The 144,179-nt window shown below is 39.7% G+C and overlaps 7 protein-coding genes across 11 annotated transcripts; 2 read left to right on the forward strand and 5 right to left on the reverse strand.

The window, feature by feature from the left end:
* Positions 1-27,164: 27,164 nt before the first annotated feature.
* Positions 27,165-38,501, reverse strand: zgpat (zinc finger, CCCH-type with G patch domain). 2 transcript variants are annotated; one of them, XM_081357250.1, is made up of 8 exons: positions 38,384-38,494; positions 38,006-38,092; positions 37,503-37,933; positions 36,507-36,640; positions 36,076-36,243; positions 32,379-32,495; positions 31,881-32,286; positions 27,261-28,199 (listed from the first exon to the last, which is right to left on the reverse strand). In XM_081357250.1, exons 2-8 carry the CDS (start codon positions 38,045-38,047, stop codon positions 28,061-28,063), a joined length of 1,437 nt encoding a protein of 478 aa, XP_081213376.1. In that variant the 5' UTR covers positions 38,048-38,092; positions 38,384-38,494; the 3' UTR covers positions 27,261-28,060. The 2 variants fall into 2 exon arrangements, with proteins under 2 accessions (XP_081213375.1, XP_081213376.1); XM_081357249.1 differs by having other exon boundaries at positions 27,165-28,199; positions 37,503-38,092; positions 38,384-38,501.
* A 999-nt stretch (positions 38,502-39,500) lies between these two features.
* On the reverse strand, positions 39,501-66,931 carry rtel1 (regulator of telomere elongation helicase 1). The gene is made up of 33 exons (XM_081357185.1): positions 66,589-66,931; positions 66,023-66,221; positions 65,733-65,826; positions 64,966-65,047; positions 64,795-64,855; positions 64,289-64,364; positions 64,045-64,129; positions 63,380-63,445; positions 63,137-63,290; positions 62,172-62,210; positions 61,966-62,044; positions 61,732-61,829; positions 61,588-61,643; positions 61,434-61,505; positions 60,769-60,850; positions 59,229-59,361; positions 59,029-59,142; positions 55,601-55,641; positions 55,424-55,509; positions 54,979-55,056; positions 54,764-54,841; positions 54,520-54,666; positions 53,135-53,250; positions 52,926-53,049; positions 52,647-52,818; positions 52,202-52,359; positions 47,768-47,863; positions 42,975-43,170; positions 40,606-40,743; positions 40,380-40,502; positions 40,042-40,263; positions 39,817-39,939; positions 39,501-39,727 (listed from the first exon to the last, which is right to left on the reverse strand). Exons 1-33 carry the CDS (start codon positions 66,688-66,690, stop codon positions 39,672-39,674), a joined length of 3,546 nt encoding a protein of 1,181 aa, XP_081213311.1. The 5' UTR covers positions 66,691-66,931; the 3' UTR covers positions 39,501-39,671.
* A 917-nt stretch (positions 66,932-67,848) lies between these two features.
* txlng (taxilin gamma) lies at positions 67,849-82,784 on the forward strand. Of its 3 annotated transcripts, XM_081358013.1 has the most exons (10): positions 67,849-67,952; positions 68,063-68,127; positions 69,225-69,468; positions 69,626-69,717; positions 70,467-70,637; positions 74,508-74,702; positions 76,081-76,200; positions 77,323-77,490; positions 77,990-78,085; positions 79,911-82,784. In XM_081358013.1, the coding sequence occupies exons 1-10, from the start codon at positions 67,946-67,948 to the stop codon at positions 80,205-80,207; spliced, it is 1,455 nt and encodes a 484-aa protein (XP_081214139.1). In that variant the 5' UTR covers positions 67,849-67,945; the 3' UTR covers positions 80,208-82,784. The 3 variants fall into 3 exon arrangements, with proteins under 3 accessions (XP_081214139.1, XP_081214140.1, XP_081214141.1); XM_081358014.1 differs by lacking the exons at positions 67,849-67,952; positions 68,063-68,127 and adding an exon at positions 68,168-68,400; XM_081358015.1 differs by lacking the exons at positions 67,849-67,952; positions 68,063-68,127 and adding an exon at positions 68,796-68,959.
* Positions 82,785-82,915: 131 nt separating this feature from the next.
* rbbp7 (RB binding protein 7, chromatin remodeling factor) lies at positions 82,916-96,158 on the reverse strand. Of its 2 annotated transcripts, none has more exons than XM_081357784.1 (12): positions 95,970-96,158; positions 95,375-95,519; positions 95,147-95,292; positions 94,127-94,300; positions 90,806-90,921; positions 88,742-88,902; positions 87,848-87,974; positions 86,789-86,866; positions 86,620-86,696; positions 86,396-86,453; positions 83,489-83,599; positions 82,916-83,387 (listed from the first exon to the last, which is right to left on the reverse strand). In XM_081357784.1, the coding sequence occupies exons 1-12, from the start codon at positions 95,983-95,985 to the stop codon at positions 83,319-83,321; spliced, it is 1,278 nt and encodes a 425-aa protein (XP_081213910.1). In that variant the 5' UTR covers positions 95,986-96,158; the 3' UTR covers positions 82,916-83,318. The 2 variants fall into 2 exon arrangements, with proteins under 2 accessions (XP_081213910.1, XP_081213909.1); XM_081357783.1 differs by having other exon boundaries at positions 94,127-94,303; positions 95,970-96,131.
* Positions 96,159-96,683: 525 nt separating this feature from the next.
* On the forward strand, positions 96,684-103,144 carry zrsr2 (zinc finger (CCCH type), RNA-binding motif and serine/arginine rich 2). Its single transcript, XM_081358155.1, has 11 exons — positions 96,684-96,917; positions 97,017-97,096; positions 97,432-97,510; positions 97,593-97,701; positions 97,850-97,936; positions 98,438-98,476; positions 98,564-98,679; positions 98,771-98,984; positions 101,675-101,730; positions 101,821-101,930; positions 102,023-103,144. Exons 1-11 carry the CDS (start codon positions 96,817-96,819, stop codon positions 102,886-102,888), a joined length of 1,857 nt encoding a protein of 618 aa, XP_081214281.1. The 5' UTR covers positions 96,684-96,816; the 3' UTR covers positions 102,889-103,144.
* Positions 103,116-107,758, reverse strand: ap1s2 (adaptor related protein complex 1 subunit sigma 2). The gene is made up of 5 exons (XM_081358156.1): positions 107,234-107,758; positions 106,693-106,871; positions 105,533-105,641; positions 104,721-104,858; positions 103,116-104,619 (listed from the first exon to the last, which is right to left on the reverse strand). The coding sequence occupies exons 2-5, from the start codon at positions 106,869-106,871 to the stop codon at positions 104,572-104,574; spliced, it is 474 nt and encodes a 157-aa protein (XP_081214282.1). The 5' UTR covers positions 107,234-107,758; the 3' UTR covers positions 103,116-104,571.
* A 6,165-nt stretch (positions 107,759-113,923) lies between these two features.
* On the reverse strand, positions 113,924-116,043 carry LOC308685705 (HMG domain-containing protein 3-like; the record flags this gene model as incomplete). Its single annotated transcript, XM_081357667.1, has 7 exons — positions 113,924-114,651; positions 114,735-114,876; positions 114,970-115,163; positions 115,247-115,351; positions 115,429-115,633; positions 115,799-115,938; positions 116,025-116,043. The coding sequence occupies 7 exons, from the start codon at positions 116,041-116,043 to the stop codon at positions 113,924-113,926; spliced, it is 1,533 nt and encodes a 510-aa protein (XP_081213793.1).
* Positions 116,044-144,179: the final 28,136 nt, after the last annotated feature.

Below are 144,179 nucleotides of genomic sequence, written 5' to 3' on the forward strand. Positions count from 1 at the left end.
GACTTAGACTGATAACACTTTCGCCTGCAAGGCGGGAACATCCAGGTTGCAAAACCTAACAAATGTGGAGGGGGAGGCCCAGCCTGCCGCTGCACAAATGTCATGAATGGGAATCCCGCTGGACCACGCCCACGACGAGGCCATGCCTCTGGTGGAGTGAGCTTGAATGCCCAATGGGCACTGCAGGTCTTTAGACGCATAAGCAGCAGCAATAGCGTCCACTATCCATCTGGACAGGCTGTGTTTCGAGGCGGCGAGACCCTTGGTGCGCCCGCCAAACGAAACAAAGAGCTGTTCCACCACTCGTTTGACTGAAGACAGTGCTATCAGAAAAACGGTTTTGAGCGTGAGGTATTTCATATCCACAGTTTCCAAGGGTTCGAAGGGATGCGCTTTCAGGGCCTCCAAGACCAGTGAAAGATCCCACATAGGAACCGAGGGGGGTCGCGGGGGGTTCATCCTCCTGGCTCCTCTAAGGAAGCGGATGACGAACTCGTTCCTTCCTAATGCGCGGCCCAGCTCTGAACAGAGAGCGCTGAAATGGCCGTGACATAGACTTTGAGCGTGGAGGGGGACCTGCCCGCGTCCAGTAACTCTTGAAGGAAACACAGTACTCGCGATACCCCACATGTCTGTGGATCGAGCCCCTTAGCAGTGCACCATCTGTTAAACACTGACCATTTCGACATGTAGAGCCGCCTCGTAGAGGGGGCTCTAGATTGTATGATCGTGTTCATGACCCCGTCTGGCAGATCAGCGTGTAATCGTTGAGGCTCCACGCATGCAGAGACAGCGCTCTGGATGGGGATGCCATATCGAGCCGCGGGCTTGAGAGAAAAGGTCTCTCTTCACCGGTATCGGCCAGGGGGCTGAGTCTGCCAGCTGTATTAGATCCGGGAACCAAGCTTGGTTCTCCCAGTATGGGGCTAAGAGGAGCACTGTGTGGCGCGCTTCCCTGATTCTCTTGATGACCTGAGGCAGCAGAGAGACCGGGGGAAAAGCATACAGCGGGCCGCTGGGCCGGGTCTGGGCCAGCGCGTCCTCGTTCTTCGAGAAGAACTCTGGGCAATGAGCGTTGTCTTTTGACGCAAAAAGGTCGACTTTCGCTTTGCCGAAACGGCGCCACAGTGACTGGACTGTTTGGGGGTGTTGAGACCACTCCCCAGGGGGAACGCTGTCCCTGGACAGTCTGTCGGGGCCCTCGTTCAGGTGGCCAGGCACATGCGCGGCTCTCAGCGAGCGCAGAGAGTGCTGAGCCCACACGAGGAGGCGTTCCGCCAGGGTGCAGAGCGTCTGATCTGACACCGCCCTGGCGATTCACATAGGCCACTACCGATGTATTGTCCGTGCGGACTAGAACATGGTGACCGTGGAGGAATGGGAGGAAGTGTTTGAGAGCTTTCTCGACCGCGAGCATCTCTAGACAGTTTATGTGTAGGAGATTCTCCTGGTCTGACCAGCGGCCATAGACCGGTCTGCCTTCGAAGAGCGCTCCCCAATCTAGGTTGGAAGCGTCTGTCGAGACAACTTTCCGGTGTGAAATCACTCCCATAGTCACTCCTGTGTGATACCATTCGGCTGCCAGCCAGGGCTGCAGGGCTGAAAAGCAGCTCTGATTTACTCTGACTCGCAAGCCGCCGGCCGCCCAGGCTCGGTGGGGCACGCGCGCTTTCAGCCAGCGTTTAAGCGGGCGCATGCGCAGTAAGCCCAGCTGGAGCGCTGCTGCAGCTGAGGCAATATGCCCCAGGATACGCTGGAATGTCCTCAGCGTAACCCGGCTGCCTATTTGGAGGGATGCGGCGAGGAGGCGGATGCGGCGCGCGCGCTGCTCCGACAGTCTGGCCGTCATAGCCACCGAGTCCAGTTCTATTCCAAGAAGGAAATTGACTGACGGGGCGATAGCGAGCTCTTGGTCAGTGACCGAGAGACCCAGATCCTCCAGATGGCTGAGAAGCGCTGTTCCGTGAGACACAAGTTCCGTCTCTGACAGCGCTAGAATAAGCCAATCGTCCAGATAATTCAGTATTCGCATTCCCTGTTTTCTCAGGGGAGCGAGAGCCGTGTCCATGCATTTCGTAATGTACGGGGTGCCAAAGACAGGCCGAAGGGCAGGATTGTGTACTGATATACTCGACCGTTGAAGGCGAATCTCAAGAATGGCCTGTGACGGGGAGTTATCTGGATCTGAAAATATGCGTCTTTTAGATCGAGAGAGATAAACCAGTCTCCTGGGCAAATCTGCGCGAGGATTTTTCTGGTTGTGATCATTTTGAACGGCCGTCTCATGAGGGCTTTGTTCAGATGTCTCAGATCTAAAATAGGTCTTAACGCTCCGTCCTTCTTGGGTACGAGGAAGTAGCGGCTGTAAAGGCTCGACTCGCTTAGAGAAGGATGAACCTGTTCTATAGCCCTTTTGCGCAGTAGCTTCGCTATTTCGGCTTGAAGCAGGTGCGCAGCTTCTGAACTCACTTTCGTCTCCGTCTGTGCTAGAAAGCGCGGAGGGCGACGAGCGAATTGAAGCGAATAGCCGTGTTTTATAGTACTCAGCACCCATTCTGACGCGCCCTGAATAGCTTCCCATGCTTCCGCATGCATAGCTAGGGGTCGAATGGTCTCTGGGTTCAGATCGCCGCGCTGCGCGGGATTGGGGAACCTGTATCAGAGAGGATGGAGCGGCGTGCGCGCCGCTGGTGCTCGAACACGGGGGCTGGTAAACAGTATTGGCCGGCTGTACAGCGTTCGGTAGCTCGGTCCCAGAGGATGGAGCGCGATTTGCTGACAAACACCCCTGGCGCGAAAGCGGCGTGGGGATTGTAATGTCTAAAAGTGAGTGCGCGTGCACCTGAGCGGGCGCAGAGTTTACACTTATGACACGGCCAGAGTTTGGGAGCTTAGAGGGTGTGTGACCCGAGGTAACTGAATGGCAGAGCGAGCAGCGGGTAGGTGTGAGCACAAGTTGTGGGCACATTTACTACACTTAGAACTCGAGCGGCTTGTGTCCGCTTTATGAGAGAGCGCTCTATGCGCGTTACCATGGGGACCATGTTTGTGTGAAGCAGTGAGCACATGGGAGTGGGCACATTTTCTACACTTATAACACCCTCGGCTTGAGCCGCTGTTGCCCGGGGTAACCGAGAGGCAGAGCGAGTTACAGGTAGATGTGAGCACAGAGTTGTGGGCACATTTACTACACTTATTACTCGAGCGGCGTGTGACCGCTTTATGAGAGAGCGCTCTGAACGCGTTACCATGGGGACCGTGTTTGTGTGTAGCAGTGAGCACATGGGAGTGGGCACATTTTCTACACTTGTAACACCATCGGCATTATAGAGCAAATGCTTTGATGGCTCATATGTTTAGACGCTCATAAATACTCAAGCACCATCCTGTGAGATGCGGGTTCGCTTTCTGTATGTAAGAAAGCTGGCCGCGAGCTCGGAGAAGACAGCAGAAAAAATATTTTCTGCCGCCAGAGCCGGATTTGAACACGGTTCTCCAGTGCAGAAGCGTAAAATTCTGCCACTGAGCCACAGGAGCACACATGAGCTTCCAGTTGGTGCGAGCATATGACCGAGCGTCGTGTTTCGGCGTTTGTTTGCAGGCGCGCGTGTATTAAAACAGGCCCGTTTACTGCAGCATTAGTATTTCCAGCCGCCTAACTTAGAGGGGACTGAGAAATATGTATCCCGTGAGATGCGGGTTTGCTTTCTGTATGTAAGAAAGCTGGCCGCGAGCTCGGAGAAGACAGCAGAAAAATTGTTTTTTGTTTTTTTTTTTTTTTCTGCTGCCAGAGCCGGATTCGAACACGGGTCTCTGGTGCGGAAGCCTAATGTTCTGCCACTGAGCCACAGGGGCACACATGAGCTTCCGGTCAGTGCGAGCATATGACCGAGCGTCGTGTTTCGTTTCGGCGTTTGTTTGCAGGCGCGCGTGTATTAAAACAGGCCCGTTTACTGCAGTATTAGTATTTCCAGCCGCCTGAACTTAGAGGGGACTGAGAAATATGTATCCCGTGAGATGCGGGTTTGCTTTCTGTATGTAAGAAAGCTGGCCGCGAGCTCGAGAGAAGCAAGCAGAAAAAAGTTTTTCTGCTGCCAGAGCCGGATTCGAACACGGGTCTCTGGTGCGGAAGTCTAATGTTCTGCCACTGAGCCACAGGGGCACACATGAGCTTCCAGTCAGTGCGAGCATATGACCGAGCGTTTGTTTGCAGGCGCGCGTGTATTACAACAGGCTCGTTTACTGCAGTATTAGTATTTCCAGCCGCCTGAACTTAGAGGGGACTGAGAAATATGCGAGGATTAGAGGAAGTCCGGCCTAAGCGGGACGAAATCACTCTCTCTTCCTCCTTTCGCCGGTGCTCGTGACGTCCGCTCTGATATCCCTTGAGAACGGCGCAGTTGCGCGGCTCGAACAAAGGGAGAGAGAGCGGGAAGATGTCATTATGTGCTGTGACATCGTTTGTTTGCAGGCGTGCGTGTATAACAGGCTCGATTACTGCAATATAGATATTTCTAGTCGCCTGAGCTAGGAGGGGACTGAGAAATGTGTGAGAAACGGAGGTGGCCGGAGAGTGACGCGCGCGACCGAGACGCGGGGTAGCTTTCTTATAACGTAAAGGAAGCCAGCCCGTGACCGTCTACTTCTGACATCCCTTGTGAGCGGCGCCTTGCGCGGCTCGAACAGAGGGGGAGAGGGCGTGCGTCATCCGGGGGGGGTAGCTTCCTTGTAACGTAAAGGAAGCTATAGCCCGTGACCGTCCGTTCTGACATCCCTTGTGAGCGGCGCCGTTTGCGCGGCTTGACAGAGGGGAGTAATCTGCTGGTCTGCTTCATCCCCTGAGGCGACGGCAGTGCGGGCATGCAGAGGCCGGCCGCTGCGCGTCGGTGAAGGGCGGGGGAGAAGGAGAGAGCGAGGCTCGCGGGAGGGGCTCCGGCGAGCGCTCAGCTATAACCACCGGCTCGGAAGGCCTTTGAGAGCGGCGTTTTTTCTTACGCGGCCCGGAAGAGGCAGCCGGAGAAGGTGGAGGATCGTGAAACATGGCGAGTCGAGCCCGCAGGGTCGACATCGGCAAGTCCTCACACTGTTCGCAGCCGCCCGTGAAGGGCGCGGGCTGCGTGGTCGAAACCCAGGCAGAGAGCGCAGATCACGTGGCGGTCTCCGTCGCTGAGCGCGGCTCTGCACGAGCCACAGGATGAGCGAGGCATTTGCAACAACGCCTCGCGCTCTTTTAGATGCAAAGTGTGTCGCGGGGCGAACACACAAACACATACAACACAGAGCAGTAAAAGGATATATTCGCCGGATAGCGAAGCAGGCAGGGAAAGCTGAAGGCGGCGAAGGCGGCCGGCGTCCTCAGGCTGAGATCCTCGGCGTGCTGGTCGCTTGATTCGACGGCGGCTTCCTCAGAGAGCAGCGATGCGTAGAGCTTCGCTGAAAAGACAGAAATCAGAGAAGCAGCCTCCGAGCCCTGTTTATATACGCAAAGCCACACCCCTTTTCGCGGGCTGTGACGCATTAAGCGCGCCAAGCGCGCTCATTGGTCATGACGTCACGCCAAGGGCTCAGCGGTAGGCTGCTGCAGTTGCCGCAGGGCAGCCAATGGGCACGCTAGTAAGCTTGCCCTAGGTCTGCAGGCTGCCGCACTGCGTTGACAAGATTATAAAAATTAAGGATAATTTTTGGCTTCAGTATCTCGAGAAAGAAAGGCTTTCCCGTAGCGTAAGCAACTACGCAATACGAGAGAACCTCTCGTAAGAGAACTGTAATGCTGTTCTCTTCCTTCATAACTCATACTGAGAAGGTTTGAGTTGCAGTGGAATTTGTGACTGTTTCACCTGTTCAACCATATCAAAGTTTCGTAATTAGTAAGTCCGTGCTTTTTTTCTTATGTGCTGAAGGGCCGCTGTGCCTTGGTGAAACGTGTTTGTATGTGAAGAGGTCTTTTCCAAAACGCAATAAACATAAAAAAGCTGCCTCAGAGAACCAGCAAAAGTAATAATTATGAATATGTAAAATATTGAAATAAGACATTTTAGTTGTTTATTAATTTCTGTGTCGGCTGCAAAGATGAAGTTGACGATTGACTCGTGATCTTTGCAGTAGGCTAGTGAACGCACCGGAGAAATGCACATTTATTAGGCTACATAGTTTTATTTTGTTTTGGATGGTTTTGTTTAGAATCAGCTTTCTGTAAATATATTTCACATTTTTTAGGCCTGTGTGAGGCGAGGCTACGGTTCGGTTCATGATGATCTCCAGTTCAGTGATTGCTAGCCTATACTTTTTATGTAAATCCAGGAAATTGGTTAATTTATTAAAATTAAGATACAATTAATACAAAACGAAATTCGTTTTAAAGAAAGGCTTTGTGCTTTCTGTTTTGAGGTCTCTGTGAAAGTTTGAAAGTCTTATGCGCTTTCAGAGCGCTTTCACTTGCGTTTCAAGTGCTCACAGAAGAGATGGGTTTTCAGCTGGGGGTAGACTAGAGAGTTGAAGACTGAAAGAAAATGAAAAATACAATCCAAGATAGGCTAATTACCTTGAGTCAAAAATAACACTGAATAACAGCAGAACTGGTGTATTTAGAAAAACCACTTGCGCGCTCTCGCCGCGTCCACTAACTGACCGCTTGTCCTGTTTGTGATCTGAATCTCCTAGTATTTATATCTTTCTACAGTTGCTGTCTCGGCGAGCAATTAAGCAAATACAGCGAAAATGGCCCAAATCGAAACTAGCTGCTAGCAGGCAATATTTCAGTGCAATTAAACTGCAATAATAATTTTCACTCGCGGCTGTTATTTAAGTTATAACGCGTCTAGATAAAATACGGATTTGTGAGAAGGTAAAAATTAAAAATAAGCAGAGAATCGAAGATAGGCTTACCTTGAGTCAAATGATAGTTTGTGATAGTTTGTAAATTGTGCTCGTTTACACTATTTACAACCTCTAGGCTTATTTATGTCCTGATAATTGTGTGAGATATTGACAACTGTTCTCATGATAATCGCAGGAATCAACTTCAACAGCGTCGTTTCCAAAAAAGAGATTTACTTAGGCTACTAGTCCATCAACAAGATCGCCAGGTCAGCATCGCTGTTGCATCCAGTGCTGCTTTTTAGCTCGCGCCAACGAGTGAAAGCCTGACCGAGTGGGACTATGGACTCTTGTCCGGTACCTCACACAGTCAGATTCTCTCTTCCTTTTCCTACACTCTTCCGACTGCGCTTTCTTTGTTTTTTTCCATCGTCGAGTCTTCCAAGAATCACGTCTGAAATGCGCGCAAGTGTCTTCGTGCTTCATGTTGTTGTTGATGTGTGTGACATCGTTGCCGTAAAGCAAGTCGTGTTCTCGCGAGATTTGTCGGGGGCGCCTCTCTCAAACTTGCATTGCTGGTTTTTCCAGAGGCGTCCCCCCCCCGAGCTTTACTACCAGGATTATTCGCCCTACTAGGAGTTTGTTTACCACCGAAATGACTTTGAAGCTGTAATATTAAGGTACAATTCTTGCATAGTGCAGCTTTAACCCTCTGGGCTTCTTCGCCCGAAAACGGGCGAAAACTTGAACGTTTCGAATTGTTTAATTTTTTTGCTTCATCGGATGGGGGTGAAACTTGGTGACTTTTCTTTTATTACCTATATGAACACACAAAAAAATCAAGGAGATGATTCTGATATGTTAAAGGGTCGTAAAAAAAAAAGTCACACTTAGCTTCCTCCCGCCCGAAAACGGGCGACATAGGAAATGAATGGGAAATACGAAAAAATAGGAAAACTCAGAGAAACTTTTGGTGGTACAAGCTACAGATCAGCCACTGTGCTGAAAAAAAGTGTACAGCAATGAAGGGGTGACACTCTAAAACATCAAGATTGCAAAAAAGACACCCCCCCCCCCACACACACACACAAACACACACACACACACACACACACACACACACAGAGAGAAATGAACTGGTAAGACTGAAACAGCAAATTTTGCCCCAAACTATATAAAAATTATATAATCATAATAACTCCAAAACTATAGCAAGGAGAGTCAAAAGGTAGGTATCGTTTGAAAGAACTCTTTTTAGATTTTTTGAAAATATAAATTACATTACATTTGGACATTGTCCCGCCAAGAAACGGTGGATAAAAGACAATATATATATATAATTTTTATTATGATTTTGCATATCTTTCATATTTGTCATGGAATAACTCAGGAAGGAAATAAGGTAGGAGGAAAATTCTTTTTTAGTTAAGTCCCCCTACATGTTAGCTGCATCTGGATAAAAAAATAATAATTTTTGGATAAAGGAATCAAAAATTACAGCATTTTGAAAAGAGTTAGCCTTTTTGTACAGTCTTTCACACCCCCTCATGGGCAATTTTTTCTCCATGAAGAATATCTTGTCATAAAAGCAATAGATTATGTTAATTTTGGGCTCATTTTAATTGTAATAATATGCTGTAAAAAATGAAGTGCCATTTTCAATTATCTGAGAATGTTTCATGAGCTGTATGATGTTTTTGACACATTGCAGTACATTATTTTATAGATTATGAAAAAAAGAGAAATTCTATGTATCAGCAAATAACTCAGCAATACTTAAGAGTTTTTCAAAGTGGATACATTCACTGTAAAGTTCAGACTCTAAGCTTTCAAATGACATCAACTTTGTGTTTATCAAGGCAAGATTTTTGAAAAATATGGTAATAAATATTTTCGCAGCTAGGTGGCGCCTGCTGGCGGTACACTTGGTTTTAGAGGGATTACTCAGCACTCGTTAGGAATTATATAATTAGATGCATTAAAAAGCTGAGATTCTAAGCTTTAAAATGATATATAATTTGTGTTGTTCCATTCAGTGGTTGATTAGTAATAAATTGTTTTCTTTCCGAATGGGAATAAATCAAATAAATAAATAAAAAAAGCTATAGGCCGCCTATGGGCGGTTATAGGACATGACACAAATTAATAAATTTTGAAGCCACTAGGTGGCGCTCTTCTCACTTGAAATATTTTTTTTTTTTAGGCCTGCACTCTAATTTGATGTGAAATGTTGCATTTATTGAAAAATAAAATAAAATAAATAAAATAAAAATATATATATTAATTCTAATGGAAAAAATAGCTCATAAAAATTACATAATTAATGCAAAGTATCATAAAAAATTCTAAAAATTCTATATAATAATCAGAAAACATTATAGAACAAAACAATATTTGATTGGTTATCCTAGGACAAAGTTAAGTACAATTTTAAGGCTTCGCCCGTTTTCGGTCGGGAGGAAGCTAAGTGTGACCCAATTATGAAGAAGCCCAGAGGGTTAAGCAGCTTCCTAAGGTATGGTTCGGGGAACACACCTAGAAATGGTATACCTTCAATTAAGTTATACCTTAAGAGTCTTCGTAGCGCGCTAAGAGACAACGTTATCGGAGAACGCACCCCAGAACTTTAGTAGCTTCCTCTCTTGGATTTTTGAGGACGACATGCCCATTAGCTCCCAGAGCCCTTTCCTTGCTTCAATATTCTGCTGTGGTACAGTCACAAAAGTGAGGTCCAGTAGGTGACCTGAAAGAATAAATGAAACCCCTGACATGAAACCATTACATTAAAACTACTGGAAGAGAGGTGTTTAAGATCCTGAGAGCGCATTATCTTACCTCTCAGAATTTCGCTGGCTCTGCTCTGACCATTCAACTGCTCAGCAATCATATAGAATTGACTGCACAATGGTTTCAGCTGGACTAGCATTTCTTTGCCATTCTGTTCAGGGTCGAGATATAGTCCAGAGGTGGCTCTGGAAACCAGGTTGTCTAATTTGTTCACTAATGATGAAACATTACTGCCCAGTGTATCACGCATAGACGGAAGCTGCTGGGTAACTGTCTGCAGATTTTTTCAGGAGTGGAACAAACTGATTCCACAAGTCAACGACCTGCAGAAATAGTTGGTTTCAACTGAGCAATATAAATTATGTATTTCCACATGTACATGCTTCAATGAGAGAATGTTGTTTGAAGCTATATAATTCCTTCTCACAGTTTCTTGTAGAGAGTGGAGGTCTTCCAGCCTCTGCTTCATATCTCCTGACATTCTCTCACTGCGCTTTACCTGCATAAATATAATAATGTTGAATGATTACTCCACAGTTTACACTGATTGACCAGTATGACACAGCAGTATCTCAAAGTTAATACCATGTTTGAAAACTGTGAACTTGTGAAAAGTATTTGGCTCAGACTCCATGACTTCCACAGCTCTTTTCAGCTGAGAAGTGAGATTCTCAGAGCGTATCTGCAAATCATCACACAGTAGCTTTAGCACATCCTCGTCAATGGTGATTAACATGGAACCTTAACACAAAAACTGGACAGGAAATGAACATATATGCCTGATACCCATTCATAATCGCTTTGTTTGTTAAACTGCACAAGAGACTAACACTTGTGTATAGAAAAATCCCATTCATTTTCTTCATTGAAAAATAGACTTTGAGCAATAACATATAAACCACTTGAGACAAACCTACCATGAGCTCTGAGGATGTTAAGAAATGGTATATGCTTCTATACCAAGCATCCCAACCACACACTTATTTTTAATCAATGATTTATAGTCAGTACTTTTATTAGTAGGCTATTATTGTGCCTGTTACGTCTGCATCGTTTTGGTTGTTTTCTTTTACCTTCCCTTCCTGTTTCTTCTGAGCTGTCCTTTATTTTTAGGTCCACTTCGATTGGTTCAACTTCATGTCAATCATGATTTAACAAGCCAATGACGTTCTCTCCTGAAGGAGCCAATCAGTACTCTCCTTCTATAAGAAGCTGGAAGTGACATAATTGGGGGCTCGTCAATTTGTTACTGTTTATTGTGGATTGTTTTGATAAAGGCAGAGACTTTGTATGGCTGCTGGAGTTTATATCGTAGAGTATCCTTCTCCTTTTTTATGAGGCGTGTTAACGTTAGTTCAAGTAGTGAATATTGAGCGTGCTCATGGCGTTTAATTTGCAGAGTTTCCTTGATAATCCCTCTTTAGAGGTTATTGAAAAGTGTCGGAAAGATGAGTTGTTAATAATGGCTACCCACTTTAAGATTCATATTTTGATTAGAAGATTAGAAATTTTGCCTGAGAGACAAAGAGACCGATGCTCTTGATGAAGTACAAGATGATATTGAAATAGGTGAAGAGGAGGTTAAGATGGCTGTGACTGAGGCGGAGGCTGAAGCTAGGCCAATTTTGCCACTTTTTGAACCCTTTTCACCAGGTTCTCCCAGTGGGAGAGGGGAAATGCGCACGAAAGTGCGAATTGCTCGACTTAATATGGAATCGGAAGAACGAGCTCGTCAAGCAGAGCTGGATATGCGTCTGGAAGTCCGCAGGCTTGAAATTCAAGCCGACAAAGAGGTAAGGCTTCGTAAGTTGGAGATTGAAGCGGCTAAGGTTACTCCAGTCTCCTCTGGACAGCCGAACCTCTCGTCGGTGAGTACTAATTCGTCTAATTCGGGTTCTACCACATTTGATGTGGGAAAACACATTGCTCTGGTGCCGAATTTTAGAGAATCTGAAGTGGATAGTTATTTTAACGCTTTTGAGAGGATAGCAACTTCCTTAGGTTGGCCGAAGGAGGTTTGGTCATTGCTATTACAATGCAAATTGGTCGGCAAAGCATTAGAAGTGTACTCTACGTTGTCTTTGGAAGATGGTCTTAAGTATGATGTAGTTAAGTCAGCCATACTTAAGTCATATGAGTTAGTACCAGAGGCTTACAGGCAACATTTTCGAAATTGTAAGAAAAACACTACTCAAACCTTTGTAGAATTTGCACGAGAAAAAGGAATGCTCTTTGACAGATGGTGTTTCTCTAGTAAGGCTGATGATTTTGTTTCACTTAGGGAACTCCTGCTACTCGAGGATTTTAAGCAGTGTCTTCCTGAGAAGGTGGTGTTTTATTTGAATGAACAGAAGGTGGCGACACTCTCACAAGCTGCAGTACTAGCGGATGAATTTGTGCTTGCGCATAAAAATGTTTTTCAAATAGCAGGTGCTGAGAAGAGTTCCTTTCCGCGGTCTTCAGTGAGTGTTCAGATGCCCAAACAGAGTGGTGAGAAGTCTAAAGAGACTCGTGACTGTTTTTACTGTCATAAAAAGGGACATGTGATTGTTGACTGTTTTGCTTTGAAACGCAAACAGAACTTTCCGAGGAAAGAAGTTGCGTTTGTGAATTCTGTAAATGCATGTTCACTTTCTGAAAATTGTCCTGATATACCAGACCCTACTTATTTGCCTTTTTTACTTAAAGGGTTTGTTTCATTAACAGGCAGAAAGGAGGACCAGGTGGAAGTCCAGATATTACGTGACACAGGAGCTGCACAGTCATTTGTATGTGCTAACGTCTTGTCTTTTTCAGACCAATCATCAGTAGGCTCTAGTAGGTTAGTGCAGAGTTTCAGTATGGAGGTGATTAGAGTACCCATACATCGCATCCATCTCCAGTCCGACTTGGTGACCGATTTCGTGGAGGTAGGGGTACGTCCAGTATTACCAGTTAAAGGTGTATCTTTCATCTTAGGTAACGATTTAGCCGGGGGGGCAGGTAATACCTTCACTGGAAGTGGTAGATACTCCATTAACTCATCTTAAGGCAGATGAATTGTCTCAGAAATACCCGAGTGCTTTTCCCTCATGCGTTGTTACACGGAAAAGAAAGGATGTTAGGGATTGAAAATGGTGAGAAAACAAATGTGCTAGATTACGTAAGTAAGTTTCGTGAACGATTACAAAAATCTTGTACACTAGCTCGAGAATCTTTGTCTAAAGTTCAGGGGGAAATGAAAGCGCGTTATGACAAACGTGCAGTGGATAGGTTTTTTGCTGTTGGTGATCAAGTTTTGGTCTTACTCCCCATTCCTGGATCTGCATTATCCGCACGATTTTCCGGACCATACGTGATCCTAGAGAAAAAGAGCGAGACTGATTACGTGGTGCAAACTCCTGATAGAAAACGGCAGAAGCGAGTATGCCATATTAACATGCTAAAGGCTTATCATACTAGAGTTGTCTCTAATACAGAATCTCTTACCATGGAAAATGATAATCCTGTTGTTTTGCCAGTAGGGGTGGCTTCCGAGGCGAGTCCAGTGGTTGAACAGCAGGATGCTGAGCAGGATGGTGTACTGGAGTGTGATGCACCATTATTATCAGCCAGGCTATCAAACTCTGAAACTCTTGCTGACTTGTCAACCTTTCTAGCTCATCTTAATGAAGATCAAAGGCAGGATGTTGTAGAGCTTCTTGACAAATTTTCTTCTATTTTGGGTGATGTTCCCACACTTACACACGTGCTACAACATGATATTCAAGTAGGTAATGCACGTCCGATTAAACAACACCCTTATAGGATTAATGCTGTTAAAAGAGCTATAATGAAACAGGAGACTCAGTATTTGGGGGAGAAGGGATTGGCCAGCCCTAGCATTAGTCCTTGGAGTTCCCCGTGTCTCTTAGTGCAGAAATCCGATGGCACTAAACGTTTCTGTACTGATTATCGACGTGTGAATGCTGTAACGATACCAGACTGCTTTCCTTTACCAAGGATGGAAGACTGCGTGGATAGCATAGGATCTTCAAAGTTTGTTAGTAAACTCGATTTACTAAAAGGATATTTGCAAGTTCCTTTGACCTCTAGAGCATCTGAAATTTCAGCGTTTGTAACGCCAGATTGCTTTATGCAGTACAACGTTATGGCTTTTGGCTTACGAAATGCCGCTGCTACATTTCAAAGATTGGTCAATTTGGTACTTGTCGACGTTCCTAACTGCAATGCATATCTTGACGATTTGATTGTTTATTCACAAAGCTGGCCAGAGCATGTATTGTTACTGGAAACTGTGTTTAAGCGTTTAGAGAAGGCATCCTTAACTCTTAATCTTGCTAAATGTGAGATTGGGAAAGCAACAGTGACCTATTTAGGTAAACAGGTGGGTCAGGGTCAAGTGCGCCCGTTGTCAGCAAAGATTTCGGCTATTAGTGAGTTTCCTGTGCCAACTACCAGACGTGAGTTGCGTAGGTTTTTAGGCATGGCAGGTTATTACCGTTGTTTTTGCCGGAATTTTTCATCAGTTGCAACTGCCTTAACTGCTTTGCTTAGCCCTGCCAACCAGTTTGTTTGGTCACCTGACTCAGAACGCTTTTGACAACATCAAGGCCTTATTGTGTAGCGAACCCGTGTTGTCTGCTCCTGATTTTTCCACACCGTTTAAGTTGGAGGTGGATGCAAGTGAGGTGGGAGCTGGTGCCGTGTTATTGCAGGAGGGTAAGGACGAAATCAATCATCCTGTTTGTTATTTCTCAAAGAAATTTAATAGGCATCAACGTAACTATTCTACTATCAAGAAAGAAGCTCTGGCTTTATTACTAGCTCTTCAACATTTTGACGTTTATGTTGGTTCTACTGTCCTTCCTGTAACGGTTTATACAGACCATAACCCACTAACTTTTCTTCTACGCATGTACAACCAGAACCAGAGATTGATGAGATGGTCCCTCATTATTCAGAATTATAATCTGGAAATAAGGTATAAAAGAGGTGTTGATAACGTGGTGGCAGATGCTCTCTCCCGGGTTTAAAGAGCATGCAAACTTCTATTATGTGTAGAAGTTTGTTTTTAAGGGGGTGGGTGTTACGTCTGCATCGTTTTGGTTGTTTTCTTTTACCTTCCCTTCCTGTTTCTTCTGAGCTGTCCTTTATTTTTAGGTCCACTTCGATTGGTTCAACTTCATGTCAATCATGATTTAACAAGCCAATGAGGTTCTCTCCTGAAGGAGCCAATCAGTACTCTCCTTCTATAAGAAGCTGGAAGTGACGAGAGGAAGAGAGGGGCGTGTTTTTTCTTGTTTGATTTGTGTTGTGTTGTTACTAGCCTCCTCGATTGCTTTCTTATTTATGTTTTCCTAAGTTTGTATTATTTGATTATTTTGATATGTGAACTGCTGTCCACGATCTCTCCAGACGCAGAGAGGAGGAATAGCAGTATGTCACGTGACCTACACTGTACAACACGTTAGAGTTTGTTTGTTTAATACATCAGGTAAGGAGCGGGTGCTACCTCATGTACTTATGTTTTGTTAGCTAGTGTAGTTTAGTTGGCTATCCGTTGGCCGAAGATTTGTTTATTTTCGTGTTTTATTTCTTTGTTAGATTAGTAGTAATAAGAGGGTTAAGATAGTTTGTTTTGTTATGTTTATTTCTTTGATTTAGCACCGCTCGTTGTCCTCCTCTTATGTGTTCTGTGTTTTTGTTCAATTGATGTTACTTGTATATTTTGTAAATATTTATTTACTCACATGGACACTGTAAAGCAATCGGGTGTATTATTATTATTATTATTATGAATTACTAAAAATCGTTTGAGAATATCTGTTTCTGTCTGAATCATTATAACACATCATTACAACTATCAGTAACTGAACCTGGTTTCTTTTTTTTATTTAAATTCAATACTTATATGTTACTTACCCTATTAACCCTAGACATCTTTAAAAGGGAGACGTAACAGTGCCATTCACAATACTTTGTGGAATGAGTCGCTAATTCTAAGTCTTAAAAATAATCTTCAAACGCTTTATTGCTACAGATAAACTTTTGTGATTGTGGTTAAATTATGTTTTTAAGATACTTTTATAGACTTTCCACTACCATTTTTTATTTTTACTGAGCACTCACAATGAATCCTGGGTTTGCCTAACGTAACGGCTGTAACTGCATCATTCATCTAGATGTTTTATCATTACTTAACATAAAATGATGCACAGAGATCACACATTTCATTATATTATTGTAGATTTTTGCAAATGACTGATTTTTAAAAGCATAAAATTGACAAGCCTATGATGCAGTAGGCATCTCAATTTGGTAAAAAAAGAAAACGCACAATTGGAATTTAGACTCTTGAAAACACACCGATGTCCTTTTGGATGTTGGAGAACTCGACAGTGAACAACTTATTTGATGTGGTAAAGAATCTGAGGCATGATGTGAACTTTGTCCATCCAAAAATGAAGTTTCTTGATTAGCTCCTCATATTTCAGAGGGGAACATCCACGCAAGGTCTCTAGAGAGTCTGAACCCCACTGACTGAAATGAACACCAGTGGTTCTCACACAGTGCACCTCTGTAATGGCGTCCTACACAAGAATCATGGCATCAGATCTGCAATGTTTGTTTTGTGGAGTAGTAAAGCTTCTGAACATATTTGTCCTCTTCTAGGCATGGTATTTATTTGAATTTAAAGCTTATACAATGTCAAGATGGAAAAGTCAGAATACCTGTGCAATCTTTTCCTGCTCATTCTGAATCTCTTGTGCTCCGACGTGAGCTTTTAAGTTCCACTCCAGCAGTCTCTGTGGCAGAGGCTGATAATGGCCTTGCACTCTTTGTGCCTGAACTCTGAGAGAGATATCACGCTTCATTTGGGAGGCCTGTCACTTTACAACCTTTGGCTTTAAATTCTGAAAAGAGAATGCTAAATATGTTATGCTATATTTGTTGTGCATGCTGATTGTTAAAGAAGAATGTTATTTTTATTTTTATTTGATGGTACATGCTCTGCTGAGTACCTGTAATGAGGTCTTCAACACAACTGTTGGGAAAACAGCCTTTAGAGTCACATGACAAACTGCAGGAGTCATATACCTGTGTGGATCACATCACCAGTTTAGCATACCCTTGTGAAAAAGAAGTGTGCTTAATTGTATTGAATATGCCCTTGTTGTGTACTTCAAATTATAAAATTATTTTTTTAAACTGTACTTGCAGATAATATATTAATAAAATAAAAGACCACTTCACCCAAATTAATTACTCACCCTAATGCCGTTCCAAAACCCATAAGACCTTCGTTCATCTTCTCGTCTCTTCATAATATTAAGGCTGAACCACTGTAGTCACATGGACTATTTTAACAATGTCTTTACTACCTTTCTGGGCCTTGAAAGTGGTTATTACATTGCAATTTATGGGGGGTCAAAAAGCTCTCGGATTTAATAAAAAATATCTTAATTTGTGTTCCGAAAATGAACAAAGGTCTTATGGGTCTGGAACGACATGAGGGTGAGTGATTAATGACAGAATTTAATTTTTGGCTGAACTAACCATTTAAGCGTACTTAAAAAGAGTGAACTTTCAAGACGTTTAACACACTTATACACGTTTAAAAAGTGTACTTGTAATAATGTCAAATTAAGTTTTACTTTAAAGTGAAATCATTGTTTTAATCTTTTTGTCAAGTACACATCATTTTATTAACATACTAAAGCACAAGTAAAGTACTTGATTATAATTTTAATAGTGTGTTTTTCAAAATGTAATGTTAATATGTGCTAAATTGCAAACTCATCATCACAAATGTGTAATTATAAATATATTTAAATAGGACTATACATGACAAATGAGTTTCAATAGAAACTTTTAGGGCTTAAAATATTGCTGTTGACAATGGGACCCCTTTAAGTAAAAAAAGTTGAGATCCACTGCCTTAAATGCATGTCAGTATATTCGATAGTACACTTTAACCATATTTTATAGAGGTAATTATGAACTAATATATAAAGATGTACTGTACTTGCGTCCTATTTAAGTGGGTCAAAAAACCCTCTAAATTCAGCTAATTGCATTTGATATAAGATTAAACTACAATACATTTTCATTGAATTGCAATTAACATTTGTTAATTAGCTGTTCGAAAACATTACATTCAGTTGTTCTTTTAATATTCTTTTACAGTATATCATATTAAACACTTCTTTTTTACATGGGTAAATTTGTCAATACTTACATCAATGTGGTGAAAATAGTCCTTATTTGTAGCAGTAGACTAAAACTAATAAAAAGGATTAACACTGCTAGCAAAAAAAGGTTACAGATAAATTAATAAGAATGGGTATGAAAAAGATTTGTAGAATGAGAAATAAGTAAGTGTAAAATATGAGTTATTTCAGCATTTTTCTTTGACCAGCTGGTGAGATCTCACCTGCAGGACAGAGTCTGCTACTGATAACACCTTTCCAAGCAAAACCTCTTGAAACTAGTGCAATGGAGGAAAAACAGTAAGCTGATCATCTGCTCCAAATATAATCTCTGCCTGAAAGACACCCTGTTGCTCCCGTTCTCCTCTCTGAAAGGTTTAAAAGAGTGTCACAGTTCTGTCACCTCGGTCTGGATTTTCCTATGGGTTTGTGACAGGGCTGTGACACGCCCGGTTTGTCATGTGTTAATGTTCAGTCTGGTCCTGTGTGAGCACATGAGTCGGAGCCAGTGTCCGTTCCTGAGTCGGAGCCAGTGTCCGTTCCTGAGTCGGAGCCAGTGTCCGTTCCTGAGTCGGAGCCAGTGTCCGTTCCTGAGTCGGAGCCAGTGGTGCCAGTTCCAGGGCCCGAGCCGGTGGTGCCAGTTCCAGTGCCCGAGCCGGTGGTGCCAGTTCTAGTGCCCGAGCCGGTGGTGCCAGTTCCGGTGCCCGAGCCGGTGGTGCCAGTTCCACTGGCCGAGCCGGTGGTGCCAGTTCCAGGGCCCGAGCCCGTGGTGCCAGTTCCAGTGCCTGAGCCGGTGGTGCCAGTTCCAGTGCCCGAGCCGGTGGTGCCAGTTCTGGTGTCTGAGCCGGTGGCGTCTGTTCCTGGGCCGCTGATATCTGTTCCTGAACCGGTGGTGTCTCTTCCTGAGCCGGTGGTGTCTCTTCCTGAGCCGGTGGTATCTGTTCCTGAGCCGGTGGTGTCTCTTCCTGAGCCGGTGGTATCTGTTCCTGAGCCGGTGGTGTCTGAGCCGGTGGCGTCTGTTCCTGGGCCAGTGGTGTCTGTTCCTGAGCCGGTGGCGTCTGTTCCTGAGCCGGTGGCGTCTGTTCCAGTTCCTGAGCCGGTGGTGTCTGTTCCTGTTTCTGAGCCGGTGGTGTCTGTTCCTGAACCTGAGCCGATGGTGTCTGTTCCTGGGCCGGTGGCGTCTGTTCCTGAGCCGGTGGCGTCTGTTCCTGAGCCGGTGGCGTCTGTTCCTGAGTCGGTGGCGTCTGTTCCAGTTCCTGAGCCGGTAGTGTCTGTTCCTGTTTCTGAGCCGGTGATGTCTGTTCCTGAACCTGAGCCGATGGTGTCTGTTCCTGTTTCTGAGCCGGTGGTGTCTGTTCCTGAGTCTGCGACGGTGGGGTCTGTTCCAGTTCCTGCGCCGGTGGTGTCTGTTCCAGTTCCTGCGCCGGTGGTGTCTGTTCCAGTTCCTGCGCCGGTATCTGTCCCTGTGCCGTGGCCGCCCGAGGGGTCGTCTCCGCCGTGGCCGCCCGAGGGGTCGTCTCCGCCCTGGTCGCCAATGAACTGTCTCTCTCATCCTGGTGCCCTGCAAGATCTGTGTTATCCTGGCCCGTAGTCTGGAATCTAGGCCCTCCCGTCCCTCCCTGGTTCCTTTACCTCTATCCCCTTTGTGTATTGGTGTCCTGAATTGTTTGTTTTGTTTTTTTGTGGTCTTGCTCGTTGTGTGTTTTGTCTGGGTTTTGGTGTGCCTCCTTGGGAACGCCAGGTGGCGTCCCTTTGAGGGGGGGTAGTGTCACAGTTCTGTCACCTCGGTCTGGATTTTCCTATGGGTTTGTGACAGGGCTGTGACACGCCCGGTTTGTCATGTGTTTATGTTCAGTCTGGTCCTGTGTGAGCACATGAGTGTCTTGTTGTTTCTTGTGCCATGTGCTCTCGTCTAATTGTCAACCCCGCCCATCTTGTTATCTCGTTATTGGTTTATTTCCCCCACCTGCTTGCCTTGTTACCTCTTTTCTTTGTTAGTCTATTTAATCGCCTTGTGTTTGCTGTCTGGTGCCGATTCGTTGTATTGTTACGTGTTCCAGTTTGTGGCCTCTCATTTATGCCTAGGGTTGGAGTTTGTACCTTTCCAGTTTGGCATCCGAATAAATCACTCTGCATTTGAATCTACGTCTCTTGTCTACTTCACGTGACAAAGAGAGAACATTTGTAAAGGAGAAAATTAATTCCTACATTACATTAAAAAACAGACTACATTTATTTCTCAAATTAAATCAAATTCAGAATTAAATCATTGTCACATACTTTTAAAACATTGTTCAGGAATGCTGTGATCTCACGCTTTGAGATGGTGACAAGGTCTTGAATAGTCATGACTATGGCAAGCCGTTTTAACATTTAATCCGTAAAACCTATAGTATCTATTTTCATGCTACTAGTACTTATTTTTTAGATACTAGTATCTATTCCATTAAGTACTAGTACTTATTCATTAACTACTAGTGCTTATTCTTTAGGTACTAGTGCCTATTTGTTAGATACTAGTGCTTATTCTTTAGGTACTAGTATCTTTTTAAAGATACTAGTACTTATTCATTAGATACTAGTTCTTTTTTATTAGATACTAGTACCTATTAAAAAGACACTAGTACTTATTAATTAGATACTAGTACCTATTAAATAGACATTAGTATCTTTTGTAATTGTTACTAGTAACTATTCTTATTTTACTAGTCACAACTGCTTTTTTACTCGTCTTATGTTATGTTACATTTACATTTATTCATTTAGCAGACGCTTTTATCCAAAGCGACTTACAAATGAGAACAATAGAAGCAGGTAAACTAACAGTAGGACAACAATATGCAAGTGCTATGACCCTTCTCAGTTTAATCTAACGCAGATTTTTTTATTTTTTTATATAACAGAATAGAATAGAGTAGTAGAGAAAGTGTTAGTATTACTGGATCAAGTGCTGTCGAAAAAGAAGTGTCTTCAGCCGTTTCTTGAAAGTGGCTATGGACTCAGCAGCTCTGGTTGAGTTAGGCAGATCATTCCACCAGCAGGGAACAGTCATGGTAAAGGTCCGAGAAAGAGATTTTGTGCCTCTTTGAGATGGCACCACAAGACGTCGTTCACTTGCAGAGCGCAAGTTCCTGGATGGCACGTAAGTCTGAAGTAAAGAGTTAAAGTAAAAGGGAGCAGAACCAGTGGTTGTTCTGTAGGCAAACGTCAGTGACTTGAATTTGATGCGAGCGGCAACTGGCAACCAGTGCAATTTTGTGAGGAGAGGAGTGACGTGTGCCCTTTTCGGCTCGTTAAAGACCACTCTAGCTGCGGCGTTCTGGATCAGTTGCAGAGGTTTGACTGTGCAAGCTGGAAGACCAACCAGGAGAGCGTTACAATAGTCAAGTCTGGATAAAACAAGTGCTTGGACAAGGAGTTGAGTAGCATGTTCTGATAGGAAGGGCCTGATCCTCCTAACGTTGTACAAGGCAAATCTACATGACCGGGCAGTTATAGTAATGTGGTCTGTGAAGTTCAATTGATCATCAATTACCACACCAAGGTTTCTGGCTGACCTAGATGGAGTTATGGATGACGAGCCTAGCTGAATGGTGAAGTGTTGGGTTGGCTGGGACCACGAGTAGCTCTGTCTTCGCAAGGTTTAGTTGAAGGTGGTGGTCCTTCATCCAGCCAGAAATGTCTGTCAGGCAGGCTGAGATACGATCAGCTACCGTCGGATCGTCAGGCTGGAATGAGAGGTAGAGTTGTGTGTCATCAGCGTAGCAGTGATAGGAAAAGCCATGTTTCTGAATCAGATCCTAGTGATGTCATGTAGATGGAGAAGAGCAGTGGTCCAAGCACTGAGCCCTGAGGCACTCCAGTAGCTAGATGTTGTGTCTTAGACACCTCACCCCTCCACGATACCCTAAAGTACCTACCTGAGAGGTAAGACTTGAACCATTGGAGTGCGGTTCCCGAGATGCCCTTCATCTTTAGGATTGACAGGAGGATCTGGTGGTTAACTGTGTCAAAGGCAGCAGACAGATCCAGCAGGATGAGAACTGAGGATTTGGAGGCTGCTCTTGCCAGTCTCAGAGCTTCAGTGACTGAGAGCAGGGCCGTCTCAGTTGAGTGTCTGCGTTTGAAACCAGACTGATTGTTGTCCACGAGGTTGTTCTGTGTAAGGAAGGAAGAGATCTGGTTGAAAACAACTCGTTTAAGTGTTTTCGCGACGAATGGAAGGAGAGATACCGGTCTGTAATTTTCCAGATGTGCTGGATTTAGACTGGGTTTCTTAAGCAGTGGGGTTACACGAGCCTGCTTAAATGCTGTGGGAAAGGTACCAGTTTGAAGAGAGGTGTTTATGATGTGTGTGAGTGTGGGTACAACCGAGGATGAAATGGCTTGAAGTAGGTTAGTGGGAATAGGATCAAGAGGACAGGTGGTAGGGCGATTGGAAAGGAGGAGATTGGAGACTTCTGCCTCTGCAAGTAGAGAGAAGGAGGGTAGAGAGTGTGTGTTAGTTGGTAAAATGTGTGTGTCAGTTTGTAGATTGGTAAATTGGCCGCTGATGGAGGTTGTTTTATTTATAAAGAATGTAGCAAAACTGTCAGCTGTTAGTGTTGATGAAGGAGGAGGAGGAGGAGGAGGGTTGAGAAGAGAGGAGAAGGTTTTGAAAAGCATGCGAGAGTCTGAAGAATTGTTAATTTTGTTGTGATAGTAAGTCATTTTAGCAGTAGAGATATTAGCAGAGAAGGAAGAGAAGAGGGACTGATAAAGACCAAGGTCAGTAGGATCTTTCGATTTGCGCCACTTCCTCTCTGCACCCCTGAGTTCCGAACAATGTTCACTGAGAACATCAGATAACCAGGGGGCAGAGGGTGTGGTGCGGGCTGGCCTGGAGGAAAGGGGGCAGAAGTTGTCCAAGCAGGATGTTAAAGTGGAGAAAAGAGTATCAGTTGCGCTGTTAGTATCTAGTGTTGAAAGCTGATCAGGTGGAGGAAGTGTGGATGAGACCAGAGAGGATAGGCGAGAGGGTGACAGTGAGCGTAGGTTGCGCCGAAAGGTGACCTGTGGAAGAGTGCGTGTTGTGTTCTGTGGCAGGTTGATGTTGAGAGTGAGGAGGAAGTGATCTGAGGTGTGCAGTGGAGTGACCAGTGTATGGTCAGTGGAGCAGTAGCGTGTGTAGATAAGGTCCAATTTATTACCTGATTTGTGAGTAGCCGCAGTAGATACTCGCTTGAGGTCGAATGAGGCGAGCAGAGTGTGGAAATCAGCAGCCTGAGGCTTTTCTAGGTGGATGTTGAAGTCTCCAAGAACTATGAGAGGAGTACCATCCTCAGGGAAGGATGACAGTAGCATTTCAAGCTCTTCCAAGAAACTGCCAAGCTGCCCTGGGGGACGATATACAACTACAAAATGGATTTTAATAGGGCTAGTGATAGTAATTTAATGTGATTCAAATGAGCGGTTGTCACACAGAGGTGGTAAATGATCAAATTTCCAATTTTCCAAATTTATGACTAGTCAGAACGGCCATTAGAGAATTCAATTAAAAATTGAATAAATTGAATAAATTATTAAATAAATAATAGTATCTAGTAATAGGTACTAGTATAAAAAAAATAAGTACTAGTACCTAATAAATAACTACTAGTATCTAATAAATACGTACTAGTCACAATTGGAATACACACTAGTCAGAACTGAATAGTTGATATCTGAATGACAGATCCCCATAGAAGTCAATGGCAAAATGTTAAAATTTGTTCCTAGTAACAAAAGAATAGTTACTAGTCACTTTCGAAATAAGTACTAGTATCTAATGAATAAGTACTAGTATCTATTTAATAGGTACTAGTATCTAATTAATAAGTACTAGTCTAATAATAAATACTAGTAACTAATGAATAAGTACTAGTACCAATTTAATAGGCACTAGAATCTAATGAATAAGTACTAGTGTCTTTTAAATAGGTACTAGTATCTAATAAAAAAAGAACTAGTACCTAAAGAATAAGCACTAGTATCTAACAAATAGGCGCTAGTACCTAAAGAATAAGCACTAGAAGCTAATGAATAAGTACTAGTACTTAATGGAATAGATACTAGTATCTAAAAAATAAGTACTAGTAGCATGAAAATAGATACTATAGGTTTTAAGGATTAAATGTTAAAACGGCTTGCCAAACTTGCTCTGCCTTACTGAGTTCTTTTCTGGGTTTTAAAGTATTTGAGCTGAAGGTGCAAGGATGGACTGCTCTGGTAGAGATATGTGGTATGTGTTCCACTTTCATCTGGAGCTCCTGATGTGCTCTGTAATTCTTATCCTTCACCTGCAATCATGTTAAGTGCATATTGTATATTTATTACATTAAACAGGGATAGTTCACCCGAAAATGAAAATTGTGTCTTTATTTACTCACCCTCATGTCGTTACAAACCCATCAGACTTTCCTTCATCTTTGGAACACAAATGAAGATATTTTTGATGAAATCTGAGAGATTTCTGTCCCTCCATTGACAGTCTACGCAACTACCGATTTGACGCTTAAAAAAGTTTATAAAGAGATTGTAAAACTGAATCAGGCAGTTTAAGTCTAAACTTATATTGATAAATGTTTATAAGTGAATAAACGTTTAATTTAAATCTGTTCATCATTTGGACTAAACCGCTCAATTCACATGGCTTAGTTCTTTTACTTTTTGAAGTGGTAGTTGTGTAGACTGTGTCGTGGATATTTTCCCTAAACTAACTACCTGGGTCTCGTCTACTGGCGACGTCCCCACTCGGGTAGATTATTCCCTAAACTAACTATCTGTACCTGGGTCTCGTCTCCTGGCGACGTCCCCACTTGGGTACCTGGGTCTCGTCTCCTGGCGACGTCCCCACCTGATATCTGAGTCTCGTCTCCTGGCGACGTCCTCACTTGGATATCTTACCTAGTCTAACTTGTTCCTCTAACTAATTAGTTTTCTAAACTAGCTTCCTACCTAAACTAGCTTCCTACCTAAACTAGCTTCCTGCGCAGGAATAAATTGACAAACAGACCTGCAAATGTCCTTTAAATGCTTTAATCACGGCCAGGAGATCTTCCCGAGCAGTTCTCAGGGAATCTCTCCCAAGAAGCAAGGCCGGAGGATCTCAGACAAATTCCATTGAGAATCCCACCGAAAAACACATATACAACAGTTTTTATAGAATCAGGGTATGGCATAAATGTCAGGCTGCATTACATAATTTCCCCACTATTTGATTGGTTCTTCATATGTAAACCCCTCTGTTACTAGGTAAAGCAAACTCTTATCTTGTGATTACTTATCACAAGGTTTTAATGATGACTTAATTTGTTCTAACAGACTGTCTAGTTTCACTTCTCCCTTTTTGTTATTAATATACATAGACACATACTGTCACAAGTCACAAGTTTTTCCCCAAAGAGTTTGGACACATTAAAAGCATATGAATGTTATTCCTGCAAGAAAAACAAATGTTAGTTGATTAATTTAAGTTGATTAATTAAAATCCACCACAACTGTCAATGGAGGGATGAAAATCTCTCAGATTTCATTAAAAATATCCTTCATTTGTGTCCTGAAGACAAAAGTCTTACGGGTTTGGAATGACATGAGGATGAGCAATTAATGCCTGTTTCCTCTTTATCTTTGGGTGATCGCAGGTCCTGCAAAGCCATTTCCTTGAGGTTCTCTCTTCGGTAATGACATTACTGATTGCACATTGAGCTTGTGAGGAAGTCTTCTTCAAGCCCACCTTCTGAAAAAACAATCATTGTTTCATGTTGTCCTCCTGGCAACATGAGTCAAATAGCATTATTTGTCCAAATAATGAGCACAGATCAGTTTACACTGACTTTGCATTACTACAAATAAAATGTCCATGACTACAGTACAATTAGCCTAGTAACTTATTTAGGCCCACAGTAGCTTACTTTTTAGAGAAAATTGAAATTTGTCTAAAATAATTAAAATGGTGTAACGTTAGTTGTTGGAACTCGAATCCTTACGAAATTTAACCATGCATGTTTTACTACAAATAAAAAACAAATAAATATGGTTAATATAGTTAAACCATGGTAACCACAAAGTAACCATGGTTTTGCCACACTAACCATAGTTTAACCATGGTATTTGTAGTGAAACTGTGGTTATACAAATGGTAGCTAATCAATCCGCCAAAAAACATGGTTAGCCTACTGCACTTTTACTATAATGAACCATGGTTCATTGCAGTACACAGGAGCACATTACATTAACGTAAAAGCATAGTACGGTATAAGTACAGTACACTTGCGTTAATAGAAATATATATATATTATACTACTTTAATTTAAATACTAACGTTACCGAGGCAGTGTATGTTGCTTGGATACAAAGAATGAGAAACAATCGCATAGTTTGTTGGTCAGACAAAAAGATAACAACTCCCTGTGGGAAATATACCTGGCTGCTTTTAGAGGGGTTTGGTGTTTGCTGAGAGACCGATTTACCAGGTATCCATCAAAGATGACATTATATATATATATTATACAGTGCTATGCTAAAGTTGACTAAAAAGAGATTGGAGATTGGAGATACCTAGAGATTGGCATGGAGTACTTTCCATAAGATCATCTCTCAATGCAAATCAAACCAGCTATTAGGCTAACTGAAATAAAACCATGCCAAACTCTAGGTATGGTGAAGGCTATGTGATGATGTGGGGCTATTTTAATTCCAAAGGCCAAGGGAACTTTATCAGGATGCATAGTATCCTGGATCCATGAAGTAACTGGCCTTTAAAAATAAAAATCTGCCTGCCTCTATGGGAATTTAACATAGGGGTGTCCAAACTTATGCACCCTGTATTTTAAGGAAGAACATTTATTTATTTACGATACATTATTCATTCACAAAGAAAATTGGTGTCCTTAAAGGTTGGATTTTTCCTAATTTTTTTAATTAAGGCATTAAGTTCAATTTCCAAAAGATGATTTTTTTATTCCTCTTTTTAGTCAACTTTAGCATGGGTGTCTAAACTTATGCATAGTACTGTATATATATATATATATATATATATATATATATATATATATAAAGTAGCCTGTTTAGTCTCTTTCACAAGGGATTTCTCTGTGAAGGCCTGTGGTGTTTGTTCCATTAAGCTTATTGACCGGCATTTTAGATGGATTAATAGTTTAACAATGGACTGTCCTTTATAGGCTACTGAGGCTTAAGCTTTCATTTTTTTACGCCGATCTATCTTGCAGAAAATTAACCTCTCCAGAAACGTATGCAAACCACATTGTTTTATAAGTGCAGTTGTGCATCCAAATGGACTGAATCCTTAAAATAAACATTTAAATAAAAAAAATTTATGAACCTGAATTAAGTATCACATGCCATTCTTTATGTGTTATCTGTTATTAAAGACCAAGTGATGGGCTATGAACATACAAATCAGTGGCATACAGTGGTGTTCTGAAATGAGGGAAAGTCCTCAGTTTTTTTAATAAATCAAATGTAAATTCATGTCCCAGTTAAACTTAATATAGTCACATTTTGCTGGTTAAATAAATATTACTTTACATTAAAAAAAAAGAAACCAAATACAATTATATTTTTTGTATTGTTCAATTTATTAAAACCAAATCTCATAAAACATGGTCACTCACAGACACGAAGATGCATTTTTAATTTCAAGCTGTTTACCCGTCATCATGTTTTCATGTCATTTCGAGTTTGATTTTGGGTAATATCTAAGTGGCTGAGTTGTTTACTATTTTTAATTAATCTTCCCATAATGCCATCACTTTGTTCATTCAGAGTGACACACAGGATTTATCATAAAACCCAATCATAGCACAATGGAGGCATTGCCTCCTCTCACGTGACTTGTATTCATTCTCAATTACCCCCCACCAAACCCCCTGCACGCTTCAGGGGGACTGTTTAAACTCAATGGGCTCAGGGGAGGCTCAAGAGACGAGGCATCCCGCTGTAACTTTACCTACTAGTGTTGCTGTTGGACAGCGTTACTTTCGAAAAACGGGTGACTTGTACAGTTTTTTAATGTAATATAATATTTGCATTATTTTATTTTTATAAAATGGATTGGATTTATGCAATGACACTGCCTCCACTGTAAAATGCAATGATAAAAATGTATTTCACACATTCATCATCATGTAGATTTTTTTTTTAATACCCAATAACTGTATTAATGTTTGAACACACTAAACAAAATTCCAAGTAACAGTATAAAAAAAAAAAAGACAGTAGATTTGTCAGAATTCAGTCATTTTCTTATGCGTGTCTGCTTTCTTTTGCTCTCTCTGGATGGATTGTTCCTGAGCCTTAAGCTGCTCCAGCAACTTGCGGGAAGCAGCGAGCTTCTCCTCCATTCGACTGACCAATTTAGCATCCCTGAGAACAGAGAGAAAGGAAAGACTTAAAGAAACTGAGAAAGAGACAAAAAATAACAATGTTGGGGACTAAAACTGAAAGGAGCCAACTTCACTTTTTCAGTAATGTGACAATGGGTAATTAACAGCAGTTTTCACGATTTTTGGAAAACTATTATATGAGCAGCTTTACGACAGAGAAAACAAAGGTAATCAAACATGCTCGCCAAAAAAATTTGTTCTAAAGGGTCTAATCATTTTTGTGGATTGGTTTGTTCAAACATAGATTGTACAGCTGTTTGAGGTTTTTTCTCCAAATTAATTCAATATTCATATATTTATCGATGTCTAGTCACCCAGTTGGCTCATTTAAATGGTTTAATTAAATGAATAGTCAAAATAATTCAATCAAATTGGTTCATTTGGACAACTTATTGCAAAAAAACAGTATGCTTTTCAAGCTTTTAATGTTGTTTATATGTCTATGTAGTGTTTTTAATATGCTTTAAGACAAACCATGTGCAAATTCATAAGTCGGCAACATTGCTGAGTATTTTCTCTTTTGATTTGATTTGATTTATTTTATTTTCACAACAAAGGATAAAAAACAGTGTTATACGTTTCACAAAAAAATATGATGGACAATTGCCGAAAAACCCTCAAGGGGCTTAATTAGTGGCAATCTCCATAGAAACAATTATATTTAACAAATTAAAAACATATTATAAAACAATTTAAAATTGGATTTAGAGCACAAACCCGCACTAAACTGTTCTTTAGAAACCTCAATAAGTGATGTGGGAAGACTGTTCCATACCTTTGACCCTCTGTATAATATACTAAACTGTGTTTGAGTCGTACGAGAGTAGGGAGGCCTAATAAGACAACTACTATGAGTCGGATACTGGTGAAATTCGTTATTAAAAATAAAAATATTACAAAAGTGCTGGGGAAATAACTTTTTTATAGAGCTATAAACGAATAAAGCAATTTGAAGTTGATTCACTTGGTAAACACTAAGAATACTTGCCTGAGAAAACAATGATTGGGAGGAGTGTCTACGATTTACACAAAATATTATTCTTAAAGCTCGCTTCTGAAGTCGAAAAATAGATTCCAGTTTAGTTGGGTGGGTACTAGCCCAAGCAACATTACAGTAATTGATATATGGGTACAACATTGAGTAATACAACATAACTGCAACTTTTTTGTTAATCAAGTACCGGATTTTTCCTAATATACCGACCACTTTGGCTATTTTTGTACTTATGGCACTAATATGAGGTTTCCAGGATAAAGAGTCATCTAGTATAACGCAGAGGAAACGAACAGATCTAACATTGCTAATGGAGATATTATCAATTTGAATTTTCATTGAAGATTTAAATGTGTCAGACTTAATACCGAACAATATATAACTTGTTTTTTTTATGTTGAGTGACAATTTGTTGGACTGTAGATAACTTGTCAAGTTCTTCATTAACTACTTTTATTAAAATTTCAGGGTTTTTATGGGAGTAAAATACACTTGTATCGTCTGCAAATAAAATTTTAGAAAGTTTATCTGAGACATTAGGGAGGTCGTTAACATATAATAAAAATAACAAGGGACCCAAGATGGAACCCTGTGGTAAGCCACACTGAAGGGGAAGGAAAGGGGATTCTGTCATATTATAGTTGACAGTTTGACACCGGTCTGAAAGATAACTGGTGAACCAGAGTAGTGACTTGTTTCGTATACCATAATGTGAAAGTTTTTTTAACAGAATGAAATTATTAACGGTATCAAATGCTTTTGAAAGAGCCAGAAAAATACCTATAGTGTTTTCTTTTCTATCTTTTGCTTTGTATATCTCAGTCAAAAAATGGATAAGTGCCATGTAAGTGGAATGTTGTTTCCTAAAACCATACTGGTGTACATATAAAATATTATTTTTGTCCAGATGTTGAATTAATCTTGTGTAAACAAGTTTTTCAAGACCTTTGGACAGGGCTGGTAACAGAAATTGGTCAATAATTGTTAAAAATAGCATGGTCATCTTCTTTATAAACTGGTGTAATTTTTGCCATTTTCAACTATACAGGCACAATTCCTTGGTCTAGGGAAAGATTATAAATATAAAGTAATGGTTTAATGATATCAGGGTAAATTACTTTTAATATTTTACTGTCAATCATATCATGTCCTGGTGAACAGTCTTTTAAATTGATAATTATATCTCTGATCTCATCCTCGGTAACAGATGTAAAGACATTGGAAAATTCATGTATTCTAGTGGTCCAAAATGACTAGATGGAATTTTAGAAGCTAATGTTGGACCTACATCAGAAAAAAAGGCATTAAATCTTTTGGCAATTTGTTGTGGATCTGAAACAATAGAATCGTCAATCTTAAATTCATTTGGTAACTGCTTTTTAGAATGTTTTTTGTTAAGAATACAATTGATGGTTCTCCACAAGGAAGATGCATTGTTTTTATGTTCGACTAATTTCTTATTGTAATAGTGGATTTTTGCTCCTCTTATGACATGATTTAATCTGTTTCTGTATTTTTTAAATTGCAACAGATTAAATGGAGTAGGACAAAGAATGTATTTTTTATATAATCTGGTTTTGATTTTCAGGGACTTTATGATAACTGGAGTTATCCACGGTTTGGACAATTTGCGTTTCAAAGGCACTAATTGGAGAGGAAAACATGAATTGTAAACCTGAGAAACATAGATTTCACTCCATGATATTTGCCTTACAGATTTATCAAATTTCTTTCACTGAAAGTTCGTCTATATTTAATGTTTTGTAAAGGGGGGCAATTTTCACTCTCGTTAACAGTGATCAAAAATATGGGACAGTGATCAGCCACATCAATGCACAGGACATCGGATTTCATAGTCTTGTTATACACATTAGTAAAAATATTATCTATATGAGTTGCTGAGGTATTAGTCACTCTGGTGGGGACTAAAATCATAGGATTACATAGTGTCAGTAAATTCTTTGATTAACATATTTCCCTGACTATTTTCAATATTAATGTTAAAGTCACCCAAAATATAACAGTTTTTCCTTTAAAACTGCAGTGAACCAAAGACAGTCTCAAAAATGAGGTTTGAATTTGCTGTTTTTTCCTGACGTCACAAACTACCTTGTAACCAATCACGTCAACGAGTGGATCTCTGAGCTGAGTGAGTGAGTGGAGGCGGGGCTAATTTGCATATTCATAGAACCGCTTATACTAAATGAGGCAAGGGTGTACAGTTACATTCAGATCAAAGATGAGTTTTAAGGGATCAAATTATTGACCGGAGGGGGACTTTACATGAAAGAAATGTGTCATCAAACAGTCATAAAATAGATTCATCTGGAAAACTCATTGAAATGATCTACATTAAAAAATTAGTCATCAGAAAGTCTGATTCAGCCAATCGGTTTGTTCAGGCAGCTCATTTAAATAATTAAAATTCAGTTTAATGCTGCTGTTAATTACTATTTTCAACTCAATTGTATAAATATGGTGATTTGGAATTATTTAAATCAAATTAAATGATTTGTTCAATTGAAATGAGCAAAATAATTTGTATGTCTCCAAACAGCTTCAACTTTCAAAAGACCAGACGGTAGCTGAACTGCTTCTGCAACGCTGATAAGGGTACTATTGAGAAAGAGGGGGTGATGAAAGGGAAAGAAAATGAGGAAAGCATACCTTCCATTTCGTTTTCTAAGAGACTTAGTGAGTTGCTGGATCTCCCTCTCCACTTGAGTGACTTTCTCGGTGGCCTGGAACAGACGAACATTCAGTGAACGTTTGACGCTCTTTCCGCCCCTGTAGGCCTCTGCACCAGTGGCGGATGAGCTTGATGAATGAGATGCAGGCTGAGATCCATCACCAAGCTTAGAGTTCAGGAAATCAAAAACATTGTGGCGTGTTGATGTGGAGGCCTTCCTCTTCCTCTGTTTAGCCTTCGGTTTACGTGAGGCCGGGTTATCCTTAGCGATAGCGGCTGCAGTCTTTCTCTGAGTGAGCTCGGCACATATGTCCAACGAGCGGCCTTTGGGAAGAACCAGTGCCTGAACTGGCTCTACACGACCAGAGAGGGTTTTCCCCAAACCTATGAATACACAGAGACACTAGCTAGAAACGCATGCACAAGACAGAAACGTGTTCTGATGGTTTAGAATGACGTCTGTTATGGTCACCTACCTTTACCAAGCTCGTAACCCATTTTCAGCATAAGCTTGGAGCCAATGCCACGTGTGTGAGCCTCCCAACCGCAAAACTCTGCACTGTTTACCTGGGCCATATCCTCCTCTATTGATACTGTAAAGAGATACAAAGTCAACTTCAACGATTTCAACAATACCCTATAAATGTATTGAATAGCTCCAAATCTATGCATCTGTATTTGTGTATGGGCAGTGAACCTGCACATCTGCTCTAATAACGGCTAAACTGCAGGTAGACATGTTAATTCATTTGACTCTTGAATTGAGCTGCCATTTTAAAAATGATTCAACAAAAGGTCCATGTTGCTTTACTGGAAACAGTTAACATGCACGCTGACATTGTTAATTGTAATCTGATCGTAGAAGGGTAAATCTCACAGTAATAAATCCAATTCACACTTTAAAGGGAACATAACAATTAGAAATGATAATTCTCATAAACAAATGCTTATTTTAGTAACATGTGCGAATGACTTGAGCGCTTGAAAACAAGTTCTCTAGATCAGTGTTTCCAAACCGTGGTCCCTTATCTGACCCAGATATTTCTGGTCTTGGAGTCTTTACTGATGAGCTGATGCTGATATTCAACTATAAGGTGTGATTAGGAAGGGTTTGAAAATGTTCAGTGTTGTTGTGCCGCCATGAACAGGGTTGGGAAACACTGATCAAGATAATGCGCACGCGTCGAATGTGTCTTTCTGCGCTCACGGGCAAAGGAGTATACTTTGAGAGCTTTGAACGGAGCAGAATGTGGAAAATTAAGTATTGGAGTGTTGGACCTAAGCTTTGAATGTTTAAATATAGTTTAAGTGTTATTTTACATTATTCTATTTATTTTGTACTTTTATAACACAACTGCATGACCTTATTCTACATCTCTTAAAGGTCCCGTATTATGCCCCTTTTCCCAAGATGTAAAATAAGTCTCTGATGTCCCCAGAGTGTGTATGTGAAGTTTCAGCTCAAAATACCCAACAGATCATTTTTTACAGCATGTTTAAATTGTCATTTTTTGGGGCTCAGAAAAACGCGCTGTTTTAGTGTGTGCCCTTTAAATGCAAATAAGCTGCTGCTGGACGACACAGGGGGCGGAGCTTCATGAGCTCACGCACAGTCTCTCAGGACAATTTCATCTCACGGAATGATGATAATATCAGAAACTCTCAGTAACGGTGTTCAGTTCGAGTCGGACAATAATGCCTACAGAGTCAGAGTGCTGTATAGAGATGAAACGGGTATAGTTTAGGTATAGTTTAGTAGTTTAATTACGGTTATTATAACGTATTTGTCATCTGCTTGTATGTATCCATTATTTATTAATAGCCTACAAGTCTGCTGTCTGAATGATGATCAAACATATACTGATGAGTTTAATAAAATTTACATCACACAAAAGATGAAGCGTCAGTTTTACTTCAGAAAATCACCGTAAGAGCTGAGTAAACACAGTAAGTTATTAGAAGTGCGCAAGTACATAAACGAATTTCGGTAGAGTTGAGGGAGCATTCCTGTGGGCGGAGGTTTTAATGACGTCATTAAAGAAGGAAGTAGAGGGATGTAGTCCAAACGGGCCGTTCGATGTAGTCAACTTCTGTTAAATAAAATATCTCGCTTGGCATTGAACTTTGAGCTTTATAATTTTACAGATATTATTTATACTCTAACAACAACATTACACACTAACTAAAGTTTGAAACATGGGATCACGAAGAACGGGACCTTTAATCCTACCCCATACGTAAACTTAAGTCCCCCTGAGGTTAAATAAAAAAAGTTTTTAATGTTGTTTATAATGTCTATGTGGTGTTTTTAATATGCTATAAGACAAACCATGTGCAAATTCACAAGTCAACACCATTGTTGAGTATTTTCTCCTTAAAACTGCAGTGAACCAAAGACAGTCTCAAAACCGCGGTTTGAAATCGCTGGTGTTTCTGACGTCACAAACTTCCTTATAAACAATCGGGTCAACGTGTGATTGTCGACGAGTGGCTCTCTAAGCTACTGTGAGTGAGTGGAGGCGGGGCTAATCTGCATATTCATAGAGCATGTATCTTAAATTAAGTCAAGTCAAGTCAAGTTTATTTATATAGCGCTTTTCACAACATAGGTTGTATCAAAGCAGCTTCACAGTAATAAATTAAAACAATACATCAATGTTTGTTTCTAGTGGAACGTCCACGTTTGGTAATGCTGATAAATAGTATCGTTGATTGATTAATTAAATTAAATATCCCCAAATATCCCCAACTGAGCAAGCCAAAGGCAACAGTGGCAAGGAACCGAAAAACTCCATCAGGTGACCTAATGGAGAAAAAAAAAAACCTTGGGAGAACCCAGGCTCAGTCGGGGGCCAGTTCTCCTCTGGCGTTTATGAACTAGAGGTCAGATTTACCTGTCAGATTAAAATAATTATATGAATGCCTGGCTGAAGAGATGCGTCTTTAAAGTCCAACTGAAATCAAAATTGACCCTATTTACTTTGTTAGCGCATATTACTAGTCTTGTGGTGAACAATTAATCCGTGCAAGTTAAAACACAGAAAAAAATTGTTTGCCGTCGTAATCTCTAATCAAAGTCTGAAAAGTTACTTCCGGGTCTGGAATGGCGTCCCTTCTCTGATGACGTAGGTTTGAGGACTTGGGTTGGGAAACGCTTAACCACTCCCCTCAAATCGTTAGTCTATAATGAGCGAGAGATGGAGAGGAGGAGCGCTAGAGTAAAACCCTGCCCTCTGTTCAATATTCTGTTTCACTGGGAAATACGTCACAGCACTGGAGAAAAGTCGTTTGCAACTTCCGGTTCACGCAGACTTTAATCTAGTTTTAAACTGGGAGAGCGAGTCTGAGCAACGAACAGTATCAGGAAGGCTATTCCAGAGTTTTGGAGCTAAATGGGAAAATGCTCGCCCTCCTTTGGTGGATCTGGATATCCTAGGTATGACCAAAAGCCTCGAATTTAGGTAGAGTTGCTATGAATTAGTCAAGGATGAAAAAATAAAGCCAGGAAAAAACGTATAAATATGCAATTTTGGTGATCAAAGATGAGTTTTAATGGATACAATTATTGACTACAGGTGGACTTTAACAACCTTTCAAACTAATTAGCAGAAATTAAGTGTTTATTGAGGGAAAAGTCATAGCTAATAGTTAGGTAATAGTGACAATTGGACCCTAAAGTGTGACCATTTTTTCCTATTGTACCAAACTCATATCAAACTGCGAACTGTCGCCTTTTTTCACATTTGTTGCCATTGGCTTTTGGCTTGCTTGGTTGGGGGCATTAAATTTAACATTTACTTTAATATTCAACAATTATATTGATCTGCCTGCATTGACACCATTATCTGAGAACTGAGCTGGACATTGACATCACGGTTTTCTCCAGAGCGGCTATATATATATATATATATATATATATATATATATATATATATATATATATATATATATATATATATATATATATATATATATATAAATGAACTAAATTAATAACTTTTTACTTTTTTGATGTTGTTTTTAAGCAAAACATAATTTATTTTGTTTTTGAAGAGAAATAAGAAAACCTGGACAGTTCTTTCAAGAGATTCACACAGATATATTTTCCTCAGACTGTGTGCATTACAGTATATAATGTACATCCCAGGGAATGGTGTAATTACGCTTTAGCACCTTTAGCATAGCCGGCATCACACTGGTCAGTATCATCCTCAGAGTCCGATGAGGAAGAAGAGGAATAATCATCCTGACGAAGAGGAGGTATGATCCCATCAGCCTCCAGCACAGCTTCTTTCAACAGCAGTGAGTTAAATTTCACTGTGTAAAAACCACCTTCAATCCCTGGAAACAGAAAAACACAATGTCTCATGCACGCTTGTAATGTCTTGCACTGTTTTACCAGATCGAGTGAATATACTGTTGTGCTTTTGTACAGTCTATATTTGAAGCTGCAATTTTCCATTAAATTTGCCCTTGGGGATCAATAAAGCTTCTCTCTCTGTCGTGTAAATTGTGGGGAAGGTAACAAAAAAATTATATCATGTAGCAATATCTGTTCTTCCTTTTATTTTTTTTGTTGGTGGTCAAATAACTCGGTTTTGTACCTGATATTCTGGCTGGATACCAGATGCCATCTTCATGCTTGGCCAAACACGCAGAGCCCAACTCCATGTTACTGATGTCAGCCTCCAGGAAGTCTCTGAGCTCTGATACACACACCACCTCACCATGAGAGAACCTGATAAACACACACTCTGGTCGTGACGGTGTCAAGATCAATACATTTCTTAAAATGTCAGATAACTTTTTATGAAAAGACAACTAGATTAGTGTTAAAATGTTATGTGGTGCAACACCCCCCAAAAATTTAATTTTTTGAACCCAAGTAAATATTTAATGTATCATATTTATAAAAAAAAAAAAAACTTTTACCTTGAAAAATTAATTGAAAAGTTTCATTTTTTTTTTATTTTTTTTTTAGGTAATTATTAAATGCATGCTATTTATATATAAAACATATTTTTTACCTTGGAAATATATATCTTTTATTTTATTTAGGTAATTATTAAATGCATAATATTCATAGAAAATACCTTAAAAATAAATTTTAAAATTAGAATTATGAAAATATATGTTTTACGTAATTATTAAATATATTATTATTATTTATATATTTTTTACCTTGAATATATATATATATATATATATATATATATATATATATATATATATATATATATTTTTTTTTTAAGTTATATATATATATATATATATATATATATATATATATATATATATATAAAAATAAATGAATTAACATTTATATTTAATTTATTTTTGTAGATTAATATGGTATTTAATATGATATTTTACTTTGAAAATATAATTAAAAAGTTTTATGAAAATAATTATCAAGATGTGTGAACTCACATGTATTAAATGTGTAAGGAAAACACTTAACGTTTTGTTTTTAAAATGTGGACATTTTTATATCTGGCAGTAAAAAAAATCTAAACTGACTCTACACATTGTATACCAAGCTTACATTAAACATGAAAAAAAAAGTGTGTATGTGTGTGGGGGGGCATAAAATGCAGCACCTGCAGTTGTCCATGAAACGGCACTTTCCTTCAAGGTAGAAGCCGCAGGGTTTCATGGATTTGTGTGTGGGATGAAGGTAAAGCACCCGGACTCGAGCCTCTTCTTCTTCTTCTGGCTCTTCATGGCAAACCACCATGGCGTTATGGTACTCTAGGGTTCCCCATGAGGTACGGTAAGGCGCACATACCTTAGTTCCACTTATATCCTCCACTTCAGGTTCAGGTTCAGTGTTTTGTTTTACCTCAACAGAGTTCTTTGACAGTTCCGCATTGAAAGCTGCAAACTCATCATCCAAAGCCGTCTCCTGAGTAAGCGATGTGGGATTTTGGTTTGTCGAGGGCTCCTCCAAAGAGGCCAGCAGTTGGCTTTTTCTGACAGACAGCAGGCTGGATTCTGTGAGCTCAATGAGCTGCTGCAGGTCCTCCTTCAGCTTCAGCAGGTCAGCCTGCTCCGCCGAGCCCAAGCCAGCAGATAAAGCCACCTCCACCTGCTGAAGCTGAGCGCTGTAGGTCTTGATGGCTTCTTCTAGACTGCTTTCATCCATGGTGAGGATCAGGCTCTTACATGACAGGAGCTCACTGTGGCAACACTGCAGGAATACAGCAGGCAAAGAAAGGGATCGTTCAAACGTCACATTATGAAAAACAGTATACTTTTTGCAGATTTCAAAATCAGCTCCTTATTAAGAAATTATCTGGTGTTCGTGTGTTATATATATGGGATATCTCATGGGAAAATAATATAATGAAGCCGGTTAGCTTTAAAGCTACGTTAGACAGCCCAATAGTTAGCACTCTCTAGCTAGTTTCCTTTCTATCGTAATTCAAATACATTACTTTACATTTGTACCTGTTACAATGGTTAAAAATCACAGACTTACATTTTAACTCTTCCGGTGATCGTGTTCATGACATTGTTTTGTTTCTGTTTGGTTAGAGACTGTGAAAATTTCTTCCACCGGGAGTCACTTAACTTTGACCTCAGATACGTCATCAGTCAGCGCGTACCTACATCCAGCTTTGTTTTTGTTTATCCGATTTGTATATATTGCAATTCTGACTGTACATTGACTATGTTAGTTTGAAGTGCAATAAAAAATAAAATAAAAAAATATTGCAAACCAGCTTATTTACGTTTTTATTTATTTATTTTATTTATTAAGGACTAAAAATTATACATAAACAACCTAAAACTAAGCTGCGGTGTTTTTTTAAAATGTTTATGTATTCTCTTTTTTCTTTCTGGGTGCTTATGTTGTTAAAGATTTGACTGTAATGCCTCTTGTTCTTGTTGCACTGAATAAAAACAAATCAGTGCATTTACTTTCCATTCAGTATTTTGTATTGAATTGCTCTATAAACGTACATTACTTACTGTGAAAAAGTTCTTATGAAAAAAAAGTATTACTCATTCCCAGACACTCCTTTTATTATTTTGAGTGCATCATATTTAAAGTAATTAAAACGCGTGCGCACACACGCACGAAAACCAGGATGGTCAGGAAGACATTTTATTTGTCCTTAATTCATACAGTTTGTATGTATCCATGTATTTATTGTATACATTTATTGCTAGAATAAAAACGTCTCCCTTTTTTGAAAACTAAAATAAAACTGTATATCCAATCAATTTTAACTTCTAATTTTTTTAATGTTTTTATTTAAAAAAAACTGTACATTATTAATATTGATACTATCTTAGCATTATACTTTGCATTATATTTTCCTGGCAAAAAAAAAAAAATAAAAAAAATGAATCATTCATCCCAACCATACATTTTCCCTATGTGCTTGGTTTATATAACGCATTCAGAAAAATTATTTTCTCGGGAGAATATATTTGAATCATTAAGATCAAAACAATAGTGCTACTTCACGGTACAGGGAAGATCAAATTGTCAGATGACTGAAATCACTCAAACTATTTTTCATTTAAAAATAAATTAACATTTATTAAAATAACTTAAAACCCATATATTTATTTTTAATATTTAACTTAAAGAATTTAATGAAAAATGCATACATATGTCAGTTTCATTTAATTCATTTATTTTTTAAATCAGTTCATTATTATTATTTTTTTACATTCTCCTGCATAAATCTCTTCATGCATTATATATGTATAAAATACAAAGATATTGATTCAATATCTCAAAGTCCTAGCAGCATTCACGAAAAGAAGGATGATATCTTGCTTTGAGTCTTTCCTGCAGATAACGGAGATGCTGCAAAGAAAAAGAAAAAAATATTAATAATAATTAGAAAACACTTATCTACTATACCTGTTGCAGAATATAATATTTACATAAAATACCTTGATTTGGTGGACTTGATCCCATGTCTGAATCCTGGTTTGCTACAGAATCATTTCCAGTCAAGGCTTTTAACAGCTCACCGAACTGCTTCCTGTGCTGTGGTCGAATGAGCACAGATAAACCTAGAACAAACCGAACAAGTTCAGCCTCTTTCCCAAAAGATATTGTTGATAGATTTTGATCAAGTAAAATGTTTATGATGAACCTAAAAGAAATTGACTAACGTTCTAGTAGAGCGATGTCCTCATCCCTCTCAGTCAATAAACTCACAACAGTTGACACCATCTGTTCATAATTGTTTGACGTTTTATACGCCTGCAGGGCTAAAAACATCTGACGGGTTTTTTCTGCACCGATGGCCTGTTTTATGTCTGACAGCAGAGAAGAGCATGATGGGCCTTCTTTGATGGATGTTTGTGGCTTCTGGTCTTCTTTTCTTACATTCACTGTTAAAAATCACACAAATTTAATCAGAAAATGTTCTAAATGTACAAATGTTTGCATTAAAAAGTGAGGAGCAGGCCTTTTTAATAATAGTTACTATCAATAAGCTACGATATACCTCCAATTTGACCATCTCCTCCATTAAGTGCTACAGTTCCCAAGTGAGGACCACCTTGGTTCAGCTGTCGACACGAGTTCAGCTGCTCGCTGGGTGGATTTACAGGCGCCACCTCGGCTTTCGCTACAAAAGCAACAAAACATTGTTATTTATGATTATGGGGAGATAAAATAAGGCCCTAATGTTTCCTGTAACTGCTACCCACTATTTACTAGTTAAATATTACCTGTGTTCTGCCCAAGAGCCTCTCGCTCCTCCCTGGACAGCGAATGCTCTTGTTTATAGCCACAACCTTCACCTGTTAACTCCAAGCAACGCTCATCAAAATCTTTCTTATGGTGTGGTCGGATGAACTGATAAAGACCTTAAGAAAAAGATCAGGGGAAGATCAGAGGAAAAAAGGCCAACTAAATTTTATTCCACCTATTGTTTTTAAATAATTGATAATAGTGCTGGGCGGTTTACCGGTTCATACCGAATACCGCTGTTTATTTTTGTTACGATATGAATTTTTAATATACCGCAAAACCGGTGTATGTCGCTTTAATCGGAACGCGGCGCTGCGCGACACAGTCTCGCCCCTCATTTAAGCCTCTGTTATACTCCAGTTTGGACGCGTACACGACAGCTGCGCACAGCTCGGACGCGGACTACTTGTATTTATACTTTCTGCTGAGGTCCGCTCGGTAAACGCGTTAAACGCATGCGCAGTAGATCGGTCTGGCCAGTATAATCGATAATATATTAAATATTTATAGTTTATATTTGCATTTATGTCAAAACATAGACACTTTCAAACATCAAAATGACATTTATTAATATGTATTCTTGTCAAAATGACATATAAACATCTTTTCCTATTCTATTTTGCCTGGAAACGCTTCCAACAGGCTTGCGTGAAAAATAGGCATTGGTTCTATTTCTAGAATGCACGCGTTTTCCGTTTTTTTAAATTCGGCGTCAATGTTATTTCCATCTCTTTCGCGGTTTTAACCTAATGAACGCGCGCCCTTGGTCCGCGCGGTCACAAAAAATGGGAGGCACGCGCCAGTCCGCAACGAGCCTCCGCGCGCACCCCCGATGACGATTTTTACGTCACGCGGACCCTTGCGGACCCTCGCGCCATCGCGGTCGCGGAAAGTATAACAGAGGCTTTACAACACACGTCTGCGGCGCATTACAGCTGCGACAAGGTTTTATTCCGTCCTGCACGCGGTGCGTCAAAATAGACCAGGCGCCTATATTTAGCGAAGCGGCGCGGAGAGCCGCTTCTGGGAAGCTTCGATCTGAAACACAAGCATTGACTAGAATGGGCACGAGACGTGTGGGGGTGAGAGTGTCTTTTTTCTCGCGGCGCGCGTGTTTTTACACTGTATTAACGTATCTGAAGTGAACTGACGGTCTTTAGAAAAGTTTCTTTGTTATTACGATTGAATCTTTCTTTATCTTTCCTGATAAAGCAGTGTTTATGAGCGTTGCTGCTTTGTGTACAGCCGTTAGTTACCGGGGAAACCACTGTTTCTGCCGCTCCTAAAGCGCGTCCTGCTGGCACCTCTTTGTAAACAGCCTTGCAAACCTGTATTATTAATATTAGTGTGGATTTTTTCTATAATATTTACTCATGACAATAAAATAGGGCATTATAAGTAAATCTACTGCACTATTTCCTCTCTCACTCAGTAGAAAATGTGGTAAACACCCATCATGCTTGAAAAAAAAAAAAAACGGTAAAAACCGTGAAACCGGTATAATTTAGAATAAAACCGTGATGTTGATTTTTGGTCAAACCGGAAACCGCCCAGCACTAATTGATAATGACAAGTCATTCTGGATAGACAAAAAAATCTACATATATTTAGAAAGCTAACAATTGAGAGTTAACAGAATTACTCAGACTGTTATTAATATGGAAATATATAAGCTTTAACATAAAAATCAAATAATAAAAATGTATACAAATATAATATAAATGTGGTACAACAACTTATAACCACAATTAAATTGAAGCCACAAGTGTGGTTCATTTCAAATCTGAGGATTATCTCTAAAACTCTAAAAAGACCATGTTATGTGTTTTTAGAGAAGGCTAATAAAAATGCCATGCCCATTCACGACTCTATTGTCCTCTCTCGACGAATGTTAGCACCTCTGCTGGTATGAGACTTCATTATTCTTTTATCATTATTCTTTTGTTTTTATTCAGCCATTATTAGCCTTTATTCTGGCATTACATGGCTTGCCCATCAACACCACTTTCATCCCAGATTCGTTAATCCACCTATTATTTATTATCTGAAAAAAAAAAAAAAGAATTATTCTTGGGACCTTATGTGAATTCTTGTAACAATAGATGGTGAAATAGATATAGCTCCTGGCGTAACAGGTGCATTAGAGCTACAATTAGCATCAAGCTACATAACACAATTTAAAAGATTAATATCGCGCTTTACCCAAAACTCACTTTAAACCAGCAATGAGTGTTTTTAATAATTTCCGACTGCAATTTAATATGTTAACCGGCGAAGTTAAACTTTAAAAAAGCAGTGAAAACATAACTCGCATCACTCATGGGATGTATATGCTGAGATTCTGCACCTCTGAGCAGACTGTGTGTATTGTGGTCTTGTATGAGGGGTTCAGCCACATTAGCCAGAAGGTTACTCAGGTCATCGGTTGTCTTGTACGACTGTAACGCCTCCATGATGAGCTTGAAGTTCTCATGACTCAGGCATCGTCTCAGCTCTATCATGAAAGCTTTGCCTGTTTTTGCAGTACAGGAAGCCGTTGTTTTCTGAAACATAGCCAGCAGAAAACAGAATACATTTACTTTAATTAAAATCATCAAAGAAAAAAGCATGGCATGTTCCTTTTAAAGGGATGGTTCGGAGCAATTTCAACCTAGGGTCCTTTGCACCATGACCTCGAGCCAAACACCCCCCCCAGAAGCCTTTTTTCCCTTGGTCAAACATTATTAAAGTTAGAGCTTATTTAGAGATATCAGCCGCATGGCTTAGTGCAGGCGCTAATGGATCCAAGGATGTATCTCGTAAATTACCCCACTAACTAGATGTACCGCATCGCGGTACAAAATATGACCGCCGCTCAGGCCTGCACTGGCTTTCCACAAAAATAAATGACGTGGAGTAATTTGGCTGTATTGCGTGTTTATGTATATACCTAAAAAAAGTAATAGTATGTGCATGTCTGTCTGTGTGTGTGTGTGTGTGTGTGTGTGTATGTGTGTGTCTGTGTGTGTGTGTGTGTGTGTGTGTGTCTGTGCGTGTATGTATGTGTGCGTACATGTGTGTGCGTGTGTGTTTGTGTGTCTGTGCATGTGGATTTGTATGTGTGTGTGTATGGGTGTGTGTCTGTGCGTGTGGATGTCAGTGTGTGTGCATGCTTGCGTTTGTTTGTATTCCTGCATGTGTGTGTGTGACAGTATCATCCTAAACCAGCAACCCTTCGCTCAACAGCACCATCTACAGGCCGATGAGTGTACAGTCACTAAATGTGCACATAAATGAATTTATTTTATACCCCCCCATGGATGAAATTCTACAAAACTTAGCAGAGGATACCCCCAGAGGATGTCAAGTTAATCATACACATGAAATATGGTGCAGTTCTGAACATCTCCACTGAAGATAGGGGCGATCAAAGCAGAATAATATTGCATTTTCATTTTTTATGGGAGGGGCGCAAATCACAAATGAGTGATTATGGGCTAGGTTGATGTGGGCCCTTAAGAGCAACATACCATAACAATTACAAATGTTTACAATTACAAATTACAAAGCAATAACAAATGCATTTTTTTGGGTTTGGGGGGGGCCCAGCGCGGGGAGGGGGGGGGGGGGGGGTGAGTGGCCCCCGGGGACCAAACGAAATTTTTCCGTAGAAGTCTAGTGGGGCTACATGCTCACCAAATTTCATGTTCCCCGGTGTTTCGGTGTCCCTGGTATCGTTGACGAAAAATTTACGGGGGCCCCAGCGCAGGGGGGGGGGAAGTGGCCCCCGGGGACCAAACGAAATTTTTCCATAAAAGTCTAGTAGACCAACATACCATAAAAATTTCTTCATCCTCGGTGCCACGGTTCAGGTAGTTATTTAGGAAAAACTGCATTTTTTGGGGTTTGGGGGGGCGCGGGGGGGGGGAGTGGCCCCCGGGGACCAAACGAAATTTTTCCGTAGAAGTGTAGTGGGGCTACATGCCCACCAAATTTCATATTCCCCGGTGCTTCGGTGTCCCTGGTATCGTTGACGAAAAATTTACGGGGGCCCCAGCGCGGGGGGGGAAGTGGCCCCCGGGGACCAAACAAAAATTTTCCGTAAAAGTCTAGTAGACCAACATACCATAAAAATTTCTTCATCCTCGGTGCCACGGTTCAGGTAGTTATTTAGGAAAAACTGCATTTTTTTGGTTTTGGGGGGGCCCAGCGCGGGGGGGGAGTGGCCCCCGGGGACCAAACGAAATTTTTCCGTAGAAGTCTAGTGGGGCTACATGCCCACCAAATTTCATGTTCCCCGGTGCTTCGGTGTCCCTGGTATCGTTGACGAAAAATTTACGGGGGCCCCAGCGCGGGGGGGGGGGAGTGGCCCCCGGGGACCAAGCGAAATTTTTCCGTAAAAGTCTAGTAGACGAACATACCATAAAAATTTCTTCATCCTCGGTGCCACGGTTCAGGTAGTTATTTAGGAAAAACTGCATTTTTTTGGGTTAAGGGGGGCCCAGCGCGGGGGGGGGGGGGGGAGGGGGGGGGGAGGGGGGGGGAGGGGGGGGGGGAGTGGCCCCCGGGGACCAAACGAAATTTTTCCTTAGAAGTCTAGTGGGGCTACATGCCCACCAAATTTCATGTTCCCCGGTGTTTCGGTGTCCCTGGTATCGTTGACGAAAAATTTACGGGGGCCCCAGCGCGGGGGGGGAAGTGGCCTCCGGGGACCAAACGAAATTTTTCCGTAAAAGTCTAGTAGACCAACATACCATAAAAATTTCTTCATCCTCGGTGCCACGGTTCAGGTAGTTATTTAGGAAAAACTGCATTTTTTGGTTTTGGGGGGGGGGCCAGCGCGGGGGGGGAGTGGCCCCCGGGGACCAAACGAAATTTTTCCGTAGAAGTCTAGTGGGGCTACATGCCCACCAAATTTCATGTTCCCCGGTGCTTCGGTGTCCCTGGTATCGTTGACGAAAAATTTACGGGGGCCCCAGCGCGGGGGGGGGGAGTGGCCCCCGGGGACCAAACGAAATTTTTCCGTAAAAGTCTAGTAGACAAACATACCATAAAAATTTCTTCATCCTCGGTGCCACGGTTCAGGTAGTTATTTAGGAAAAACTGCATTTTTTTTGGGTTAAGGGGGGCCCAGCGCGGGGGGGGGGAGTGGCCCCCGGGGACCAAATGAAATTTTTCCGTAGAAGTCTAGTGGGGCTACATGCCCACCAAATTTCATGTTCCCCGGTGTTTCGGTGTCCCTGGTATCGTTGACGAAAAATTTACGGGGGCCCCAGCGCGGGGGGGGAAGTGGCCTCCGGGGACCAAACGAAATTTTTCCGTAAAAGTCTAGTAGACCAACATACCATAAAAATTTCTTCATCCTCGGTGCCACGGTTCAGGTAGTTATTTAGGAAAAACTGCATTTTTTGGGGTTTGGGGGGGCCCAGCGCGGGGGGGAGTGGCCCCCGGGGACCAAACGAAATTTTTCCTTAGAAGTCTAGTGGGGCTACATGCCCACCAAATTTCATGTTCCCCGGTGCTTCGGTGTCCCTGGTATCGTTGACGAAAAATTTACGGGGGCCCCAGCGCGGGGGGGGAAGTGGCCCCCGGGGACCAAACGAAATTTTTCCGTAAAAGTCTAGTAGACCAACATACCATAAAAATTTCTTCATCCTCGGTGCCACGGTTCAGGTAGTTATTTAGGAAAAACTGCATTTTTTGGGGTTTGGGGGGGCCCAGCGCGGGGGGGGAGTGGCCCCCGGGGACCAAACGAAATTTTTCCTTAGAAGTCTAGTGGGGCTACATGCCCATCAAATTTCATGTTCCCCGGTGTTTCGGTGTCCCTGGTATCGTTGACGAAAAATTTAAGGGGGCCCCAGCGCGGGGGGGGAAGTGGCCCCTGGGGACCAAACGAAATTTTTCCGTAAAAGTCTAGTAGACCAACATACCATAAAAATTTCTTCATCCTCGGTGCCACGGTTCAGGTAGTTATTTAGGAAAAACTGCATTTTTTGGGGTTTGGGGGGGCCCAGCGCGGGGGGGGAGTGGCCCCCGGGGACCAAACGAAATTTTTCCTTAGAAGTCTAGTGGGGCTACATGCCCACCAAATTTCATGTTCCCCGGTGCTTCGGTGTCCCTGGTATCGTTGACGAAAAATTCAGTAAGGTGACGGGAAAAAAAAAAAAAAAAAAACTTTGACAATCCCTATATGACCGCTTTCGCTAGCTACGCTAGCGGCGGTCATAATAATGCCCAGAATGTTACCAAACTTCTACAGTAATACAAATAGGTTCTGTACTCATAAAACGAGGCATTGGAAAGTTTGTAAGTACATCAGGAGTTTATTTAAATAACACTTGCCTGATGGCTAATGCTACCGCTAACCCGGACGTCGAGGTCACTTCCGTGATTTGGGAAAAGCACGTCCTGGCAGAAAGCGATGCATTTTTTATTATTTTTTTCCGAAGTGTTGACAACTTGTTGTTGCAAACTGGTACTACCAACAAAATATTAGTGCATTCCTGGAACTGGGTCGTCGTTACACTACATTCTTATGTATGGCTTTCTGCCAGGACTTTTACGGGCTTTTCCCAAATCACCTTGGATCCATTAGCACCTGCACTAAGCCATTCGGCTGATATCTCTAAATAAGCTCTAACTTTAATAATGTTCGACCAAGGGAAAAAAGCTTCTGGGGGAGTGTTTGGCTCGAGGTCATGGTGCAAAGGACCCTAAGGTTGAATTTACTCTGAACCATCCCTTTAATGTCCAATTCCATTTATTTTTGGTAATCTACTAAATTTGATGGCAAAGTGTAATATATGCATCAACAAATTTTGAACTGCAAAAATAGTGCCAGTTTGAGGAAACCTATAAACAGCACTACAATTAAAAAGTTTGGGTCTTTAAGATGTTTTTTTTTTTAAAGAAATTAATACTTCTAAGCAAGGACGCATTCATTTGATCAAAAGTGACAGTAAATACATTTATAATGTTAGAAAACATTTCTATTTAAAATAAATGCTGTTCTTCTGATAATTTGATTGATCAAAGAATAAAATGCATCACAGTTTCCACAAAAATATATATAATCCAGTTTCTGCATAGTCAAGTTATCAACATCATATTGAGGAAGTCGACACCAATGGAGATCACAAAACTTCAATCAAGATGCCTCACCCGCTCTTGAACCACTTTAATTTTCCGTTTCCCACCCCTCGATTCATCATCCAGACGTTTGTCATGCTGGAGGGAAAGAGTAGACAAGCGACTCGCCTGCAGGGTCACAGACCAATAAGAGAAAGGGAAAATTAGCAAAAAGATTTGCTCACATAGTTATGTTACAGCATATGAGAAATTTTACAGACAATAAGCTAATCTGATGAAAGTAGAAAGATTTGAGAAACAGATAAAAAGGGATCAAAATTGTCATTCAAAACCCTGATCATGATTTATGAGGCAATTATTCACCATTCATATCTCATTTAGTCAGCAAAAACTCATTTTCTAGGTTATTCACTTCCAATTTCTCAGAGAAATGTGATGTCTTGTGAATATACAAGTGTTTCTCACAGTAAGCTATCATGAATTCAGCAGATCTGGGAAATGGCGCAAACTTCGCATGGGACTACTTTTTTATACTTTTTTTTGGGACCATGGCAGTTTACATCATTAGGAAAAAAGCTGCTCTTATATTCGGCATTACATCACATTAGGTGATAAAAAACAGTAGAGAGAAAACAACACTGGTTCAGAAAAAAAGTGCAACAAAGGCCCTTGTTCACACCTGGTATTAAGATGCGTTTGATCGATCGGATCACAAGTGGACGGGAGACACATGTCTGTTTACACCTGGTGCTGGTCTTTTGTCTACTTTCAACCACATTTGTCCTGATTTCTTCAAGGGGAGGGTCTATGGGTGGGTAAATGTATGGGCTTTATCTGATCTTTCAATCTACTGGATGAAATAAGCTCATGCAGTTTGCAATATAAATGCGACTGGAGACAACAGAAAAACATACGGAGAGCAGCAGCTTCCATTTCTGCTCTGATAGTCGCGAGACCACGCTGTGAGTGCGTGTTAGAAATCAGGAATGGTGAGAGAACATTGTGCTTGGTATGTTTTCGCCTTCAAACCAAACTTGGGTCTCCAGCCAACAAAGTTTAAATCCTGTCTTGCTAGTGCTTCCCATTAGTGATGGGTCGGTCATGAATGACTCATTTATTTTGAACGAATCTTTAATATGACTCGGGACTACCGAGTTGTCTCAGAGAGTGATTCGTTCATTTTGTGTTGACCGCGCATGCGCAACATCCTATAGGTTCGGTACTGGAAACAGAATGATTAGTTCATCTCTCGAGTCTTACAGTTCGGGTCCGAGTGTTTCGTTCTTCCTGTCAGTCCCATAGAGGCTATGCAGTCAGTACCAGAAAGACAAATGATTAGTTCACCTCTCGAGTCTTCGGGTCTGATTCATCCGAGTCTTTCGGTCTTTTGTCACGTGACGTGATGTGACAGCGCTGGACACATAAATGAGTTAATAATTCCCAAACTTTCTCATAAACAAGCGCGTAGTCAGTTTTTTTTTTTACCGTAACATGCTGCGTTTTTGGTCTCAAATTATAGCTTTTTTATTTCTTTCAATTTATAATTTTTTTTCAAATTTCTGTTATGATGGCTCTTTTCCATATGAATGTGGTACTAAAGAGTTGGTAATGCTTTAAACTATGCTAAAAGAGTAAACTAAAAGATAACTTATCTATGATGGGGAAAATCACTTTGATAAAGATTTTTTTTAAAAAGACGGTTTTATGTCACCTAACTGCATGTTGTTATTAGGCATTTATGTTAGGTGACATAAAACCGAACGACTCAAACCCGAAGACTCGAGAGATGAACTAATCAATTCTGTATCCGGTACCGACTGCATAGCTTCAGCCAATGGGACTGTCACGTGATAAGCGAATGACTCGAACCGAAGACTCAAAAGATGAACTTATCAATTCTGTATCCGGTGCTACAGACTGCAAAGCTCAGTTTATGAAGATGTCACAGGATAAATTAATTAATCGTTACTGTTCTTCATAATTTGGCCTTTTCCTTGCATTGCAATTTTTTTCTTATTCTAAATGCAATCAACATTTGATGTGTTTGGGGAATTTGGCTATTAACATGTAACATTTTAAAATACATTCTGCTGAAATTCATTTTGATGAACGAGATTCAAAGATCCGAGTCAGTAAAATGATCCGAACTTCCCACTAAATCAGAAGCCTTGGATAAATGGCCAGGTACGAAACATGCTGCATGCACGGTCTTCTGCATTTGCATCTGGCAATGATACAGAGTATAAAGCTGCAAAGTATGGACTGAGAAGAGCCATAATAGCAGCCAAAAGAAATTACAGAGAGAAGCTGGACAGTTTCTACTCTACTGCTGATTCTGGACGGATGTGGCAGGGCCTGCAGCATATCACAGACTATAAGACCATCACGGGTACTATCAGCTCTACGGACAGCTTGCCGGATGAACTAAACCTTTTTTTTACTCGTTTTGAGACTTCTAGTGTTCACACAGAGTGGAGTCATCCACACATCCAGACAACTCAACACTCCTCTCCCCCTTTTACGGTTTCATCAACTGTGGTACTCAAAGCACTGAGGAGGATTAATCCTCGCAAGGCAGCAGGACCGGACAACATCACTGGGCGGACCCTCAGAGCTTGTGCCACAGAGTTGACGGATGTATTTACATCAATTTTTAACTTTTCCCTCTGTCAGAGAATTGTTCCTACTTGCTTTAAAACCACAACTATTGTCCCCGTTTCTAAGAAGAGCTCGCCAACCTGCCCGAATGACTATAGACCAGTAGCACTCACATCAATCATTATGAAGTGCTTCGAGAGAGTGGTGCTGGCCCATATTCAGAGCAGTATGCCGGAGACATTGGACCCCATGCAGTATGCATATCGCTCAAACAGATCCACTTCAGATATAATTTCCGATGCTCTTCATATTTCACTTTCTCATCTGGAAGATAAGGATACATATATTCGGATGCTGTTTATTGATTATAGCTCCGCCTTCAATACGGTCATCCCGCAGAAACTCACACATAAACTGTTTACACTTGGATTACATCCTAACCTGTGTGACTGGCTCCTGAACTTCCTGACGGGCAGATCACAGTCTGTCAGGATTGGGAATAGGACCTCAGCTCCTATCATTACAAACATGGGCACCCCCCAGGGGTGTGTTCTTAGTCCTCTCCTCTATTCACTGTTTACACATGACTGTGTTGCCTCCCACAAAGACAACGTTATTTTAAAGTTTGCTGACGACACTGTAGTAATAGGACGCATCACTGGCGGGGACGAAACAGCCTACAGGAGGGAGGTGGCCAGTCTCGTTACATGGTGTAAGGATAACAATCTTACTCTAAACACAGATAAGACAAAGGAGATGATAGTGGATATGAGGAAAAAGAGGAGAACTCATCAGTCACTATTCATCAAAGACATGGAAGTAGAGAGGGTGAGCAGTTTTAAATATCTCGGGGTCCATATTAGTGAAGACCTTACCTGGACACTGAATACAACACAACTTGTCAAGAAACAACGACTGTACTTTCTGAGGAGACTTAGGAAGTTTGGTATGTCAACTAAGATTCTTAAGAATTTTTACAGCTGTGTTGTGGAGAGCGTTTTTACAAGTTGCATCACTGTGTGGTATGGAAACACTACTACTAAGGACCGTAAACGTCTGCAGAGAGTAGTGAAGACGGCTGAGAAGATCGTCGGGACTTCGCTGCCTACTTTGCAGGCCATTTACCATCGCAGAGTCCAAAGGAGGGCTGCTTCCATCATTAAAGACCATACCCACCCCCAGCATAGACAGTTTAAACTTCTACCGTCCGGTCGGAGGTACAGCAGTGTGAGATGCAGAACCTCCAGACTCATGAACTCATTTTATCCATCAGCCATCAGACTTTTAAACAGATAAGCCAGAGTTTAATAACTATAACAACCGCACATCTGTTGCAGTTATTTCTGGAATTATCAAGGAGCTGCACTTAAATTGTACTTTAAAAATTGCACTTTAATATAAATTTGCACATTATATATGCACTTATTTTAATACTTTTATAGCTTAATTTTTATTTTTATGATATTCTTTTTAAATTTTTTGCTGTGTGTATGTCTGTGTCTTTATTAACGTATTTTGCTGGGCATTCAATGTGGACAGCAAAGAAAGAATTTCATTGTACATGGAAATTCTATTTCCTGATTGTGCATATGACAATAAAGCTTTGACTTTGACTTTACTTCTTCCCATAATGTTTACGCATTACGCGTAAGGTCAGCAGGCAGTCTTTCATGGCTGTTTAAACACATTTGACCACATGATAGTCTACACTACAAAAGCAATCCAGTCAAATGCGTTTTCGACAACTTCTGGAAGTGGTCGAAAGTGGACAAGCTCAAAATGTTTTAGACCCCGTTTACACCTGAATTTAGTCAACTCGTCCACTTCTGATCCGATCAACCAAAACGCATTACCAGGTGTAAACAGGCCCTAAAAAATATCTCTTACGCAATGTAATTCTTGTCTTACCCTTTCTTCCCCAACCATGGTGTCTCCCCTCCCTTCTTTGTTGGTTGTGTCATCCAGGGCGTCCAGCAGGCTGACTGGTTTCCTTTTACCTGTCATCTCCATCTCATATTGAATGCAAAGTCTGGCTGCGCCATCCCTTCCAGAATGCTCTTCTGACTCTAAAACAACACAATCATTTTTGCTGACTTGTCTTGCAATGAACTTGAGGCTCCAAACAATATCTAATGTTAATGTTTCATTTGTTCAACTGGGCTTTACTTTAAATCAATCTCAGAATGAGACCAAATTATAACTTATTGTTTAATTACTTGACTTTTATATTGATTACTATTTAAAGTAATTAGGAAATCAATGGCGACATACACTTCCAAGACCTGGCAAATGTGTCTTAATGAAAAACAGATTCGTCCAAGAGCATTCGGACCTCATAAAAAGGTGATCTCACCTAATTTTCTCCTTTTTAAGCTGGGGACGTGTGAGTCTAGTGTTTTGGCCTTTTGAGATGTGTCATTGAGCCAGACACTCTTAGCAGAACAGCTGGAGCCTGTGTTGAGCAGCCTGGTGTCTGCCTGATTCTCACTGCTCTCTGCTTTTCCTTTCCTAACAGGAACTGGTCTCTGACACACAAATCAACCAATAAATGTGTATGTCAGCTCTAATTAGTGTAAAAACTGCCTTGCAGATTTTCATGGTACAGGAATACATGAACAAGAAACAAACATACAGTTTTCTGCGCCGTCCGAAAGAATTGAGCCGCATCACGGACCATGGTACCGAAGCTATCGTAAATCTTAACGTATGGCCTCACCCAAGAAGGAAGCTGATTACGGGCTTCAGTGCCTCTGAATCTGGATTACAATCCCAGAACATTAATATTGGAGTACATGCTCTCCAGACAAATTGGGAATTGCTGCTGTAGGATTTAGCGCTGACCTGTGATCACAGAGGAAGATGGCTCCGTAGTCGTCTCTGTGGCGGATCACTCTGCCAATGGCTTGATTCACAGCTCGAGATGCCTGCTGTCTGTACCACTCCTGCCCTGACAGATACTGAACAACCACAGACCATAATACACAAGAATTTTTCATGAATTATTAATACATAAATATCACTATGTATTTGGGGAGTTGTACAACATGACATTTTACAAGCTGAACTAGCCCTGCCATGTCAATAAAAGGTAATATCTGATAATTAAAGAGACTTCCTCTCTATTATATCATTACCTGTTTTGATATGGCACCATATGACTTTGATTTGGTCAACAAATGTTTTTCAATTAGTTCATATAGTTCAATATTTTGACAAAACAGTATTTTTGAGTAATAATCAAAGATTTCTTAAGTTTTTCTTTTCAAGAATTTTATCCTTTTATGTTTTTTTTTTCTTTATTATGATATCAGGATAATTGTACCATCATCCTGATATATTTCACCTTATGCCTCAAATATCAAAATGAATGTCAGTTCAGGAATTAAAAACATGTTCATTGTAAAGGAGCTGCATTCATTGTCATTATTTGTATGAATTTAATGTAAATTTGAATTGAATGATTAATTAATGATGGTAACACTTTTGTTTAAAGCCTTTATGTAATATATAATAATATCTAATATATGCAGTATACAGATATTCATAATGTATGTTATAATGCATTATACCTTTTCATAAATAATTGTAACCAAAGTTAAAATGCATTATAGTATTTGCTGATTCCTTGTTACATCTGAAATTGTACCATAACGGTGGTAACAATTCTTCATGAGAACATACATTGCATTATTAGGTGCATCATTAAGGCATAATTAATGCATCAAAAATACTTTTATAATGTATTATACATAAATGTTTTAAGTAAAGAGCTACCTAAATGAATACTTAATTTATATATTAACTAATGTTTAAAAGACTGGCATGGTTAAGACTTTTTGTTATGAATGTTTCTTAAAAATTCAATTGCATTTACTGCAAACACATTTTATTTTATTTTCAAACACAGTAAAAATGGCAATATTGTGAAATATTATTCAAATTTAAAATAACTGGTCTGTATTTAAGAGGTAATCTATTCCTGTGATGGCAAAGCTAAATTTTCAGCATTCATTACTCCAGTCTTCATTGTCACATGATCCTTTAGAAATCATTCTAAAATGCTGAATAAATAAGGATTTAAATTATTCTAATTGTATTAAAATTACAATAAATTACCATGTTAATTGACAATCTAAATGTTATATATAATGTCAGCAGATGATACATAGTTACAACATCTGCACTCCATATAAAACCCACAGTCGAGCATTTTGAAGAGCAGGTACCTTCACTCCACTAATTTTATTTCTGCACATCTCGTCCAGATACTGCATTTTAAGCACCACTCTGGGGTCCATTCTGGGGGGGAAGGGAAGTCCAGTGATCACAACCCCTCGACCGTACGTGTCAGCAAAATCCAACCCTTCGCTTGCCTTGGGGAAAAATGGAAAGCAAAAAGAAATGTGTTGATATTACTGGTGTAGGTTCATAATATAGTATTTTTATTACATAAAATATTTATAGTCTCACCTTTCCTCTACATACAGCGAAAAAGCTTCCTCCGCTGGAGTTTGGGTCATTCACCTTGTCATAATAACCATCAATCACCTGCAAAAGAATCCAATTTGAGAGCAGCACTGACTGACAGCTTGTGCAGATCAAACTATGGTGGCATTTTGTTAGCATCTATATCAAATCATACTGAGTGCACAATTATTAAAATGACTGATACCAGTAGCATTTACCTCAGTAAAAGTGCTTTTTCCCCTTGGTTCTACAAACATGGGCTTCAGATTCTCAATGCGATCTGCATGCCCATTAGCCTGAGAGAGTGAAGGGAATTGGTGCATAGTTACTTAAATGCTAAAGTTGGCATGAGATGAACAAGGTAATCATGAATCTACATACAGTACATATTAAACTTACAAACTTTAAAAAAAATTAACTCGTAAAATAGTATTTTATTCATTTCGTAATAAACTTGTAGCAAGTGTGAGAAAAATGCTAACTCTTAAATTGTTTTGGTTCTCTTCATGAATCAGCTGAACCATTTCAAGAATTGCCCTGAGCATTTTTTCCGAATCAGTCTAAATCAAAATCTCAACTCAACTCTTGAACTGATCAACTTGTTTGAATTGGTTAGTTAGCTACATACTGTATCTTTAATGAGGTCGGACTGAACACGCTCACCCTCCAGAACTCCAGAGTCTTATCCATCACTGGATACGAGGGGAAGAACACCAGCAGTCCATGAGGCACCACCCGCGTCAGATTGACTGAAAACCCATTCATATCACACTGATAATTATGCTGATCATCAGATCACTATTAATAAGAGTTTGCTGTTTCAGTGTAAAGAATTCTCACCAAGAGTGTTTCCCATAGAAGACATGTTTTCAGGAACAAACCTTCAAAAACAAAAGAACAATATTTACACATCTCCTGATGGCTCATATATCAGACACCTCACAATATAGCAAACGAGTATAAACCAGTGTTCCTCAACTGGTGGGTCGCAAGACTGAGTGAGTGGGTTGCAGAGTGTTCAATCAAAGAAACAAAAACAACAAACGTAATTCTGTTTTTCTGTTGCAAGACTTTTATTTTGAAAGACATGCACGAAAGCTGTTGACTCTTTTATCAGACGCAGTTTAAAGGGGTGGTTGATTATGATTTCACTTTTTTAACTTTAGTTAGTGTGTAATGTTGCTGTTTGAGCATAAACAACAACTGCAAAGTTACAACGCTCAAAGTTCAACGCAAAGGAAGATATTTTATTTTTAATAAATTGCTTTTTAAGGACTACAACAAACAGCTGGTAGGGACTACATGACATTCCTCCCGGGTTAGTGACATCACCAACCCTAAAATTTACATAAACCCCGCCCCGGGAAAGCGATTTATAGATTATCATGACAGAATATGCTAATCAATGACTAGAAGATAACTACAAATAAGCTACATAAATTCATCAACTAACCATTCAAATGTTGTCTACATGTTGTCACTTCTTCTTGAGTCTCTCCATCTTTGTCTGACTCCAGTTTGGACATAAAAGGCTAAACGTTTTTGAAATTTTCAGTGCATGTGTGTGCAAGGTAAAAAGACACAAGCTGTCCCATTTAAAGGGACAGACACAAAAACGGTGCATTTTTGCTCACCCTCAAAAAGTGACAATTTTAACATGCTATATAAAAATATCTATGGGGTATTTTGAGCTAAAACTTCACATACACACTCTGGGGACATCAAAGACTTATTTTACATCTTGTGAAAAGGGCATTATACCACCCCTTTAAATAAAGCGTGTCTGATATTTTTTTTTTTTTTTTTTTACATTTAATCCACAGCCTCTGCAAATGGTCCTGAGCGAGTTCATGGCGGTCTGGAGCGTGAGCTTCCTGATGAATAATGACGTATACGCGGGAGAAAACCAAGCGCCAACCTTCCGGACCGGTCTCTCTCTTGAATCCAACACGGAAGTGACTAAAGCCCAGTTCACACTACAAGCGACTTTGTCGCTGCATGTCGCCAGTGGCTGGCGGTGAGGTCGCTAGTGGGCGTTCCCACTACTGGTTGCCTAGTAATGTTTGTGAGTGACATTCACGGATGTTACTCCATGTTGTAGACAACAAATCTGTTTTCTTGCCTCTACAAGCTAACATTTTGGAAGGAAAAGTCTAAATATAAATGGAATCAGTATATTAAATGCATAATATTAAAGATGAATGAGAAACAGCGAGTGCCCTGTGCTATCGCGGCTATTTAAAGGGCACCTATTATGGAATTTTGAAATTTACCTTTCATGTAGTGTGTAACATAGATCTAAGTGAACAAAAACATCCTGCAAAGTTTGAAATATGAAAGTGCACCGTATATAAAGTTATTGTCTTTCAAAAGTAAGAGTCGACTCCGAGTCGTTTTTATGAATCGTTAGAAGACCGAAGCTTTTTCTCTGACTAGATGACGTCAACTTGTCAAGTTATTTGAATACGAAACGCCCACTTATTGCGCTCCAAGGCCAGGGAAAACTTGAAAACATCATGGCGACGAGACGCTAGGTGTGTTCGACATCGGCTGCGGCTGGATGACACAATATAACATCGCAACTACATGAAAAGAGTGTTTACTGTTATAAAAAACGGATTTGTGAGCTTAAGAGGAACTAAAGGTGTTCGAATAAACACGCAAGCTGCATGAAGTCGAGTTCTGAAGTGCGACACAAAAGCAAACTTTTTCTGCACAGAGTAACGTTATACTGATCACAACTGACTGGGTCATCTAACCAATCACCGCAGATTAGCGTCATGCAAAGGAGGGGTTTGGGAGTCGGTGAGCAAATCAGGTAAAAATAAATGCATATTATACAACAACAAAAGTGTTTTTTGTCATTGCATGCATGTAAAACTGTTGTTGGGGACTCCCAAAACAATATTAGGAACATTTTAAATTTCATAATAGGTGCCCTTTAACTGCAGAAAATGGGCAAATACTGGTCTTTCTGAGTTCATGAAACCATTCAGGCTCGGAGTCAGCACGGCGAGTACCACTGTATGTACACGGAGACATATCATACATTATTGGACAGTTTCCGACTGCTAAAATAAACTTCTCATTCATCTTGCCTCGGTCGGACGCGGCACTGAAGAGTGACGGATCACGTGTGCTCCACTGACTTCACTCCTATTGTTTGTCGCTCCCGAAAGTCGCTCTTCATTTGCATAAAGTTGAACAGATCTCAACTTTGTCGCGTCGCTGGACACGCCCCATCCGGTCGTCAACGGTCGTGTCACGCGTGTCGCCGGAAATCGCCCGCTCCCCATTGAAATGAATGGTATCGTGGCGCTTTGTCGCTTGTAGTGTGAACGGGGCTTTAAACTGCAATTCATCGACTGGCCGCTAGAGACAGGCTCCAAAAGAGAGTCAATCCCATAGACCCCCATGTTAATATGCTCAACTTTACAGCAGAAAAAATATGTTTACAGCCTGGTACAAAAAGCAGTTTTCGTCTATATAGCTAATTTTGCCCTTCATGACAACAGAGGAGGTTGAATTTTTTTATAACTCATTCGTTTAAATAAAAAAGTTCTGCATAATTAAGGGCGTGGCCACTTGAGTGACAGGTGGATTGCCGCTGTTGTCACTACCAGCAGTTTGTCTGCTGTCTGTTAGCCTCACGTCACCTCAGCTAATCCCGCCTCTTTGCCCATTTTTGGTTATCCGGGAGTGATGTGCGGTCTGTTCTTCTAAAGAACCGTAAAAAGGCACCTACATCTTGGATGGCCTGAGGGTGAGTGAATTAACATAACTTTATTCATTTTTGGGTGAACTACCCCTTTATCAGTTCATGTTGGTATTGTGTATTTACCATGTTAACTGTTGTTTAGTTAACCCCAAAATGGCACTTTATTTTCACTTTGTGTTATTTTTTATATTTTTGTATATGACTATGGTGGCTCATGCCAACTTTATTGTATTAACAAAAAATTGTTTGGGACTGCCATTTTATGGCCTTACCTTATAGGCTACCGTTTATTCATCAGTATTTGTCATATTTTTACAATTTATGTGCATAAATTAGCACCCTAATGACCATGGGAAAATGTGGGACCCATGGCTAAACCATTGGAGAACCACTTATATAAACTACCTCTATTGCACTTTTCGGACCTTGACAGCCTACGGTCAATATAACTGACATTTTTTCAGATTTAATTAATAGCACCTGGATTTAAAACAAACTGAGGGTGAATAAATAATGACAGTTCAAAGCAGAGGTTGTTGATGTGACTCACCTCCTGTCAAAGGCTGTGCTCAACTGCACGCCGTCCGGACCTTTTTCAATGATACTGACGAAGATCTGATCACGCTGGATGACATGAGGGTTCTCCAAGGATACGGGAAAAGGACTGCAGAAAATCAGCAGAGAATTAGCATCCAACCAGCATCCACTCATAAACCTCAACGGGGACAGCTAGAGGAGAAGAGCACGAACATTTGCATTTCACAGGTGAAGGATGAGAGCGGCGAGAGAGTTCCACTGGTCAGAATGATGCTGCGTACTCCCTGTCCGAGCAACTCCTGCATGCTGAACCCCGGAGAAAAACACCAGTAGCTCAGCACATTCCCTATAAAATATACACAACACCATTTCAATCCATTTCAGTTTAATGTGCAAGATCACGTTTTTTCAGCATTTCATCGTGGAAGAGGTTTCATGTGCACCATCAAGGCGACCAAAACATGTAATACTGAAGCAATAATACACATTATGGCCCGGTTTCACAGACAGGGCTTAGATTAAGCCAGGATTGGGCCTTGGTTCAATTAGGGCATTTAAAGGGTTAGTTCACCCAAAAATGAAAATTCTGTCAGTAATTACTCACCCTCATGTTGTTCCAACCCCGTAAGACTTTCGTTCATCTTCGGAACACAAATGCTCGATGGTGATTTAAGCCCCCAATGGCTCCTTAGAGGCAGCTAACCCTACCCTCAACCTTAAACCTACCTATCCCCTCGCTGCCTGGAAGGCGCAGTTGGGGGCTTAAAACACCAAACACCAACACAAATTAAGATATTTTTTGATGAAATCTGAGTGCTGGATCACTCCTCCTGCAGGCTTATGGACACCTTAACTTGCTGGCCCAGAAAATGTATTAAATACATTGTTAATATAGTCCAAGTGACTCCAGTGGCTCAATCTTAAGTTTATAAAGCGACGAGAATACTTTTTGTGCGCAAAAACAAACAAAAATAACGACTTTATTCCACTTTTCATTTCCTTCCCTCTGGACCTCGAGTCTTTTTACGTAGTGTTTAAGCTGTGTTGCACGTCACCACGTAGGCTCACTATTGGGCGACTCTGGTCATGTGTGATACGTGGTGACGTGAAACACAGACGCGCTACGCTATTACACTACGTAAAAAAAACTCGAGTTCCAGAGAGAAGGAAATGAAAAGTGGAATAAAGTCGTTATTTTTGTTTGTTTTTGCGCACAAAAAGTATTCTCGTCGCTTTATAAACTTAAGATTGAGCCACTGGAGTCATTTGGACTATATTAACAATGTCTTTAATACATTTTCTGGGCCAGCAAGTTAAGGTGTCCATAAGCCTGCAGGAGGAGTGATCCAGCTCTCAGATTTCATCAAAAATATCTTAATTTGTGTTCCGAAGATGAACTAAAGTCGTACGGGGTTGGAACAACATGAGGGTGAGTAATTACTGACAGAATTTTCATTTTTGGGTGAACTAACCCTTTAAGTAGTTTTTATAAACGTGCCTTAGAAATAAACATACTGGTGTGCATCTTGAGACAAAACAATGGCACTGACATATTTTAAGATCAGTTAAAACAGCTCAAACGTGCAATTTACTCTGAGACTAGGCTTAAGCCTTGTCTGTGAAACTGGGGGAATACATTTCATATTCTCCATGACTAGAAAATTACATAAAAAAAGAGAATGTTTGCTCCAGTCAATAGCAAGTTAGCAACTTCCCTTTGAAAACATTTTGCTACACATGAGGTGTCTCATACCCTGTTTCTTGGTAGAGGAGGAAGCCCATACATCAGTCAGCTGTTTCTTCTTAAAGTTGCTGTTGTCTGGATGAATGTGGACCTGATATCAGACACAGATTTGTGAATCAGAAGCAGAAATGGGAGATGAAAGACAAGATTTAGAGGAACTATCGTCTGACATGCACTACATTGTTCGAAAGTTTGGGGTCAGTAAGTTTTTTTAAATACTTTTGAAAGAAGCCTTTTGTTCAATAAGGCTGCATTTATTTGATCAAAAATACAGTCAAACAGTAATATTATGAAATATTACAATGTACATTTTTATTATACATTTTAAAAAGTAATTTATTTATGTAAAGCAGCCATTATTCCAGTCTTCAGTGTCATTCTAATATGCTGATTTGGTGCTCAAGAAACCTTTCTTTATATCATATATGTTTAAAACAATTGTGCTGTTCTTTTCAGGATTCTTTGATGCACAGAAAGTCAAACAGAACAGCATTTACTTGAAATAAAAATCTTTTGTAACATTATAATTGTCTTTACTCGTCTTTAAATCTTAAAATGTACACTTTTGATTAATTTTCTTTTACTATCAAATTTAAAACATAACATTATCACTCACTACAACTAAAACCTGATGTCTGCAGATATGTAACAATGAACACAGCATGAATGTGAACCTTAAATTCCTTCATGTCATTTTTCATCTGTGATTTCTTGCTGCCCTCTGTAGGTTCAGCCCCAAACACCAACTGATTCAGGACAAACAGACAAACACAATAAAAATTCATAAAATGGCCAATTGATCTCTTTAACATGCTGTACACTTCTTACCTGGATTATATCTGCTACTTTCTGTAGTCCGCTGGTGTTCAGAAAGACACCAGGCCCTGCAAAAAAAAAATTAAAATACACATATGGGTAAATGTTGAACTGATACACAGAAAAGGTCAATGAGGACCAGTTGTTAATACTCACTCCCTGCTAAATATGCTGTGATCTGCTCCATGGCTTCCACTACAGCGTTTTTTGTTTCAAAGTTCACATTAGCCGTTTGAAAAATCTCATATATGAAGCTTTAAAAGAAGAAGAGACAGAAAATTAGCAGTTCAGTTAAGCAGTTGTGCATGTAAAAATGGTGATTCTATAATATATTAAGGTCACTGATACACATTCCCAGCACCAAACGTTTTCCTAGCATGCTTCACTCACCTGCCGGGTTTGGTGATTCCCTGATTATTTGCTGGCATCTCAAAACCGTTAATGGAAGATTCCAGATCCATCAAAATTTCTGTAAGATTATTAAGGTGCACTCTCAGCTAAATGTTTCTCATTATTGAAAAATGGATTCCAAATAACTCCAGAAATCAAATATTGTATTAAAATAAATAAATTGTAATATTTGAAGTGCAACCTACGTTTTATTTTTGCAATTGTGGTAATATCCAGTTTCAATCCTGTAAAATCATATATAGGATAAAAATAAGGGAGTTATTTATTGGGATATATACAGTACATATAAGTACAGGTAAAAAGTTTGGAAACATTACTCTTTTTAATGTTTTTTCTCATTAAAAGTCTCATATGGTCATCAAGCATTTTTTATCAAAAATACAGAAAAAAAACAGTAATATTGTGCAATATTATTAAAATGTGAAATAATGGCTTTCTATTTGAATATACTTTAAAATATAATTTATTTCTGTGATGCAAAACTGAATTTTCATCATTACTCCAGTCTTCAGTGTCACATGATCCTTCAGAAATTCTAAAATGCTGATTTATTATCTATGTTAGAAACAGTTGTGCTGCTTAATATTTTTTTATAACCTGTGATACTTTTTTCAGGATTCTCTGAGCATTTATTGAAAATATAAATATTTTTTAACAATAACAATATACACTACTTCAAAAGTATTAATTTATTTAAAAAAAAAAGAAAAAAAAAAAGAAATTGCTGACCCCAAACTTTTGAATGGTAGTGTTTGTGTTGAATTGATACAAAGTGATAGTAAAGATTTATATTGTTAGAAAAGATTTCTATTTTTAATAAACGCTGATCAATGAATCCTGAAAAAAGTATCACAGGCTCCAAAAAAATATTAAGCAGCACAACTGTTTCTAACGTTGATAATAAATTTGCATTTTAGAATGTAGAATTTAGAAGTATATTAAAATAGAAAACCCTTATTTTAAATTGTAATAATATTTCAGAATATTATTTCAGAATTTTTGATCAAATAAATGCATAAGAGACTTCTTTCAAAATATTAAAAATAGTAACGTTTCCAAACTTTTGACCAGTACTGTATATACACAAATATATAAACCATTTATTTATATTAAAATTATATTTAAAAAGCCATTTTTTTGCCAAACTAACCTGAATTCAGTGATTCCACATTAAACTCTTCAGCGGAGTCTGTTTTGCTGATGTCTGAGGCGTGTTCCCGCAGCTGTCGATCTACAGCGTCAATGGCAGAAATCAGGTCGTAAGGGGTGAGGTCAAACGAGGTGGACTCTTCACACATCTTCTCCTGAAAATGTACACAAATCATTGATAGAATATAAAACAAACAACAATATAGAATGGCTATGAGGTCTCAAACAACATCAAAACACTTACAACATTATGAGCTTCATCAAAAATAATCACAGCTCCTTTCAGCTCTATGTTGTGTGCTCTTCGACTCTGTGAATCAACAGAAATCAAAATTGTGAAAAAAAAAAAAAAAGACTATCCTAGAACAATACATATTAAATAAAAAATATTATTATTTTAAAAAATATATACCATTAAAAAGTTTGGGGTCAGAATGACTTTCATTTAGCAAGTGACAACAAATTAATTTAAAAATGTTACAAAAATTTATATTTTAAATAAATGCTGAACTTTCTTTTGAACTTTCTATTTCATCAAAGACATGTATCGCACTTTCCACAGAAATATTAGGCAGGACAACTGTTTTCAACATTGATAATAATAAGACATGTTTGTTGATCATCAAATCAGCATATCAGAATGATTTCTGAATGATCATGTGACACTGAACACACTGAAGTAATGATGCTGAATATTCAGCTTTGATCACAGGAATAAATTACATTTTAAAATATATTAAAATAGAAAACTGTCTGTAATAATATTTCACAATATTATTGTTTTTTATTAGATTTTCAATCAAATAAATGCAGCCTTGGTGAGCATTAGAGACAGCTTTCAAAAACAGTAAAAACATTTTTAACAGTGTTGTATCTAAAGTGATGAGATGGGTAGGGTAAATGTCTCACCTTTGGGTCAAGCAGGTAGTTGTAAGGCATGAAGATGACATCAGCGTGTTGTTTGATTGAGCGGGACAGGTAGTACGGACAAACTCTATGGGAACAAACGGTCTGAGCAATGCCACTATTTACAAACACTCAAAGAAAGGATTCCCAATGGAATCATGTCAGGCGCTGCATCAGCAGTGCAAAGAAACACACTATTTCTTTCAGTGCTTTGATCAAGCCCTTGAAACAACGTGCAGAGCCTCACCTTTGCTTTTTGCCTGTTTTTACAAGATCCTCCACATCCAGGATAGAATTCATGATTTCTTTGTCAGTGCTTTTCTCTTTAAAAACCAAAAAAAAGCACATAAACAACTAAAACCATTATAAAAGATCTTATTCACAGCAGTGCCATCTTTTAATGGGAATAAAAGGGAGGCTGTGAGGGACAGACATGCTTCTCTTCAATGGGCTGTACTGTTATTTAATGTGTTTTTGGATTGTTCTGCTCATGAAACACTGGAAAAATATCTTTCCAAGAAATTTCAGTTGACAAAAAACTCCTGACAATATAAGCTGTGGAAAATTTTAAGTAATCTAGGAGCTTTATCCAGCTTTTTACAGCGGATGCCATTGGAAACAAGGCAAAGACTATCCCTCACAGCCTCACTTTCATACCTGTCATGGCACTGCTCTGAATAAGGTCTATTGAAACTCTTTTATGTAATAAAGTTTCAAATCTCTATTGACAGGTCACCAATGTTAGTCTCATACCATCAACATTGTTGTAGAAGGGACAGGAGCGGGACGACACTTTTGCTCTGCACATGTGGACCTTTGAAATAAGCCATAATGCCTCCATTAATATGGTGTTGAGATATAGCGCTGGTGTTTCAAGCGTCAGTTGTGTCACACATAAAGCCAGTGAGGTACTGATCAACATACCTTAATGTGGTTACTCTCATGACGCATCACTTCCGGGTTTATGCAGAGCTGTTCTCTAGATCCCAAAACACAAATTTTTGGCCTATAATAAAGAACAATACGATCATTAAGTAAAAAACAAACAAAAACAACAACAAAAAAGTACACTACTTATTTTTTTTTTATTATTATTATTATTAGTTTTAATTAGCAAGGATGCATTGAAATGATGCATTAAACAAATTACAGTCAAGACATTTATAATGTTACAAAAGATTTCATTCCAATAAATGCCATTCTTTTGAACTTTCTATTCATAAAAAAATCCACAAAAATAAAAACATATTATTTAACATTTATAATTAAAAAAGAAATGTTTAATGAGCACCAAATCAGCATATCAGAACGATTTCTTCTTTTGTGATCAATTGTTTTTATAAAAAATAATAATTTATGAATGCAGATAGCATAATAATGCTTTATGAAGGATTATGTAACATACATTTTAAGACATATTCAAAATAGAAAAAAAGTTATTTTAAATTGTAATAATAATTCACAATATTACCGTTTTAACTGTATTTTTGATCAAATAAATGCATCCATGGTGAACATTAGAGACTTCTTTTAAAAACATTTTAAAAATGTTCAAACGGTAGCGTATGCATTGTAGAATATGCTGAAAAACATTTTGGTAGGATGTAATCATGTTTTCATATTCTCAATGATCATGAATGGCTGACTGTACAATATCCCTTGAATATGTGAAGTTAACTCAGATAGCTGACCTGTATGATGTGTTCTTGAGCTCGTTTATGACCTGTGTTAGCTGGGAATGGGTTCTGGAAGCATATATGATCTTGGGGATGTCCGTGTAATAAGCTAGAAAAAAAGAAAAGGAAAGGAAAAGACAAAAATCATGAAATATAATTCCAATGGTTGCCCAGAATGTCAACTGTCAATATGATTTGGCTTATAATTCATACAACAATGTAGCCTTTGAAAACACGAGAAATGTTTACAAATGATATTGAAAATAAATCAAATCGACATTGAATCAATAAATGAAGGACACTACTTGGAGCGTCTCCGTCGGTGGCTGCTGTTCCCCACGATGACATTGGTCTGTCAGGGAAGAGCTCCGCGCCGCCCATTCTCTCGGCTATCTTGCGGGCAGAGATGGTGTCTTTAAAGTTCTCTCTCCAGCCCAGCGCCGAACACAGCAGACAGAGCGTTTTACCAGTGCCAGTGGGACTTTCAAGAACACCATTGACTTTCTGAAAGAGTACAAGTGCATGTCATTCTTATTAAGAGAAAATTAATAGAACAATGTGACCTTCCAAGAAGACTTTAACATCTTTATTGTATAGATTAAAGGGGAAGTAAAACAAAAATGTCATTCTACCTTCAGTAAAATGTCATTCTGCCATTGCATTTTACCTCTATTGGAAAAAGTGCTTGAACTTAGAAAATATCAGAAAGTGGCAGACTTTTGCCTTTGTCGACTATAATCTTTAAAGCCCCTGAAACTTTCAAAGTAACGTTAGCTGGCACATTAAATTAAAGGCTGTTTCAAAGACTATAAAGAAATATTGCTGCAGTAAGTTACATGCAAGGGTTGTGTATGGTGACTGGGTTTCTCACTTTCTGCAGGCACTCGATGACTTTGTTCATGTAGTCCTCCTGGCACGGGTATGGAGTGAAGGGAAAGTCCACAGTGACTCCTCTCAACTTAATATGAGGCATTTTCAACCAGAACACACTGCTCACATGTAAAGAGAGTATAAAAGTCACCCACTCTTAAGTCTAACCCCAGAGACAACCACAATCTCTTAACAAAACTCGAAGAAATAAAGACTCATTTTGGTCGGCTCTTTTTGAATATAATACATCGATGTTAAATGCATTAAAATATAACATCTAAGCCAAGTGACAACTCCAGTAGCGCGCGATTTGTTTCTCTCTTCTTCTTTTCCGCTTTACCGGTAAACTAATGCCGCGAGTGTGATTCTGCCAACTACAGGCCTCGCTGGAGAAGTGCAGCCGGTAACGCACAGCAGGTCATGTCGCGGCGGTCGCGGCATACCAAAAAAAAAAAAAAAAAAAAAAAAAAAACATAATTAATTTGCTTTCCTGTTGCTGAGTTGCTTAATAAATGCGATAAGTTAAAATTGTACAGTGGTAAATCATATTCAAATTGAAATATCACTGTAATTAACAAATTAACTGTTTGTGTGCTATGTGTTTACTCTGTGTTTACAAAACCCCATTTGGCACACGGGTTTCTCATAACAACTGAAATGAAGGAAATTATTATTATTATGAAATGATATGAATTATCTAAAAATATGGCCATAAAATACGACTTAAAAAAAAAAGGTCTATGGCTCAACTTGCCAAGTTGAGCCAAGTCAAGATGTTAAGCATTCTAGTAAAATAAAAACTGAACATTTCACTTTGATAGGGAAAACACTGAGATATATATATTTTTTTAAATATATTAACAAATAATAATTTTCCATTCAAATCCCATTTTTGGTATCTTCATTCATATTATGAAAAACACATATTTATATGTATATTAGAAAACATTTCAGCTAAATGCAGGAAATAGCAATAAGTTGTTTATATATATATATATATATATATATATATATATATATATATATATATATATATATATATATATATATATATATATATATATATATATATATATATATAATGAGTGTTTCGTCTGAACAGTTTGGAACAATTCTCTGTTCTTTAGAGCACTGTATCCATCAGAGCTCCATGGGAATGAGAAAAAATATGCAGTCTGTCTTAAATTTTGAAAGTTTAATCTACGGTTAAAAATAAGATGCCTATCTACATTTACTGTATGTGAATGTATAATGATAGGATATACATGAGAAGTGAACGTGTGTGAGTTCAGGTGTGCGATACGCTGCACTTAAAGCATGTCAAAATAAAATCACAAAATGAAATAATAGCAAAAATAATGACTGGTTAGACTTTTTTTTTCAATTAAGCTTTTTGTGTATATATAATAAATATGTTTGACTTGAGTTTTATGTGTGTTCATCCAGTCTGAGTTGCCTTTATTTTCATTTCTCAGTATTTCGTCACAACATGGCGACGCACTCAGATGCCAGGCTCGAATTAAACACTGAAAACACACAGGTACTGTACCTCAACCTGCTCACTGTTGAGCATTTATTTCAGATATAACATCATTAACATGTCTAACGCTATGAAAGATTTGCTATACGAACAGGAAGGGAACCTGTCGCCATAAATGTGTGTTATTTACGAAGGAAGTAGCTTTAGCCCGCTAACCAGCAGACAAGCCAACTTAAAAAAGCACTTTCAACTTACGCTATCAAAATATCAAGGCTAACAATTGCGATTTACAATAGCGAAGTGGTTTACTTTTAGCGCTGACATAAGAGTGACGTTATGGATTTTTATTTTGAATCAGTGATAAGATAATAAATGTGTTGAATGCACGCGCATGTGTGTTGAACAGGGTAAATGTGGAGTTAGCGAGTTAGCCTGAGGTTTACAGCTTTACTGACTTCACGACAGCATTATTTTTGGTGTTATTTTTTATCTGAGCTTTGATACCCCTAATAAATTGACATTTTAAACTCTCAACCCAGGGACATTGATGAATATGAGGCTCGTTTGCCACTCATTTAGGGGCTTGCCATAAAATTTAACATTATAATTAATTATCTTTCTAAATAAACAACTGCTAGCATATGTTAGGAAAGCTACGTACGCTTGAATACATGCTTGAATTTTAATAATTTATTATTCATAAATTTGTGGTGTATAATGTAAGCGTCAGTGTTGACGCATTTTCTGTTGCACAGATTATAAGTTGGCACGTGCTTTGAATAAATGCCTCATTGGTCTCATTTGTTCATGTCTTAACCCGTTCCCTCGAATTTTGCTTGTTCTGGTTATAATATAACTTTCTGGCTGTGGCTCAAAGTCAAAACCTTGTGAGGTGAGCTTCTTTTCAGACATGTGAGATGCTCTCTGTGTGCAGTCTGTGCAGCACGTGTTCATCTATCTGTTCCTGTATATACTGAGTTTGTTTGCACTTGGCTCTGTTTGCAATAAAAATCTTGGCCAATATACTAGAACAGGCGTCTTTGTATTGGATGCGCAATATGTCACTTAAATCAATGCAATGAGTCAGGGGTTAATGTCAGTGTTAGCTTGGTTAACTTAAATTCATTTCAAAAGTTTTTTTGCATTTACACCATCAGGGCACTAAAGTCATGGACGAAATCATCGGGGTCTGCGGTTTAGAGGCCAGGGGACTTGTTGAAGGGAGCAGTTCACCTCTGGATGTGGAGACTCCATCCCAGGATAACATGGACGATTTTGTGGGGCTGGTGAGCAGTGAGGAGGAAAGAGGGGAGACGCCAGGAAGGGAAGATAGCAACCCTGACCCCCTCGATGGGGAGTTGGACCCTAACGCTGAGAAAACCAAGGACCAAAAATCATTTGGTTAGTATAACACCATTAAAGGAATGTTTCAGGTTTAATGCAATAAATAAACAGGGCCCCAAATGACTTTAAGCCGTAGATTTTTTTTAAAAAGTTGCGATAGGATGACTCGTTTTTACAGGTTATTCTATGCATTATTCTTCCCTTGTTGTCATAGGCAAAGAGGTTTTGTTGCTGATGCAGGCGCTTCATACTTTAGCCACCCCAGAAGAGAAACTTGCTGCCCTTTGTAAGAAATATGCAGACCTGGTATGTATTTGGGGTTAGAGAAATGATATTGCACAACAATAGACATATTTCATAATTAATGTCTTTACAGAAAGGGTTCACTCAGAAAACTAAATTTGCAATCCAAACACATATGATTTATTTTCTTCCTTCATTGAGGACAAAAGGAGATATTCAAAAGGAGCTGCTCTTTTTTCCTTCATACAACAAAAGTCAAAAGAAAATAGCTGCTCCAAGTATTATAGAATTCGTGTAGTATGAAATAGTTATATGATGTGCAGAAATGCATTTTTTTGTGAAACAAAATGTACGTTTTAATTTAGCTGAAAACTGAAAATAAGGTTTTGGTAATTAAATTTGCTTAATTGTGTAATTACATTTACATTTATGGATTTGGCAGATGATTTTATCCAAAGTGACTTACATTTAAGGTATACATTTTCTTTATCAGTCCACGCACCTTGGGAATTGAACCCATGGCCTTGGCATTGCTAGCACCATGCTTTACTGTTTGAGCTAGAGGAATCTTTTAATTGAATTTGGTATAGTGTTCAGGATATCGTGTTCCCTGGTGATAAATTAAAAACTAGTTTTTTCTAGTTTTGCTACTTTAGCTTTTCCTCATTGTGTGCGTTAAATAGGCTAGACGTAGAATCCTCATTGTGTGTGCATGAAATAGACGTTGAAACAGTCAATTCATTTCGGCTGAATATTTTGGGTTGCTGAAATTTCTGTGCATGGCTAAATACTAATGTGTCTTCCTGGGACAGCTGGAGGAGAGTCGCAGCATGCAAAAACAGGTGAAGGTGTTGCAGAAGAAGCAGAACCAGGTGCTGAAGGAGAAGATCCACCTGCAGAGTGAGCACAGCAAGGCTGTCCTGGCACGCAGCAAACTGGAGAGTCTTTGCAGGGAGCTTCAGCGCCATAACAAGACCCTGAAGGTAGAGCCCACATTTGATTTAAAGATTCATGTTGGCCTTAAGGCCGGGACACACCAAGCCGACGGTCAGCGAGCGTCTGTCGGGCTATTTTTGCAGTGTGTTCCACACGTCCACTCTCGTCGGGCTCAAGTCGCCCAGTCGCTCAGTTTGCCCGATTCAGCATGTTGAGTCTGCGTTGGGGCCATTGGTGAGAGTGGGAACTATGATTGGATATTCAGTTTAGCGAACGAGTCAGTGCACGAGAATTAAAGGCCCACTGAAGTGCCTTGGAACGCGCAATTTTGTATGATGCATTGATGTAATTTCCACTGAAACTGAAGGCTAAGGCGGGACATATTGAACGGCTCCTCCCCCTTTTCAAATAGCCGATAGCGTTTAGTTTACCTCACAGACTGCAATTCGTACTTGACAGCACCATGGAAGCGAATCCAAGTGCTGATGATACGTTGGATTTAATAGTAGAGGTGTGAATGAATTCTATCCATTTAATTCTTAAAGTCCAACTGAAATCAAAATTGACCCTATTTACTTTGTTAGCGCATATTACTAGTCTTGTGGTAAAAAATTAATCCGTGCAAGTTAATACACAGAAAAAATTTGTTTGTCTTTAATCTTTAATCAAAGTCTGAAAAGTTACTTCCGGTCTGGAATGGCTGATGAGGTAGGTTTGACGGCTTGGTTTGGGAAACGTTTAACCACTCCCCTCAAACCGTTAGTCTGCTATGAGTGAGAGATGGAGAGGAGGAGCGCTAGAGTAAAACCCTGCCCTCTGTTCAATATTCCGTTTCACTGGGAAATACGTCACAACACTGGAGAAAAGTTGTTTGCAACTTCCGTTTCACGCGGACTTTAAGCAACATACTGTTGGAAAATGGAATAAAACTTGAGCGTTTGAGCAACTGAACACAGATCTCCAACCTGTATTGCTCCGTGACGTGTCAAAGATAGTGATGGGTCGGTCATGAACGATTCGTTCATTCGTTCAACGATACCAGGGACACCGAAGCACCGGGGAACATGAAATTTGGTGGGCATGTAGCCCCACTAGACTTCTAAGGAAAAATTTCGTTTGGTCCCCGGGGGCCACTCCCCCCCCCCCTGCGCTGGGCCCCCCCAAACCCAAAAAAATTCAGTTTTTCCTAAATAACTACCTGAACTGTGGCACCGAGGATGAAGAAATTTTTATGGTATGTTGGTCTACTAGACTTTTACGGAAAAATTTCGTTTGGTCCCCGGGGGCCACTTCCCCCCCCCTGCGCTGGGGCCCCCGTAAATTTTTCGTCAACGATACCATGGACACTGAAACACCGGGGAACATGAAATTTGGTGGGCATGTAGCCCCACTTGACTTCTACGGAAAAATTTCGTTTGGTCCCTGGGGGCCACTCCCCCCCCCGCGCTGGGCCCCCCCAAACCCCAAAAAATGCAGTTTTTCCTAAATAACTACCTGAACCGTGGCACCGAGGATGAAGAAACTTTTATGGTATGTTGGTCTACTAGACTTTTACGGAAAAATTTCGTTTGGTCCCCGGGGGCCACTCCCCCCCCCGCGCTGGGGCCGCCGTAAATTTTTCGTCAACGATACCAGGGACACCGAAGCACCGGGGAACATGAAATTTGGTGGGCATGTAGCCCCACTAGACTTCTACGGAAAAATTTCGTTTGGTCCCCGGGGGCCACTCCCCCCCCGCGCTGGGCCCCCCCAAAACCAAAAAAATGCAGTTTTTCCTAAGTAACTACCTGAACCGTGGCACCGAGGATGAAGAAATTTTTATGGTATGTTGGTCTACTAGACTTTTACGGAAAAATTTCGTTTGGTCCCCGGGGGCCACTTCCCCCCCCCGCGCTGGGGCCCCCGTAAATTTTTCGTCAACGATACCAGGGACACCGAAGCACCGGGGAACATGAAATTTGGTGGGCATGTAGCCCCACTACACTTCTACGGAAAAATTTCGTTTGGTCCCCGGGGGCCACTCCCCCCCCGCGCTGGGCACCCCCAAACCTAAAAAAATGCAGTTTTTCCTAAATAACTACCTGAACCGTGGCACCGAGGATGAAGAAATTTTTATGGTATGTTGGTCTACTAGACTTTTACGGAAAAATTTCGTTTGGTCCCCGGGGGCCACTCCCCGCGCTGGGGCCCCCGTAAATTTTTCGTCAACGATACCAGGGACACCGAAACACCGGGGAACATGAAATTTGGTGGGCATGTAGCCCCACTAGACTTCTACGGAAAAATTTCGTTTGGTCCCCGGGGGCCACTCCCCTCCCCGCGCTGGGCCCCCCCAAACCCAAAAAAATGCAGTTTTTCCTAAATAACTACCTGAACCGTGGCACCGAGGATGAAGAAATTTTTATGGTATGTTGCTCTTAAGGGCCCACATCAACCTAGCCCATAATCACTCATTTGTGATTTGCGCCCCTCCCATAAAAAATGAAAATGCAATATTATTCTGCTTTAATCGCCCCTATCTTCAGTGGAGATGTTCAGAACTGCACCATATTTCATGTGTATGATTAACTTGACATCCTCTGGGGGTATCCTCTGCTAAGTTTCGTAGAATTTCATCCATGGGGGGGGTATAAAATAAATTCATTTATGTGCACATTTAGTGACTGTACACTCATCGGCCTGTAGATGGTGCTTTTGAGCGAAGGGTTGCTGGTTTAGGATGATACTGTCACACACACACACATGCAGGAATACAAACAAACGCAAGCATGCACACACACTGACATCCACACGCACAGACACACACCCATACACACACATACAAATCCACATGCACAGACACACACACACGCGCACACATGTACGCACACATACATACACGCACAGACACACACACACACACACACACACACACACACACACACACACACAGACACACACACACACACACACACACACACACACACACACACACAGACACACACACACACATACACAAACACACACACATACACACGCACACACACACACGCACACACACACACGCACACACACACACACACACGCACACACAGACAGACATGCACATACTACTACTTTTTTTAGGTATATACATAAACACGCAATACAGCCAAATTACTCCACGTCATTTATTTTTGTGGAAAGCCAGTGCAGGCCTGAGCGGCGGTCATATTTTGTACCGCGATGCGGTACATCTAGTTCTAAATGTGATCAACATTTGATGTGTTTGAGGAATTTGGCTATTAGCATGTAACATTTTAAATACATTCTGCTGAAATGAATGAAATGACTCCAAAAATGATTAGTTCATTTTGATGAACGAGATTCAAAGATCAGAGTCAGTAAAATGATCCGAACTTCCCACTACTAGTCAAAGATCGCTTTGGCCAGGTGGTATTTATAGCATAAGGGGGCTGGACGCTTTAGATTCTAGAGAGCATTTGATTGGACAGATGATGTGATGAGAAACTGAAGTCCGCAATGATGTCAAAAATACGTGATCCATTTTAGCGGAAGCGAGAGACTGTAAGTTTTGAATGCTTATATCTCCTAAATGTGAATTTTGTAAAAAAAAAAATTGGAACACACCAGCTGATTCATAACCTTAAGGCAAACATACTCATACTACAAGCTAAAAAAATCATAATTTTGATTTCAGGGGGCCTTTAATACATTATATTTGCTATTATTCTGGCCTTCTTGCGAAAGAGAGCAAGAAAGTCAAGACAGCACAGACAGAAGGCTGATCTACTGTTATGTTAACCTATCTGAGCATTCCAAAATGCTATTATTTTCATAACAACATGAGCTGCTTAAAATGAAGGAAGTTATCAATATAACTGATATATTGGTGTGTCCCAGGCTTAAGTTTAACCAGATAACCATTGTGATAACAGGAGGAGAACGCTCAGCGGTTCAGGGAGTACGAGGAGCGGCGGAAGGAGGCGACGTTGCACTTCCAGATGACGCTCAATGAGATTGAGGCCCAGATGGAGCAGCACAACTTGCATAACAGCAAACTGCGGCAGGAGAACATGGAGCTGGCTGAGAAACTCAAGAAGCTCATTGAGCAGTACGAGCTCCGAGAGGAGGTGAGGCAATATCTGTCAAATATGTAAAATGGCTGTTATGCTCTGGTTAAGTCCTCAGAGAATTATGAAGTGCAGAGGTTTCATTTGTTCTGTACTCTGTAAATGTTGAGGTGTTTTATTCATTCATATTGCTTCTGAGATATGACATTTCAGTAGTCATGGCTGGTTGGGTTGGTGGACGTGATAGCCAAGAATATTTGCTGCTGTTTCATTTCATGGTTTTACATTATATTTGCTTAATTCTAAAAGTGTTCCTCAGACATGCAGTGTCCTCAGATGTTTTGCATGTTGAGCGCATACCAAATGTGCAACCTCAAATGAAATCATTATGATGCAGCTGGTGTTTACTGAATAAACACATAATCACATCTATCGTACATTGCCGGTGATTTAATGTTTTTGAAAGAAGTGTCTTATGCTCACAAGGCAGCATTTATTTGATCAAAAATACTGTAAAAACATTAATATTGTCAAATATTGTTTTCAACATTTATAATAAGAACATTATTAATAGAGCAGAAAATCAGCGTATCAGAATGATTTCTGAAGGATCATGTGGCACTGAAGACTGGAGTAATGATGATGAATATTCAGCTTTGCTGTCACAGGAATAAATGTAATTTTAAAGTGTATTAAAATAAAACAAAGTTTTTTTAAGTTCTAATAATATATTTATCACAATATTGCACAGCAGCTTTAAGAAATATTGATTATTCCAAACTTTTAACAGGTAGTGCAAATTATCACTTTATCAGGCTTTAATGTGGATTCAGAAACATGTGAGTTTATCACAAATAAAGATAATACTTTAAAATTGGTCATGGCGTTTCAGGCTTTGAATAACAGCTGAGCAGATTTTTCAAAATTCACATCAGTTGACCATCAGCATGCGCCCTCCAGAGTTTTATTACTGATAATTAATGATTTGCACTACGAATCAGTGTGTTTATGATTACAATGAATTAAAAATATAGATGCAAGCAACAATTAACAGGGTTCAAGTGTTTTAAGCACATGCAAAAAAAAAAAAAAAAAGTATAACGTTTTATTTAGCAAGCCTGTAACCACCTACATTATAGATGGAATTTATGTTTTTTTAAATCTTTTTAACAATTATAGCGCCACCTATTGTCCGATCTCATTGGCTACAGCATTTCGCACTTGAACCCCTAAAAATCCCTACAAAAACAATAGTTTCAGCGCATTGCATTTGAACCCCTAGTTGTATGACAACAAATGCTAGTTTGCAGTATCTAGCAGCATAATGGACTGTTTTTCTATAGCTAAAATATCTAGAAATGGATGGCACTGGAATCCTTGCACATCTTTTGAAGATGTTTTGAAGAATAATATGAATGTGACATTTGTCTTTACCCAGCACATCGACAAGGTGTTCAAACACAAGGAACTGCAACAGCAGCTGGTGGATGCTAAACTCCAGCGGACGGCTGAACTGATGCGAGAGGTGGAGGAGAAACAGCAGAGAGAAAGAGAGTTTGTGAGTATCCTTGTAATAATCCTAATCCTGTTTTTGAGCTGGGCTTAATTCTGAAGGATTGGTACTTCAAACCAAGGCGATCTATAATATGTGGCTAAAGCTTTAGCATTCCCATTCATAACAATGGCAGTTGCTTGGTTGACGTGAAACCACCAGAAGGATGAGACATGAAATCTGGCATGTTTGCTCACTTCTGCAACCAAGTTTATTTGAGCTAATCATTTAAGCTATAAATACCATGTGACTAGGGCTGCACAATTAATCGCAATAAAACCACACGCGATTTGGCAAAGGCTGCGATTATATGTATAATGCGCAATACTCAACTGAGTTTTCTTCCTTCCTTTTCTTTCTTTTTTGCACTTGAATGGACAAATACACTCAAAAATATGTCAAAATATTCTCGTAACAGTCGTTTATGTCTTGAGTGAACATTAACGGTTGATAAAGAAAACGCATGTGCAACAGTATATTGGATCCATGCAGCTCTTAAAGTGACAGCAGCCTCAAATTCCTGCTGCCGTCTCTATAACAACGTTAATCAAACAACAAAAGACAAAGACAATATTGACTCGCTGTTCTTGACTGAATAACTTTTGTAACTATATTTGTAATGTATATATCATTTATAAAATGCAGTGTTATTTTACATTTGGACACAGTTTCTGTACCTGAATACCTGCAAATCTTAAAACACTGTTTATTTTAAGTGTTTGTTCAGTTGTATTTATTTGCGCGATTGCTCATTTGTTTATTTGTTCTTTTTTAGTTACTGAGTGTTTACTTGTCTTTTAATAATGCTTGAAATTTATATTAGTTAGGCTATTTGTTTTTGCTATGATATTTTTAAACCGTAGGCCAAAGTTCCTTGTGGAAGTGTTCTTTAGACTGTTGATTTTTGTTCATGGTATTGCATGGTATAAGACTTAGAATAAATTCTAAGATTAAAAAAAAAAATGCTTTACTTTATTGCAATCGAAATTGGGTGTATATAAGAATTGGAATCGATAAACTGAATCGGAATTGTTGAAATTCAAGTGATACCCAACCCTACTAATCACTCTTGACTCCAGGAAAATTGTCATCATAATGCTGATTGGTTGATCTATATTCTCTGTTCAGCTTCTGAAGGATGCGACTGAGTCGAGACATAAATGTGAGCTGATGAAGGAGCAGGAGCATCAGTTAAAGCAACAGCTCACTCTGTACATGGACAAGTTTGAGGAGTTTCAGACCACCCTCGCTAAAAGCAACGAGGTCTTCACCACCTTCCGACAGGAGATGGAGAAAGTGAGTGTGCAGGAACTGTGAAGTCTCAGCAGAAGTCTCTTGTTTTCACCAAGGCTGCATTTATTTGATGATAAATACAGTAAAAACAGTAATATGTCAAATAATATTACAATTTAAAATAACACTTTTCTATTTCTAATATATTTTAAAAATGTAATTTATTCCTGTGATGCAAAGCTGAATTTGTTGCATTTTTTTATGCCATGCTTCAGTGTCACATGATGTTTTAGAAATCATTCTAATAATGATGATTTGTTGCTCAAGAAACATTTCTTCTTATCAGTGTTGAAAACAGTTGAGCTACTTTATTTTGTGAAAACTGGTACATTTCATTTGTTTCTACATTTTCACATTATTCCAAACATAAAGCTTTCGGAAATGAAGTGATTAGTACTTATTGTTTAAAAGACAATCAAAGAAAAGCTTGAAAAATATGATGTTATAATTATCTTTATGGAAAGGCATGATTTGCATAAAATTATTTTCTGTGACTGATCAGATGACAAAGAAGATCAAGAAGCTTGAGAAGGAGACCACGCTATGGAGGACCAAATGGGAGACTAACAACCAGACTCTACTGCAGATGGCAGAAGAGGTGAGAGGAATAATAGAGCTGTTGTGTTTTTTTAAACACACAGCATATACTAAAGGTTTGTGTTCAGGGAAGGAGGCGGCGGGAACCGGCGAATGTTAAACATAACTTTAATAATAAAATAAATAGGGCTGTAGTCAACCAAAGAAATGCTTAGTCGACCAAAGTCCTGTCCTGCGCAACGATCAGTCGACTAAAAAAGAAAAGAAAAAAAAAGACGCAATGTTTTGCATTTTGATTGAACATTTATTAAACAATTGTCATAGAGCATTTATAAAACAACAACGAAAAAACATCAATAATACATAAAACTATAATAATACATTTCTTTGAAAATTAAGTGATTTTTTTTTTTAACTGCAAAGTGAGGAGCTCTGTCCCAGGTCTATAGTGACAATCACAATCGCGCACCTGACCACACCACACGCTACAAAAAATATAACTGCTAAAACTGCCAAATAATGAAAAATCCTAACAAAAGCTCTCGTTTATACAGGCTGTATATTCTTCTTTACTTTCAAAGCTATGGGTTAACTTTTGTCCAGCCAATCTAGGCGTTTTAAAACAAACACAAAAAACCCAAATAGCCTAAAAACAATCCTAATAATAATAGGCTGTATAGTAGGAAGGCCTATAGGTTTATTTTCGTTTTGTTACATTACATAACCAATAAAATATATAAACTTTTAGACATTAGACATAGCAAGCTGTCTGACATATGTATATCTCGCTTACCGCTTTTAAGTTAGCTTTAGGCCGCATAGCTTGCGCTCCACAGTCTTGTCGTCTTTTTTTGTAAAATGCAGCCAGACAAAAGATTTCGATTTCTTGGACATTTTGTCGACTAAAGCCAAAACAAGCAGCGTTCTACCTATATTCCTTACTGAGCGCGAAGCAGCAGTGCAGCCAGCCACAGGTGCAGTTCCCGAGTGTTCTACGTGGTGCGCTAAACTGTGGCGCTGTTACAAAATAGCCTAAATTAAAGCATTTAAATTTGGGGATAAAACATAGGCTAATTATATTTAGAATACAGTAATATATAACTGCTTATAAAGGAATAAATATCAAGGAGTAAATCAATGAAAATTTCTTTATTGGTGAAAAAAAAAATTTAAAAAAAATTATGCAACTGGTCGACCAATGAGAATGTCAGTCGACCAAGATGTCATTGACCGATTAGTCGACTAAACGACTAAAGTTGACAGCCCTAAAAATAAACATAGAGAACAAAACGAAAGAAGTGCAGCAGCAGCAGCAGCTCCTCATGGACCACTGCAGCATTAACTAAAATAAAGCACCAACATAAAGTCCAGGCCTGGTCCTCTCTCCTCCTTCACTGTCATCACTCCTCCTTTTATCCTTCCGGAGCTCCTCCATGGGACTTGAGACCGGTGTGGTGCACAGGTGACGCTCATTAGCACTCGCGCCACCGACCTCGCTCCATTCCCACTGCTCTTGGCCCCGCCCTGCTTGCAACAAAGTTGTAGAACAAAATGTGAATGTTTCTTCCCTTTTATGTACTGTACTGTAAATCTACAAGCAATTTTAATTACAGACTCAGTGTCACATGCTCCTTCAGAAATCATTCTAATTTGCTGATTTGCTGATCAAGAAACATTTCTTATTTTTATCTGTTGAAACCTGCTGATTAATGTTTGTGGAAACCATGATTTTTTTTTGTTGGAATAGAAAGAATTCAAAAGAGCAGCGTATATTTGTGATTAATTGATCTGATATTTTGCAACATTATAAATGTTTACGGTCCCTTTTGATCAATTTAATGTGCCCTTGCTGATTGCTGAAATTGCTACTTTCATTTGTCTCGTAGAAAACGGTGCGGGACAAGAATTACAAGGCCCTCCAAGGCAAACTGGATCGTCTGGAGAAGCTTTGCAGGGCCCTGCAGAGAGAACGCAACGACCTGAACCAGAAACTCCTGGCCCTTCAGGTCCCAGCGAAAGATCCTGAGGAAGAAGGTACAGGGCCTCCTGACCCCCAGCCACAAGTGCTCTCCAACCCAGAGGTGGAGGGAGAGATGGAGGGTTTGGTGCCTGAAACAGAGAAACTTGGGCTTCAGCCTGAGGAATCAGGCACCACCTCATCCAGACAACTCATTGACGACTGAGCCTGGCCTTCTGGTGCCCTTTCTTTTCTTTTTTCTTTGTGGAGGTATATATTTTTGTCTAACAATTATTATCATAAAATTTGTGAGAAAAAAGCAGGACATTAGTGAAGACGCTGACTGCTCTATACGTTGGTAATCGAGCACTTTTTACTCCCTGTTTTTTATCACATTGTATTTTCGTAGGAAATGGTCATGTGGTCCAAGGCGGCCACCATGCAGCTTTGTTTCGTATATTTTTTTCCTTTTTTCTCCACCCTCGCCTCCCCCCAATCTGTTTCCAGCCCTTTCCTGTTCAGCTGTGCTGTGGTTGCACATCTTTCGTTTCTCTTTAATAAAATGTAGCTCTTCGCTCTGACCTCTAGAATCTGAATAAATCATTTTGGATGCATATAATGTTTAATATTGCTATAATAACCGTACATAGTCAACTAGCCAGTCCAGCTCTAGATGACCAGATAACCTTGAGACTGGAGAAACAGGGCATTAATAATAGAGGTGAGATACATTAACACACTTACCTTCTCATTGGCACTTTGAGTCAGAGCCAATACTTATTCATAACAAGTCACGCTTCTATTGCTTTGACTAAAATGGACATGAAACAGACTTTTAAAGGAAGATACATGTCTTATAAATAAGAGAGGGGTCAAGACTTCTCACCGCCTGTGACTGGTTTTCATATGAGAGTCTGATTAAGGGCTAGTTTGGCTTTGAAAAAGGCTGCTACATCTCCAACAATTATGTGAAATACTAGGGTCAAACAGTCTCACTGAAATTTCTATGGTAGGGACTTTTTTGTTGTATGACAGATGAAGAGAAACGCATTACCAACAGAAAATGTAAAATGCCACGTGCATTTATATTACATTAAAATTCACTTTGCAAAACCATTTATTTAAGAAACAGGGTAGTTTTATTGAATCAGGGTTTCCAAGCCACTTCAAGCCAGTTGGATGTTTTTTTGTTTTTATTAATTGGTTGATTTTTTTAAATTTCTTTCTTTGAAAAAATCTCTTCTTAATACTTAAGATTTTTTTGAATAATGGCATATTGTTTGCTGAAAGAGCAAGATTAGGTGATAATCTCCTTCCTGTGTTTGGTTTTATTATCCTGATTTTGCTGTTGATTAGTCCTAATAATAGCTTTTGTTTTAATTAGATTTTTTATTTTTGTTAAAAGGGTATTTCATCCAAATATCATAATTTATTTGCCCTCATGTCTGTCTAAACCTGTATGACAATTTTTTTTCCAAATATTTTCAACTGTTTTTGTCTATATAATGAAAGTTAATGATTGACTTTCATTGTATGGACAGAAAAAAAATAAAAAAATAAAAACCTTTTATGTCAAAGGTTTGGAACAACATGAGGGTGAGTGATTATTATTATTATTTTATTTTTTTAGTATAACTTAACGCAAAACTTTCTCATTTTAAAAGGGGCCTTGACACATTTGATACTGAATATTCTGAATGTGATTCTCTTTTTTGGACTTTCTAATGAACAACTATAAAATGTCTGTTATTCAATTCTTTACATTCAATGCTAAAGTGTTCTGAAGAGCTGCAAACATTCTCAATATTGCTAATGTGAAACTATATGTCGAGAACTGAACTTATGAATGTAGAAGTTGCCAATTTCCTGTCTAAACAAACAGCCTCACAGCCCTTTAAGATCTCGGTTGCGTTTCTCAAAAAAAAACTTGAGCTAAATTGATTTGTGGCGGCAGTTCTGCGATCTACATATGCTTACGATGCTTTTGGGAAACCCAGCACTGGTCATTATCCCGTTGAGGACACAGGGTCTAGAAACATTTGCCTCTTCAGGTCCATTATAACATCTGCTTCTGTTCATGTTCCGATCTGAACCTCACACTGGCCAGTACATTCCTCAACACTGAATCCAACAAAACTCATACAGCATTTTCATTCAGTGTTCATTGAACATGATAATCTACTTTTAGTTGAACTAACCACATATATGGTGTGTTTTGTAACCTAATGGATGATTGCAAAGTCACATAAGTTTAGAAGGGCAAGATGTTTCTGAAAAAGTTGGCTGACAGGTCTGAATGTGTTTAACTTGCCAAACTGTAAAACTCAACAATGGAAATGTAGATCTTCACCAGCTTCCATCACTTCTGTTTTTGTTCTCTATATAAAAATCCTGTATTTTTTTTTCATTATCTAATCTCGAATTTTGGATAAGAATGTTGATTTTTATTATAAGAACAGCACTTGATTTGTGTGGATTTCCTTGATGTAAGTTTCACCTCAGTAATTTTCTCATCTGCAGAAGTCTGTGAGCTATTATTTTGAGACGTACATCTGTATTTGGGGTCATTCTCATTCTAAATTTATGGAGTTGTTGGTAGTCATTTGTATCGCTACTGCCTTTTTTTTTGGCACTGCAGATTCTCAGGTTATGCAATAAATCTACCTCTTCAGGTAAAGACATACTGTGAAAGAAGCTCAAGAGAGCTTTTCTTTCTCCCCCAGCTCAGCCCGTGACCCCTCTGAGATTGTACAACGCTCTTGTAGTTCTGTCTTGCTTTTCAATAAAACAATTTTGTAGAATCTTCCTTCGTCATATCTTGTTTCACCTCATCTTCACGTGCCCAGACACAGTACTATGTAACTATTTAATTACTATAAAAATTAGCATTCACATAAAATATGTAGCTTTAGATGTCCAAAAAATAATAAATCCAACAGTTGATCTCTAGTTTATTTTCATAAGTGAATTAAGTACAGAAAATTATCAACAATTTAGAAATACAAAATCATTCTAAAAGTTATTACAAAAGATTTATTGCAAATTGACACCAAGGTTTATGCACAAAAACAAATTTGAATTGTGATGAGCCACACCAGGCCGTAACTTCTCAGAAGTGATTGAACAAGTGGTGCAGTCTTTCTCCAAACCATCTGAGGACAAACTTCTCTACTGGGTGTGGGCTGAACCTTTTAGTCTACAGAAGGACCCTGTGATGGATAAAGTATCTGCTATGTATGGAGTAGAAAGTAAGAGGATGGATTTTACTGAATAATGCTGAAAAGCAAAAGCTGGAGTAAGAAGCCATGAAAGGGTTGCAGATTTTTAATGAGATCAGTTATGACGCCTGTCCCTCCAGCTCTGACGCGGGGGTGTCTGGCTCTTCGTCATTGTAGATGTTCTCAGCCTAAACGAGAGAAGTTTATGATATCAGTGCAAAGTCCTAATATAAAAAAAAAATCCTCAAAATAAATGGAAATCTTAAGAATCTAGTTTTGCTGTACTTACCATCTGCCACACTTGCATAATGTTGTCCTCTGACACAGAACAGATTACCCAGGGTTCATTTGGGTTCCAGGAGAAATCTGAGATCTTAGCTGTATGCCCACCATGAATGAACTGCCAAAACAAACAAAAGTGGATTATTAGACTGTCAAAACTGGCTCTTTGATACCAAGCAGAAAAAAATAAAAAAAGTTTGTACAGGATCAGTAGTACCGTGTACGTTGTTCATTACAATGGAATTTCTAACTTTGAAACGATACCTTGAAATATATCAATATTCCATACCATGGGGGGAAATTATTTACATGTATACTGCCATATAGATATTTTCAATATTATCTCACAATTTTTGTACATGCATTGAAATTCTATCAATTTTTTCAAGCTTCAAAAATTATACACATCATAACAGTAATCCACATGAATCAAGCGGTTTAATCCAAGGCTTCTAAAGAGACATGATTCTATATTTTATACTTAATCTATTACCATTACAATTATCTCACTTAAAAGCTTGCTCACTCAATGTATTTGTGTTTTACAATGGGGTAATGTTGTTGCGCAATGGCTTACACAGTGTACAAGGAAGCTTGGTTTCAAACTTTAAATTTAATTTACATAAAAATACAAACAGTCAAAAATAAAATTAGAAAAAATAAACAATCACAAACAATAGCACAAATAAATACAACAGAATAAATATACAAATGGAAGAAATAGTGCTTTAAGTTTTTCAGGTACTGTAAGTCTAATAGTAGTATTCAGGTAAGAAATACTACAGAAATTGATGAAAGTAATCAAATGTAAAATAACACTGGATAGTCTTCATTGTAAAAAATAAATACAGATTAATCCTTACAATTAAAGTTAAAAGTTATTCAGCGAGTGATTTTCTCTTTTCTTTTGTTCATTGATTAACAGGAATATTAGGCTGCTGTCACATTAAGACTGAATGCATGGATCCAATACACTGATACACATGCGTTTTCTTCTGTTTACCTCCAATCAAGACACAACCGACTGTGTTTATGTAAATACTCTCCAAGACGAGCATTTTGACAATTGTCTCAAGCTGTTTAAGAGGCAGCTTTATGTGTGTGCGCTTTGACTGTGACATCTTTGAGTAGTAGTAAAATTATATGCTATACCCACAATCCCACATTGAAATTCATGCCCTATAACACCAACACTATCAGAGCGCACTGAGATGAGTGAGTAAGAGGCGGTGTGTGTGTGTGTGTGTGTGTGTGTGTGTGTGTGTGTGTGTGTGTGTGTGTGTGTGTGTGTGTGTGTGTGTGTGTGTCAACTCGCTGTCGGAGAGAACAGAGAGCAATTGATACTTTGCACGTGACGTCACAAGTACTGGCTGGCGGGCAAGAACGTCGTTCTCCAGCAACGAAACCCAGTAAACTAATCATGGGTCGCCAGTTTTACTATACAAAAGTTGGTGTTTTGAGGTGTAAACGACATGCCAGATAGTTGTTGTGCAATTGGATGCACTAACCGCAGATGAGATAAGCAGCCTTCACAGTATACACGTCTGTGCATATTACCATCAAAGGTTATTTCAACATTTGTTTGAATACAATCATGATCAAGTAATTAATCGTGTCTTTAAGTTACTGTAGTTTTGTCAATCAACACCACCAGTATTCACCAGCTTGTTCGGCGAGTCAGCTGTTTGTGTTATGAGTCTAAGCTAGACTAACTGTACGTTCACACCGCCGCCGGCGAGAGCGCCAAAATTCATTGAAAATGAATGATTTCCGGGCACTTTGACGCTCTCGGCTCGCCGGTGGCGGTGTGAACGCACAGTAACAGCTGTCGTCTTTTGCTAACAATAACAGAAGTGTGGGATAGGTTGTTTTGAGGTTTGCGATATCTATGATTTTCAATGAGAACCAGAGATGACACAACAGTAGAGCTAGATTATTTACGGAGGAATTATTACTGCTCGATTATCTTAAAAAACTTGTCTGCTTTACACAATTTAGCTACCTTGGAGTTAATCCTAGTCCATAGTTATGCAGCTAGCTCGCTAACAGACTTGATAGCTACCAGAAAGACCTGGAACTACAGGACTCAACGTTGAAAATACCCGTTTGTTGCCCGCCAGGTATCCGTGGCAGTCACGTGACTGCAAAGTATCAATAAAGCGCAGATGGTATCGATGTATTGATACGGCAGAAATTTAATATTGGACCCTATTTACCTTGAGTTAAATTGACCATTTCTGACAACACTACTCAAGATATTAATACTTTTATTCAGAAAGGATGTATTAAATTGATCAAAATTGACAGTAAATACATTTCTTACAAAGATTTCTATTTTAAATAAATGCTTTCTTTTGAACTTTCTGTTCATCAGAATGATTCTCTTCATTTAGAATTTCTATTCAATCAGAATCCTGAAAAAATGCATCAGTTTCCACAAAAATATTAAGTAGCACAACTTTTTTCAATATTGATAAAAACGATTTTTGAAGGATCATGTAACTCTGCAGACTGGAGTAATGATGATGATAATTTCAGCTTTGCTATTCAGGAATGAATTGCATTTTATATTAAATAGAAATCTGTTATTTTAAATTGTAATATTCCACAGTATTACTGTCAAAAACTGTATTTTTGATCAAATAAATGCAGCTTTGATGAGCATAAGAAAGTCTTTCAAAAACATTACAATCTTACAAACCCCCAACATTTTAAAATATATAATCCTATATTAATTATCAATTAATATATATTAATTAAATATGTTATTTACACTTGTATTCAACTTTATACTAAAATAGAGTGTGATCAATAGTGTGTTTTTTGCGGTGGTATTGAAATAGTTATCAATAATCATATCATTATAGCTCTATCTGTCACAATAAATATTTTCAGCAAATCTATCTCGACTCACCAGCAGCTCAGGTGGCCCGTCCTCGGCATCCTCCGCAGACTGCTCTTCTCCAATTTTACTAAAGGACATAAATGTAACGATGCAATCAATATATGATAAAAGCATTTGTGGATCCAAATACAGTTAGCACAAATGAACGGTTCAAAATAAACCAGGAATGAGCATCAAGTAAGAAAAAAAAGTATATTTTCAGGATCAATTATAAAAGAGTAGTAATGCCATACCTCAGGTCCCAAACATTGAGGCGTCTGTCTGTGCCACTGGAGGCCAGGATGGTCTCGTTATGAGGAGACCACTGGACCTGTCAAGAGCATCAGCATTATTATTATTATTATTACTACACTATTGCTTACGGATTGCATGTTGTTATATTGTAACAGAATCTTGAGTTACCTGGAAGATTTCATCCTTATGTGACTCAAAAGAGTGAAGCTTCAACTTCAGGTTGCGCAGATCCCACAATGCAACAGTCTACAGCCATAAACAAACAGTGAGCATGTAAAAACATTTTTTTTTAAACCATTTTGATATTTTTCTGAATCATGCACATTATTAAATAGAGTATACTTTAAAAGTTTATGCATTAGGCTGTATGCATACATTAAAACTGATGTGTCCTTTGGGCTTAAACGGATAGTTCACCCAAAAATTTAAATTCTGTTATTAATTATTCACCGTCATGTTGTTCCAAACCCGTAAGACTTTCGTTCATCTTCAAAGCACAAATGAAGATTAATTTGATGAAATCTGAAAGATTTGTCTGCACAACTACCACTTTGATGTTTCAAAAAGTTTATAAAAAAGATTGTAAACCAATCCATATGAATTGAGCGGTTTAGTCCAATTTTTTTAAGAGACTCGATCGCTTTATATGATAAACAGATTTAATTTAGGCTTTAATTCATATATAAACATTGATCAGCAAACACAAACAGAAGCTCAACCGAACTTGACATGCGAGAATGAACCTCATTGTTTCTCGCATGTCAAACGAACATGCTTGAGCTTCCGTTTACCACAACTGATGTGTGAGTTGTTGATGAATGTTAATATGTGAATAAAAGCCTAAATTCAGTCTGTTCATCATATAAAGCGATCAAATCTCTTCAGAACATTTGGACTAAACCATTCAATTCATATGGATTCGTTTTACAATCTCTTTATTAACTTTTTAAAGGGTCAAAGTGGTAGTTCTGTAGACTGTCAATAGAGGGATAGAAATCTCGGTAAGATTTCATTAAAAATATCTTAATTTGTGCTTTGAAGATGAACGAAAGTCTTATGGGTTTGGAACGACATGAGGGCGAGAAATTAATGACAGAATTTCTATTTTTGGGTGAACTAACTCTTTAAGGGGATTGTGTCCCTCCGCATGAGGAAGGATCTCTAAAGCAAATTCTTCCTACAGATGAGTGTGCATGTGTGATTATGTAGATCGTAACATGTACAGACCTTGTCTGCTGAGCCACTGGCCAGAATAAACTCGCTGTATGGGTTGAAGGACAGGCAGTTGACTTCGGCCGTGTGGGCGTCCACAGAGTGACTGGGCTTTGATGTGTTATTGGATCGTGTGTCCCAGCTGTAGAAGACAGACATTTCATCGTGTAATACAACTTAAAGGGTTAGTTCACCCAAAAATAAAAATTCTGTCAGTAATGACTCGCCCTCATGTTGTTCCAACCCCGTAAGACTTTCGTTCATCTTCGGAACACAAATTAAGATATTTTTGATTAAATCTGAGAGCTCTATCACTTCTCCATTGGCTTCTATGTTATTGAAACTTGCCGGCCCAGAAAGTTAGTAAAGAAAGACAATGTTTTAAATAGTCCAAGTGAATACAGTGGTTCAACCGTAAGTTTATCAAGCGACGTGTGATGCTGGCCAATAGTGAGCCTACGTTCTGACGTTGCGGTGTGCTGTTACACTACGTGAACTCGTGTCAGATGCCCACACAGAAGAAAATGAATAGTTGAAAAGTCGTTATTTTTAGTTTTTTTTTGCACACAAAAAGTATTTTCGTCGCTTGATAAACTTATGGTTGAGCTACTGTAATCACTTGGACTATTTTAAAAATTGTCCTTACTAACTTTCTGGGCCGGCAAGTTTCAATAACATAGAAGTATGGAGCTCTCAGATTTAATCAAAAATATCTTAATTTGTGTTCCGAAGATGAACGAAAGTCTTACGGGGTTGGAACAACATGAGGGTGAGTAATTACTGACAGAATTTTTATTTTTGGGTGAACTAACCATTTAAATGTTTATCTTTTTCTTAAAAAAAAAAAAGTCCTACAGTTTCACTGATTCCTGCACAGCAGAGGGAGAACAGTACGCTTTGCTTACTCACATCATGAGTTTCTGGTCATCAGCCACAGAGCCAAACAGCGATTCATGTAGAAGGTGCCAGGACACATCCTCCACCACAGCTGTGTGCCCTGTGAAGATGGTCTTGGCATCTACTATCTTCCCCTCCTTTGGAACAGCACTGATATCCCACAGACAGATTGTCTAAAGTTGAAGAACAACAGATGATCCTACATCATACAAGTTTTAAGAAGGGATGAGTTAATCCAACACTTAAAATCGGTCTGATATGGGCCTTTTTTGTCGGATTGGGTATCGGTCAGTCATGGAACGGAAAGTCCGATACTGTGCGTTATGGTTGTTACTCTCAAGCTCTATAAAAGACAAAAAACTACTATAAAAGCACCATAAGCTTTTCCTGCATTATATTTTGAAGCTTCTGAAACCATTTGAAAGCTTTAGTTGAGGAACAGAAATATTTCAATGTTAAATTTAAGTAACAGAAACTCTTCACTGTCACGTCATTCTGCATTCAACATTTAGTTGTTTTAGTGCTCCCATTATTATGCATCATCTGTACGTAAAGGTCTATGCTTTTGTTTAAAAGGACTGTATTTTCACTCGCTGCCAGGCGTGTTAGATTAAGGCACTGGAGTAGCAGACTGAATGAAACGTGTCATTCACACGCATAAAGTAACTGGTATTTAAAACTCTATGAAAAGGCTCAGTAAACTGTTGGGTGGATGCAATAGACCAGGTGTTGCGCACACACAATATCTTTTTTGTTTGAGTTAAACAGACTTTTAATGGTGGAGGAAATCTCGCCAGTGAAAGTGATGTTGTGGGATGCGCATCAACACACTTTTGTGCTGCTCTGCATTAAAGCTTTTCATGATAGTTGTGCGCAATAAAAGATAATAGTTAGCCTATTTATTTCTTTTATCATATCTATCATGTTTGTTGTCCTATTAAAAATCTGCACCGTACATTGTGAAGATTAAAGGTGACCCATTAAGCAAAATTCAGATGATAATCAAAACCAAACAGATGTTTTAGTGTTTGGCAGAGTATCAGAGGCACAAGCTGTAGTGGCTCCGCCCTCTTCTGGAAAGCAGCAGCTCATTTGCATTTAAAGACACAGGCATGAAAACAGCATGTATATATAATAAATGATCTGTTGGGTATTTTGAGCTGAAACTTCACAGACACAATCTGGGGACACAAGAGACTTATATTACATCTTGTAAAAAGGGGCATAATAAGTCCCCTTTAAGATTTTAACAGGTATAGATTTTATAAACTGATCAAGAAAAAAACACTGTAGGTGCGTTCCATTTGACCATAAGTGCACTGTGAAGTGGACTTCACAGGGTATTCCGCCATCTTAAGTGAGATTCCAATCCAAAGGGAGCGAACATGTTCAGTTCGAAGGGCACTGCGCACGGCATAGGGAATAAGGGAACATCGATACATCACTTCACAGGAGTGGAGAGCGATGATCACCCAACTGTCATTTCGCACACCACGTCATCACCAGTCAGAACGGTCATAACTAACGATGGAGGAGTTTACGTATGTGTGTAAGTATTCATACATTTCGCCATTGTTATACAAATGACAGTATTTTTAACGGTTATTGTTGTGAATATTACATATACTATTTTTGATGATTATAATTTACCTCAGTGAATGCAGCCAGCTTAGCTAGTTTGTGAAGTAAAGTGATTTTATTTTAGGTAGTTGTAAAATAGTGCAATATAATTGTAAATATATAATAAAATAATAAAAATTAAAATATGAATGTAGTCCTATATATATTTTTGTTATATCATAATCTGCGCGACCCCGTCGTTGACTTTCTTTGATGACGTTTGCAGGGCGTTTCAAATGAGCGATTATTGTCAGTGAAGTCCACTTCAACTGATATACCGTGCTCAGGGAGTAGGGGAGCAGTGAACACTGCGTATGGACCCTGTCGAATGGAACGCACCTTGAGTATCTGCCGATACCTCTACCAATCCAATACCAAGCTTGCAGTACCGTTATTGGTATTGGACATGGAAAAAGTGGTATCGAAATATGTCAGTTTGAATTTGAGATCACTCACATGGTCGTCTGATGCACTAAGTAAGTTTCCACTCAGGTTGGGGTTCCAGGACAAACCGTATCCCTCCTTCTGATGTCCCCGCAGTCTCAGATCTGGACTACACTCTCCACTGGGGTCTGCAAATGGACAACTTAATCAAAGCAAGCGACTTCACACATGATTTAATATAGGGCTGCAACAACTAATCGATAATAATAGACTAATCGGATCACTGAATAATCGCGTTGCTGTCCGACAGTCACGTCACTTTACAGCAGTGAATAACATTTCTCTTAACAAAAACGCACCTGAAAAAGAGAGTTAGCTGATGCAGGACCAAAGTTGTCCTAAACATGAGCTTAGAAGCTTTCTATTAAGCTTCAAACAAACTCAGTATTTAACAAGATTTGTCCTGTGTTTGTCCTGTAAGTGACAGCAGCCCAATATACCCGCAGCAGTTTGTGTCACCAATGTAAATCAGACAACAAAAGAGAAAGAGAAAATTTGGTAGTATTAACAAAGATAAATTGTATTAATTATATTAATAATCAATTTATACAGTGAAGATTTTGCAGTGTTATTTTACATTAGATTATTCAATGTATGTACCCGAATACAGTTAGATTTACCTGAAAAACAAAGCACTACTCATTTAATTAGTATCTTTGTTCTATTGCATTTATCTATGCTTGTAATTTGTTTATTATTATCTATGCAGATGCACTCTCCTACAAAATCACCCCATTTATTCTAGAATTATTAATTCTTTACAGATAGAGCTATTCAAATCATCTGGTGAAATTGTTTTCATATTGCAATGCATATCGCAGAAAAGCAAAATATTGCAATGTCAGTTTTTTTCCAATATTGTGCAGCCCTTTGTTCAAACACATTTGAGACATACTGTCACCAGCACAAAACTTTACATTTGACTGTTATATCTTTATCTGTTAATGTATCACGCAAGAATTTTCATTTTGCAAAAGACTCATCCTGACATCAAGCAAGTCTCCATTAACGTACCAAACACATACGCACCAAACAGACTGCACAATAGAACAGACGAGCAATAATTCTGATACATTTTGTAAATAAATTTTGCTGGATTAAACATGCAGTTTGTTGGACTTGTTTTACATGTAGCATTTTAAATAAACAAGTACTTGTATTTTCATGAGAGCAGTAACTGTAAATGGACTAATGTAATGAGGTTTAATAATTGTGGTTTCGTTTTTTTTTATACTGTGCGCAAGTTTTACCACTTAATTTTAAGTTTTAAACCCTTTTTTGCAAATAATGTATATCATAGTCCACATAGTTTCATTACCTTCAATTTGCATGTTTTAAAGGACAGCATTGGGAAGAATAACTTACATTTAAATAAAATACAGAAAATAAAATTTGTCGAAGATGCAACCAACCAATTAATCGATAATTAAAAATCATTATTAGTTGCATCCCTAATTTAAAGATACACTGTCACTTTTTTGTTCCAAATGAACAAAATTTAAATAATGAGTCAATACACCATCAGTTCTTCTTGACTTCTTCCAAAACTTGTTTTTTTCTTACCCTGATTAACTATAATAAGCCTATTATTATAAGTGTTCATATTTTAAACCTGGTGGGATGGTTTTCATGGGAAATAGCGTACATATGTCACTCACCCATGCATGTCTCGTCATATCCGTAAATAGAGAAAAGTTGCTCTGGCTACTTTGGCGTGTATATGGTGTGAGAGTGGCATAGGTTAGTTGTCACAACGGGAGAGAAATTTTTACATGGAGCAGCTAAATCTCGAACCTCCGGGGAATCACCCGTTTAAAAAAGAAATGCAGAACAGAGGAGAGTCTACTGGCAAAAAGAGAACTCGTAATAAAACAAGAATCAGCATTGCCTTGGCTTTTCAGAGATAGTGAGAACTGAGGGATTTGAAATGTTGTAAGAGTGTGTAGCTGTCTAACAGAGTTCATTGTAAAGCATTATCTACTGTGAAGGGTCAATTCATTATGGGTTGTTGTAGCGCTGTGCTGAATGTATTTTCAAGTCTGGGTTATAATTATTAATGGGTAAAGCTACAGTAACGTCTTTAGCTAGTCAGCTTGAGATCCTTTCCATCTAAACTGGCTATTTCTCTTAAAGGAACACTCCGACTTTTTGGGACTTTAGCTTATTCACAGTATCCCCCAGAGTTAGATAAGTCCATACATACCTTTTTCATTTCTGTGCGTTCTGTAAGTGTTATTTGACGCACCCACCGCTAGCCTAGCTTAGCACAAAGACTGGATGTAAATGGATAAGGTAGCATACTAATCCCAATAAGTGACAAAATAATGCAAACATTTTCCTATTTACATGTTGTGATCTGTATAGTCACAGCGTGTACAAATAACAAGGCTATATGAGACAGAGACCATTTTTAATCGTATAAATACTGGGAACTATATTCTCACTAGGCGTAGGAGCACAGCTACTTGGGCGGAGTGATTAGCGCAGCACACGAGACGCCCTGTGGTGAGGAGCAGAGAGTTCGCTCAGAGTTGGAGTAATAGAGTCAGCAATTACTAGATAGTAAATTTATAGTTTACAATCATGGGTGTTCGCTGTATCTTGGCTTACAGCTTCCAAAGTTTGTAACTCCTCGTCTCTGTATTCTGGCTCAAAACTATATGGTTCTGGATCTTGGTTTGATACCCAGTAAAATTCCTCTGACAATTCCTCAAAGTCAGCCATGATCACGAGTCACGTTCGCTACTAGCTAGTTAGTCACGTTTGTTTTGTTTACGGAACCATCAACAGGGCGTCTCGTGTGCTGCGCTAATCACTCCGCCCAAGTAGCTGTGCTCCTACGCCTAGTGAGAATATAGTTCCCAGTATTTATACGATTAAAAATGGTCTCTGTCTCATATAGCCTTGTTATTTGTACACGCTGTGACTATACAGATCACAACATGTAAATAGGAAAATGTTTGTATTATTTTGTCACTTATTGCGATTAGTATGCTACTTTATCCATTTACATCCAGTCTTTGTGCTAAGCTAGGCTAGCGGTAGGTGCGTCAAATAACACTTACAGAACGCACAGAAATGAAAAAGGTATGTATGGACTTATCTAACTCTGGGGGATACTGTGAATAAGCTAAAGTCCCAAAAAGTCGGAGTGTTCCTTTAAGTCTAGAAGTGCATATTCATCCGCACAGTCACACAAAGCTTAAGCACAACTAAAACAATGTTCTTCCGCAAAATGCATGCCGGTTTTTTTAACCACTAAAGGGCCAAAAGTTGCAGAGTGTACCTTTAAAATATATCAGGGCTTCTTTGTATCAACTGAAAGCCACTGACCTGGTTTAGATGGGTGTTTGGTGTAGTCAAACACCAGCACGTCAGAGGTGGGGGTCTTGGTGGCGATGATGCAGGGGTTTTGTGGCATGTATCTGGCTCTGTTCACTTCTCCTTCATGGTTGATCTTAATCTCAATCTCAATCTTTCCGCTCACTGACCCAAACCCTCCAAACTCTGGGGGGAAAAATTATATACAATCATTATTGTCCAACATCTGATCTCTGTCCTAGTTTGATCAGCTTTATTTGTGAAAAGTATCAGTTTCAAGCATTCAACTAAATAAAAAATTAACTTTCAAATTCATTGGCCCAGTTTACACTTGGTATTAAAGGTTTAGTTCACTCAAACCTGAAAATTGTCTCATCATTTACACATACTCATGTCATAAACCCATAAGACTTTCATTCATCTTTGAAACACAAAAGATATTTCTAATTAAACCTGAAATCTGTATGATTCAAGCGGTTTAATCTAAGTTTTCTGAAGAGGCACGATTGGTTTATATGATGAACAGATTTAATTTAGTCTTCACATATAAACAGTGATCAACGGGAATGCAACCGTGTCTGCTTTTCATATGGGTTACTTTTACAGTGGCTTCATATACTTTTTGAAGCTTGACATTTTGGTTACATTTTACTTTCAATAGAGGGAGTCTTAAATATTAAAAATATCATAATTTGTGTTTTCAAAAATGAAAAGTCTTATGGGTTTGGAACAACATGAGGGTGAGTAAATGTAAGTGAGTAAAAATAAACTTAACTATCCCTTTAACATCCATATAAACACTAAATACATGTATAAAAAAGATCCATCACATTCTGAAGTTGTCAAAAATGCATGTGGCCGCATCATATTTGTGGAAAGATTCAGTCTTATTGATCAACTGAATCTGGATTTCCCCCCAACGTCCTGACCATACCTGCTGAAGAAACACATACGCAAAATTGATTTTAGTATAATGACTTCAACACAAAAAATACAAAATTAGCATTCATTCATAGTCAGATCAGCTCTAACCTCCTTTCTCGCTGTCGTAGTGGGACGCGTCAAACTGAGCATCGTCATTAGGGATCTGGACACTGGCGATGACTAAGTGGTTCTGCTCATCCGAAGTGTGTGTGCCCAAAACCAGCCGATGAACCGCATAGTCCTTTCCCTCAGGCCTGCACAATGATGGACAATGATTTGTAGAATGCTAGTCATCTGTTATGTTTCAGAAGGTGGACAGGCTAGTCATCAGATTACCTGTTCACATCAGGAAGCCACTGCACCGTTAAACTCGGCCACTCGAGTGCATGTGTCATGACGAGATCGTACAGGAATGGTGTGTTTTTCTTCCAGATCTTGTATTCCTCATTTATTACTCTCTCCTCCACAGCATCATCATACACTGAGAAGAGAGAATAGAAGGATAGATTCAGGCCAAATGCATTCAAATGAACATTTCTCAATAAATGCATTGTGGGAGTGCAGTGGGCAGCAAAAGGTTGCTGTATTCTAATAAATTAGCGGAAACTGAAGTTTAACATGGTAAAGTTCCTCAACTTATAGTTAAACTGCAGCTTATGAATGATGGAGGGAACTTGGAGAACAACGGCATTTCGATCTGATTTGAGAAACCATTATCTGTATTATTCAAGTTAGTAGAATCATTTATTAACGCCAGAGGCTTTAACCAAAGTCAACCGTGAGTACTTGGTAAAAACGTGCTCAGGTTGTGACACTCATTCATTCTTATGTTAGAATGTGGGTCACATCCATTAGCACTTTAGGCTAAAGCTAGCAAACTCTGCCAAAGGAAAAAAAAATATGCACGTTAATCACAACGAAAAAAGTTTACCTTCTTTGTCTGCCATTTTGGCGTGCTTTTCTGCGGGTTAGCCACTGAATGAATTGTGGGGTTTAAAGCCAAAAAGCAGAAAAAAAACAGGTTTTTAGGGTTTTGCGCTCACGACTCCGTCACTTACAACACCAGCTCGCACATCCCAAAAGCGCAAAATCTAGCTAGTGCTGTCCGATTCACTAGCGAGTCGTTCTTCTGAACCGACTCTTATTTATGATTTGGTCAAACCGATTCACAAAGAGCTACTAAATCACTTACAGATGGCCTTGGTGGCGTTTAACTAGTGATATAAAAATTTGCATTTAATTCAATTATTATAATTGCTGATTATTATATTCATGAAGTCAAATGGAATGGAATATACCTATGTTTTAACGATTTCAAATTGACATTAAAATGTACCTGTCCTGTTTTGTACAATTTGCTTGGTTCTCAAAAAATGCTTGAATGTCCAAAAGCAAATGGCTTTGAGTAGGAAATTCTGAATTTGAAATTCATATTAATTATTATTATTATTAATACTGGGAACAATAAAGGAAATGATGAAACCTGTTTGCCAAAAAACAGTGAACAATTGATTCAATTCAATTCAGTTCATTCAATAGATTCAAAATTCAATCGAACAGGTTAATTGAAACGAGCCATTCATATGAACCGATTCGCTGAAATGAATTGACCGCCCAATGCTAAGCTGAGCATGCGCGTTTACACGCGTTTAGAGTACGACAAAAAATGTGATGTCATCTTTGCGCGCGCGGTCTCTGATCGGTGTAAAATGTGTTGCCTACATAGAGAGCCTTTGCTGCTGTTGTCTACCAACGTAATGTGTAAATAGTGGTTTAAAATGACGGATAATGATTGTTACTCGTTGCAGACAGACCCGTCAGAGACGCAGGACTCTGAGAGTCGATTAGATGAGTGTGAAACTGCTGCTCTTGTGCTCAGGTGTTGTATGGGCTTTTTTTATTCTGCTATGTTTAAATTATTTTCAGAATTTTTTTTTTATTGCTATTTATTTATAACTATGTATAAACTCATTTTTAGTCAAAAACAACGACGAGCTGTTCTTAAACGAGAGAGAAGGAAAAGGAAACGTCAAGCTCTTGCTAAATTAAGAGAAGAAGGTAATTTATTTTAATGTTTGTTTGAGGTGTGTGTGTATATATATATATATATACTATATATTCGTCAAATATATATATATGTGTATGTATATGTATGTGTGTGTGTATATATGTATGTATGTATGTATGTGTGTGTATATATATATATATATATATATATATATATATATATATATATATATATATATATATATAGCAGCACGTAATTTATTCCTTTCTCACACTTCTAAAGTTAACCTTAGTTTTAGGTAACACCTGTCTATGCAAACATAAGCCTGATTTACTCCTTAGTAGCATTTGTTGTCAGCTGTCAGTAACAAATGCATCTTTTTCAGCTGTAGGTCATTCACAAAATAAAGAGAACCAAGAGTACAAGTCTGAAGATGAGGAAGAACAGAAGGCTGACGAGGAGAGGTTTGTCATCTTAAGTTCAGTGTGATAAGCTAATATTAATTGGACAAAATACAAAATATGTCACACTGTTTTACAATACCAGTGAGCGATTACACCAGGATTGGATGGAGAGAGAAAAGTGTGCACAAGAAGAATTTAGGCTGAAGAGGGAGAAAGAAGAGGCAGCGCGAAAGAGAAAGGAGGAAGAAGAGGTGAGCATTTTCTGGACCACATCTATATATATAATTGCAAGAAAAGTCCAATTGCTGACATTAAATCCTTGACATTCTGCAATGGCCTGGACAAATCTCAATTAAAATACATATAATGCTCCAATATCTTGTTTTTCTGTAACCAAAGCGGAAAATAAGAGAAGAATGGGAGGAGCAGCAAAAGAAAGAGAAAGAGGAGCAGGAGAAGAAGGAACAGGAGAAGAAACAGAGAGAGGTGATCCCTGCACTGGGAGGATAAAGAGGCTGATGTCTACATATATCCTCTATCAGATATCAAAACATTTCATGCTACCTGCAACAAATCAGCCTTTAAAGTTTCAAGCTGTTTGCCAGTCATGGTTTTACATACACACCACATTCCAGAAGTCTCTGTTTCATGTGTACATTTTGTGATTTTGTTTGTTTAGCAAAATATTGCCTTCATTTCCTTAACTAAGATACACAAAATCGATTTAAAATGCAGCAAGTGTCCACTTCCAATGAAGAACATGTATCTTTTCGTGTCAGCTGGGTGTATAGTGATAATGTTGCTTACTTATGCCACAATAAAGAACATGTGCTGTGAACAGTCAAATTTGAATTACAAAAATACTGATAATATCAGTCCATATTGTACAAATTATCTGCCAGATTGTCTTAACCAATTCTAACAGACATGTGCTTGCACACCACACAATTTCACCCGCCATACTGTGTATGTTTGCACCATTTATAGGAAGCGGTACAGAAAATGCTGGATGAAGCAGAGAGTCAGGTAACATCTTGCTTTCCATGTCAAATGCATGTTGGAAAATGCAGTTCTGTTTGCAATAATCACGTCTCATTATTTTGTTGCATTTAGCTGGAAAATGGTGTTCCTTGGAAAAACCCTGATGCCCCAAAGGATTATGGGACTGAAAAGGACAGGGCAAACTGCCCCTTCTTCCTTAAAACGGGTGCTTGTAGGTTTGGAGACCGGTAAGTGTTTGCAAGGTTTTGACTGACAGTCAAAGTGCAATTTCTGATCAGGTTCTAGATGATGATTTTTTTTTTACTGTGCTTAATGAAGGTGCTCCCGAAAACATGAACACCCAACATCCAGCACCACTCTGATGGTGAGGGCGATGTTTGTGACGTTCGGGATGGAGCAGAGCAGACGTGATGACTACGACACTGATGCCAGTCTTGAGTACTGCGAGGAGGAAACGCAACAGCAGTTTCTGGATTTCTATGAAGACGCTCTGCCAGAGTTCAAGAACGCAGGGAGGGTGGTGCAGTTCAAGGTAACTAAAATAAAAACCAAAAATAATCAACATAAATAAAACAAATTATTCAACTGTATCGGTCTGGTTTGGTGCTTCTGTGTCATGGAGAGCAAATTGAGGAATCTATTGTTTATCCGTATGAACTGAAGCATCTTGCTTTTTCAGGAGTCACTGCTTTGGCAGTGTAAATCACAATTTGGTCCTATTGTAACTCATTTCCTCTCCACATGGAGGATAATTGAAAGGCGATCGCAACAAGGTACAATCTGGCACTGGCATTGGCCGATTTTTCACAATAATAATTTTTTGTTAGGAAATGTTCCCTTTCACTGGCCGCAATGGGCGCACAACAAAGGAAATACTATCTTTGATGATAGTGGTCTGAAATCCTTTCAGAACATTAAAGCCCAATATTATTTACCAGGTATCTCTTTTTTTATGTTTTTGCATATCAGATAGGCCCTTTGGGTATATGGGGTGCCTTGGGATTCCACATTACCTATTCACCTTTTGCGCAAAATAATTCTTCCTTCTGAGAAATGTCCCTCTTCTGTTTTAGTTGTTTATCTTTATCTTCTTAAATATTCCTATAAACCATTATCTATTACAACTGTTCAGGCCTAGGATCTTAATGAGGATGTGCATGATTCTGATGAGGTATGGGGATGTTTAAGCGGTCTTCAAAGAACCCTAACCATCAAATGATACACTGGAAATTACTACATAGCGTTAACATAACTCCTCTGAAGTGATACTATGTGAATATGTCCTCCTCCGCTAAGGCCCTGTTTACATCTGGTATTAAGATGCGTTTTGGACAATCGGATCACAATTAGACGAGGGAGACACATTCATATTCATATTCATTCTTTATTGTCCTCGATAGAGGAAATTTTTCACAGACTGTACCAGGAGCAACATTCAACACGCATTACATGCACATACCACACAGAATTTTGTACACATAAATAGACATATTGCACACAAAAAAAAAAAAAACATTTACAGTAGATAAATTAGGCATTCTGTGAATTCAGTGCTCTTATAGCTAAGATTACAAAAGTTTTCCCTGCCGTGATTTTTTTTATGGGGTAGCTGTCTGTATCTGCGGCCTGAGGGAAGAAGGGTGAAACTTGAGTTAAGAGGGTGGCTGGGATTTTGTACAATGGTGTTTGCTCTACGAATGGTAGCAGTGTCAATGAGAGCTGGCAAGTTGGGTGTGGGAAGACCAATTATTTTTGAGGAAGTGTTAGTGATTTTAAGGAGCTTGTTTCTATTTTTTGAGAGAAAGCATAGTGAAATAGCAGGTGGCACAATACAGGAGGATGGGTTCAGTGATACTACGGTACAAGAGGAGAAGAAGGTATGGTTTGACTGAGAAAGTCATGAGCTTACGTATGACAAATTGTCTCTGTTGGCACTGGCAGTGCCTATGAATGTCTGTGATGTGATGGTCAAAACTCAATTTATTGTCCAAAATAATGCCAAGGTACCTGAAACTGTCAACAATGTCTACTGACTTGCCATTGATGGAGATCGGGCAGTGAGCGATGGAGAGTTTTTGGCGTGTGTCCAGGATAAGTTCCTTTGTTTTAGTAATGTTAAGGAGGAGATGACTATCTGTACAACATTGGGTGAAATGGGCAACAGATTGGTGGTATGCTGTTACTCATTCCGTGCCGGTGAGGAGGGCGAGTATGGCTGTGTTATCCGAGTATTGGAAGTACTGTGATGTCTGATGGGCTACGGCTGTCGTTAGTATATTCTTCAAACCAAACTTGGGTCTTCAGCCGACAGAGTTTAAATCTCGTCTGGTTAGCGCGCTTCCCATCATTTTTACGCATTAAGTCAGTAGGCGGAGAGTATGCGGTCATTAATGGCTGTTCAAACACATTCGACCACGTGCTTCTACACTACAAAAGCTATCCGGTCAAATGCGTTTTCGACAACCTCTGGAAGTGGTCGAAAGTGGACAAGCTCAAAATGTTTTAGATTTTAAAATGTACTAGGTGTAAACAGGGCCTAAGTGTAATCTATGTTCAGGGCACATACTTGTGCTTCTTCTGGGAGTGTCCCTGACTCTCACCTCACTCCTATCTGTTAGGAGACATGATATATGTTTGATTCTTTTTGAATGATTTCGGAGATCTTACCTTATTCGTTCAACAAAGATGTTTACTGTTAGCTGCTCTCACTGCGGCAAAATAAAAAAGGATATTTAACCACTGGAATCCTCCTCACACAATAGACAGACGAATGTGAACTGTGTCTTTGTTGGACATTGTCAATGAAACTCTCAACCTTTCGTATACATGGATCCCACATCAAGACTGTGACTATATGGCATGCTGCTTTTGATATTTTCAACTTTTTTATCTTTGTTGATCTGTATTTTCTTTTTTTAGTTTATTTATTTTGTATCTACATTCTGTGTTTGTATTTCTTGTATTTCTATATTCTTGAAGTCTTTCAGGGGTGGGTTCTAGGTTTGTATAGTTGCTTTTTGCTTTCTATTCTTGTTTTTTCTTGGAAACTCAATACAACGGTTGTCTAAAAAATAAAATAAATGAAATGTATTGTTTAAATGTAATTTTATAATTTAATAATAATTGTAAAAAAAATTAATTTGAATGTAATTTATATTAAATTAATAAAAAATTATTCCGGTTTTGTCAAATTAACAATATTATTTCCCCATATTTTAATAGGTGAGCTGCAACTTTGAACCTCATTTGAGAGGAAACGTTTACGTTCAGTATGACACGTAAGTCCCGTATTATTAGCCATTGCTGTAGAAGGAGAAGTGTAGTAAATATTATTTTATTTTTGATATCTCTGTTATATATACCTGCAGAGAGGAGCAATGTAAAGAAGCTTTCATGATGTTCAATGGCCGCTGGTATGCTGGAAAACAACTGCAATGTGAATTCTCCCCAGTAACTAGATGGAAAACAGCCATATGTGGTAAGAAAAAGAGAAGTTTCTTCGTAATAACTTTGTCTTTCTTTAGTTATCATTTAAAATATGCCTATATTCTTTTTCTTATATGTTCTCAGGACTTTTCGACAGACGGAAATGTCCGAAAGGGAAGAACTGCAACTTTCTTCATGTCTTCAGAAATCCAAGCAATGAATTCTGGGAGGCAGACCGTGATCTTCATATGTCCCCTGACCGCGGTGGAGGCTTTTCTAGTCGGCATTCGGGCAGCAGAGATGGAATGTGGTCCCAGCGTGGAAATAGCCCTGAACGATCCCAGCGCAGGTGGACGGATCGAATGAGTCACAGCCGTGAGCGGTACAGTTACAGGGGAAGACGGAGCCGCAGCAGAGAAAGGCACAGTCGAAACAGGGAAAGGTGGAGTCGTAGCAGAAGCAGAGAGAGAAGGAATCCAGAGCAATCAACAAGGAGATCTCAGAGAGAGCAATCCAGGAGGAGCAGGAGTCGATCCCACAGCAGAGACCGGTTAAAGCAGAGCGAAGATTCATCAGCAGACTCGAGAAGAAAGAGGTCAAAATCAAACAGTCCGGACCGCGTATCCAAAAACGGCGGGTCTGTGAAACGGAGGGGACACAGGAAGGAAAGCCAAAGCCCAGAAAACTCTGACCGAATGGATACACATCAGCACAAGCACTCTAAAAAGAGCAAGAAGAAGAAAAAGGGTAAAAAGAAACACAAAAGAAAGAAGAGTAAATCACGCAGCTTGAGCTCGTCTGCTGGATCTGGCGAAGATTCCCACAATGAGGAGGGTAGCAAGACGCCGTCTAAATCTGAAGCTCCTGCTGAAGAATGTACAGCTGTGGCATCCAGCGCAGGTTCGCCAGAAGATAAAGTAGAGACCGCAACTTCTGGGTTTTGTCATCCTGATGAGGAGATCCAGTGCGCGCTTACAGACTCTACCAAATCAGATAGCATCACACAGTAAAAATAAAAATACATAAACTGTTTCTGTTGGCTTAAAGCAGCTGTTGTTATTTTAGTTTGCATAACAAAATGCCTAGTTTTTACAATTTTTGCTGATGATACATTGCCCTGTACATTTGTAATTAAATCTAGCATTTTCTGAAATCTTGTTGAAAGTGTTGGTGGTAAAAAAAAAAAAAATTCATTTTCAGTTTTGGTGCTCAGATATTACATAGGTAAGCAGTTCTTGGGGATTATTAATGTCATTTTATTTAAAGTTGCGACGTAACAGAAGTAGCGACAGATCATTTCTTCCATCGGATGTACATCCGAATGAAACGGTGTTGGGTGGGAAATTGGTTTTATTCATTGATTGTTGAATGGATGGAAACAGATCTGAATGTGAGCTTGAGTTGATTGCAAGAAATAGGGGTTTAAGCAGATGTCACCATTTTGTTTAAAAAGTACGGGCTCAAAAAATATGATAATAATACCAAATGAATTGTATGCATTAATTAATTGTTCTCAATAAGATCAGGATGCATTTAGATCAGAGGTTCTCAACAAAGGGGCCTGGGGCCCACTAGAGGCCCTCAGCAAACATTCAGAGGGGCCTCAATAAGTCTAAAAATGTCATGAAATGAACATAATTTTAATTAAAATGCTGGGGAAAAAATACACTAAAATAAAGATGACATTGTGTAATCTGACATCATATTATGAATTTATTTTTATTACTACAGAAGTACCAGAGGGAAGGATGAGACTGCTGATTTAGGTGCATTTTGTTGCCAACTACAAGAAAAAATTACTATACATATCAAATTATGTTCTTTATTAGTAAGAGATCGTCGAAGATGTGGACAACACGCTGCAATATCTGACTTTATTCATCATTTGTTTTTATGCTTCAAAAGACATTTTTTTCAAGAGTAAGTCTGATAAACAGTCCAATACAATAGCATACAAAGATGATTTTATGGGGAAAAAAGGCATGAAGATGTTGAAAAAAATTCTTTGGCATTAGAAATTAAACAACTAATGAACGGCAAATGCCTGATATGCCTGAACCAATTAAGTGTTCACAGGAACCAATCATTACAGTGTTTTTGGTCAGGAATTCACTAATACTGGTGTTTACTTGTGCCCTAGCTAATACAATCATTGAATTTATGCCAAAAAATTCTGAATGTCTAGTTTACATTATCTCTGTTCCCCCGTCTGAATAAGAATGTTTAGTCCGTAACACTTCAGCAAGTCTTGAACCTCTGGCTTCTACTGGATCTACTGAGAGTTGCAAAAAATACTAGCAAACTGTGTGTGAGCTGGAAAAGAGTGTTTTTAAGGCAGCTGAAGGTAAGAGGTAATGTTTTAATACAGAGAAGACGTCATGGGAAAAGTGGGGATGCTGACACTAATCTTTGCTACACATGTACTGATCCAAACCTGAATTCAAAGTCAAACACTGGGAAATTTGCATAACTGCTAAGATAGTGGCACAGATGAACTTTTCGATGAGCTCGATTCCCTCAGATGTTTGGCAGTAGAAATGCAGGCATCAATACCTTAACAGGAAGTGCTGATTATTTTAAACACTATTTTGTATGATAACCTAAAATACAGACATTTTATAGAGAGAATGCCCACAGAAAAAAGAAAAGAATATGTGTGTTAGTGTTTTGGTAGATTTGTTAGTCCTCAACATTTATGTCAGTCCGATCTCCTCCAGAACGCTACGTGGCGTCTCGGCTTCCTGTTAGAGGTACAAATCAAAGAAAATCCATTCATATACTAAAAAACTGCCAGTATTTTTCCCCAAGCATGTTTAGAATGAGAAGTGTGTGCATTCCTCACCTCCTGCAACATGTCAGCCTGCTCTATGGCCTTCAGAACATTCTTCTTCGATGTCTCCTGGGCTTCACCACCCAGGATAAACTCATCCAGTATGTAATAGGCTTTCTCAAAGTTGAAGATAATGTCCAGTTCACACACCTGGTTTTCAAACACACAGTGAGTTTAACAATGAGTGGTTGCAAGAGTTTTATCCGAAATTGTTAAAATATAGCAACAGATCTGGTCATTGGTTTAAAGGAATAGTTAGATGAAAATTCTGACATTATTTACTAAAAACCTTTCAAAGCCTCACTTTCTTTTATTTTGCTCAGCTGCTCTTTTCAATACAATGCAAGTTGTCATTCTTTTCCTCCACAATGCTATCATTAGGCTTCAGAAATTTGAAAGCAAGCAATATGGACTTGTTTATTATGTTTTAATGGGGATCTTTTGTACTTTTTGGAGTCGTTTAGTCATACAGCTTTGAAGAAACATTAGGGGCAAGTTGTCATTCTTTGGGTGTATTATAACTAAAGTAAGTATGAAACGGAAGTCACGATAGTCTTTTCTTCCCTATTGTCACATACTGTATATCCAACTGAAGAGACATACGTCATGAAGATTTTGATTAAAAGATTTCAAGGGCATATGAATTTTATTAAAATAATGATGTTTATGGATTTATAATTTTTAATAAGCACTGCAACATTATGTAAATAAAAATAAGAATTGCCAATTTTGATGTCATGGTGACTTTAACAAGCCAAAAACAACAAACTCTTTTATAGCTCTTTGAGGCTGAAAAGCAAAAGCTGACATAAATCTTAACTCACACTGCCAAAATATTTGTCCAGCAGTTCCACGTATCTGTGGATGATCTCCAGGGTTATCAACTCGTTTTCTTGGTCTTCCACAGCACAGCAAAAGTACAGGCTGGCATATCTGAAATGCAAAATAAGCTCACCTCATAAATAGGCTACTAACAGTACAAAGAAAGTGAAACGCTTTTCTCTGTTCCTCTTTCTGTCAGGACACATTACACATTGTTACAAAATATCAAAAACAGGATCTTTTTGTTCTAAGCAGTCCTTCTTATTTACCTTGTTGATAATATCACAGATATATGACTGTTACTCTCTTATATACTGTAATTAAAGTAGCACTAGGCAATAAAATACACCGAAAGTTGAGATTTGACTGCAACAAATTACATTTGCATTAAATGTAAATATAAAAAATAAACTCAACCACAGGAAATGGCACTTTCCACAAATAAAGAACCAAGTAAGTAATAAGGACAACTGTATGTGCCTGTAAATACAATCATATTATATAATATACAATCATATACTTTCATTCACAATGCTTTATGGGATTGTGAAGCTTTTAGGAGACAGTCTTGTACCTTTTTTATTTTTCCCCAATTTACAAATATTTTCTTTTCCCCCAATTTTAATTTTTTTTTTTTTGCTTCGAATCCAAGTTTGTAATGGCATGATTCAACTTACAGCTGGTTGGTTTGGTTGGCTTAACTCTATACGATAACTTTAAAAAAAATCCCTATGAAATATTAATAGAAATATTTCAAGAACCAAGGCCGCTGAAAAAGTGGACTCTAATTAAATAAATGTAATAAACAAATGCTTCTTTACTACAATGAACTGAACATCTTGTTTTAATTGCTGAATACAGTTGAGAAGGTCAGGATCTCTAAGACGGGATGGACCATGTTCACCATTTTAAGGGGGATATTCATACATTTGAAGTGTTTAAAACTAGCTACTTTTCTTGCTAGGTTTATTTATGTCAGATAATAGTTTATCAAATATGCCTCACAACACAAAAGACATGGGAGTTTTGCCTTTAATATTTATAAAAATAGAATAATAAAAGTCAGGGAACACCCAAGTCTACCATATCATGGAAAGTGCCAAATACAATGGATCTGCAGTTCCGTCCATGCAGTCATTATCATTCGGTGTCGTTTTCTAACCTTTTATATACTATTTTCAGATCCCTCCATTCCAGGAAACTGCACATTTTGGGTTTGCGTGCCAGCACCATCTGAATAACCTCACGGGAGATCTTTTTCTTCTGTACGTCAGACAGCGGCACGTACCATTTCTGAAGACGTAGCTTCCCCTGCCTGCTAAAGAGCAGCATAAACTGCATCTGAAAAGAAAGATAAACAAAAATGAGTCTCAAACCCAGACATCGTGTTTGTGCATCACCATATGTGCCTATAGTCAAGCCAAGCCAAAACAGATCCCAGCTCTTCCGCATGGAAACCTTCGTCGTGTCGCTTATTTCAAAAGTCAGTACATAAAACGACCAAACCGAAGCGTTGTCGTGTTTCGTGAATTACTTCTGTTTGTTGCAACAAAAGAGGAAGGTTCGCGTTAGCAAGAAGGCTACGGCCGTGTAAATGATACATTTATAAACTATCCACACCATTCACCCATAAGTATTTGCACCAGCAAGTCCAAATAAACCAATAATGTCCATCAATGCAAGAGCTAAAATTGAGCTTTTACCTTAAAGTTTATATTACACTCGATTCCGCGAGCATGGGCTTCTGATGGCAGTAAACGCAGATGTGAGGAGTCCCGTTACATGGACGGACGCATCTCTTCTTTCGCTAGATCACTGAATCGTGTCCTTTCATTGGCTTCGAGACTCACCGATGACACTCTGTATTGGTCCAGACTCGAGCGGGATGGGTGAAGCTCTGCCTGAGACGGAGGTTTTTGTAATGCAGTGAAATTTATCATGAAAATCGTGACTCTGTCATAAAAAAAAAAAAAAAACAATTTGATACATTATAAGATCCTATCTGAGATTCATCGTGCTGGTGATTTTTTTTTTTTTTAATAACAAAGATTAGTTCCCTGTGACTTTTTTAGAAACACTCTAATAGACTTTTTTTTGTTATTTTTTTGTGGGCGTCCTGCCAGTAAAAGTGATAATAGGCATATTCATTTTTTTTTAAACAAGATATTCTTTTTTGCAGTGTTTCTTTAGTCCGACTAAAAGTAAAAAGTAAATTTCATTTATTGTCTGAATGAAAATACGATTTTAGATGCTATATATAAGATGTCGCACTGGACATAGGCCTAGCATATACAATTGAGTTGGCCTATTGATATTGATGTTGAGTAACACTGAATAACATAAAAATGACACATTGAGAAAGTGTTAGTGTTTTTTGTCCAAATTGACATTCACACAGAACACGTTTTTCCATTCAACTGCGATTCTTTCCCACTATTTTGCAATGTTAACGCGCGCTAGACAGACGTATTTCTGTTGCTCTCGCGCCTTGCGTCCTTTGCAGTGTCGCGCGCATGATACTGGGTTCAGCTTTTAAAAGCTCTTTAAAAAAGTCCTTGCGCTTTTTTCGTTCTACAGGCCTGCGTCTCGCATTTTTTGCAGCAAAAACACTTTCTGTGTCAACCGGCCTACACTTCCAACAGGCTATATGAAAAAAAAAAAAAATCCCCATTCCCCCCATTTCTCATGCTTTTTTGTCAAGAAAAAAAATATTTATTAAAATAAAGTATAATTATTTATTAAAAATAATAATCAAATATGTTCAAATGAATGAGAACAGATTAACAAATAATCTTATGCAAAGGCTAGATGAAAGTTATGTCTTGAAAACTTTGGCTGTGTGGTTAAAGGGGTGGTTGAGTATGATTTCACTTTTCTAACTTTAGTTAGTGTGTAATGTTGCTTTTTGAGCATAAACAACATCTGCAAAGTTACAACGCTCAAAGTTCAAAGCAAAGGAAGATATTTGCTTTTAAAGAAAAGGACTACAACAAACGGCTGGTTGGGACTACACGACATTCCTCCCGGGTTAGTGACATCACTAACCCTAGAATTTACATAAACCCCGCCCCCGGGAACACGCAGCCCATGTTGAGAAGAGGAAAAGTTGTTGTATAAGAGTACATTTGTGAGTCAGCTCAAACTTAAGCATCCATCTTTTCACATGCTATAGAAAGTCACTCTGTGTGCATCTTACAACAGTTCCCGTATGAGCGATTTATAGATTTATCATGACAGATAGTTAACTCTACATCAGCAACATAAATTCATCAACTTACCATTCAGAGACGCCCTGTTGCATTCTACATGTTGTCACTTCTTCTTGAGTCTCTCCATCTTTGTCTGACTCCATTTTAACATTAAAGGCAGAACTGTTTCTGTCATTTTAGTGTGTCTGCATGAGGTAATAGCAGCTGCTAACACACACAAGCTCTTGAAACCCCGCCCTATGCAGCAGCTCATTTGCATTTAAAGGAACAGGCACAAAACGGTGTGTTTTTGCTCACCCTCAAAAAGTGACAACTTTAACTTGCTATATAAAAATATCTGTGGGGTATTTTGCGCTAAAACTTCACACACACACTCTGGGGACATCATGGATATATTTTACATCTTGTGAAAAGGGCATTTTACCACCCCTTTAAATGGTTACTGTGTGATTTTGTGTATTGTGTTAAAACAACCTGAGGCATCAGTTTTTTTTTTTAAAATGCAATTTTGAAGACACTTATCTATGACAAAAAAAGCTACAAAAGAGAAAAGCTTCAGTTCACCCTGCTTACATAGTCTAACAGTCTGCTTTCATGTAGGCCATATGAATGAATACTCTTATATTAATTGCATAATGAAAGGCAATTAATGTCTTGATGAAAGTTATGGAAAACTTAAATGTGGTAAAACAGCTATTGTGTGTGTTTTTGTGTTGTGCTGAATCAACTTGAAGCATGCATTTGAAAACAAATAATTATGAAAGTATATATATATATTGACAACACACTTGAACTACAAAAAAGTGACAAATTGTTTCATCAGACACATTGCACACACACACACACTCAGACACATTGCGCACATACGCGCGCACACACACACACACACACACACACACACACACACACACACTTCACTCTTCAAGACCTCCATCGGCCAAAAAACAATCCCAGCTACAGTAGCCAGGTTTGTCATCTGAGGAGTAAAACCCCACAAGCACTCCCCGTTGTCCATTTCCCTGGTAGCCAGACCCACAGTCTTTGTAAAGCTGGCTGCATTGTAGACGGCTGCATCTAGAGATGGTGTACGGCTTTCTGTAGCTTTGCCGGTGTCTCTTTGAAAGTCTTTCCCAATTCACTACACCTGTTCAATATCAAAATGACAATGACAGTCACACAATTCAGACAATAAATGAACAAATCTTTAACTGTAAAAAGTTTCAAGTTAGGGAAATGGAAGAGAGTGAGATTAACCTAGCCTAATTGTTTAGACAAAAAACAAGATGGGGCAACCACACTTTTATTAAACTCACTATCAAGCCATCTGAAGTGTGCCTCCTGCTGAAAATGCTCCTGGCTGACAATGTTGTTAAATGTCTGGCATGCCAGAGCCAGCCTCAGGATTGCAGAGCAGCCGTCTTCTAGAACTACGAAGACAAGGATCCTCTGAAGAATGTCATCAGGCAACTGTAGATTTGAAACATGATTTAATATGGAGTCATTGCAAGCCATTTCATCAACATTAAAGTGAATATGAACACATGCCTGCAAAATGTCAGTGGCCACTGCACCATCCTGTGAAACCCTTTTGATCTTTGCTGGGAGTGTAGGTACCTTCAAAAAGTAAAACATAGAAAAACAGATCATTTAAGAAACAGCTGCACATTTATACATGCTACTTTCATTACTTTTTACTGAAATATTACCAAAGTGCTGTGTCTCCTTTTCCTAGGGACACGAAAGACAGGCAGCAGACTCCCATCCCCCATCTTCTTGCCTTCCTCTGTAAAATGTGCAAATCTTCGACCATGTCTGTAATTGACATTGACCAAATATGTTCATCATGCTTTCCCACTTTGACAGTAGTATCTATTAATGTACTACTTTTCATTTCACAAACCATACCCCTCAATTTCAAGGTTCTCCAGCAAAACCTTGCACCACCAACTCCTCAGATATGGCATGTCAGACTGAAGATAAGAACAGTTGTAATGTAATTCACCACAATTAACATTAAACATCTTTGTCAACACCAAGACTGCACTTACGTTGGTGAAATCAAATGCTGCCTCCATAGTTATGTACCAGGTATACTGTAAAGGCAGAAAGGCTGTTATGCTGGCATGTCATTTGTATGAGCATAAATTAACCAAGATGAATAAAAATGGACAATGGATGTTGTGTGGACATCACTAAACATCCTGAAAATAAGCTTGGCAACTCACCATAACCATAAATAATCCACAGTCAATCCCAAAATGTTGTAGGGGTAGCCCCTGTTTGAAGAAAGAACACCCATTATGAATAATTTACAATGACTATCAACCTTATACAATGTTCTTGTGCATTTTCATTGCAAATGATTGCAAATGATTATTACCTCAACATCCAGGCCTGACTGTTCTTCCCATGGCCCGGGCATGAGCTTTTGTGCAACAGCCCTGATAAAAATCAAGACAGTGTTACGAAGAATACTTACAATTTAAATACACACAGTACAATTCAGCTGGGGAACACAAACCGTTTCAGAAATGCAGAATAAAATTAAGAAATTGGTTGAACATGAAATGCCAACAATGCTTACATCCTCTGAACGTGAGGTACTATAACTATGAAGTTTGTGCAAGCAGCCTTGACAAGTCAAAGGAACGCGACTGCCGAGAGTACATGTATATAAACGTGGGCAAGTCAGAAGAACACGACTGCCAAAATTGTAGTTGCATTAATGTGGGCAACGTCAGGGGAACGTGACTGCCGAAATATATCATTGTGTTGTAACCTCAATATGTCTCGGTAGGGCTTGTAGCCAAAGCCTTGTTCCCACTGTGCAAACAGCGAATCGAGGAACAGTATTCCTCTTTTGAGTGGCATCATCACCTATGAGAATTTTCTTGGCAATGAGTAAACCTTTCATGTGTAATATCCCAATAAGCGTTGTAAAAAGAAATCTTCATATGCTTCTTTTCCACATCAACAGTATAGCTTGACAAACTTTCTTTGAAAGCATGCATTACTTACACGTAGCAAAAAATGGCCTTGTGTCCACAGCGGGAATATAAGTGCATCTTTCTCGGTGGAGTCGACCTTAAAAGAAAGCAAGTTATGCTGTTAATTCAAATCAGTTTAATTATTGCTGTTAACCCTCTACAATGCGATCAAATCACTCGCATATGCAAATTAATTTCACTCTGGGCGACTATTAGAAAATTCAAATTTTTAATCACTAGCCAATGACGATTCTATTGCCAAGGTGTGCGTAGAGGGTTGACTGTACAAATGGGTAGGTACTTACAGGAAGACTGCCTAGAGGGTCACAACTCAAGGGTGGGAGCCATGTTGGGGGGATGTGGAGGTCCATAATAAAGACATTTTTCCCCTACAGAAAGACAACTGACTTTGTTGTACTGCACAGAGCTCACATAGGTCCCTCTAAAATATACGTTTCTTCTTCGTCCTAGCGTTTGTCCCGCGCAGGTGCAGGGTCCGCTTTTTGGCAGGCTGCTCTCCATCTATTCCGGTCCGTAGTGTCCTCCGGGGCGACTTGCACGTCCTTCATATCTTGGTTGATCCGGTCCATCCATCTCATCTTTGGGCGGCCACGTGGTCGCTTACCGGGTAGGTCAAGGCGCATAGCTGTCTTCGCCACTGAGTTCTCATGGCTGCGTGTTACATGGCCATACCAGCGGAGACGAGCCTCGAGCATCTTCTCCGTAATCGGCGCTATTCCCATCCGCTTCCTGACGTTGATGTTCATGACGTGGTCTAGCCTTGTCAGCCCGAGTGACCAGCGGAGCATACGCATTTCCATGGCGTGTAGAAGCTGGCCATGTTTGGCAGTCGCTGGCCAACACTCAGCGCCATACAGGGCGACAGGGCGTACAATGATCTTATAGATTTTGGACTTTAGGCGGATGGGCATTCGGCGATCGCATAGCACTCCCGTGACTTGGCGCCACTTTGACCAGGCAGCACTCACACGTGCGCGGACATCTGGGAGGGTGTCGCCGTTCGATGAGAGTATTGATCCGAGGTACTTGAAGTGTTGAACTTTCTTTAGATCCGTTCCGTCTATGCCAATGGTACCATCAGTCTGGGGGCCACACTCTAGGTACTCCGACTTTGCGAGGTTGAGTTGCAAGCCATTTGCATCCAGGCGATCTTTCCACTGCTGCCCTTGGTCTTGGAGGTCTTGCCGCTCCCTGTTGGCGAGGAACACATCATCGGCATAGAGTAAGGACCATGGATGGGGCGTCTGGAGGTCCCGTGTCACTGTGTCCATGCATGTGATGAAAAGCAAGGGCGAAACTCTAAAATATACGTTTATACATGTGTATACGTACCTGTAACTCGACTATCTCCTTAACAAGCCTCAGACAAGCATTTCCCACCTGTTCATATGATTTAATGTTTTTTACTGTATTTACAATACAATAATTAAAACATATTGAGTACTTTAACATTCCAACAAAGTCTTTCACTCACCACTGAGTCCATTTCTCTGTTTAGACCTAAAGTTAACAGGTTCTCCCTGGTCAAACATGTAGGGCCATCCTTAACCAGAATTTCATTGGCAGGCCTACCCTCATCCAGAACATAGCTGACCTACAAGTAAGACAAATTAAAAGTAGCATTACATAATAATAATAATAATAATAATAATAATAATAATAATAATATCAACAAAATCCTTTAATTACTTCAATGGAAGAAGAAGAAATTAAATTCTGTCAAATAAGCTATGCATTTATGTACCAGCTGTTCCTGGAGGGGATGATCTCCTCCAGCTGCCCACATTGTTCTGCAGGGCCTGAGGTTGCTGATGGCAGTAAGTGTTGCACAATGCTGCCCACAATGTTGCGAAGGGCCAACATCTTCAAGAAAAATGAAACAGTTAGTCTTATTAGTGCTAATATACATTAATCTCACTGCATTTGATCTGAAAGTAGCATTCACCTATCCCCAAAATTACACTCTTCCCAGTTAGTAGGCATTAGTTATTTCAGCTCATATTCATAGTGCTCACTTTGTGTTGGTGCTTCATCAGTGGGTGGTTGTGCAGCTATGCTTTCAGTTGACCTCGGCTCGGCTGGAGTGAGTTGAGATCCTTAAGGTTTTGAGTACAGCAACATTTGATGTTATGAACCAATTAAATGACTAGAATATGCATATGCATGATGATTAATGTTAAAGCAATTTACTTGTTGCTGAAGATGCCTGAGCCACCACAGTTGTGCTTCGTCGTTTTGATGCATCACCTATGACAGCTTGTCCCAAAGTAGACAAGGTGATGGTGTTTAGAAGTTCAAGCCGACATCCAGAATTTAACTGCCTCTCCAGAAGTGCTCTATTTGTGGAGGTGTTATGACGATGGATAACACTTCTCATAAGAAATGCATGGGTTGATGGAGTCATGTTATTGAAGAAGTAGTTGCTTTTACGCATTTTGGCAAAGAACTGCTCAGCAACTTGGCTATTCAACCACCCTTTCAGCTCAGGGACAAGTTGGATCCTGCGTAGGATGTCCTTTGGATCTGTGGCATTCTGCTCATGGAAGCGGTCATATAAGACATAGTGCTCAGATGATCCAGTGACCGGATGAGCATTATCCTCCCCACAGTGCACACTTTCATGTAGCCATGGCAGTGATACCAGCAATTTTCCATCCCTGGCAGCCTTCACATTCTCTTCTGTGGGCTCAGACAGTCTGCCCTCAAAAGGCTGGAAAGGCAGTGAATGAGGAACCCGCAAATTGGTGTGTGTCGCCAAACCTCTTGCGAAATCATAAACACAGACATTTGGAAAGTGCTTCCAGGAGAGTAACAGGTCTGCAAAGTCCCTGGGACTTTCAGCGCGTAGATTAAATTTGATGCTGTATACAATGCCATGTGGGCAAAGTATTACAGACCATCCACCTAAAATTAAAGATTGAAAAGATTGTGAAGTGTGTAACTTACAACAACTTAATACCATAGTTTACAGAGCGACACAAACTTACCAGATGCACCCCATATGCTTTGGAAGACCTTGTCATATGTTTGTCTGCTCTTCATGTTCTCCTTCAGTCTTGTTATGAGATCAAGGCGGGAGCCCTTGGTGTCGATGTTGCAGGCTTTGCACAATTTTCTCACAACTCCAACCTGATAATATTTATGACAAACTGTAAACAGAACATTTACTGGACACTTTCTTATCCTTCAAACCCAGAGAGCTTCATCACATGGCAACATCACCTTTTGTTTTGCCAACTCATCAATCAGATGGTCCTCAGTAACACTGCTCAGCTGTGCTTCAGTTGAAGAGGGGCATGTTCTCACTTTTTTGAACTCTGTGTTAAGAACAGTGCCACTTCGACGCGTTTCACTCCCAATCCAGGGTGCCCAGTGTTCGTAGCTTGGACTGACAGTGAAAGGGTTGTTTGCACTGCCTACAAAATGTGATGCATTATTTTTAATCCACATTGTGTTTACACAATGAATCTGATGAAATTTAGTAATCACCATAACTCACTTTGGAAAAAACCACGACTTATCGTCGCAAGATGAACAGAATTCCAAAAACTCTCAATGTCATGTTCACCGTTGAAGTCATCAGGGGGTGCTTTGAGGTCACTGACTGTAATGAATCACACCATTAGGCAAAAGCAACACTTCTGCACTGTAAACACACAAAATAATCACAATATCACTTACCTGCCAGCTTGAAAACCCCTTTCCTGTGTAAATCCATGACTACCACAGGGGGGTAAAATCCACAGTTGACACAGGAGTAAGTGTAGTCTGTGTCGCACAAAGCCTCAAAGTGGCAATAGGCGTGAAATATGACAGTCCTGGGTGGAAACTTCTCTCCTCTTAACCCCTCCAATGAATCCACAACTCTTGACACAGACACATGGTTCTAAAGTGTGGAGCAAACACAAATACGTCTGAGATAGACAGAGACAAATGTTCTTGTTGCTTAAGGATAGAAACTTCAAAATAAAAATAAATAAAAACGGTGTAATGTTCCATGTACATATAGCCCATAGCCAAGTAATCTTAAGGAGAAAAGATTAATACTCACAGTAACATTTTCTCTGAGAAACACACAAAGTTCAAGGGTGAGAAAAATATGGTTATCAAAGTTGTGAAGACCATCTTTCCACTCCTGGTACCTATACACCATGTTGCACTGTGGACATATCCTATGGTATGTTGAAATGTCTGTGAAACACAAATCACATTGATGTCAACCCATCACATCACTGATCACAATTGCTCTTTACATTAGCTATGCTTCTTTGACTTACTTTCTATCAAGCCCATCATGCTGACAATCCTAGCTTTTTTGGTAACGAGTACAGCCTCTGCAAGTGCAGGATGTCCAAGGCATAACTGGCACGCTGTCTCAAGAGGAAAGAACTGCTTTGGGTATTCAATCTTCATTCTCGGTGTTGTAACTTCTTTTGGCAGTGTTTCTGGGATTTTTTTTTCTTTGAAAATGTACTGCACACTTCTCTTGATACCAGTGTTGTCCAGGAGACTGCAACCCTCTGAGCTCGGTGTTGTGGGCACCTCTGACTTGAAGAGGTCTCTTTGGGTTTGAAAAAGATGCCACTTTGAGATGTTTATGTGTGGACAAGATGTCCGTGGCTTCGTGCAGGGACAATGCCAGGTGTTCCTTTGAGTGTTGTAGGTGACCATTGTCCTCCCAAGTCGGCTAAAACTATGAATGTCTGGCTCATGGATCGACAGGCATATTTGTGATGGAGAACCACCAAAGTCCACAGGCACACAAAGAGGAACATGCGCTGCACAAGCAGCCTTTTGCCTCTTCACACATTTAGCAGCTTTTGCCTCTCCAAAAAATTTTGCTGCAATCATATCCCTCAGGACGTCTTCTCCGAGAAATGTCTCTGCAGCGATCTCGCTACAGTAGTCTACAGAGCGAATGTGAGAGCACAAACTGTAGCTTAATCCACTCCGCTGAGCCAAAAACTGATACTGCACACATTCCTCTAGCTCACATCTAACTTGATGTATTGTTCCCCATGTTTTTCTCTGGACATGGACTGGCACAGAAAACCCATGTCCAGTTTTTTGCACAGAAAATATGCCATTTGTCTCATCGACAGTAACACTCCGCAGATGACAGGCCTGAGTGATGTCGTGAGACAAATCAGCATGTCTCCTCAAGAGGTGTGTGTTATAATTCTTCTTGAGGAGACTAAGATTGCAATGAGGACACCTGACAGACTTCCCATAAACCTCTGCTGCACCCTGCACCGGTTGCCGTGCATACAAGTGGTCTTGTGATGGCCCAGGCTCGGCTGATGGAGTGGCACGTTGCAGGTAAGGCTCGGCTGATAGAGTGGCACGATGCAGGTCAGGCTCGGCTGATGGAGTGGTACGTTGCAGGTAAGGCTCGGCTGATAGAGTGGCACGAGGCAGGTAAGGCTCGGCTGATGGAGTGGCACGATGCAGGTAAGGCTCGGCTGATAGAGTGGCATGATGCAGGTCAGGCTCGGCTGATGGAGTGTCACGTTGCAGGTAAGGCTCGGCTGATAGAGTGGCACGTTGCAGGTAAGGCTCGGCTGATAGAGTGGCACGAGGCAGGTAAGGCTCGGCTGATAGAGTGGCACGAGGCAAGTAAGGCTCGGCTGATGGAGTGTCACGATGCAGGTCAGGCTAGGCTGATGGAGTGGCACGATGCAGGTAAGGCTCGGCTGATGGAGTGGCACGATGCAGGTAAGGCTCGGCTGATAGAGTGGGACGATGCAGGTAAGGCTCGGCTGATGGAGTGGCACGATGCAGGTAAGGCTCGGCTGATGGAGTGGCACGTTGCAGGTAAGGCTCGGCTGATGGAGTGGCACGATGCAGGTAAGGCTCGGCTGATGGAGTGGCACGATGCAGGTAAGGCTCGGCTGATGGAGTGGCACGATGCAGGTAAGGCTCGGCTGATGGAGTGGCACGATGCAGGTAAGGCTCGGCTGATGGAGTGGCACGATGAAGGTAAGGCTCGGCTGATGGAGTGGCACGATGAAGGTAAGGCTCGGCTGATGGAGTGTCACGTTGCAGGTAAGGCTCGGCTGATGGAGTGGCACGATGCAGGTAAGGCTCGGCTGATGGAGTGGCACGAAGCAGGTAAGGCTCGGCTGATGGAGTGTCACGTTGCAGGTAAGGCTCGGCTGATGGAGTGGCACGAGGCAGGTAAGGCTCGGCTGATGGAGTGGCACGTTGCAGGTAAGGCTCGGCTGATGGAGTGGCACGATGCAGGTAAGGCTCGGCTGATGGAGTGGCACGATGCAGGTAAGGCTCGGCTGATGGAGTGGCATGATGCAGGTAAGGCTCGGCTGATGGAGTGGCACGATGCAGGTAAGGCTCGGCTGATGGAGTGGCACGATGAAGGTAAGGCTCGGCTGATGGAGTGGCACGATGAAGGTAAGGCTCGGCTGATGGAGTGTCACGTTGCAGGTAAGGCTCGGCTGATGGAGTGGCACGATGCAGGTAAGGCTCGGCTGATGGAGTGTCACGTTGCAGGTAAGGCTCGGCTGATGGAGTGGCACGAGGCAGGTAAGGCTCGGCTGATGGAGTGGCACGTTGCAGGTAAGGCTCGGCTGATTGAGTGGCACGAGGCAGGTAAGGCTCGGCTGATGGAGTGGCACGAGGCAGGTAAGGCTCGGCTGATGGAGTGGCACGAGGCAGGTAAGGCTCGGCTGATGGAGTGTCACGATGCAAGTCAGGCTCGGCTGATGGAGTGGCACGAGGCAGGTCAGGCTGCATAGACTGTGAGGTCAGCTGATTATAACATAAGACCAAATGTCTTTCCATGTCCACTCTTCGTATAACTGTCCGTGAACAGTGGGGGCAGTGGTAATGCCCCACAGCACGGCATGGTAATCTGCATCTGTTTGAAATTTGCCCTGAAACAAAAAAGTAAAACAACAGAATAATAGAACAAAAAAATAGGACAAAAAAAACGTGTAAAAAGCCTTCGACTTTTAGGGTGGCAACATACCTTTAAAATGTAAAGATTGCTGCATCCTTCATGCTAATCCTAGCTCTGAAAGTGAGTGAGAAAACGTGAATGAAAACAGTCAAAAAACAGAAAAAAAATCAATCCGTCCCCTCAGTTTATAAACTGTACTCACAAATTCTTAAACCTGTTCCCTCAGTTTAACAAATCGTGCCCACGGATTAATAAACCGTACCGTACCCACGAGTTCCTAATCCGCGCTCTCAGATTTGTAAACCGTGTAACGTTAGCAGCTACCGTACAAAGTTAGTTAACTGTCACCGTACCACAGGTGGGATGTCTGCCCATATATATTTAGAACAATAATATCTTAGTAAAAACCTAAAGTAATATTGACAAACTATCATTTGGAAGTTTACAATCTCTAGTTTTCATATTTGGTGGCTGTTTTTTAAAATAAATTACAGAGGAGCAGTAATTTATCAATTTGCAACAAGAATATTTCATATCCATTAGGTGTGTTTAGGCCTTTATTTTGAAATAGAAATAAACATGAAAAATCATGAAAGATTGGTAGAAACCTCAGTTTGTTTTCATGCCAAGAGTTCAAAAGATAACACCAATTAAATTTTATGAGAAAAAAAGGTCTGAAAATGTTAACAGGGGTTAAAGTGAAAAAAAATCCTGAGCCTGACATTTTTTTGGGAGGCGGAGGGCGGGGGCCGGGGGGGGGGTGGCTTGGGCTTCATTAGCACCATTTATTTTCAAGCATGTTAATGGCATATTTTTATGAATGAAGACCAGTATCACTGATATAGCTACTTATGTCTCGATGAAAATTTATTTTTCCAAAATTTGAAATTAGGCTTAAAAAATAATAACTTTTAATTTAAGTAGCCTAAACTTAAAACAATCATCACTTAAACCCATAATAAATGTCATATTTACCTGTACCTTACCTGTCTAACCGATGTGAATTATATAGAAATTGAATACGTTTATAAAACAGTCCGCACTGCATAAATTATATATGTATATATATATATAATGAAAAATAGATTAATCCTTAAGCGTTGAGCAGTTAGTAATTTTCCCATTGTTCTTTGGATAGCAACTTTACTAACAGAGAGAATTGCTGTCACTTTAATACCCGCCGCTGCTGGCAGGATCTCAGGCATCTCATTCTCTACTCTTTACGAACTATTTAAGATTGTATTTAAATCATTTGACTGTTCTTGTGAAGATACTCGACAAAACTGTCATTTTGGCATAAATGTGTGTTATGGTTCGTACAAGCGCGAAAGAGAACTCAATGGCGCACTGTCGACTGCGATACTGGCGCGCGTCTTTCTCTGTGTGTGTGTGTGTGTGTGTGTTTCAGGAGGACATTCATTCACTGACAGCGCGTTCTCTTTTGTCTTCTCGCGCATTGATAGTTTAAAACACATGTGTCAAACTCAAGGCCCGCGGGCCAAATCCGGCCCGCCACATTATTTTATATGGCCCGCGAGAGCATATGGGTGTCTTAAAATTAGGGATGCAACGAAATTTAGGCTGCCGAAAATTTTCGGCCGAAAATAACATTTTCGGTTTTTTGGCTGAAAGATACTAAAAAGCCGCCGCGATCCTCCGTGTTCGGCGATGGTTTGACTCTGGCTCAGCGTGTTTTATGACTTTGCGTGCGAGTCCGCTTCCGAAGATGCATAACTTCTAAGCGCGTTCCGCTGTGTGTGTGCGCTGTGCTCTCCGCTCCGTGTTCACAGCGCGTTCTGCTCAATGTTCCGCAAGCAACGTCCTCCGTGTGTGTGTGTGTGTGTGTGTGTGTGTGTGTGTTGCGAGCTCTGCTCACGCTCACCGGAAAGGCAAAGTCCGCTAAAAAAACGTGCCAACATGAAATTTATCTGGACTTGTTTCTTTTTGCAATAGCACTACTGTGCTGTAATGGTGTGTATAGCCGTGCTGGGCAACACTGGTAAAATTACACGAATCACGATCCTCTCGTTCTCCCTGCTCTGCTCATGCTCTGATAAAATATCTTTGTAGGACTATACTTTATTTTGACAATTGGTCAAAAAATAAATCTGTTAAATCTGATTCTGCTGCATAGAACTGATTGAAGAATAATATATTGATATTTTATATTATTTTAATATAATAATATATTTATTTAAATATATTAAATATATTACATAATATTTAATATAATATGTACCAGTATTATTCACCATTTGTATCACTCCGCTTGTCTGTGTTTGTGCCACTTGCATCATTAAGCCAGTAGGTGGCGACAAGTGACTGTCTTTATGAGTGAACAATTGAACTTTAAACTGATTAGTGCCAAAAACATTGATTAACTCAGGAAAGAAACAAGTAGCTGAAACCAATCTATAATGGTAATATAAAGTGCAAATTTGCCTCTGGACACAAAAAGATTGCACTGGGTTTTGATTGAAATGTAACATCTATGCAAAATAATCCTTGAAAGATTTCTTATTTAAGGCCATTCTTGTTTTGAATATGTGATTGTGTATTGTCAACAATAAGCAGAAACATTCTGCATTTCCATTTTGTAGTGTGGATCATTCATTGCAATATTTATCCTCATTCTCATTTTTAAGAATCTGTTATCTTGACAAATAATGTATGCTACTGCCCACTGACATGCTTTTAAAGCTATTGTTATCCAAATTTTTGGCCTTTAAACACCTTAAAATGCACATATGTAGGTCCGAGAAATCCAAATTTTCTCAGGGGAGCATGTCCCCGAACCCCCCTAACTACCTTACATTTGAATGAGTGTGTCTGTGTGGTAATGTGTGCTGGTGTGGCTATAGTATAATTTTTGAGCCAGTTTACCCCTGCATATACAATAATACATTATTCTCTGTATCAAATCATTATTACCCAGCCCCTCATGTTTCGGGCTCATCCCCTTATGTTTTTAAAACCTAGAAACACCCCTGCAAATGCATATACAATATTTGTAACTTAAATAAGTAACAATCAAATAAACAGACAATATATTAACATTTTAAAAGTCTTACAGTTACAACCGGCCCTTTGAGGGCAGCCATAATGCTGAAGTGGCCCTCAGTGAAAATGAGTTTGACACCCCTGGTTTAAAACATTTGCGTGAAGGAGCATGATCATATAATCCAAAGGATGACAGAAAGACGGACGCTGCGATAAATATTTTAACATTAAAGCTGGACAAATGAATCGCATGCGTTTATGACAGCACTAGGCTACTTGTCATACATTGCTGACAGAAAATGCTGCGGTTTAAAGTGGACTCGTTTTCATGGTAGGCCTACACAGAATGTTTTTTTTTTTTTTTTTTTGTAAGCTACACAGAATATTTAATTAAATATTAAAATTAAAAATTTAGCCAAGTCTGAAGTTACCAAGCAGCAGTGTATGTTAACGTTAGCTCAGTTATCAACAGGTGTACAGAAAATATGATTATCCTGACCTGAACTAATTTACTGAACCAACTCACATCTCCTTTCTTTCTTTTCATCCATGATGACATTAAAGTCACCTGTTGTAGTTTCTGCCGTTTCATCGCTGTCTGTGCTGCAACCGCTACTTGCTCATTAGAACATTCAGTGAGCTATTTTACACAGGCTCGGTCCTGCTCCTCTGTGGCAATGACGGCGTGCGGTTAAACATCATAACAAACTAATTTGAGTGGGGGTGGGGGGGACAATGGGATTTTGGAAAGTGTCCCCATAGGAAATTACGCCCGTGGGTAGGACATCATCCCCAAGCTTCATGAACTAGCGCTCCTTTCCCCGACAACGCTAACGTGACGTATAAATCTCAACCACACTGTGTTGCCAGGCCCCGCCCTGCTCTGCTTCTGATAGGCTTGCAACGTTAGCAAGAGCTGCGTTCCTTTCATATGATTGATAGGTGAAATCCATTGACTCGAAAATATTGAACCGCATGCAAGTTTCAAAATTTTTTAATTTTTTTTCTCCCTCACGGCCGCACGCCGGAGATCCGGCACGGTGCCGGAATACTTTAAGCCCTGTGTAAAGAATATAAAGAAAAATATTATGGATTCTCGATTTGTGATGTGACACGCAGCGGCAGCGAGCTATATGTGCTCTTTTTATGTTTATTAGAGGTTGAAATCAAATCAAATACTGCCAAAACACCCATACTATTTCTGAATAGGATGTATACTTCATAAATTGTATGAAATTATGGAAATACATGGTTCAGATCACTCAAAACATATATGAAAATGGAGACGCCCTTATATGGTCAGTAAGGAAGCTGGCTGTCCATCTAGTGAAAAAGTTTGGTACTGCGCTCAAATAAAATCTTACTGAAAGCTCATTTTTGGAGATATCAACATAAAATTTGGAACACAACTTGTTTAGATTGTTGGCTTTAATTTTCTAGCAGTTTTAGAGTAAAATATATTTTGTAATATATATATATATATTATATAAAATATAAATAATTATATTTTTAAATTCTATATTTTCATAAACTCAACTCAACTTATATAACTTTTTTTCTGTTTCACTTTCATAGTTTATTTCACTTTACAATAATCTGGCAAATGTCTTCTTAAAAACAAGACCAACCATATGTCTATATTCCAAAGCATTCTTGAATTACAACCATTTAAGTTTGTATAGGGTTTTTTTTTCTATGCGAAAAAATGGGGTTAATTGTTTTAACTGAAAATGCATAACGTTAGATTCCTCAAATTCTCTTCACATTTACACTTCTCAATACCCGTGAATCAACAATCAGCACTAAATAAACAGAATTAAACAATAAATACAAACATTCATACAACACACCAACACTAAAATGTTATCTAACGTAATAACTTGTGGTCTCGCGCCATTACTGCTCAAAATGGAGATTTGCGTTCGTGCATCTCTTAACTAAAGAACTTTAAAACATTTAAATTAACAAGCAATCGATATAATACTCACACCTGCACACTCTACAAACATTATACAACATTATATTTAAAAAAAATCATTAGAACTAATACCTGAATAGAAAGGGAGAAAATCGCTTATATTTCCCCACAGCGAAGTATGTGGAATGTAAAAACCCCGCGAATTTTCCAAGTGGAGGTGACGTATTTCCTGTCTGTGAGTGGAGCTCCACTCGCCCACAGTCTGCAGCCAGACCCTTCTCTGTTGGAGACCACTTTAGACATTATGTCTGAAAATAAATATCCTAGGGAGAAAATGAATGGGATTTTTCTGTTCTGTTGGGGGCCCCCTTGGAGGGCGGGGCCCGTTTCAATTGAAACGGGTGAAACCAGGGGCGATCCTAGGATTTTCATTTTAGGGGGGCTCAGCCCCCAATGAGGGTATGATTTAAAAAAAAAAAAGTTAGTTTATGGTCTAATGCGCATTATTAACTAGTTTCATTCAATCATCCAGTAACATGCATATGGCAGGGTTTTATAATCACTGAGGTACCAAATGCGAGGTATTTAGGGGGGTTGGGCATGCTCCCCCGAGAAAATTTTGATTTCTCTGATCTACACAGGGCCGTGCAGAGACCTCTGGAGGGGCAGGTGCTCAAAGTATAAAAGGGGGCACATGGAACAAGGCTTTAAATAGGGCTGTGATCAAAATACAGTAACAGGGTTTTTACAGCCTCAAAAAAAGAGGCGGAGGTGGTAAAAATCCTAATAATGTATTTAAATAATAAGATAATTAAATTAGTATTTTTTTGTAGATCATCATATAGCCTAATGTGTTTCCCACATTATTTTTGTTGGTGGAGCTCGGTACCTCTAGGGGGGTCCGGGGGCATGCCCCCCCGGAAGAAAATTTTGTACATTTTAAAGATAAATTCATTGGAGTCACGTGGGACCGCCGAAGAAGATGGCAGCATAGTTGTGTAGCTCCATAAGCCCACCAATATTTTCAATTTATTCGAGCATATTCACTCAACATCTTTACAAAAACTAGTGCCCATAGGTAAGATAAAATACTTGGAAAACGTAAAAGTGCTGTAGATCGCAAATGTCGACCTCTACATCGAAGTATTTTAAGGGGATAGCGACGAGCCGCATGACGACCAGACAGACATCGCCGGCACACGAGTCGACATTAAACCAGGCCACAGATCAAGGTTCAAAGATGGAAAACTTATTATCCGAAATAAGTAGAATGAACACTACTCTGCAGGTAGTAGCGACGGATGTGTCATCAATAAAAGAGGTTGTCACTGACGTTAAAAACTCGGTGAGTGCAATCCAAGAAAGGCTGGACGAAGCGGAGGGCCGCATCTCCAATATGGAAGACGTCACCTCGAAGCTCGTCGGTGATGGCGAGCGACATGATAAACGCCTGGAAGTTATGTGGAATCGTATAGAGGATTTAGAAAACAGGAGCCGCCGCAACAACGTAAGGATGATCGGTCTGAAAGAAGGGTTGGAAGCAGGTGGATTGATCAAGTGCGTGTGTAAAATCTTATCTGAGGGACTGGGTATTGATGCGGATGGAGAATTCGAGATTGAGAGGGCACATCGCGCACTCGCTCCCAGGCCCAGTGCTGATCAACCACCAAGAATAATTCTGATTAAGTTTCTGCGTTCTTCAGCCAAAGAAAAAGTGCTACAAGCGGCTAATGAAAAAGGAATGACGGAATGGGAGGGATGTAGGATCTCGTTTTTCCCCGACATGTCAAGAGAGTTGGCCAGGAAACGGAGGGATTTCACCGCGTCGCGGAGGATGCTGAGAAGCATTAACGTGAAATATACGCTGGCATATCCAGCCTCACTTCGTTTCACATGGCAAGGGAAGAACAAAGTGTTTACATCGAGTACGGATGCAGAGCAATTCATCAAAGAGCATTGTGGGGCAAAAGAGTGACGGGACCAAATATTCTTGCAAGATATCCAAAGTGGAGCATATCATGGGTCAAATGGGCGGATGGACGGGATAACTATGCTGTCTCGGAACAGTTTTGACAGTCAAGTGAAGACTAGATAGCTGATTCGGCATCTCACGGACCGCAATCTCGAGGTGTTTGAACGAGTACGGTCTTCAATGTTCGGTATGACTGTGCCTTTTTTGTTGTTTTTGGTTTTGTTTTTTTCTGATATTAAGTCTGGGTTTGGGCTTGTTACAATTTGTTATGTTTTGTTAAGCAACAGAGTTTTGCAGAAAATAGTTTTGGGGTTTGAAATGTTCAACTGCAGTTTGTCAAATTTAAATAAATGTGCATTACAGCTTACTACGCCATTCCCCAATAGGGGGCAGTCACTCAACACATTTGGTTACACGCACGATAATGTGCGATTGATTTGTATTATACATAGGTAGTCGCATCAGGTTTATAACATGGAATATTAACGGATGTGGAAGTCCTATTAAGAGAAAAAAGGTCCTGTCATATCTCAAACATAAACAAGTGGATGTTGCTTTTGTGCAGGAGAGTCATGTAACCGATAATGAAGCACTCAAATTCAAAAGAGACTGGGTGGGACATGTATTTCATTCATCATTTACAAGCAAACAAAATGGGGTTATGATTTTAATAAATAAGAAGCTGAATTTTGTAATGTTAACGGAAACTAAAGACGATGTTGGGAGGATTATATGTATAGAAGCCCTCATTAATGGAGTTAAAGTGATATTATGCAATGTATACGCCCCAAATAAATCGGATCCGGGTTTTATAAATAAAGTAAACAAAATTCTTGGTGACAAAGAAGGACAAGCCATTTTGGCTGGGGACTTTAACCAGGTCATGGATGGGGTTCTAGATAAGAGTAAATATCAGGGACCCTCAATACCAAGGGATAGAGCTGCTCTTCATTTGTTAACAGAAGATATTGGATTGACGGACATATGGCGCTTAGTAAATCCAACAGAAAGAGAATATACTTTTTTTTCGCATTGCCATAAGTCTCACTCTAGGATAGATTTTTTCTTGCTTTCAAATTCAATTACGGATCAGGTAGTAGATTGTAAAATTGGAGCAATAGCATTATCAGATCATGCAACTGTGGAATTGGATATAGCTCTAAATGGAGAAGCTGGTAGAAAGGGAAGATGGCGTTTAAATACTGCATTATTACTAGAGGAGGAGTTTGGCACATTATTGGCTGATGATCTGACCTCCTTTTTTGAATTGAATGTAGGAAGCACTGATAAGTTGGCATCTGTATGGGAGGCCTCAAAAGCATACATTAGAGGGAAATTGATTGCACAGGCAGCCAGAAAGAAAAAGGAAGGAAGAGACTTGGTTAAGAATTTGGAAGCAACCATTTGTACACTGGAAAAGGAGCTTGCTAAACATTACTCTAATGATTTATATCAGGATATTTGCAAATACAAATTTCAATTGCATGAGATTTATAATAAAAAAGCAGAATATGCTCTATTTAGATTACGAACAAGGTTTTATGAAGGAGGTGAAAAAGCGGGCAAACTCCTGTCCAGACAGTTAAAACAGCAAAATGCTGCTAATATTATTCCGGCAATTAGGAAAGGAAACTCTATGGTGTCATTGACAAAAGATATAAACAAGGTTTTTATGAAGTTCTATAAACATCTGTATACATCTTCAGGTAGTGTAGATGGGGAAAAACTGAAACAATTTTTTTCTAAAATAGAGTTACCTAAATTAAATATATTGCAATCCGAGTCTCTAGACCTTCCCATTACACAAGAGGAGGTTAAAACGGCAATCATGTCTTTGAAATCTGGCAAATCGCCGGGGGTAGACGGCTTTCCAGCTGAATATTATAGAAAGTATGCTGACATAGTGGCCCCAATTCTAACAGAAGTCTATATAGAGGGATTTGATGCTGGGGTATTGCCTAATACTTTTATGGAAGCATTGATAACACTGATACCTAAAAAAGATAGGGATTTGACAGATCCGGCTAATTTTAGGCCAGTAAGTCTTATCAATGTGGATTGCAAGGTGTTGGCAAAAATTTTAGCTTCAAGGCTAGAAAAGGTTCTACCAAGTATAATTCACAAGGACCAAGTGGGTTTCATTAAAAAAAGGTCATCAGCCGATAATATGAGAAGGCTAATTCATCTGATGTGGCTAAACTCCTCAGAAAGCACTCCGATCGCAGCTTTATCCCTAGACGCCGAAAAGGCTTTCGACAGGGTGGAGTGGGACTTTTTGGCTGCAGCCCTGTCAAATTTTGGATTTGGTCATATTTTTAGGTCCTGGGTTAGTTTATTATATAAAGATCCTAGAGCGGCAGTGATGACTAATGGCATGACTTCCTCATTTTTTACAATTTCAAAAGGAACCCGTCAAGGATGCCCATTGTCCCCATTGCTATTCACAATAGTCTTAGAACCGCTAGCCATTATGATCAGGGCAGACTCAAACATTATGGGAGTAAGGGGGGCAGAGGAGGGGATAGAACATAAATTAATGTTGTATGCGGATGATATTTTGTTGTTATCTCGTGATCCTCTCAAATCTTTACCTCCATTAATGAGTGTTATCCAATTATATTCAAGTGTGTCAGGGTACAAAATAAATTGGGAGAAGTCTGAAGCTATGCCAATATCTAGTACATGTCATTCCCATACAGTGACCCAATTTGGCTTCAAATGGATCCCAAAAGGTATGAAGTATCTTGGGGTCAAATTAACGCAGAATTTGGAAGATATAATGCTGTTGAATTATGAACCACTGTTGTCAAAGATAAAAAATAATGCGGATAAATGGGAACAATTGAAACTCTCTCTGTGGGGTAAAGTAAATATTGTTAAAATGGTTATTGCTCCACAGTTTAATTATATATCTATGATGATACCTGTGAACATTCCAGACCCTATCTTTAAAAGATATGACAAAGTTATCAAGGACTTTTTATGGGAAGGAAAAAGACCGAGGATTAAAATGAGCAAGTTGACCTCCCCAAGAGACAAAGGGGGCCTGGGGCTACCTGATGTGAGGATGTATAATATATCTTTTGAAATGGCCAAACTGGCTAAACATTGGGACGAGACAGATTCTGAGTTGGACTGGATCAAGATAGAACAGAAACTGGCCTCACCATTTCACCCCATTAGTATTCTTTCACAACGCTCTGGAGCTAAATGGGACTCAAATCCAGTGACAGTACATTCAAGACATGTTTGGAGCAAAGTTCATAAAGTGTGCAGGACATCACATTATAAACAGTCATATGCATCAGTGTGGAATAACCCTGAAATTTGTATAGGTAAAGCAGTGGTATTTTGGAAACAATGGCAGCTTAAAGGGGTAACTGTAATTGGTGATTTGTATGAGAACAAAATTTTTATGTCATACTCTGAATTAATGAAAAAATATAAGATTGAGGGTCAAGGAAATTTTTGGAAGTATCTGCAGATTAGACATTGTGTCAAGAACAAATTTAATGCAAGTGATAACCCTGTTTATGATTATCTTAAGTTGCCATGTGAAGCTCAGACTGCTTCTATGTGTTACAAATCAATGATGAGTGTAACTGCTGATACCTGTAACAATCTGAAAACAATATGGCAGAAGGATTTGGGGATTACTATTCATGATAATGACTGGCAGTACATCCTATCTAATGTGGGTAAAAACATACGGGAAGCTAGGGGGAAATTCATTCAGTACAAAATAGTGCATAGATATTATTATACGCCATCCAGGCTTTACAGGATGGGGATAGCTAGGAATAATTTATGCTGGAAATGTAATGAAGAAGAGGGTACCTATTTACATATGATTTGGGAATGTTCTTTAGTTCGCCCATTCTGGAGTAAAATTCTAGCGGTACTTGAAGAGTGGATGGGGTCTAATTTACCTGTGGAACCACGATTATGCCTTCTTGGAGATAAATCAGTGATACCTAACATAACAAAAAATAAATTTACCCTTATCAAGAGTGGTTGTATTACAGCTGCCAGGATGATTTTACGGAATTGGAAATGTTCCAAAACCCCAGACCTTAAAGATTGGGTTGATGGGATGATTGAAATTGCTTCCTATGAGAGTATGTTGGGGAGACTGCATAATGAAGGAGAGATGAAAAAAACATGGGATAATTTTTGGCAGCATATAAAAATGGTGTGAATGAATAGGATTTCTGAATTGTCTCATTCACATGTGCTTTTGTTTTGGACATAAACCACTGATGGTGACTAATGTGGCTGAGTATGTAATGGCGAAGGTGATTACTAAACTATGTGATGATGTACCCCTAAGTTTTGTCTGTTGAACAATAAAAAATTTGAATTATAAAAAAGATAAATTCATTAATTTGGTGCACTTTGAGTCACCCGAATCCACTGTTAAAAATAAATAATCCACCCGCAAAACCGCCCATATTCTTTGATTTAGATATCTGCATCTGATCATCACATTACAATTATTCAAATTCTCAGTGTTAAGCATGATAATATGGTAACATATCACACTGAAGTAGGCTGATTTAAAACGAACATTTATTTAAAATAAAAGTTCTTCTTTTGGCAAAATTACATTTCCTTAATAGCCTAAACAGTGGCTTTTCTCCCTTCAAACTTAAATTGTCAATGTTTCATTACATCACTTTGAAAACACAAATTTTTTGTACCTTTTAAAAAGGGCATTTTTCCACTAATTTTATTAAATGTATGCTCCATCTTTCATTTCAAATTCTCAAATTTGATCAATATATTCAATTAAAATAAGACACGGCTGTTACCAATCAAATTAAATAATTAACATTGAAAAATTATAACTGTATTAATTTGGATTATTTTAAATATTTTTGAATATACAAATAAGGAATGTTTAAAAGAATGATACTTTATAAAACTAAACCGCCAGTAGGAGGCAGCAGGCGACCGTCTTAATGAGCGAGTCATTGAGTCATTCATTCAAACGATTCATTCAAACGGCTGATTTATTCAGAATGAGGCAGTTTATGAATGGGTAATTGAATCTTTGACTCAACCGATTCGTTCAAAATGCTGAATCATTCAGTAATGCAACAAGTGTTGCTGTGAGATTCGCGATGGTTCTGCAGTGATCTTTGTTTGGAACTATTTTCGCTGCTGAAACAGAACAAAAATAGTCATTGCGTCTAAAATGTAAGTGACTTAATTTTAACTATTTGTTTATTGACCTGCTATGAAATCAGTCTCGGTTTCAATCTTGATGGCATTCAGGAAAACAGTTACTTCTATAGCCTAACGTTACACACAGCAATTTAAACAACATCTCTGCATGCTCTCTTCACGTCGTCCTTGTAAAATAATAATAAGTAAACGAACATCAAAATCACTTCGCTGAGAATGAAACGCCACTTACCAGCAGCCACAGATTTGAAGACATCCTCTGGTAGTGCGCATAGCTGCGCGAAAGAAAAAAAAATGTGCGTGCAGCGTGAGGAATGAGGTGAAAGGTCATCATGTGGGTCATTTTATTTACGGCTAAATTATTATTAATTAATTAATTAAATAAATATATTTGTTTGACAGGGAAGCTGTGCGCAAACAGGAATATATATTATTTTTCAAAAATAGAAAAAAAGCACCCCAGAAAAAAGGGCCCTTTCTCTCCAGGAATAAAAAGGGCAGGTGCTCAAGCCCCCTTTGATGTCTATGTGTGCACGTGCCTGGATCTACATATGTGCATTTTAAGATGTTTTGAAGGCCAAAAAAATTGGATGACAATAGCTTTAAAACCATGTGCGGGCAGCTGTTTATTTTCCACACTTCATCAGCATCACACTCTTTTTCTCTTTGTTTTTATCTTGCTCTGTCTTTTCCCCTCCTAAAGCTGAGCTTTGACTGATATAGGCTTTTCATTTTTGTCTGTCAGTGAAGAAAGTAAACATAGGGTCAACTGATAGGTTGATTTATGAATCATTTTCTCAGACAAAGCTACCAGGAAAGCTAGGTAACTAAGTTTATTAAATTCATTCACAATATGTACACATTCATTATTGATCTAGGCCTAATACATGGCCGTAGACAGGGCTTTATAATCAAAGAGGTCATAAATGTGAGGTTGTTATTGGGTTAAACATTTTTATTTCTCTGATATGTGCATTTCAAGACGTTTGAAGGCCAAAAAAGGATAAGAAATAGATTTAAAACCTGCTCTCTCCTCATCTCCATCACTCTGTCTTTTTCTCTCAGTCTCCTGATCTTGCCCTGTCTCTTCCCCTCCTAAAGCTGAACTTTTTTAATTTACTGAAGGCTACAAATTGTATTATATTAATTCTCAACATGTACACATGCATTATTAATCTTGTGCCTATGAAAACGGCTTTGTTAATGTTTCTTGTCCCCTCACAATGACATTACACGTTATATAGGCCTATTTTCAGCTCAAAATGTCGAAATTAGACAAAAGTTTATTAGTTTTCTAATTATTTTTGTAATTCGTTTAACATTTATGACCTAAAAAACTGTCAAATATAAAATGTTTAGTTTAGCTACTTACATCTTCTTAACTCGCACTTGACCGTAAACTGAAGCGTCAGTCGTGCTACTAAAATTCCATGTAAAATTCGCGCTCAGCAGCTTCTGTGAACATAAAGCCCGCGTACTTTGATTTGATTGGTCATCTCAAATATTCTGACACCGACGAGAAGTGAAAGACCAATGAGGCTCAGATGTACAAACACGCACACACACGCGCGCCTCTGTTTCTGACCTGCGCTCTGCTTGGCGCTGCTGCCGACTGAAGATGAAGAACATTGTTTAACCTTGTCAAAGACAAAAAAATATATATACAGTATATATTTTTAGAATAACAACATTTCTTACTCCAAGTTTTAGGGGTGCTGAGCTCCTTTTTAGGGGTGCTGAAGCACCCCTAAAAAGGGGCTAGCCTCGCCCATGGGTGAAACATAGGTAAGGCCGCCTCTGCATTTAGCATATAATAATACATATATTTAACAATCGAAAAACAAACTCTGAAAATCTATACATATCCAATAGCCTAGCAAATTATTCATTTATTAAACTATAAATCAGTTTGATAAAAAAAAAGAAAAAGATTAACAAATAAACTTATGCAAAGGCTATAGATGAAAGTTATGTCTTGAAAACTTTGTCTATGTGGTTAACAGTTTATAAGTTTCCGTTAAAAATAAATGTCCCTATGGAGATAATAAAATATTATGAAAATAGGACAGTTAGTTTTGTATCAAACACAATATAATTTTCGCTAATGTAGATCTGGCAGCAGCAGCACATTTGAGTGATCAGCGAACAGCTTTCCCTGCGCATTTAATCCCTAAATGCCAGCAAATTAATGAGAATGCGGGACAGTGATGACGATCCATAACAAAAGAGTGTACAAAGCTGCTGTGAATCAGCTTACCCGGAACTGAGTGGCAGATTTAAAGAAAATTACTGTCGTTTGGCAAAAAAAAATTCATGAGAGTTACATACGTATTACTAACATTTTATCATGTAAGCTTTATGGTACACCTGAAACAAAGGAATTTATAGTAATTTATAGTGTTAATACTAATCAGCGTGTCCATAAATGGCTTGGGTATATGCAGAGCATTCCCAGCTTATATGGATCGCACGCCACTGCAATAACTGTTTAATCAAATTAAGTTTTCCATCTACACATACTTTCATAAATTGTCTTTCATAATGCAATTATCATAAGGTAATTTATCTATTAATTGTAATATACATCTAATTATGTTTATTTAAACTGATCTTAGTTAAGTCAATGAATCATTTGCTGTATGGAAATTCAAAGAGAGAGAGAGAGAGAGAAAGCGGATTTTTGTTGCATATTAGGTCTTGTCACTAGAGTCAGACCTTAGTTTCAGTAACTCCATAAGACAGTTGCAGCTCATAGAGCTGGTAAGTCCCGCCCCTTCCGCTAACCCCCCTGGACCTCTAGGTTGAAAAATCGTCAATGCAAGTGAATGGGAGTAAATAATTATTTTCTGGTTCCGTTTGAATTGTGCCATGAATGTGAACATATGTTGTCTGTGAATTTTTAATATAATTTTTCGTGTAAAGAATGCTACAATTTAGCGGGTAGAAGTTTGATACGGTTAGACTTTGTGTGAGAGCACTTTGTGGACTAGCCTACAACTCTTCGCTGCTTTCGACGCGTTTGAAACGTCACCACCACTCGCACACGGACACTAGCTCACGGATCCCGCTAAACATGGCTGTGTCTTTGGTGCACTTCACCGCCTTCTTTCAGGGAGAGGACAGAATCGTTGAGGTTGGCGAAAACCACGGGTAAGTCAACTTTATGGGGTGACGTCACATAGGCGACATGTAGTCTTTCTCCTTATGTCTTTTCCACAACTGCTAGCCGAAGAATCATACCATATACTGTCAAACTCGTAACATGAAAAATTATATAAAAAATTCACAGACAACATATGTTCACATTCACGGCACAATTCAAACGGGACCAGAAAATAATTATTTTCTCCCATTCACTTGCATTGACGATTTTACCTAGAGGTCCACTTGGGGTTTTACGGATGGGCGGGACTTACCAGCTCTATACAGAACGCTACCGCCAGGATTCTGAGCAGAACCAGAAAATATCAATATCACACCAGTCCTCAGATCTTTACACTGACTCCCAGTTAGATTTAGGATTGATTTTAAAGTATTATTACTGGTATATAAATCCTTCAATGGCCTATAGGACCTCAATACATTGCAGATATGCTCACTGAATATAACCCAACAGATCACTCAGATCAGTAGGATCATATCAGCTAGAAGTACCAAGGGTTCACTCTAAGCATGGCGAGTCCGCTTCTAGCTATTATGCCAGCCGCAGCTGGAACCAGCTTCCAGAGGAGATCAGATGTGCTCCTACAGTAGTCACTTTCAAATCCAGACTCAAAACACATGTTTTGCTATGCATTTACTAAATAAGCACTGTGCCACTGTTCGTCCGACTGTTTTTACTGTAGCCTACTGTATTTTATATTATTTTTCTAAACTGTTTTAATTATTCTTATTTCTTTTTATTATTTTAATTTCTTCTGTGTAAAGCACTTTGAATTACCATTGTGTATGAAATGTGCTATATAAATAAACTTGCCTTGCCTTGCCTTACATTTATTCATTTTTAGCATTTAGACATTTATTTGTAAGAAACACTTAAAAAGTGTTATTTATAATGTAAAATCATGTTTTTTTTTTAAAAAACATACCTGCAGAGTTTCATATTGTGTGTGTGTGTCCACAGCCGCTCTACTGAACGCAACTCCACCGTCAGTGTTGTGTAAGTTTTTTTTTTGTGTTCATTTCTATTTCCTGTCACTGTGCAAGGTTATTTTATTGTATATGGCACTGTAAACAGGCCAATAACCCTTTTATTTATGTCCCGTTGACCAGTCCATTGCATTACGATTAAAAGCAGTATCAATAAAGTAAAAAATGTGATGTGCAGTCAGGTTCGGGTGTGTGTGCTGTTTAATAGCTGGTGGAGTAAAACGCCCCCCAGGGTGCATATAGTATCATAATTACTATAATAACATATTTCTGTCTATCAAATCCTTTGTTTTACACTTAATGCAGTATAACTAGGTGGTAAAATCAAAATATTTGAACAAAAAATAAAAAAAGATTCCTCAAGTGAGCATTAGCTAGCTAGCTTTCTAGCAGTTTGCACATGGAAGGTATAGTTAAATTTGGCTATTTTGGACATTCCTGAATTAAATATTAATATAGGCTACATCTAATTAATCTTGAAAGCCTATAATTAAAAATAATGAATTGTTGTAATTACATTTATTTGACACTGGGTATAACCAGAGAATGTCTAATATGACCGTAGACGGGCTCTGGTGTAACTGTGGACATAAAAGACTGAGTCTCATTGTATCGCTCAGGCTGCACTGCAGTGTCTATTCGTGCGCTCCCACTACTGATCGGAACGGGGACTTCGACCTGCTCCATCTCCGACCTGGGCCGGTTCACCCCTCCTTAAACGACCTGGTGGTCCCGGGCTCCCCCAGGAGCACCATATCGATACCGAACTTAGTGATGACACCCAATCGACATAGTCCACTGCAGCCCAGAACCCCTGAGCTCAAGTTATCCTCCAGCCTCAGCCTCCCAGTATCTTGGATTACAGGCGCGCGCCACTGCACCCGTGGCTCACAGCGACATCTAGTTTAAGTAAGGATAAGGAAGGAAGGGTGAATTAAAGCTTTTTATAAACTCCTTGGTAGCGATTACTAAACTTTGCTATTGGCGTACGTAATGTTTAGGTCACTGTTGCAGGCCCCGCCTCCGGAGACCCAGCAGACAAATTACTGAAAATACAGGAAAGGAAGAAGAGAGTCGGGAATCGCGTCTGTTCTCTGCCAGCTCCTCTGTATAGTATCTTTATTGACAACAAATCAATCTCCAACATTCACCAGTTTCTTAAACCACAAAAATAAACTCCTATAATCTCTTTTCATTGTTTGTCTTTTTCTCATTTAACCTGTTTGAACATACAACAACCCCTTTTTCATACTTTCTCATGGGTCAACAGTCAAATCTAGCAAGTTATTACTTTGATTATTCACCTAAGTGCATATTTTAAGTCTGTTTCAACTCTTAAAGCATTTGTGACATGTGTTTCACCGTTAGTTTGTCAAAAATCAACATTTCAATGCATGAACAGCTATTCAGGCCGCCATTCCACACTTCTGCATGAACTGGTCACGTGACCATCAAGAGCGCCAAGCGCGAGTTCAGAGTGAGCTTTGCACATAACATTTAACAAAACCGATTAACTTTTACACATAACCCAATGGAACATTTTGATCTGAGACACTGAATAAACATGTTAGACTCAAATATTTCATTCACAGAAGTATTTACAGCAGTTTTTACCACAGTATCAAGTATGACCCACACAACACTTTTTGAAATCACACATGTAACTAAGTTATAAAATTCTCACAACCAGCCCTCACCGTACATTGCAATTAAATGGATGTTACCCTATTTTGACAAGTTTTCCCCGAACATTTGTACTATGTACCTGAAAATACAGGAAAGGAAGAAGAGAGTCGGGAATCGCGTCTGTTCTCTGCCAGCTCCTCTGTATAGTATGAGCGGAGGCTGCAGAGATAGCCCGTAAGCGCGATCCCGTGTCAAAATAAAAGTCTCTGTTCTAAGTGTCCGTGCAAAATGTAAATAAAAAAAAAGTCCTTCATGAATGTCCATATGAAAAGGTATAGAAGGGAAATATTAATATATACATATATATATATATATTCATACAATCATATTGTGTACTCATTTTTCATGGGTACCACACTCTCCCTGGCAAAAGGAAATGCAAAATCCCATAATCAACCACTCTTAATAGACAGCAGTAGCAACCCCATAAGGTGTGTGTATTGGAGGTAAGTATAAGTGAGGGTATGTGATAGGTGTGGTGTAATTAGGTGAACCCCAAACAGGCATGTGTGGAATGGGGTAGGCAGTAACTGAGTTCAGTGTGGGGTAAGGGTGGATTGCAGGCTGGCCCAACATGTCATATGTATAAATCTGTTTTGGCCTCCGCTCCCTGGCTGACTTTCTCACACTGGTTTCTCCTTCCATCCTTAGATCCTTAGATCCTCGGCTCCATCTATGTCTTCAGACTCACTTTCTGGATTCGTACAGTGTTCTTCATCAGCATTGTCTGGACATGTAGCGTCATCAAGGTAGGTATCTGTAGCTACTAACCGAATGTTTTCCCTTACAGGTGCTCGTTCTGGGAGTTGGTTGTTCCCCACTATCGGCCAGATGACTGGAGCTCTCAACCAGTATCCTCCTACTCTACTCTCGGCATCCGAGTCTGTCAGATCACCGTCTTCGACGTTCTCTTTGTTGACTGTTTGTCTAACTGTCTTTCTCTGTCTTTCAGGCCGCATGGATCTAGGTGTCATTGCTGGAGCTTCCACCGGTAAGTCATTCACCAGTAACAACAGGTTTCGATGCAGCGTCCTGGTTTTTCTGCTATCACCATTCTCAGGGTATACCACGTATATGGGGTTGTCGGTCAATTGTTCCTTTACCACATATACTGCTTTCTCCCAGTAGGATCGCAACTTTCCTGGGCCTCCTCGCTCCCTGAGGTTCCTGACAAGTACTCGATCCCCTGCCTTCAGCACAACTCCTCTCACTTTCCGGTCATACTGCTCTTTCCCTCTCGCGCTTGCCTGACGGCTGTGACTTTCCGCAATTTTGTATGCTTCAGTCATTCTGTGTGCCCACTGCTCCGCATACCCGTTTGGTGTTGTTTCTTCCTCTTGCTCCACCAGGCCAAAGATCAGATCCACTGGAAGGTGAGGATGCCGTCCATACAACAGGTAAAAGGGAGAATACCCTGTGGACTCATGCCGTGTACAGTTGTAAGCGTGCACCACTTGAGGTAAGTAGTCCTTCCATCTCTCCTTTTCCCTGTCTGTTAGTGTCCTCAGCATCTGCAAGAGGGTCCGGTTGAGCCTTTCCACTGGGTTCCCTTGGGGGTGGTACGGGGTAGTGCGGGAGTGACCGATGCCAGCCAGTTGTCTGAGGTTCCGGAACAGTTCGTTTTCGAATTCACGGCCTTGATTGTGATGCAATTTGGCCGGGTATCCAAAACGTGGGATGTAGTCCTGGAACAAGCGTTCTGCTGCAGTCCGCCCTGACTTGTTTTTTGTTGGGTAGGCTTGGGCGAACCTGGTGAAATGGTCCATGACCACTAAGATATACTCATATCCTCCTCGCTCGGCTCCAAGTGGAGGTAGTCTATACACACCAGCTCCATAGGTGAGTGCGTTGTGATATTGCCCATAGGTGCTCGGACGTGTGCGGTGGGTTTCTTCTGCTTTATGCATGGGCACCTCCTGGTCACGTACCCCTCTATCTCATTCGTCATGTACGGCCAGTAGAATCGATCCCTTGCCAAGCTGAGTACTCTCTCCGTACCCACATGTCCCATCCGGTCGTGGAGGTGCTCGAGGGCCAACTTCTTATACATGTTTGGTAGGACTAGTTGTGTTCTTTCCCTTGCCCTTCGGTAGAGAAGTCCCCGTTCCAGATACAGATTTTTCCACTCGTACATGAGCTTTCTGCTGGTTCCTGTCATGCTTCGTCTCATTTCCTCAGTTGGTATGACCCCATCGACTTTCCACTGTCTTACTTGTGAAATCACTGGGTCCTCTTTTTGGGCGGTAACCAGCTCTTCCAGTCCAATTGTCGGTAACCAAGTGGTAAATGGCTGTAGTTCCTCTCCCCCCGTAGACAGGTACAATGCAGCGATCCATGCCACATCCTTATCTTCTGATACGCGACTACCCTCCCAGGCTGCTCGTACTACACTGGTAGGCAACTGTTTTGTGCACTCTGACTCAAATGCTTCAATGTCCAGGGGGAGACGGGACAGAGTGTCTGCATCGATGTTAACCCTGCCTGGCCGGTATTTGATGTCAAACCGGAAGTCGGATAGCTCCCCGACCCAGCGATAGCCCACCGCATTCAGCTTTGCTGTGCCCATCACGTACGTCAGTGGGTTGTTGTCAGTGTACGCTGTGAAGTGTGAGGCGTAGAATAGATAGTCGCTGAATTTTTCGCATACCGCCCACTTCAAAGCAAGGAACTCGAGTTTTCCGCTGTGTAATCGATAGTTCTTCTCAGCTATCGTCAGTGTCCTGGATCCATACCCGATGACCCTCAACTTTCCCTCCTGTCGCTGGTACAGGATAGCCCCCAAACCCTCTTCCGATGCGTCGGTATGGAGTGTAAAGGGTTGATTGAAGTCTGGATATGCCAGAACTGGTGGTTCCTCAAGCATATTAATTAGTCTCTCTAGAGTCTGCTGATGGGCTCGGTTCCATTCCACTGGAGTCTTTGAGGGAACTTGTGGCCCTTTAGTTTTTCTTCGGCTGTGTACATCCTGCTCAGTCCCTGGCTTTCTCTGCAGCAATTCATACAGGGGTCTTGCGACTCTGGAGAAATCCTGGATGAATGTTCGATAGTAGCTGAGAAACCCCAATAACCTTCGTATATCCCCCACCGTCTGAGGGATCCTGCGTGTGAGAGACCGGACAGCTTCCAGGTCCTTTGGATCTACCCGCACCCCTTCAGCCGACACCAGACGCCCCACGTACCTGACCTCTTTAGGAATCAGCTTACATTTTTCAGGTTTTAACTTAACCCCGTGGCGCTGAAGGGCTTTTAACACTCTCCTTAGGCTCTCGACATGTTCCTCAAAGGACTTTGCGTAACACAGGACATCATCTAGGTATGGTATGCAGCACTCATCCCTTAATGAGTCAAGCATCTCCTCCATGCTACGTTGAAAAGCAGCAGGTGCGTTTGACAGGCCGAAAGGGATACGGACCCACTCATACAGCCCCCAAGGTGTCGTGAATGCTGTCATATGTCTGCAACCCTCAGCGATAAAGCCCTGGTGGTACGCCTTACCCTGGTCTAAGATGCTGAACCAGGAATATCCCCCCAGTGTGTCAATTAACTCCTGTATCCTGGGCAACGGGTGTCGGTCAGGTATAGTCTTCTTATTCAGGAGACGGTAGTCCACGCAAAGCCGGAGTTTGCCATCCTTTTTCCTAACACAAACCACTGGAGCGGCGTATGGCGACTTGGACTTGACAATCCATCCTTTAGCCAGGAGATCTTGTATATAGCTTTTTACTTCACTGAACAGGGGTTTTGGTACTGCCGAATACGCCCTCTGAACAGGGATGTCATCCTGAAGGATTATTGCCATCTGCAGACTGGGGATACGTCCGATGTCGTCGTCGCCCTTACTGAAGGCGCCAGACTCCTCATATAACATCTTCTGTACGACTTCACGTTGGCTCTCACTCAGATGTCCTAAGTCAACAGGAGGATACCACACGGCTGTGTTCATCCCTCCCTCTTGAGTCGCTGCAGTCTGGACCCTCGCCATCTGCCTTGCTCCACTTGTTCGTCCAGAATCAACTATTTCCTCTACCCGCTGCAGTGTTCCGAGGAGCGTACCCTGCTCTAGAGTTACGTCACATCCTGTGTTATTCCCAATGGGTATGGAGACGCATGAATTACGTTGTTTTGGTGCCTCCAAGAGTCCCTCCCCAATATCCAAATGTCTTAAGCGGGCATTATCCTCTTGTGGTTCAAACAAGACTACAGAGTCCATCTGTGCTAACTTTGGTGAAACTCGACATTGAACCCAGGCGACCTGTCCTGCCGGAATGATGACTCCTCTTTGGCCGACCTTTAAACGGCCACCTTCCTCATCTTCATCTGCTGTCCGTATCATCTCGACTAGGGTCTGTGCCTTCTCGCTAGGAACATTAATGGCTCCAGCTAGTAGCGTGGCAAGTGTTGGCATGAGTCATTCAGGCTGTCCCTGAATCAGTTCCTCTACTACATTGAAGCCCAGAAGTGGTCTCTCAATCGGCATCTTGCTCACTAGGAATGGGACATTGATGGACAGGTTGGGGTCCTCATTTCCTAGCAAGTTAACTGTAATGATTGTCCATCCATCGAATGGAATTGGATTCCCATTCACAGCATAGACCTCCAAGTCATTTTCACATCCCAGTAAGTCTCGCAGTGGCCTCCCCTCAGTATTGGGTAGGTATTTATCCTTCCACATGCGATCCACTATGCTGACCTGTGCACCTGTATCAAGTAGTGCTCTCACAGTGAGTCCATTTAAGTTGCACTGGGTTAATGCTTTGCTTCCAATTAGCTTAATTATTGTGTCATTCTTTTTCTGGCAGGGATCCAGAACATTGGCTCCTGGGCTCCTATGCACCACTTTTGTGTCTGTCGATTTGTCTTTTTGTCTCTGATTGGTGTGTCCGGGCCTGCTCAACTCTGAGCAGGTTGCATAAGTGTGGGACATTCGCTCCGCGGACACTGGTTGCCCCTCTGCAGTGGCCGGTTCTCGTTTCCCTGCCGCGGAGGTCGTCTCGAACACCCAGCTGCCCGGTGCCCTTCCTCACCACAAATGAAGCAATGTGGACAGTCCTGTCGCCCTTCTCTTGTACACTGTGGACAACAACGTGACCGGCTCACTCTTTGGGAGACTGGATGACTGGTGCAGCAGTGGCAGCCCCTCTCGACCTGTGCTGCCATGGAGTGTTGTAGTGTATCGACCATGTTGGTTAGAGCGTCGATCCTTGCAGTCAGTTGTTTGATTGGGTCGTTCTGGCTTTTCTTTACAGCAGCCTCTGTCCTTCCTCCCACATCACTGTCAGGCTCACTATGGACTTGGGCACTACTCGCTGTGGACTGTTTTGTTCTGGTTGGTGGCCCCAACCGTCGCAGCCTCTCATTTTCGTCGCTTGTGACCTTCATTACATGTCGGAGGATTGCATCATCAGTCACGTTACTGTCAGCAAGCAGCGGCTTCAGTTCGCTGCGAATGTCTTTACATCGGTGACTCAGGCCCTGGTACACTGTGGTAAATATGAATTAGCTCAAGAATATGGGGAATCTTGGGAATATTAATATTTATGACTCATGGTCATAATTCATAAGTCGCATGTACATTTATTTTATCAATTATCGAGCTTACCTTGTTCTATAACTATCTGACCAACGTTTAATTCGTCCAGCGAAACAAATGTAAAATCATTACAGTCAAGAAGAGGCATTCACAAACTTCCAGAGAGTTTCATGTCCTGGCCACGGACACCCAACTTTCTGAGTTTATAAATTAAAACTACTGAATGTAGTTTAATATCGAGCTTGTAGCTTAAATAAGATCTTTGATTTCATTGACTTCATAAAAAGTGGATTCTTCAAACACAGAGGCAGTGAAAAGTATAAATGGATTTTAATAAGTGTAACTAGATTATATGAGCTACGAATATAAAACGTATGTAAAAATGCAAACAATAAACAAACAAACATTTAAACAATAATAACATAAGTGATCAGAATGAAATGAAATAAAGAAAGCAAGAAAGAAATATAGAGAAGGGAAAAGCTAGTAATTATTACATACAGAAACCTAGGTTCACGAGACACCGGGAAAACAGCTTTTATCAGACAATGTAGCCTACTTGCAAGTTTCTGTGCTCTTTCGGGTCTGGCTGAAGAAGAGGGGGCGCGCGCGTACGCGTACGCGTGTCCTGTTCTGCTGCGTCTTCCGGTGTCGCGCGAAGCTTGAAAAGGCTCACTGAAATGTAGCGTTACCGAGAAAGTTCGTCTTCGTCTTCCGTGAAGGAAGAGGCAAGATATAACTTAGTTGCAAAGAACGGCTGCTATGGCTCGAACATGTGTTCGAGCGAGGAGAAGGCCGGAGCCTTTCAGATGTTTCTTGGAGCCGTGGAGAAGAGGATGAAGAGAGATCCGGAAAGGGGCAGGAAGAGGAAGAGAGTGTGATGAGGGGGTTTCTTCCTTTTAAGCAAACATCTGTTTACGCCTTCTCTTGGAACGACAGCGAATCAGATTGTCTTTTCTGAGGCGGGAGAATTCTCTTTGTGTGAAGGAGAAAACGCCTACTTTCACCATATGTCTCCTGAACGAAATAATTCATATTTCATCTTAGGATTATACATACTGAACTAAAGATGTTACTTATATAACTTAGGTGGGACTGATTGAATTAAAACAGGACGGTCAGACAGATACCAAGAATTACAGGTAGACTTTGGACACACATAACGTTACGTTCATATGCATCATTACACACAAATAAAGCTTGATTAAACATACAATAAAATTGTCAGTGTTTCCATTACGGCATGTGAAGACACTTGAGAAACATAGGAATACATATCAACATTTTGGTAATGTACTATGTGGAAGTGTATGGAATGTGGGCTTGCAGGAACTGGATGAGATGCAGCTCTGGGTCAAAGTTTTATGGTCTGGGGGAGGATTACAACAGGACACGACTGAGGAATTCCTTTCAAGGAACATAAGTCTATAGGATTCCAACCTATATTCTAGCAAACCACACTTCTATTATTACTCAAAGTTAATCACAAATACATATCAGCAGGTATACACTCAAGAGCCATATCTCTACCTGAAATTGTACTCAAGGAGGTTTTGTGTGTGTGGGGGTGAGTGTGTGTGTGTGCGTGGGTCATGAGGTTGTAAAGTCGGGGGATACGAGTCACATGGGTGTACCAGCCAAACTGGCGCTGGCAAATTGGTCCTCGTGGGGCAATTATTAACCAGCAAACACAAAGACCATGTGTTTTGCCATCACATGATCTACTTAATGCGAAAAGCAGATGTCGTTGTGGCTACAACTGTATGTAAAAACACGTCCTGCACGGTGGTTGCATTATACTTTCTCTCTGAATCAGCTTGTCTTGCTGCGAAAAGTATCTTATGTTTCAACCCCATTACTCTGTACAGGAATTGCTGAGGGGTTTCATGCTCACTCTGTTTGGTGCACATTAGTTCTTGGAACAGCTCGGTGCTATTTCGATCCCCCAAGTGTGATTGTAGGAAACCTTTTAACTCAGCTACAGTCATATCGTCCTTGTTCATTAGCATATCTTTAAAAATGCCTGGCTTGATAATTCGCAGCACCCCTCTGACAATGTCGGCATTGCTGAAGT

This window comes from Scardinius erythrophthalmus (genome assembly GCF_964197995.2).
Source record: "Scardinius erythrophthalmus genome assembly, chromosome: 25".
NCBI classification, from domain to species: Eukaryota; Metazoa; Chordata; class Actinopteri; order Cypriniformes; family Leuciscidae; genus Scardinius; species Scardinius erythrophthalmus.

Coding starts and splice junctions, on each gene's coding strand:
- zgpat (XM_081357249.1), bottom strand. CDS start 38,047: ATGGATGAAAGCAGTCTAGAAGAAGCCATCAAGACCTACAGCGCTCAG. Junction 36,244..36,506: donor GTATCCAGCCAGAATATCAG/GTACAAAACCGA, acceptor TTCTGTTTCCAG/GGATTGAAGGTGGTTTTTAC. Junction 32,287..32,378: donor GGGTTACGAGCTTGGTAAAG/GTAGGTGACCAT, acceptor GTGTATTCATAG/GTTTGGGGAAAACCCTCTCT.
- rtel1 (XM_081357185.1), bottom strand. CDS start 66,690: ATGCCTCATATTAAGTTGAGAGGAGTCACTGTGGACTTTCCCTTCACT. Junction 65,048..65,732: donor CTCAAGAACACATCATACAG/GTCAGCTATCTG, acceptor TCTTTATTATAG/GCCAAAAATTTGTGTTTTGG. Junction 59,362..60,768: donor CTCCTCTACCAAGAAACAGG/GTATGAGACACC, acceptor TATATTTTATAG/GGAATGTGCTGAGCTACTGG.
- txlng (XM_081358013.1), top strand. Junction 70,638..74,507: donor GCCATAACAAGACCCTGAAG/GTAGAGCCCACA, acceptor TTGTGATAACAG/GAGGAGAACGCTCAGCGGTT. Junction 74,703..76,080: donor AGTACGAGCTCCGAGAGGAG/GTGAGGCAATAT, acceptor GTCTTTACCCAG/CACATCGACAAGGTGTTCAA.
- rbbp7 (XM_081357783.1), bottom strand. Junction 95,293..95,374: donor TGGCTTCCTGATGTGAACAG/GTAATCTGATGA, acceptor ATCATTGTGCAG/GCCTGAGGGAAAGGACTATG. Junction 86,697..86,788: donor ATAAGGATGAAATCTTCCAG/GTAACTCAAGAT, acceptor TGCTCTTGACAG/GTCCAGTGGTCTCCTCATAA.
- zrsr2 (XM_081358155.1), top strand. CDS start 96,817: ATGACGGATAATGATTGTTACTCGTTGCAGACAGACCCGTCAGAGACG. Junction 96,918..97,016: donor ACTGCTGCTCTTGTGCTCAG/GTGTTGTATGGG, acceptor ACTCATTTTTAG/TCAAAAACAACGACGAGCTG. Junction 101,731..101,820: donor GTTTACGTTCAGTATGACAC/GTAAGTCCCGTA, acceptor ATATACCTGCAG/AGAGGAGCAATGTAAAGAAG.
- ap1s2 (XM_081358156.1), bottom strand. CDS start 106,871: ATGCAGTTTATGCTGCTCTTTAGCAGGCAGGGGAAGCTACGTCTTCAG. Junction 105,642..106,692: donor CTGAAAATAGTATATAAAAG/GTTAGAAAACGA, acceptor TTTGCATTTCAG/ATATGCCAGCCTGTACTTTT. Junction 104,859..105,532: donor TGGACAAATATTTTGGCAGT/GTGAGTTAAGAT, acceptor TTTGAAAACCAG/GTGTGTGAACTGGACATTAT.